General features: G+C 43.1%; 1 protein-coding gene across 1 annotated transcript; it reads left to right on the top strand.

Annotated features, from left to right (window-relative positions):
- Nucleotides 1-47756: 47756 nt before the first annotated feature.
- Nucleotides 47757-106689, top strand: LOC133126086 (uncharacterized). The gene is made up of 9 exons (XM_061237953.1): nt 47757-47805; nt 47916-48073; nt 48178-48289; nt 48526-48769; nt 48965-49115; nt 49331-49577; nt 72102-72251; nt 105825-106219; nt 106531-106689. Exons 2-9 carry the CDS (start codon nt 47966-47968, stop codon nt 106687-106689), a joined length of 1566 nt encoding a protein of 521 aa, XP_061093937.1. The 5' UTR covers nt 47757-47805; nt 47916-47965.
- The last annotated feature ends 37490 nt before the right edge of the window (nt 106690-144179 follow it).

Raw genomic sequence — 144179 nt, 5'->3', positions numbered from 1 at the left:
GTGCTTGGGCCCTAATAATAATAATAATAATAATAATAATAATAATAATAATAATAATAATAATCCTTCCAATAACAATAGGGTCCTTCGCACCCTACGGTGCTTGGGCCCTAATAATCCTTCCAATAACAATAGGGTCCTTCGCACCCTACGGTGCTTGGGCCCTAAATATAGCTGCAAGCAGCAATGAACGGGCCCAAGCACCATGGGCGCAACCGCCTTGGTGGCATAGTTGTGCCAATGACATGTTTCACAATATGTACACACTTTGGAAATAATCACCTTCCTGGACAACGTATAGTGTGCACAGGAATTCCCCTTTGATCAATGAAGATGTTGCTGCTGCTATTGGAATGCATTAATGAAATAAGCCTCACTTCCTATTGCCAGATGGTGGCGCTATAATATTGAGCTGTGTATGGTTTATGGATTTGATTTCACTCCTAAAATGAACATATTTGTACATTTTCAGCCAAATTGGAAGATGTCAAGTAAAATTTAAGCCACTTCCTGTTGCCAGATAGTGGCGCTATAATATTGAGCCGTGTGTAGTTTATGGATTTGATTACACTCCAATAATTAACATATTTGTACATTTTCAGCCAAATTGGAAGATGTCAAGTAAAATTAAAGCCACTTCCTGTTGCCAGATGGTGGTGCTATGCCATTGAGCCTTTCTTGATATATGGATGAGATTACACTCCAAAAATGAACATGTGTGAAGTTTCTGCCACATCAGACAATGTAGAATGAAACAAAAATTACTTCTTGCTTGCACATTGTAATAATATGCTCCAGTCCTGTATGGAGAGCAGAGATGAATTCATTTCAATAGATTTTACAGCGGGAGGCACAATTTACGCTTGAGAAGTCTTTTGGTTATAAATATGCACTCAAAATAAAACCATTGGCGTAAAGAAACTATTCAACTTTATTGTAGCCGCACCGGGGATGGAACCGCGGACCTTGCATGTCTTAATCCACTGTCTGAACCATTAAGCTAAACTGCCCTCTTATACACGTACGCCATCTATTGGCCAAAAGTTGTATGTTTCCTTTTATCCTGGTTAAATAATTTCTCTCCGAAGTGTCAGATAATATTGTATTAAACGTCGAGTTAGCCAGCATCATTCTTTTCCATTTCACCGGTAATTATGCTGCCTGAAACGCATTTGTTCAGCCAAATCTAAAGGAGATGCCAAGTCTCTGCCCTCAATCCGGTATTTTCATATTAAGTCAAAAATTCCTAGCGAAATTGTATGTTCTCTTAATTCGTGTTTAATGACAAGCAAAATAAACTAACATATCTGGCGATTTAACTGAAAGTTTTCTATTCATGTAAACAAACGTAGCTGACCTGTTTTTTGACTCACACAGACAGTGGACAGGCTGGCTGCTGTTAGCCAATGCGCGTCATCTCGCAACGACCTGCATGCCATACCTTTGTTGAACATAACGGTCTCATGTTAACACAGAGTTCGACCAGAGCCATCTCAAACGTTAACGTTTCTTTTTGAGTTTTGACTCTTTTAAATATATGCTAATCTCCAGCCAGTTAAAGACAGTCAATAAATGTCTTTAATAGCTACTCTCCTGCCAGTTAAAGACAGTCATTAAATGTCTTTAATATTTATTTCAGATATTCTATTCATATCATGAAAATAGATGCAAAGAAACGTCGGGCTGGGTGTTGTCAATACATTTTGTCACGTAGGCTGCAGCTGTAAATCATACATCGTTATGCCTACTGGCTCGCTAGAAAAAAAAAAAAACCTATCGTTGAAAAATCACTTGAAGGAAGAAAAATATAAAAGTTCCACTTTCTGCCAATAAATGGAATCCCCGTATCAGAAATGGGGGGAAGTTACAGCGACGCAGTTAGTCTGTGAGTAGAATAGATTGTGTAGACAACTTCACTGTTTCCACAAAGGAACCAAAAATGTGCTTTTTAACAGGACTTGGTCAGTGTAATGATATAAATGCTAGCATTCGATTATGGTCAACGGTACCGAAAATGCGCGTTGCACCAGCCATCATAACAAATGTCCCAATATAGGATCGATTTAAACCTCTATATATTTTTATTTCACGTTGACAGTGTAGGCTATTATGTGTATTCCGACGCGAATTACATTTAATTGGGTTACGGCATTCACTTCAATCGAATGAAGTCAAATAGAAACGGCTCGAATTCCTTAATAAGGCTTCTTGGTTTTCAAGCCAACTTTCCGAACAGCTGTTTTGTATTGAGTCCTTAAAATGCTACAACACGGTTTTTTTTAAACCAAATAACATTGAACGTCATTGCAAGATATGCATTATATGTGTTAATCTTTGAAATATATGCTACTTTCCTGCCAGTAAAAGCCTGTCTTTTATTTTAGTTATTCAATCCATATAATTAAGGTAGATGAATATATTTATATATATATAAATATATAAAATATATAAATATATAAAAAAATATATATATAAATATATTTGCAAAATATCAGCCCGATCAGATGATGTAGAACGGAATTAAGCTCACTTCCTGTTTTTGGGTGTAACGTGTGTATTATACGCCTCGCCATTGCCAAACCGTTTGAGATATCAAAAATCCTTTCGTCACTTAGGGTTAGGACTATTCTAAGATCATGATGACTACATTTGGTGTGAATGTGATGAATACCCTAGCAGGAACGCATACAAACATGATAAAAACCTCACTTCCGTTGCCAGATGGTGGCGCTATAACATTGACTACTTCTTGGTATATGGATGTGATTACACTCTAACAGTGAACATATTTGTAAAATATCAGCCAGATCAGACAATGGAGACCATGAATTTATGGCAACTTCCTGTTGGCGCGGCGTGACATGAAAATTGTACGCCTCGCCATGACCATACCGTTTGAGATATCAAAAATATTCTTTGGAATTAGTATCATGACTATCCTGAGACGGCTTAGACCACATTTCGTGTGAATGCAATGAACCCCCTAGGAGGAGTACTTAAAAGTGTAGTACGTGTAAAATGCACAAAATTCAAAATGGCTGACTTCCTGTTCACATATTTGATTTGATGCGAAAGAGAAATGTGTTTGTCCAGAGGAGCCCCACATGCATACCAAATTAGGTGAAGGTAGCTCCAAGTGCCTGTCCACAATAGAAGACAAAGCATTAGGGGGCGCTGTGGAGTCCCTCGGCCACGCCCAGGTCTGAGCATCTGATACATCCTGACAGCCAACACTTCTCATGTGTGTGCAAAATTCTGTGAGTTTTCATCCATGGCAAGCACCTCAAAAATGCAAAATACATTGAAAAAAAAGAGAATAATAATTATAGGGGGCGCTGTCTAGCCACGCCCCCATTGATATGTATATATTTCATATTGTACTCCAACAGTGAACATATTTGTAAAATATCAGCCAGATCGGACAATGTCGAAAAAAAAGTCATTTTTTTGCACGCAATATGTGTACTTTACGACTCGCCATTTCCATACCGTTTGAGATATCAAAAATCCCTTCATAGCTTATGGTTATGACTATCCTCAGATCATGCTGACCACATTTCGTGTGAATGTGATGAATGCCCTAGCAGGAAGGCATACAAATATGATAAAGACCTCACTTCCTGTTGCCAGATGGTGGCGCTATAACATTGACCCGTTCTTGGGATATGGATGTGATTATACTCCAAAAATAAACGTATTTCTAAAATATCAGCCAGATCAGACGATGTAGACCATGAAATTACGGCCACTTCCTGTTGGCGTGGCGTGACATAAAAATTATACGCCTCCCCAGGACCGTTCCGTTTGAGCTATCAAAAATATCCTGGCAATTTAGCATCATGAATATCCTGAGACCATTCTGACCACAGGTGGTGTGAATGTGATGAACCCCCTAGGGGGAGTACTTAAAAGTGCAGTACGTGTAAAACGCACAAAATCCAAAATGGCTGACTTCCTGTTTGTATATTTGATTAGATGCGAATGAGAAATGTGTTTGGTCCGAGGAGTGCTATATGGGTACTAAATTTGGTGAAGGTAGCTCAAAGTGCCTGTCCACAATAGATGACAATGCGATAGGGGGCGCTGTGGAGTCCCTCGGCCACGCCCAGGTCTGAGCATCTAATCGATCCTGAAGGTCCTCATTTCTGATGTGTGTGCAAAATTCCCAGACTTTTTATGCATGGCAAGCACCTCAAAAAGGCCCATTTGCATATAGAAAAAAGAATAATAATAATAATAATAATAATAATAATAATAATAATAATAATAATAATAATAATCTTTACAATAACAATAGGGTCCTTCGCACCCTACGGTGCTTGGGCCCTAATAATAATAATAATAATAATAATAATAATAATAATAATAATAATAATAATCCTTCCAATAACAATAGGGTCCTTCGCACCCTACGGTGCTTGGGCCCTAAATATAGCTGCAAGCAGCAATGAACGGGCCCAAGCCCCATGGGGGCAACCGCCTTGGTGGCATAGTTCTGCCAATGACATGTTTCACAACATGTACACACTTTGGAAATAATCACCTTCCTGGACAACGTATAGTGTGCACAGGAATTTCCCTTTGATCAATGAAGATGTTGGCGCTGCTATTGGAATGCATCAATGATATCAGCCTCACTTCCTGTTGCCAGATGGTGGCGCTATATTATTGATCCGTGTATGTTTTTTGAATTTGATTACACTCCAGAAATAAACATATTTGTACATTTTCAGCCACATCGGAAGATGTTCAGCGAAATTAAGGTCAATTCCTGTTTCCAGATGATGCTGCTATAACATTGAGTCGTTTTTGGAATATGGATTTGATTACACTCCAACACTGAGCATCTGTGTAAAGTTGCAGTCACATCAGACATTGGAGAATTTAAGTATGACCACTTCCTGTTTGTCTGGCATGATGTGTTTTTTATGTGCCTGACCATAGCTATATCATCCCAGTAAATCAAAAATCTGTTTTGTCAGGACCATCCTAGCATCATGCTGAACACATTTACTGTGAATGTCATGAACCCATTGAAAAATAATGCTTAAGAATGCAATATAAGGCTCACTTCCTGTTGCCAGCGGGTGGCGCTTTGCCATTTAGCCTTTATTGGAAAATGGATGAGATTACACTCCAAAAATGAACGTGTGAAGTTTCAGCCACATCAGACAGTGTAGAATGAAATAAAAATAACGTCTTGCTTGCACATTGTGATAACATGCTACAGTCCTGTATGGAGAGCAGAGATTAATTAATTTCCATAGTTTTTACACGGGGAGGCACAATTTATGCTTGAAAAGTCATTAGGCCATAAACATGCACTCAAAATGAAAACAATTGGCTTCAAGAAACTATTCAAATTCATTGTGGCTGCAGCGGGGATCGAACGGCTGAATTTGCGTGCCTTAATCCACCGCCCTAACCATTACGCTATACTGCCCGCTTATACACGGGTGCCATCTATTGGCCAAATGTCTCCTTTTATCTTGGTTTAATAATTTCTCTACGAAGTGTCGGATAATATTGCACGAAACGTCTAGTTAACCAGCATCATTCTTTTCCATTTCACTGGTAATTATGCTGCCTGAAACGCATTTGTTCAGCCAAATCTAAAAGAGATGCCAACTCTCTGCCCTCAATACAGTATTTTCATATTAATTTACCATTCCTAGCGAAATTGTATGTTCTCTTAATTCGTGTTTAATGACAAGCCTAATAAACTAACATAGCTGGCGATTTAACTGAAAGTTTTCTATTCATGTAAACCAACGTAGCTGACCTGTTTTTTGACTCACACAGACAGTGGACTGGCTGGCTGCTGTTAGCCCGTGCGTGTCATCTCGCAACGACCTGCATGTGATACCTTTGTTGAACAAAACGGTCTCATGTTAACACAGCGTTCGAGCAGAGCCACCTAAGACGCTAAAGTTTCTTTTTGACTTCTTGTGTTAATCTTTTAAAAATATGATACTCTCCTGCCAGTTAAAGCCTGTCTTTAAGTCTTTAAATGTCTTTAATATTTATTTTAGTTATTCAATTCATGTAATGAAAATAGATGCAAAGAAACGTCGGGCTGGGTGTTGTCAATACATTTTGTCACGTAGGCTGCAGCTGTAAATCATACATCGTTATGCCTACTGGCTCGCTGGAAAAAAAACAAAAACCTATCGTTGAAAAATCACTTGAAGGAAGAAAAATATAAAAGTTCCACTTTCTGCCAATAAATGGAATCCCCGTATCAGAAATGGGGGGAAGTTACAGCGACGCAGTTAGTCTGTGAGTAGAATAGATTGTGTAGACAACTTCACTGTTTCCACAAAGGTGATGTGCTTTTTAACAGGACTTGGTCAGTGTAATGATATAAATGCTAGCATTCGATTATGGTCAACGGTACCGAAAATGCCCGTTGCACCAGCCATCATAACAAATGTCCCAATATAGGATCGATTTAAACCTCTATATATTTTTATTTCACGTTGACAGTGTAGGCTATTATGTGTATTCCGACGCGAATTACATTTAATTGGGTTACGGCATTCACTTCAACCGAATGAAGTCAAATAGAAACGGCTCGAATTCCTTAATAAGGCTTCTTGATTTTCAAGCTAACTTTCCGAACAGCTGTTTTGTATTGAGTCCTTAAAATGCTACAACACGGTTTTTTTTAAACCAAATAACATTGAACGTCATTGCAAGATATATGCAATACCAACTTTTGCCAGTAGATGGCAGTCGCGTATTAGAAATGGGAGAGTCATTTGCGACTTGCGTTGAAGTTTTAAGACTGGATATAATGAGTCTCCAGCGAAAATAGTGAACTATTATTGCTTAATGGATGTGATGACACTCCAACAATGAACATATGTGAAAAGTTGTAGCCTCAAAATCAGGCAATGTAGAATTTAATACCTTTATGAAATTATTTAATACATAATTGTATTAAAACATGAACTGTTTGGGCAGCATTTCAAGTTAATTTTTTAAGGGTGACCATAGCCATACCATTCCAAGATATTAAAAATCAGTTCATAGTTGTGTGTCAGGGCTATAATATCATGCTGACCACATTTTGTGTGAATGTGATGAACCCCCTAAGAAGAGTATTTCAAAGTTTGGTACGTGAAAAAACACTTAAAAACACACAAAATCCAAAATAGCTCACTTCCTGTTGGGAAAAGTTAAGGGATGCAAATGAGAAATGTGTGTGTCTTGAGGAGACCCTTATGCCTACCAGACGTGGTGCATTTACGTGAAAGTATATGTCCACAATATTAGAAAAAAGCCATAGGGGGCGCTGTGTAGCCACGCCCAGATGAATGTGGATATGGATGTGATTGCACTCCAAAAGTGAATATATTTGTAAAATATCAGCCCGATCAGATGATGTAGAACGGAATTAAGCCCACTTCCTGTTTTTGGGCGTAACGTGTGTATTATACGCCTCGCCATTGCCAAACCGTTTGAGATATCAAAAATCCTTTCGTCATTTAGGGTCAGGACTATTCTACGATCATGATCTCTACATTTGGTGTGAATGTGATGAATACCTTAGCAGGAACGCATACAAACATGATAAAAACCTCACGTCCGTTGCCAGATGGTGGCGCTATAACATTGATTTCTTCTTGGTATTTGGATGTGATTACACTCTAACAGTGAACATATTTGTAAAATATCAGCCAGATCAGACAATGTAGACCATGAATTTATGGCAACTTCCTGTTGGCGCGGCGTGACATGAAAATTGTACGCCTCGCCATGACCATACCGTTTGAGATATCAAAAATATCCTGTGGAATTAGTATCATGACTATCCTGAGACCACTTTGACCACATTTCGTGTGAATGCAATGAACCCCCTAGGAGGAGTACTTAAAAGTGTAGTACGTGTAAAATGCACAAAATTCAAAATGGCTGACTTCCTGTTTACATATTTGATTCGATGCGAATGAGAAATGTGTTTGTTCAGAGGAGCCCCACATGCATACCAAATTAGGTGAAGGTAGCTCAAAGTGCCATTCCACAATAGAAGACAAAGCTTTAGGGGGCGCTGTGGAGTCCCTTGGCCACGCCCAGGTCTGAGCATCTGATACATCCTGACAGCCAACACTTCTCATGTGTGTGCAAAATTCTGTGAGTTTCCATTCATGGTAAGCACCTGAAAAATGCAAAATACATTGAAAAAAAAGAGAATAATAATTATAGGGGGCGCTGTCTAGCCACGCCCTGATTGATATGTATATATCTGATATTGTACTGCTACAGTGAACATATTTGTAAAATATCAGCCAGATCGGACGATGTCGAAAAAAAAGTCATTTTTTTGCACGCAATATGTGTACTGTACGACTCGCCATTTCCATACCGTTTGAGAAATCAAAAATCCCTTCACAACTTAGCGTAAGGACTATCTTAAGATCATGCTGACCGCATTTGGTGTGAATGTGCTGAATGCCCTAGCAGGAATGCATACAAATATGTTAAAGACCTCACTTCCTGTTGCCAGATGGTGGCGCTATAACATTGACCTGTTCTTGGGATATGGATGTGATTATAGTCCAACAATAAACGTATTTCTAAAATATCAGCCAGATCAGACGATGTAGACCATGAAATTATGGCCACTTCCTGTTGGCGCGGCGTGACATAAAAATTGTACTCCTCCCCATGACCGTCCCGTTTGAGCTATCAAAAATATCCTGGCAATTTAGCATCATGACTATCCTGAGACCATTCTGACCACAGGTGGTGTGAATGCGATGAACCCCCTAGGAGGAGTACTTAAAAGTGTAGTACGTGTAAAACTCAGAAAATCCTAAATGGCTGACTTCCTGTTTGGATATTTGATTAGATCCGAATGAGAAATGTGTTTGGACCGAGGAGCGCTATAGGGCCACCAAATTAGGTGCAGGTAGCTCAAAGTGCCTGCCCACAATAGAAGACAATGCGATAGGGGGCGCTGTGGAGTCCCTCGGCCACGCCCAGGTCTGAGCATCTGAGAGCTCCTGACAGCAACCACTTCTGATGTGTGGGCAAAATGTCAAGACTTTTTACGCATGGCAAGGCCCTCAAAAAAGCCCATTTGCCTGAAGAAAAAGAATAATAATAATAATAATAATAATAATAATAATAATAATAATAATAACAATAATAATAATAATAATCCTTCCAATAACAATAGGGTCCTTCGCACCCTACGGTGCTTGGGCCCTAATAATAATAATAATCATAATAATCATAATAATAATAATCCGTCCAATAACAATAGGGTCCTTCGCTCCCTACGGTGCTTGGGCCCTAATAATAATCCTTCCAATAACAATAGGGTCCTTCGCACCCTACGGTGCTTGGCCCCTAATAATAATAATAATCCTTTCAATAACAATAGGGTCCTTCGCACCCTACGGTGCTTGGGCCCTAATAATAATCCTTCCAATAACAATAGGGTCCTTCGCACCCTACGGTGCTTGGTCCCTAATAATAATTATTATAATAATAATAATAATCCTTCCAATAACAATAGGGTCCTTCGCACCCTACGGTGCTTGGGCCCGAATAATCCTTCCAATAACAATAGGGTCCTTCGCACCCTACGGTGCTTGGGCCCTAATAATAATAATCCTTCCAATAACAACAGGGTCCTTCGCACCCTACGGTGCTTGGGCCCTAATAATAATAATAATAATAATAATCCTTCCAATAACAATAGGGTCCTTCGCACCCTACGGTGCTTGGGCCCTAATAATAATAATAATAATCCTTCCAATAACAATAGGGTCCTTCGCACCCTACGGTGCTTGGGCCCTAATAATAATAATCCTTCCAATAACAATAGGGTCCTTCGCACCCTACGGTGCTTGGGCCCTAATAATAATAATAATAATAATAATAATAATAATAATACTAATAATAATAATAATACTAATAATAATAATAATAATCCTTCCAATAACAATAGGGTCCTTCGCACCCTACGGTGCCCGGGCCCTAATAATAATAATAATAATAATCCTTCCAATAACAATAGGGTCCTTCGCACCCTACGGTGCTTGGGCCCTAATAATAATAATCCTTCCAATAACAATAGGGTCCTTGGCACCCTACGGTGCTTGGGCCCTAATAATAATAATAATAATAATAATAATAATAATAATACTAATAATAATAATAATAATAATAATAATACTAATAATAATAATAATAATACTAATAATAATAATAATAATAATCCTTCCAATAACAATAGGGTCCTTCACACCCTACAGTGCTTGGGCCCTAATAATAATAATAATCCTTCCAATAACAATAGGGTCCTTGGCACCCTACGGTGCTTGGGCCCTAATAATAATAATAATAACAATAATAATAATAATAATAATAACAACAACAATAGGGTCCTTCGCACCCGACAGTGCTTGGGCCCTAATAATAATAATAGTAATAATAATCCTTCCAATAACAATAGGGTCTTTTGCACCCTACGGTGCTTGGGCCCTAATAATAATAATCCTTCCAATAACAATAGGGTCCTTCAAACCCTACGGTGCTTGGGCCCTAATTATAATAATCCTTCCAATAACAATAGGGTCCTTCGCACCCTACGGTGCTTGGGCCCTAATAATTATAATCCTTCCAATAACAATAGGGTCCTTCGCACACTACGGTGCTTGGGCCCTTATAATCCTTCCAATAACAATGGGGTCCTTCGCACCCTACGGTGCTTGGGCCCTAATAATAATCCTTCCAATAACAATAGGGTCCTTTGCACCCTACGGTGCTTGGGCCCTAATAATAATAATCCTTCCAATAACAATAGGGTCCTTAACAGCCTACGGTGCTTGGGCCCTAATTATAATAATCCTTCCAATAACAATAGGGTCCTTCGCACCCTACGGTGCTTGGGCCCTAATAATAATAATCCTTCCAATAACAATAGGGTCCTTCACACCCTACGGTGCTTGGGCCCTAATAATAATCTTTCCAATTACAATAGGGTCCTTAAATTCAATTTCGTATTAACATTCTCAAATTCCCAAATGAAAAGCTACATTTCTACAGTGCTGTTGAAGCCAAACTAATGCAAATTACATTGTTTGATAAGAGGTGGACTGCCCCCAGCCGATCAGAGTCCAAGAAAATGGTCAAAGACATTCTTGGGAAGGACTCTTTGGAGTGGACCACCTGAGCCGATGGAGTGGAATGTTTCAAAGCAAAGTAAGCCAGAGCAAAACATTTTCACTGTAATGCTTTGAAACACCGTAGCAAAAAAACGCAGCGGAAATAAAAGTTGTAATATACACGGTAAGACATGGTTCTGTTACGTTGGGTTCCGTCAAGTTTGCCTTTCAGGTCATTTGTGATCTTGTAAATAGATTGACGTGCAAATCTATATTCAAGAATGAACTTTTCATCAGTCATGTAGTCTAGAGGATGTTCTCTATCACAAAAAATTTGCTGATGGACATTTTCTTCTTCCAATTTTCTTCTCAAAGAAAAAAAATTGGGCGAAAGGCAGGAATACACCCTGGACAGGTCGCCAGTCCATCGCAGGGCACACACACCATTCACTCACACACTCACACCTACGGGCAATTTAGACTCTCCAATCAGCCTAACCTGCATGTCTTTGGACTGTGGGAGGAAACCGGAGTACCCGGAGGAAACCCACAAAGACACGGGGAGAACATGCAAACTCCACAGAGAGAGGCCCCGGCCGATGGGGATTTGAACCCAAGACCTCCTTGCTGTGAGGCGGCAGTGCTACCCACTGCACCATCTGTGCAGCCTGCTTATATTTCTTGTAGAATTCCTTTGACCAGTCTGGCCATTCTCCTCTGACGTCTCTCATTAAGAACGCATTTCTGTCTGCAGAGCTGCTGCTCACTCAGGATGCCCAAATTAAAATTACAGACTTTTTCCTCAAGACCTCTCTACTTTTGTAGCTTAAGACAACTGTGCATTTTTGTTGGGAGTACAACAACAAGTACAAGTACAAGTTTTTCCAATGGCCCTGAATACATCCGTCAATTAACCTCCATAAGTGCTCAGTACAGAGGATGGACATTGAAATTCAGCCTAACATTCCCACAACGGTAGCCTACTGCAATATTATATAACCCAGTCATGTGGTTTTGCATTTTTTTGTGAACCTTCTCACAACCTAAGGTAATGTTGCCATTTCTCAGACAGAACCAATAATAGAAATTCCAAAGCCCAAGAGCACACAAGATTTTTTTTATGGGCTCTTCAACTGATATTATTCAGTTGAAGAGCCTATTCAACTGACAGATATTTTACAGTCAATACTTTGGATTTTATTTGGCTCATTGGAGGGGGTTAGAACAGAGTAGCTGACCAGGTCCAGTATATTATATCATGAACTTTGGTTATTGGGACACAGGCTTTGCAATTTTTGTATTAATCAAGTCAGAAGCATGGACTAACATGGAAGGTCATAGAATAGAATCAAATCAACAAGTCAAGGAATCAACTAACAATAGTTGGGATGTTTACATAACTAAAGCTTAAAGTTACAATAAGTAATTTCGGTAGCCTAACAGTCCAGAGAGGAATTGCAGCAACAACCAACCTCAAACCACAACACTGATTATCCTTCCCACAGTCTATGAATATAACGCATAATATAAAGCATTATTATACAGTTCAGTGTTCTCGTGCACTGTTTTGGAAAGCTGACAGTGACAAACGTGATAGAGCCTGCTGTGTTTTTGTAGTGTCCTAAGAAAATTTCGCCAAACAGGTGACATCGGTGTGCTATTTATATTTTTGGTCTTTTTGAAGTTTTCACTTTAACCAACTATATTGCGAGGAAGCAAGTTATGTGGGTATGTAACTAGCTGGCTATAGGCTATAACTAAGATATGATAGTCTACCACAAACGATGCAACTGTAACTTAGTTTGAGAAAAAAAAAGGTTTTGCTAAACACGGATGATTGAACAAAGTAATCATCCGTAGCTGCCCAAATTGCACTCTAGACAAGCGATCACTGAAACTCTTTGTCTACTATTGCTTATGTAGTTAGAAAAAAATACCAGTTCACTATCAGTAACAAGCTAATTAGCTATTACTAATTAGCTTCCCGAATTAAAAAATATCCACCTGTGCAATCGCCTCAGGTGGATATTTGTAAATTTGTCAAGCTAACTATAGCTAATTTGCTTGTTGGTACCGATAGCGACCTTGTATTGTTTTATAACTAGTAAGTAGACTGCTATAATAATGATAGACTGGATAATAAGCAATAGTATACAGAGTTTCATTGATCAAGGTGCAATTTGGGCAGCTACATGAACAATCAGAATAAGCCCCCACGCCATTGGCTGTGGCAGTTAGAACCAATCTTCAACCATCCATCCATCCATCCATCATCACCCGCTTATCCGGTGTCAGGTCGTGGGGGCAGTAGGCAAAGCCGGGTATTCCAGGCGTCCCTCTCCCCAGCAACGCATTCTAGCTCCTCCTGGGGGATCCCGAGGCGTTCCCTGGCCAGGAGAGATATATAATCTCTCCAGCGGGCTCTGGGTCTCCCTCGGGGTCTCCGCCCAGTTGGACGAGCCCGGAAAACCTCCAAAGGGAGGCGCCCGGGAGGCATCCTGATCAGATGCCCGAACCACCTCAATTGGCTCCTTTCGACGCGAAGGAGCAGCGGCTCTACTCCGAGCTCCCTCCGGATGTCCGAGCTCCTCACCCTATCTCTAAGGCTGAGCCCGGCCACCCTACGGAGGAAGCTCATTTCGGCCGCTTGTATACGCGATCTCGTTCTTTCGGTCACTACCCAAAGCTCGTGACCATAGGTGAGGGTTGGGACGTAGATCGACCAGTAAATCGAGAGCTTCGCCTTCCGGCTCAGCTCCTTCTTCACCACAACGGTCTGGTGCAACACCCGCATTACTGCTGACGCTGCACCGATCCGCCTGTCGATCTCACGCTCCCTTCTACCCTCACTCGTGAACAAGACCCCGAGATACTTGAACTCCTTCACTTGGGGCAAAGACTCGTTCCCAACCCGGAGGGAGCAATCCACCGTTTTCCGGCAGAGAACCATGGCCTCGGACTTGGAGGTTCTGACTCTCATCCCGGCCGCTTCACACTCGGCTGCAAACCGCTCCAGTGCGTGCTGAAGGTCATGGTCCGATGAAGCCAGCAGAACCACATCATCCGCAAAAAGCAGAGATGCGATTCTGAGGTCACCAAACCGGACACTCTCCTCACCTCGGCTGCGCCTTGAGATCCTGTCCATGAATACCACAAACAGGACCGGTGACAAGGGGCAACCTTGGCGGAGTCCAACACCCACCGGAAACGTGCTTGACTTTGTGCCGAGAATGCGGACACAGCTCTCACTTTGGTTATACAGGGACCTGATGGCTCGTAACGACGGCCCCGGTACCCCATACTCCCGCAGTACACCCCACAGGGTTCCCCGGGGGACACGGTCGAAAGCCTTCTCCAAGGCCACAAAGCACATGTGGACTGGATGGGCAAACTCCCATGACCCCGCCAGCAACCCTGCCAAGGTAAAGAGCTGGTCCACTGTTCCACGGCCAGGACGGAAGCCACATTGCTCCTCCTGAATCCGAGGTTCGACCGTCGGTCGGAGCCTCCTTTCCAGTATCCTAGAGTAAGCTTTCCCAGGGAGGCTGAGGAGTGTGATACCCCGGTAATTGGAGCACACTCTCCGGTCCCCCTTCTTGAAAATGGGGACCACCACCCCGGTCTGCCACTCTACAGGTACTGTCCCCGATCTCCACGCGACACTGAAGAGGCGTGTCAGCCAAGACAGCCCAACAATGTCCAGAGCCTTCAGAATCTCAGGGCGAATCTCATCTACACCCGGCAACTTGCCACTGAGGAGCTTTTTGACTACCTCAGCAACTTCCGCCAGGGATATAGGTGCAGATTCCCCCGAGTCTTCAGGCTCTGCCTCTTCCACAGAGGACGTGTTGTTCGGGTTCAGGAGCTCCTCGAAGTGCTCTTTCCACCGCCCGACAATATCCCCAGTCCGGGTCAGCAGTTCTCCTCCCCTGCTGAAAACAGCCTGAGACAAGCTCTGCTTTCCCTTTCTGAGTCGTCGGATGGTTTGCCAGAACTTCCTCAAGTCCTTCTCCATAGCCTCCCCGAACTCCTCCCATACCCGGGTTTTTGCTTCAGCGACTGCCGAAGCTGCAGCCCTTCTGGCCACCCGGTACCTGTCTGCTGCTTCAGGGGACCCCCGGGCCAGCCAAGCCCGAAAGGCCTCCTTCTTCAGCTTGACGGCCTCCCTCACCGCTGGTGTCCACCAGCGGGTTCTTGGGTTGCCGCCCCGACAGGCACCGATGACCTTCTGGCCACAGCTCCTGCTTGCCGCCTCTGCAATGGAGGCTTTGAACATGGCCCACTCGGACTCCTTGTCCCCAGCTTCCCCCGGGATGCGTGAGAAGTTCTTCCGGAGGTTGCTCACCTTGAGCAACTCCAGAAAAGAACAGAGTCCAGCCCCTCTCCAGGAGTTTGGTTCCGGAACCAGTACTGTGCGTGGAGGTGAGCCCAACTATATCTAGTTGGTACCGCTCCGCCTCCCGCACTAGCTCCGGTTCCTTCCCCACCAGAGAGGTGACATTCCACGTCCCCAGAACCAGTCTGCGACGCCGAGGATCAGCACGCCCGGATCCCCGCCTTTGCCTACTGCCCATTGGGCAAAGCACCCGACTCCGATGCCGACCCCTGCAGGTGGTGAGCCCACAGGGTGGCGACCCCACGTGACCAGTTCGGGCTGTGCCCGGCCGGGCCCCATGGGATAAGGCCCGGCCACCAGACGCTCGCCGACGAGCTCCCCTCCCGGGTCTGGCTCCAGCAGGGGGCCCCGGTTTCCCTTTTCCGGGCGAGGTAACTGGGTCTTTGTGTGGCCGTGTCATGGGAGTCTTTGAATCGCTCTTAGTCCGGCCCCTCCCCCGGGACCAATTTGCCTTGGGAGACCCTACTGGGGGCTAACAGTGCCCCCGACAACCTAGCTCCCAGGATCACCGGGACATACAAACCCCTCCACCACGTTAAGGTGGCAATTCCTCGGAGGGGCCAGTGAGCTTTAATTATTGTACAGCTGTAAAATAATTAAAGATGTCTCTAGCAGGGTGGAATATCCCCACAGTTCATGTCTGAAAAGTGCCTGAGGTTGCCTAATATCTTTTCTTGAAAGTTAAACATGTCAATTATCTGACAATAATATGTCATGTACAAAAATTTATACTTTTCCCCCCAAAGGTTAGGAGGTCAAAAAGTCACAAGATAACAGGAATGACCAACTTTCCAGTTGAGAAGTACTGCCAAGATTCAGACATACTAATTCATGCCTTTTTATCATCACACCTGGATTGTTGCAATGCATTGTTTACAAGCCTTAACCAAACTGGCCTTAAAGTTGTTTTTGAGTGCTGCTGCAAGGCTTTTAGCCAAGACCTTCATTTGTTGCATGTTAAATGGGGGATTGATTTTAAAATAATTTAAATAACTAAAAAGACTAAAATAACTAATACAACATACAACCCAAGGTCACTTTACAGGGAATCAGAATCAGAGACACACTGATGTATGGAAAATGTTCGGAACATTAAAATAATTTTAAAATCTATACATGCACATGTATTATATTTTAAAAAACAAGAAACACTAAAAGTATGCATGAGTTTTTGTGTGTCAGTATGTGGTTGAATAATGTCTCATATGTATGCTTTTCTGAATAAGTGGATCTTAAGCTGTTTCAATGAAGAGAGCGAGTTGGAGGTGGGAATGTGAGGTGAAAGGGAGTTACAGAGTTTTGGTGCAGTGCAGACTGTCCAATCACCAAATGAGGAGAGGCACGAGGTGGTGACTGTGAGCCAGCCAATAGAGGAGTGCAGTGAGCAGGAGGGTGAGTAGGACAGCAGGAGGCCAGATAGATTGGTGGGGGCCTGGTTATAGAGGGCTTTGCAAGTAATAAGGTGAATTCTGAATTTAACTGGGAGCCAGTGGAGCTTCTGGAGAACTGCAGGTCCTGTAGTTTCACTATCTAGCAGCAGAGTTTTGGATTAGTTGTAGCTTGTTGATAGAACGATTTGGGATACCTGGTAGAAGTGAATTACAATAGCCCAGTCTGGATGTTACAAGTACGTGGATTAGAGTTTCTGTGTTGGAGTAAGTGAGAAAGGGTCTGAGTTTGAAGATGTTACAGAGGTGGAAAAAGGCGGTTTTAGTGATATGTGCAGGAAAGTGTAGAATCTAGAATAACAACAAGACTCTTGACTTGAGCGGAGACGGGGAGGGGGAAATTGTTGATGGGGATGTTGAAGTGTGTATTATTGTTCTGCAGTGGGTTGGTTGCATTTTCTCCTGGATTAGTTAAGTATTATTTGTTTGCTTGCTGATTCTAAATTCAGTTTAGTTGTCATTATAGTGTTCTGTTGTGTACTTGTTTGTTTGCTAGCTATTACAAGTGGTGTTTATTTAGATTCAGTGAAACTGGGTTAGGTGTTTGTTATTTAAGCAGTTGTGTAGCGCACCAGCAGCAGCTGGGTGTGGCAGCCTCGGCTACTTGCCTCGGCGTACGAAGTCGCAGGTGTACAAAGTGAGGGTGTCTATCTACGGGTGTCCATCGAGGCTGTCTGAGAGCCTGATGTTTGATTTTGTTTTTGCTGCCTGCCCTCATTTCACTGCGTAGTATTCCTCTTGTCCTCCCTAGTTCCCTCCATGTGTTTCCTTCCCATCCCTGTCCTCTCTCCTCTCCCCAGGTCCCAGTCAGGTAGGAGGTTCGCTTCCCACCAACATGGGCAGAATATCTCAAACCTCATCTTCCCTCCCAGATCCACTGGTATTGATCTCTGTGTGGCTGGTGGCCTCTGGAACTGCCAGTCCTCACCTGTCAATGACACCCCCCTGATCCTCCTGGGTGACTTCAACCTCAACTCAGAGTCCACCCAGTCTACCTTTCTCTCCCTCCTCTCTTCTTTTGACCTTACCCTCACTCTTTCCCCTCCCACCCACAAAGCAGGCAACCTTCTTGACCTCATCTTCACAAGGAGCTGCACAACAACCAACCTCTCTGTAACACCACTCCATATATCTGACCACTCCTTCATCTCTTTCTCTCTTCCACTCTCCTCTAACACCCATCCATCTCTCCCACCATCCACTGTCACCTGTCGACGGAACCTACGCCACCTGTCTTCCTCCACCCTCTCATCTACAATCCTCTCCTCCCTACCATCTGCGGAGTCTTTCTCTCGACTGTCTCCCGATGATGCGGCTACAACTCTCATGTCCTCCCTCTCATCTTCCTTTGACTCTCTGTGTCCCCTCACCACCAAACTAGCTCGGGCCTCCCCCCCCAGTCCATGGCTTTCTGATGCTCTACGAGCTGTCCGAACCGAACTGCGGGCGGCGGAGAGAAAATGGAAAAGGTCCCGTCTCCCCAGTGATATGGCTTCCTTCCATGCCCTCTTATCATCTTTCCATTCCTCTGTCTCTGTAGCTAAATCTTCCTTCTTTCACTCGAAAATTAACGCGGCCGCCTCTAATCCCCGCAAACTGTTTTCAACTTTCTCCTCTCTTCTGGCCCCCCCACCCCCCTCATCACTCACACCTGATGACTTTGTCTCCTTCTTTGAAAAGAAGGTCGATGCTATTCGCAATTCCTTCTCCCAACCCTCCACCCCTGCTGACCCTCCTACCCTCCCCAACTCCCTAACCTCCTTTTCTCCCCTCTCTGACGCCGACACACTGAAACTCCTTACTTCCCACCGCCCAACCACCTGTCCTCTTGACCCCATCCCCTCTCCCCTCCTACAATCTATATCTGAGGACATTCTCCCTTTTCTCTCCTCTCTAATCAACACCTCCCTCTCTTCCGGCACCATGCCCTCTTCCCTGAAGAGGGCCAGAGTCACTCCCCTGCTCAAAAAACCTACTCTTGACCCCTCTGCCCTGAACAACTCTCTTCTTCCCTTTCTCGCTAAAACCCTGGAACGGGCGGTCTGCTCCCAACTGTCCACTTATCTTCTCCACAACAATCTCCATGACCCCAACCAGTCTGGCTTCAAGAGTGGCCACTCCACTGAAACCGCCCTGCTCGCGGTCACTGAGGCACTCCACTCTGCTAAAGCAAAATCCCTCTCCTCTGTCCTCATCTTCCTCGACCTGTCAGCCGCCTTCGATACAGTCAACCATGAGATTCTGCTCTCATCGCTGTCTGGGATGGGTGTCACAGGTTCTGCACTCGCTTGGTTTTCCTCCTACCTCTCTGGTCGCTCCTATCAGGTGACTTGGAGGGGCGCAGTCTCCGACCCTCAACCCCTACGAACTGGAGTCCCGCAGGGCTCGGTTCTTGGGCCTCTCATCTTCTCGCTATACACCATGTCTCTTGGTTCTGTTATCTCTTCCCACGGCTTTTCTTATCACTCCTACGCTGATGACACCCAACTCTTCATTTCCTTCCCCCCCGACACCAAAATCACCACACAGATCTCTGCCTGCTTGGCTGATATCTCTGCGTGGATGACTTCCCATCACCTGAAGCTCAACCTTGCCAAAACTGAGCTTCTCTACATCCCTGCTAAGTCCTCTCCGTCAATCGACCTCTCATTGACTGTTGAGGACTTTGTAGTTTCCTCCTCCCGTACGGCAAAGAATCTTGGGGTGACTCTTGATAACTGCCTCACCCTGGCTCCACAAGTATCCTCCACTGCCAGAACCTGCAGGTTCTTTCTGTATAATATACGCCGTATCCGTCATCTCCTGACTGAGAAAGCCACCCAGCTCCTAGTCCAGGCGCTCGTCATTTCCCGCCTGGATTACTGCAACTCCCTCCTAGCCGGTCTCCCAGCGTGTGCCATCAAGCCCCTCCAGCTGGTCCAGAATGCTGCAGCCTGCCTGATCACCAATCAGCCCAGGTCGGCTCATGTCACCCCGCTTCTCATTGGCCTCCACTGGCTTCCCATTGCCGCACGCATCCATTTCAAGGCCCTAGTGTTGGCATTTCAGGCTGCTAAGGGGACTGCCCCACCTTACATACAATCCCTGATCACTCCCTACTCCCCAGCTAGACCACTCCGGTCTGCCAGCTCTGGTCGCCTTACGGTTCCCTCTCTACGTGCACCTGGCAGTCGAGCTGCACGTTCACGCCTGTTTTCCGTTCTGGTTCCTCAGTGGTGGAATGACCTGCCTACCACTGTCAGAACCAGTGAATCCCTCCCCCTATTTCGACGCAGACTCAAAACCCACCTTTTCAAACTCTACCTTAGTCCTCCCTCCTGATTTCCCCTGCCCCTCCTTTCTGATATCCCTATCCTTGTCTAACCCCCCCCCAAAAAAAAAATTAAAAAAAAAAAAAACTTCTGATGACAACTATGTTTAGAACAGCATTTCCTGTGTATTTTGCTAGTTTCTGGATGTGATGCTCTGACTTATGGTAGAACCTATGCACTTGTAAGTCGCTTTGGATTAAAAGCGTCTGCCAAATGACTAAAATGTAAAATGTAAATGTAAAGTGAGGAGTTTTGGATAAGGTGGATTTGGAGTCGACCAGCAAGATTTCGGTCTTGTTACTGTTGAGATGTAGAAATATCGTGCAAGCAATTTGTGAGAGAGAGTAGGCGAAGAAGAGAGGAGGGTTTGGAGCTGATGTACAGTTGAGTGTCGTCGGCCTCGCAGTGGAAACTGGTGCTGTGACATTGCATGTTTTGGCCAAGGGGAAGGAGATAAGTGATGAAAAGTAGAGGACCCAGCACCAAACCTTAGGGAAAACGTCTAGTGACAGGTGCAGAAACAGATTTGAGGTTCTTTTTTTAACAGGTTTCAGTAGAAATATAGAATTAGAATGTTTACCAGGTCAGAGTCAGCTGAACGGAGATGATTGTTGGTGACGTTGAGTATTACTGTCACTGTGCTGTGGTAAGGGCAGAATCCAGACTGAAAGGGTTCGAAAAAGGTTATAGGAGGTGATGTAGTCCTGCAGTTAAGAGGCAACCATGTGCTTATGCACTTTAGCCAGGGTAGATTGGAAATGGGTCAGAAGTAATTAACATTTCCTGGGTCAGCACCAGGCAGCACGGATGGTGCAGTGGGTAGCACTACCGCCTCACAGCAAGGAGGTCCTGGGTTCGAATCCCCGTCGGCCGGGGCCTCTCTGTGCGGAGTTTGCATGTTCTCCCCGTGTTTGCGTGGGTTTCCTCCGGGTACTCCGGTTTCCTCCCACAGTCCAAAGACATGCAGGTTAGGCTGATTGGAGAGTCTAAATTGCCCGTAGGTATGAGTGTATGAGTGTATGGTGTGTGCCCTGCGATGGACTGGCGACCTGTCCAGGGTGTATTCCTGCCTTTCGCCCAATGTATGCTGGGATAGGCTCCAGCCCCCCTGCGACCCTGTTCAGGATAAGCGGGTTCAGATAATGGATGGATGGATGGATGGATGGGTCAGTACCAAGAATTGATGTGACCCCTGCTACCTTCAGGTTGTAAGGTACACTGGCAAAGCTCAGAATTGACCATCTGGACCAGCAGAGGGGAGAGAGAGGGAAGGCATGCTTTGACGAGTATCATGGGTATGGAGTCGAGCTGACATGTAGTAGCCCTAGACTTAATTAGAATTAGGTCTCATTGATCATGCGAAAGTTAGTCAAACTACCTGTGAGGTGTCCCTCAAAAAGTAGTGGGAATGGAAAATTATCTGGACACTGCAACAGCTTGTTGACAGTGGAGAAGAGAGGGTTTCCGTCATGAGAAGAAATTATGTTAGCATAGTAAGAGGATCAGATTTGTCAGATTTGTAATTGCTGATATGTTCAGAATAGACCTGGGTATGAACAAGTCCTGTCCTCTTCGAGAGATGCTGATGGTGCTCAGTGGATTTTAATTGCTGGAGTTCAGGGGTGTACCAGGATGCGGTGTGTGTGAACGAGACTGTGCATGTTTTCTGGGGGCCTAGTCTCTCTAGTGACTTAGAGAGGAGGTTATTGTAATAAGAGAGTAACTCTTCAGAGGTGGTGCATGGTGGGTCAGGGAGTAAACTGTTGGGTAAAATTATCAGGGTCAACGTTTTCACATTTCTGAAGGAGATGGTGCTTTTATATTTTCTAAAGACAGTGGCACAGAAATTTCAAACATAACTTCAGAAATAGGAAGCTCATTGCTGGTAATATTGGAGGGGGTTAGACCAGAGTAGCTGACCAGGTCCAGTATATTATATTTGTTGTGAGTGGGGAAGTTATCTTGTTGTATGATAAAGAAAATCAGTAGCGACATTACAGCAGGATGATTCAACGTGAATAATAAAATCACCAAACAGAAGTACATTAGGATACATAGCACGGACACAAGTCGATAGTGAAGAGAGCTCAAGAAGGAACACAGTTGGGAGGGCAAATGATTATTACGTCAATCTGAGGTTGTGGTTAAAAAATGAACAGTTTAAAAGCAATACATTCAAAAGACGAGACAGTTGGTACGTTAATTACATTTGTTTTTAGATCACAGCGATAACAGCAACACTGCCGCCTCGGCCAGTAGCGCAGGGTTTATCAATGAATGGGTAAGCCGGTAGAGTCGCCTGATTGGAATGAAGATTCTCTTTAGGCTGTTGCCATGTCTCAGACACAAAATCTACACTATACACTTTACATTTTTTAGACGTTAGGCATGCTGTAGCCTATTGCTAACCAGCACAGAGGGATTCATAACACTATCCACTTAACCCTCTGGGGTCTGAGGGCAAAAAAAGGAACTGGTGACTGTGCCATGCTCTGACATTTGTGTCATTTTAATCAACTTTATATACAGTGATTCCAAAGTGTTTCATATCTTTGTTTTCAGCAAAAACTCAGCTACAATATTATGGCAACAGTAATTATGTCAGAATCATAGGTTGGTTGTAAATTGCTCTAGCATAAATAGTAATAAATAAATAAAATCTAATTATAAATAGTAGTTTTGAACATGTGCAGGAATTATGTAAAAACACATACTAATCTATTGTAACAACATTTTTGGATCACTGAAATTTGTTCATCTAAGTCTTTGGTATGAAGAGATGACAAAACATTGTAACAAATCCAATTAAATTACAAAAACCTAGTGTTGTCACAACTATTTTTCAGCACCAGTTGACAATAGGAGGGCTAATGGCCTTTCTTCAATTAATATTTATATGGTATGCGGTCCTGCCAGGTAAGTAGGCTTTTCACACCTGGCCTGACCCCTCCCTACCTCTAAGATAAAGCAATACTCAGTGAGCCATTTAGAAGACGGTAACAAATACATTTTTTGATTCAGTAATTTATTTTAATCACCACACAAACTTCATACAATTCAACACAAAAACTACATTTAAAGTGAGAGATAATGTCATAATGGTTGGCAACAGCTGAAAAAGACAGGAAATTCACTGAAGCACCAAGAACAGTACATCGACCTATGCACTGTCAAGGCTTCCAATACACAATGCATTAATACCTGCTATGGGTACTGTAACTATGGTGGTCTACTTCAAACAACATGTACCACTGGGCAGGCTGCATAGGATTCAATCAAATATTCTCTTTGATTCAACAACCAAATAGATTATTTTCAGAGGAATGCAGGAGTTGATTCATTTCTGATTTTCTCAAAATCAATTGGGTCTTGTTACGTTCTAAAATTCATTTTCCAAAAGATAAAATTTTACAGAGACATTTTTGTATTTAATTAAAAAAGTAACATATTACTGTAAGCAATTGACTACTTTTTACATTAAACCTTGATCAAGGCTGTCTGAGATCGGAAGCAAGGAGCCAACCAAAGTCTGCATAAGAACTGTGGCAAGTTCTCCAACATGCGTGGAACAACCTTGGTGTTCCATGCAGGGTGGGCTGCCTTAATATCAGCAACTGAGAAACCAGGTGAGGTGAATTAACTGTGAAATTAACTGCTTTCACTAATCAATTGTGCTGAGTTACAACATTAGCCAACGCTGTCCTGCAGTTCTGTATCTCAGAGAAGTGATGCCGAAGGGTGGTCACAAAAAATATTGATTTGATTCCGTTTTTAAATATTCTGCAAAATTATTTAAATGTAATGTAAAATGTATAGTACGTTTATTTAGGACCTTTCATTTACTTATTTTTTAAAGAATCTTATCGGTACAGAATGTTATACAGGTGCCTAAAACTTTTGCACAGTACTGTATATCTGAACTAATGGTTCAGGCAATTGATGAAAATCGGCCATGAAAATCGATGTTCAGACAACTGTATAATAAGAGAGAACATCACAGCAGAGACGATTTGTACATGTTTTGTAGAATTTGTGATTTGATTGATTTTACTTTTAAATTGTATTAGTTTCTATTGTAAAAAGTATAGTTCCATTTTAAATGTATCATATTGTACTGCTTCTACCGAAAATTAAAATTTCTATTGAAAATTAAACGCGTCTCAATGAGTCCTCCCTGTGTAAATAAAGAATAAATAAAAATAATCAGAATTGTATTGTTAGTCACCATAGTAATTTTCCTTTCCCCCCCAGATGTCGTGAAATATTTGGGTTCTTGAAAATTGCTATATACAATTGTAAATATAATAATAATATTAATCAAGAAAATTGTGTCTACCGTCATTATAACATCATTTTGTGTGGCCTTACATAGACATTACACATACAGTACTGGGCAAAAGTTTTAGGCAGGTGTGAAAAAATGCTGTAAAGTAAGAATGCTTTAAAAAAACAATGTTAATAGTTCATTTTTCAATTAACAAAATGCAAAGTGAGTGAACAGAAGAAAAATGTAAATCAAATCAATGTTTGCCTTCAAACCAGCATCAATTCTTCTAGGTACACTTGCAGTCAGGGATTTTGTAGGCATATAGTCAGGTGTGTGATTAACCAATTAGGAGCTAATGATCATCAATTTAATATGTAGGTTGAAACACAATCATTAACTGAAACAGAAACAACTGTGTAGGAGGGTTAAACCTAGGTGAGGAACAGCGAAGCTATGCTTCCAAGGTGAGGTGGTGAAAACAGTTTAAGTCATACACCATGGCAAGACTGAGCACAGCAACAAGACACAAGGTAGTTATACTGCATCAGCAAGGTCTCTCCCAGGCAGAAATTTCAAGGCAGAGAGGGGTTTCCAGATATGCTGTCCAAGCTCTGTTGAAGAAGCACAAAGATACGGGCAATGTTGAGGACCGTAGACGCAGTGCAGCAGATGAAAGACTTAATGCAGCAGATGAAAGACACATCCTGCTTACTTCCCTTTGCAATCAGAAGATGTCCAGCAGTGCCATCAGCTCAGAATTGGCAGAAACCAGTGGGACCCAAGTACACCCATCTACTGTGCGGAGAAGTATGCTCAGAAGAGGTCTTCATAGAAGAATTGCAGCCAAAAAGCTCCGACATGGAAACAAAGCCAAGCGACTCAGCTATGCACAAAAACACTGGGGTGCAGAAAAATGGCAGCAGGTTCTCCGGACTGATGAATCAAAATGTGAAATATTTGGCTGTAGCAGTAGCCAGTTTGTTCACCGAAGGGCTGGAGAGTGGTACAAGAATGAGGGTCTGCAGGCAACAGTGAAGCATGATGGAGGTTCCTTGCAAGTTTGGGGCTGCATTTCTTAAAATGGATTTGGGGATTTGGTCAGAAGGAATGTTCTCCTCAATGCTGAGAAGTACAGGCAGATACTTATCCATCAAGCAGTATTATCAGGGAGGCATCTGATTGGCCCCAAATTTATTCTGCAGCAGGACAACGACCCCAAACATACAGCCAATGTCATTAAGAACTATCTTCAGCGTAAAAAAGAACAAGGAGTCCTGGAAGTGATGGTATGGCCCCCACAGTGCCCTGATCTCAACATCACAGAGTCTGTCTTGGACTACAAGAAGTAATCTCAGTAATCGGTCATATTAAAATTCACCAGAAATGAATATTTCCGAGCTGCTCTTTTAAAAGATTATGCCACTAGTTGTAGCCCACATAAAACCAGTGTGACTGTTAACAAGCAGGGCAGCTACGGTTCTCTAAGTAGCCTACATAATTCATGCATGGATGAATTTATTCAACCAACCATTTCCAAATGGCATATTTATTACCAATGTTGGAGTGGTAAATACTTGTTTACCAATACGGACACTCACGATAACTGACTTATGAAGCACCATATGGCATAGGCTACATTACACTAATGTACAGAAATGTTTATGAATTAGCGTTTGTGAGATGCAACTGACAATAGCCAAGAACATAAAACTGTTACAGTACACGGTGTTGAGATCGGACACATTGGGATTCTGGGATTAGCCCAGAACCAGCTGTTTCAAAACCTAGCTCAAGGTGTCTTTTTCAGCAGGGGCTGATATTGGCTTGCGAAGATGGATAGGGATGTAACGTCATACAAGCAACGAGAAAACAATCATACGGACCAGGTCTCATTTGGTTGTAGCCTATCAAGATCTATTCACACTCCTGGACGTCAAGAGGCAGCAGAGGTCTTTGCTGAGTCAGTTCTGCTCCACCATTTTGGCTCCATATGGCTCTGGCAATATATAATCTGTATGTTTCATGAGGCACGTGGCTTGCCGTTGCGCAATGCCTTACATTATAGAGTCACTGCCTAACAGACCAGCAAACTGTTCACCATTCATTTTAAACGGGGCCTCGTTCTCAAAATATCAGTTTTAACAACAATCGTAGCACATGAAAAACACATGGTAACTTACAAATGCGCATTACTGCATATTCAGACGAACACAAAGAGAAGTTGCGATGCAGCACACGTTGACCAATATGTTAGTAAGAAATACGCTCTTGGAGTCTGTTTAGCTAAGTTATTTTTGCTTTTTCCTCGAACATAGACACAGTATGCTAATACCAACACCCAGTTTTAAAATCCTGGCTATGCCGCTACACATCACGTTTGTATTATTTTTAAGTTTCAGTAGACATGGAATAAATGCACTTACTCATGAACTTTACAAATGTTTACATGAAAATAAGTAAATTGCCTGTTTCTGTATGTCATTGTATCATGCTTTACAGTTGGCGTTCTCGCGTATGTTATCGCCCCTCCCCTGCCAGAGAATAATTATCAACTTGTTTCAATTTGAATGAAATGGGCTGGAATTCGGGCAAGGAGAAACTCACATATTAATGAGTAAAGATTAAGAAATCATAATGGTCTTATTCATCTAATTGAAAATGTTTTAAAACAATTAATATTATGTGTCAATACGTGCATTGCGATGTCAAGATTCTATGGTTTCTGTCAATATGTTCGTTGCATCTGTATTTTAATATCTCACAAAGTTAATCATCCAAATAGAAAGGAAAGTTGATCTGATCTTGTCGGTGTCGCCGACAACACCACCGACCCCAGAGGGTTAAGAGGTTTGACACTTTGTGTATTCAGACGCTCTTCTGCATACCAATGTTGTAATGCATGATTATTTGCTGATTATTTTGCTGACTTCTTGTCAGCTTTGACCAGTTTTGCCCTTCTCCGGAAACCTCTTTCAGTAAAAATGCATTACTGCCCACCAAACTGCTACACACTGGATGGTTTTTGTTTTTCGCACAATCCTCTGCAAACACTGGAGACTGTTGTGTGTGAAAATACCAGGAGATCAGCAGTTTCTGAGATACTCAAACCACCCTGTCTGGCACCAACAATCATTCCACAGTCAAAGTTACTTAGATCACATTTCTTCCCCATTCTGACATTTGGTCATCTATGTTTCTCTGTTTCCTGATTTCGGTTTCCTTTAGTCCCTAGTGTTTTTGCCTCGTTTCCCTCTGTGACCACCATAGTCTGTTTTCAGTTTCATTCTCTCTCATTAATTTGGTTCACCTGTGCTCCATTTGTTGTCTCCGCCTCCCACTCCTTACATGTACTTTCTTCCTGTCTCGTCATTCATTTCCCCTGTTCCTTATCTGTTCCCCAGTTCACACACCTGATTCTTGTTTTCGCTTGTTATTTCAGCATATATACCTGTTTTGTTTGTTCAGCGCTAGTTCATCATATCCCGTAGTCTTCATCTGTCCCTGTATTTTCCTGTCCCCAATTCTAGCCTCCTGTACCCCGTGCATTTACGCCCTCTTGTCTGGTTTCTGCTCTGATTTTGGATTTCCTGTTTTTAATTTCTGCCTGGCTTTGGACTTTGTGTTTTTGGATTTTGTTTTTGTGCCTTCGTCTGTGTGGAATGCCTTCCTGTTCTTGAACTCTGCCTGTTATCTGACCACTCTTCTGTGTGCCCTTAATGTACCCATCTGCCTGTATTTTTGACCATTGCCTGTTTCTAGATTTGTTTTGGATATGCCCCTTGTTCATTAAAGCCTGCCTTTTTTTCACCTTCTCCCTGGGGCTGCTCTTGGTTCCTCTGTCCCACAACCCTGACAATATCTGAGTAGAAACACTTGATGATGTTCTGTTGTAAAAACCCAGGTATCCAACTTCTGTTACATTAGCTTTAAAAGGCTTGTGCATAGTTGACAAAATAGGAAAAAATGGCAGAAGAAAATGACAATCCAATATATAATCACGATAAACAACGGAGCACAAGAGCAGCCGAGTAGACATACAGCCGTATTCAACATTGGTCCCTCGTCCCAGTAGGAAGTCGATAGCTGATCACTGATGCCAATAATTCTGGAGCCAATATAACTAATATGGTCAGGCACCTTTGAATTTTACTGATCTGTTGTCCCCTGACAGGACAAGGTTTCTGAGGTCCTGGTGGAATTCGCTGAAATAGCAAAAAAAAAAAAATCTAAAAGGTCAGTTGTCTTCCCTAGCATTTTGTGACTGTTTTTGTTTTTATTGTTTACCATTTTACAGTAATTTGTATATTATTTTTGTGTCTATTTTGTTTTCTGTTTTTATCTCTTTCACATCTTGCCATTGTAACATACTTTAAATGTATGTTTCAAACGGTGCTATAAAAATAATTGTAAACTTTTATCTTTTCCTAGCAAGGATTTTGGAGGGCATTATCATATCATTAATTAATCATGATATTTCCAAGAGATTACTATTCTAATATTCCCATACACAAACTGGCTGATTCATTACTAATTTTTGCAGCTCTGTGCAATAGTGTGTTTGGCATTTTCAAGTGTTTATGGAAATGCAGGACAGCAATTACTCCTGCCAGGCTGTCAATGAGAAATCATGCAACAATTATATAATTGTGGCTTATATTTACATATTCTATTAGGGGTGTTCAGAGATGCCACTATTTAGGGCTCAAGCACCAAAGGGTGCAAAGGACCCTATTGCAATTGTTAGGATTATTAGGGCCCGAGCACCATAGAGTGTGAAGGACCCTATTGTACTTGTAAGGATTATTATTAGGCCCCAAGCACCTAAGGTTGCGAAGGACCCTATTGTAATTTTTAGGATTATTATTATTAGGGCCCAAGCACCATCAGGTGTAAAGGACTCATTGCAGTTGTAAGGATTATTATTATTATTATTATTATTAGGGCCCAAGCACCAAAGTTTTGCGAAGGACCCTATTGTAATTGTAAGGATACTGTGACGGAGGGGCTGGGCGGAGAGCCAGAAGCGACCGAGGGTGAAACCCTCCTAAACGAACACGCGGGCGTGCTCGTCACTAAATATGAGGGATATGCAGACACTAGAAGGATTTTCTCCTTGTTGATTATTTTTTAAGGAAACAGAAAAGAAGCCAAAAACGGCTAAGCGAAAATAAAACTACCCTTTAAAAAACAGGGCGAATGACCCAACCAAAAGCAGTGCCAAACAATATGCACCGACGGTCACAGACCGAGGAGAGAAAATAAAAATACAACCTAGCGATAAACTAGGCAAGAAAATAAAACCTCGAGACGCAGCTCGGGACCAAAACACAAACCAAAATACATACCGGAGGACAACGTCCTCCAACCACCGGCTCACACGAGCCCAAAAGAAACAAAACCCTTGAGGAAGCGAAAGAAAGAAACGCCAAAAGAAACGCCAGCTGAACACCTTCCTTACCTTCTCTAAATTACTCTCTAGTTATAGACACTAGAGACCATACACTAGCACGATACCTGACTCTCAGTGGCAGAGTCTACCTGTGCGTTACCGGCTTAGTGCAATCGCGAACGGTTGAACACCAAAGCACTGAAGGATAGTCAGTGCCGGTCTTAAATACCCTTAAGGGAGGTAATTCCCCTGGCTCAACGAGGAACAGGTGGAGCCAATGACAGTGGGAATAACCTCCCACCATGACAGGACCCCCCTTCTAAGGAGCGGCCCCAGACGCTCCTTCAGCCCCTCGCCTGTGGAACTCCTGAATCAGTTCCGGATCCAAAATGTCCCTTGAGGGAACCCAGCAGCGCTCCTCCGGACCGAAACCCTCCCAGTCAATAAGGTATTGTTTACCCCTGCCCACACGGCGCTCTGCCAGGGTGCGGCGCACAGTATATACTGGACCCCCGTCAATTAGCCGTGGAGGTGGTGGAGGGGCCTCTGCAGGAGCCAGCACGCTCGTCAATACGGGTTTAAGCCGAGAGACGTGAAAGGTGGGGTGGATTCTCATAGCACGGGGCAGCTGGAGGCACACCGTAACAGGGTTGATTCTTTTGATTATCTTAAATGGTCCCACATATCGCGGAGCGAGCTTGCCTGACTCCACCCGTAATGGCAGATCCCGCGTGGACAACCACACGCGTTGTCCTACCCTATAGCGGGGCGCCGACCGACGACGCCTGTCGGCCAGCCTCTTCTGATTGGCCGTGGCCCTTAGGAGTGCAACCCGCACCTTCCTCCAGGTGGCCCGGCACCTCCGAACAAAGGCCTCAGCAGAGGGCACCTCGCCCCCTCTCTCCAGTTCAGGGAACAGTGAGGGAGGGTACCCAAACTGCACCTCGAATGGCGAGAGCCCTGTGGAGGCGTTCTGCAGTGTGTTATGGGCGTACTCAGCCCAAGTGAGTTGGCGGGACCACGCAGTGGGGTTGTCATTAGCCAAGCACCGGAGCGTGTTTTCTAGGGTTTGATTAGTACGCTCCGTCTGCCCATTGGTTTCTGGGTGGAAGCCCGATGACAGGCTTACCGAGGCACCCAATAAGGAACAGAACGCCCGCCAGAACCGAGAAACGAACTGGGGTCCCCGATCCGACACCACGTCCTGGGGCAGACCGTGAAGCCTAAATACATGATCCGCCACCAACCGTGCGGTCTCCACTGCTGATGGTAATTTGGGCAGCGCTACAAAATGAGCCGCCTTGGAGAACCGATCCACCACTACTAAAATGGCCGTTTTTCCCTCAGATGGTGGCAACCCCGTGATAAAATCGAGCGCGATGTGGCTCCAGGGGCGCCTAGGGATAGGTAGTGGGCGTAACCGACCTGATGGGGGGCCGTGGGAACCCTTGTTGCGCGCGCAGACTGGACAGGCGAGCACAAACTCCCGGACGTCCCTTTCCATTCCGGGCCACCAGAACCGTCGGGAAAGCAATTCTTTGGTGCGGTGGACCCCTGGATGCCCCGCCAGCCGTGAGGCGTGTCCCCACTGTAGCACTCGGGAACGAACCCCCGCGGGCACGAAGAGACAGTTAGGCGGACCCCCTCCTGGGTCCGGCTCTCGGCGTAATGCTTTCTGCACTGCCAATTCCACTTCCCATATAACTGGCGCCACAATTTGAGAGCCAGAGAGAATGGGTTCGGGGCTGTGTTCCTGGTCTGTTTTATCAAAAGCCCGAGAGAGGGCGTCTGGTTTCGTGTTTTTAGATCCTGGGCGGTATGTAACAGTGAACGAAAAACGCGTAAAGAACAGCGCCCAGCGGGCCTGGCGGGAGTTGCGTGTTCTCGCGGTCTGGATGTACTCCAGATTCTTGTGATCAGTCCAAACCGTGAATGGATGTTCTGCCCCTTCCAACCAGTGACGCCACTCCTCCAAGGCTAATTTCATGGCCAGCAGTTCCTTGTCCCCTACATCATAATTTCTCTCGGCCTGAGACAATGACCGAGAGAAAAAAGCACAGGGATGCACTTTTTGGTCTTGGGGGAAACGTTGTGAAAGAATAGCCCCCACCCCCAACTCAGACGCATCAACCTCCACAATAAACGGCAGTGACGGGTTCGGAGTTAGGAGAATAGGTTCCGAACAGAACCTCTTCTTAAGCTCCACAAACGCCGCTTCTGCGCGAGGGGTCCAGGCAAACCGTGCCTGAGCATTCTTTTTAGTTAGCGCAGTGATGGGCGCGACTACGGTGCTAAAATTTCTAATAAAACGCCGATAAAAGTTGGCGAACCCCAGGAATCTCTGAACTTGTTTAATAGACTCCGGGGTGGGCCAATTCTTAACGGCTGTAATTTTAGCCGGGTCCATCTCGGTTTTGCCTGCGGACACAATAAACCCGAGGAAGGATACAGAATTGGCGTGAAACACACACTTCTCCGCTTTAACAAAAAGGCAAGCCTCTAGCAGACGCGTCAGTACCCGTCTAACGTGACGAATGTGCTCAGAGAGGGTTGTGGAGAAGATCAGAATATCGTCCAGATATACGAATACAAACTTTTCCAGCATCTCCCTGAGCACATCGTTGACGAATGCCTGAAATACCGCTGGGGCGTTAGTGAGGCCAAATGGCATAACAAAGTATTCATAATGGCCTGAGTGTGTATTAAAAGCCGTTTTCCACTCATCGCCTTCCCGTATGCGTACCAGATTGTACGCATTGCGGAGATCTAGCTTAGTGAATACGGATGCCGTCTGCAGGCGCTCGAAGGCGGAGTTCATCAGTGGCAGAGGGTATCTATTTTTTACTGTAATGGCATTCAGCCCTCTGTAATCTATACATGGCCTTAGGCTCCCGTCTTTTTTCTTCGCAAAGAAAAAACCCGCTCCCGCTGGGGATGAAGATGGTCTGATGAACCCGTTAGCTAACGCATCTTGGATATATTCCTTCATAGCCTTGCTTTCTGGCACAGACAGTGAATAGAGCGACCCCCGAGGTGGAACCGTCCCCGGGTGTAAATCAATCACGCAATCGTACGACCGATGAAGGGGTAACGTGGTAATGTCGGTCTCTCTGGGAGGGGTCGAGGAAACATGCACATGATCAGAGTGGGCGGCGCATTGCGGACCCCACCGGGACACCGGATGGCTCCGATCTCCCCAGTTTATATGAGGTTGGTGTTTTAATAACCAGACGTGGCCCAACACTATCGGATATACTGGGGACTCCACCAAATAAAAATAGATGCGCTCCCGGTGTCCCCGAAACGGGATCCGCATAACCACCCGCTCGGTTTTGTGACGTACCACACCAGACCCCAATGGGCGACCGTCAAGCGCCGTAATTGCCTGGGGCTCAGGTATTGCCCGAACCGGTAGCTTTTTCTGCTTAGCCCACTGACGGTCCATAAAATTATCGACCGCCCCTGAATCAATAAAAGCCTCCATCCCAACTACGACCCCTTTCCACTGCAGTTCAACGGGCAAAGTTGTGCGAAAGTTAATATGTTCGATAGGTCCCACTAGTGATTTTCGCTCCCCTAGTGGAACTGCTCTTTTTGCTTTATGGTCGGGACAGTTTCTGATCAGGTGCCCCGGCCGCTTGCAAAAAAAACACAGCCCTTCTCTCCCGGGTCGCCTCCTAGGACGAGTCAGTGTAGTGCTATCGAGCTGCATGGGCTCCTCCACTGTGGGTATCTCCTGTCTCCCCTCTGCCTCTCTAGCCCTGCCCATCGGAGAAGGAGCCGACCACTTAAACCCGCCTGTTCTGCCGGCCCTCTCTCTCTCTCGTTCCCGCACCCGATTATCGATTCGGATAGCTGTTGAAATCAGCGGTTCTAAAGTGGCCAGAGCGTCTCTGACAGGATCTGACAATGCGCCCGTGAACAGCGTCATGAGTGGTTCATCTGCCCACCCCGTCTCCCCTGCCAGAGCCTGAAATGTCACTGAGAACTCGGCGACACTCTGGGTTCCCTGCCTCATCCACGTTAGGCGGGCCGCCGCCTCTTTGCCTGTGACATTATGATCGAACACCCGGATCATCTCCTGCATGAGAAGCTGGGAATTGCCCATAACAGGAGATTGTGCCCGAATCAGCGGTTCCACCCAAGTCAGAGCGGTCCCGGTCAATAATGCTAAAATGAATGCCACTCGGGAATCTTCGGTTGAGAAACGTGAGGGTTGAGTTTAAAAAAAAATTAGGCACTGGGAGAGAAACCCCCTACATCTACCCGCCTCTCCCCCGTACCGCAGCGGCAGTTGTAATTTGGGTTCCCTCACCACTGGTGTACTGGGCGGGTAAGCGGGCCCCGTAGGTGGAGAAGAGGTGAGGGATTGGGGGTTGTCAGGGGATGGCACCTGTGCCCGTGATGAGTGGAACTCGCTCGCTAACTGTGGAAAACTATCAGCGAGCCCAATCAGCACATCTTGCTGCCTACCCAGCCTGGACAGGATCTCGTCCTGCCGCTGAAACACTATGGTCTGCTGCTCAGTGGTAGCAGCCTGCTGGGCGTGCAATTCTTGCAACGTCTGCTCCTGCCTAGCTAGCATAGCTTGCTGGGTGGCTACCACCGCTTCAAGTGTGGAACCTCCCATCTCATTTCCTGAACTGGTCGCTGGTCTCTCCATAGTGGCTTTGGTGTTCTGTGACGGAGGGGCTGGGCGGAGAGCCAGAAGCGACCAAGGGTGAAACCCTCCTAAACGAACACGCGGGCGTGCTCGTCACTAAATATGAGGGATATGCAGACACTAGAAGGATTTTTCTCCTTGTTGATTATTTTTTAAGGAAACAGAAAAGAAGCCAAAAACGGCTAAGCGAAAATAAAACTACCCTTTAAAAAACAGGGCGAATGACCCAACCAAAAGCAGTGCCAAACAATATGCACCGACGGTCACAGACCGAGGAGAGAAAATAAAAATACAACCTAGCGATAAACTAGGCAAGAAAATAAAACCTCGAGACGCAGCTCGGGACCAAAACACAAACCAAAATACATACCGGAGGACAACGTCCTCCAACCACCGGCTCACACGAGCCCAAAAGAAACAAAACCCTTGAGGAAGATGTCAGCGAAAGAAACGCCAGCTGAACACCTTCCTTACCTTCTCTAAATTACTCTCTAGTTATAGACACTAGAGACCATACACTAGCACGATACCTGACTCTCAGTGGCAGAGTCTACCTGTGCGTTACCGGCTTAGTGCAATCGCGAACGGTTGAACACCAAAGCACTGAAGGATAGTCAGTGCCGGTCTTAAATACCCTTAAGGTAATTCCCCTGGCTCAACGAGGAACAGGTGGAGCCAATGATCTCAGGCCCTCTGGTGGTCACAGTGGGAATAACCTCCCACCATGACAGATACATCATTTTTCTCATTTTTTTCAAGTGAATGTGCATTTTTGAGGTGCTTGCCATGGGTGAAAACTCTCAAAATTTTGCATCGCGTTGTTTTTCCCCCTATTGTGTTTCTTTTATTGTGGGCATACACTTTGACCTACATGCACCTAATTTGGTAGACATGTGGGTCTCCTCAGGACAGACATTTCTCATTTGCATCAAAGAACATATCTGAACAGGAAGTAAGCCAATTTTAATTTTTTACTTTTACATACTCCTCCTAGGGGGTTTGTCACATTCACACAAAATGCAGTCAGAATGATTTCAGGATTGTCCTGATACTAAATTGGCAGGAGATTTTTGATATCTGAAACTGTATGGCCATGGCGAGGTGTAACAATTTACATGTGGGGCGAAATGGCTCAGGCAGTAAGTCGTCTGGCAGTCGGAGGGTTGCTGGTTCGATTCCCCGCCCAGGCTGTGTCGAAGTGTCCCTGAGCAAGACACCTAACCCCCAAATGCTCCTGACAAGCTGGTCGGCGCCTTGCATGGCAGCCAATCGCCATCGGTGTGTGAGTGTGTGTATGAATGGGTGAATGAGAAGCATCAATTGTACACCGCTTTGGATAAAGGCGCTATATAAATTCCAACCATTTACCATTTACATGTCACGCTGCACAGGAAGTGGCCTTAATTTCACTTGACTTCACTTGATGTGGCTGAAACTTTACAAATATGTTTGTTGTTGGAGTGTAATCACATCCATATAACAAGAACAGCTCAATGTTATAATGCCACCATCTGGCAACATGAAGTGAGGCTTATATCATAGTTTTATGCATTCTCCTTCGAGGGGGTTCATCACATTCCCATCAAATGTGGTTAGCATGATCTTAGGATAGTCCTGACACAAAACAGTGAACCGATTTTTGATATCTTGGGTTGGTATGGCTACAGTCAGGCTTACAATTTACATGTCACGCTGCACAAACAAGAAGTGGTCTTCCTTTAATTCTACATTGTCTGATGTGGCTGCAACTTTACACATGTTTATTGTTGGAGTGTCATCACATCTATATACCAAGAAAGGCAAACTGTCATAGCGCAACCAGCTGGCAACAGGAAGTGAGTGAAACTTTACAGTGATCCGCAGTGATATGATACAGAACATGAAAACAGAATGTGTTTCAGTAGAATTTAAACAACTCCCATGCCATGAATATCGTGCATGATTATGGATGGTGGCGGATGGATGATCTTCTTTCTGTTGATAACCTTAAATTTTCTTATCCCTGGTGGGTAATAATCTTAGGCAAAAAAAAAAAAAAAACTTATCTCTGTCCCAATCAGCTTGATGTCAGCAACCATAAACTGCACAGAAATTAACTATAATGAATCTGTGTTATCGCTGAGATTTAAAAAACAGTATTTTTGGCAAAGAAATACATAGAGTTCTATGGGAAGCCTGTCCTTCATGGGCCAATACTCCATTGACCCAGTGCACCTGTGTTCAATCCAGTGTTTCTACCAGGACCTATGCAGGTTGACTGAGCCCACCTCCGTCTCCAGGAATGATAACGGTGGATTACTGAACGCCTCTGTTTGTATTGTCTGGGACATTTCCAGCAAAAGACAACACTTGTCAGTGAAAGAGGAAGTCTGGACAGGCACTGAATTGGCCCCAGCCTCCTCCACTTCTTGCTCCATGATACACGTCCTGCTCACATGGAGGTGTCAAATTCCTTGTCCAGGCCCTGGTGGACTCTGGGGCTGACTCCAATTTCATTTGTCTGTCCCTGGCTCAACACATGGAGGTTCCTACCTTCCAGCTGGCTACACCCCTACAGACCAACACACTCTCTGGCGCCCCCTTGGCCAAGATACATTGAGTCACTTCCCCCATTGATGTCCTGGTTCCCGACAACCATCGAGAGGAGGTGATGTTTTATCTGCTGTCACCACAATTATTGGTGGTTCTAGGTCGCCCTTGGTTCCTTCTGCACAATCCACAGTGGGTCAAGGGGATCATTCTGGAGTGGAACTCCAAGTGCCACTCGACCTGTCTAAAGTCTGCAATTGGTCCTGGGCAAAAACCTAAGTGCCTTAACAAGAGCTGGGAAAAGGTCTGTGAATGCCCACAACTCCCCCCTGGTCTCCTCCACCAGATTATCACCTTTTCACTGCTGCCTGGCGTACCAGCCCCCTATATTTCCAGAGGAAAGGGAAGTTGAGGTTCCTGCTGCCAGGTTTTGGTCAACCAAGCACGACACACCTGGAGAGCGGCCAGAATCTCCCTGTTATGCTACATGTCCGGGATGAAGAGCTGGGCCGACCACCATAGGTGTCCTGCCCCTCGCTACAAAGGTCTGGCTCTCCTCCAAAGACATTCCCCTCCAGAGCACTTGTCACACCTGGACAGGGAGCTGGACATAGCGCAGCACTGTGAGCTGGGTCTGCCAATATTACAACCAATGCCGCATAGTCTAGCAGCATAATCCGCCACACAATAGCTCCCCAGATGCAGGCGAAAGAGCCACTGAGCCATGGAGAATTCCAGAGAATTTCTTCATTTTAGAGTCTGCTTTCTGGCAAGTTCAGAAAGAAAAGCCAGAGCGCAGGACAGAAGAACCTTGCACAGACTCAGGTTTAAGAAGAATAAGAATTTAATATCAAAGGGAAGGTCCAGAACGTAAACGAGAAAGCAAAGGTTGTAATCCAGGCAGACAGGTACATACAGGGTAATCAGAAGAGTCGTCAGTCCAAAACCAGGCAAAGAGCAAAACCATAAAATCCAAAAACAAAGCTGTTGGGGACTGGACCCCTGAAACTGGTTGTGGGATAATTGACCACTACATGGTTCTGGTCAGAGAGCATGGAGTCATCAGTTTGGTTTGAAACTGTTTACTTGCAGAATGTCAGCAGAGCCAGTAGTACAAATGGTACAACGTAATGGTGCACACTGTTATATGTAGATATATAGTTTCTGAAATAAAACACAAATAAACAAATACATGAATATTTGAACTGTTACTGATAAACAACATTAACTAAAAGCATTTAAGGACTGTATTGATCTGCATATCTCTGGATGAATACTAACTATTGCAGTAACCACTATGGATATAATAACACTGAAATCACGTTAACAGAGCTGCCAACTCTCACGGTTTCACCGTGTGACACACTCTTTTGCCTGTTTACACACGCACACACGCCACACATCCAATTTCTCACGGCAAAAAAAAAAAGAAATCCGATCTTGAGCCGAGACGCGTTTGTTCCTTTCCAAACTCCTCGACGGTAGATGGCGCTGATGAGCGCCACTGAACTCTATATGCTGCATCCAAAGTTAGCGACAGAAGAAGAGTGAGACAGCGGGAGAATCTACCTCGAGAAGTCAGATGGGAATCTAAACTCTCATCTGAGACTATACTTACAAGGTATGTTACAATGAAATGTCGTTCAATTGAGTACTCACTCTTTTAAACTTTAAACCTTGATCTTATTTGTTTGTTTGTTTATTTGTTTGTGTTTGTGCATGTCTGTAAATGTGATTTAGTGTGGTGACCGTGAATGTAAACTCAGCTGTCATCCATAGCCGCGGGAAGTCATTTTACATAGGGGGTGCGGCCAAAAGTGGGACGAGATTTCGAAAATAACAGGAACATAATAGAGATGTGATGAAAAATACATGAAAGAAAAAGTGCCTCTGAAGCAGTACGGACGCATAATGGAGATGGAGAGCTTCCTCAGTGGATTCCTCAGTTCTACAGGGGAGAGGACGCTGGCGTTGACTGTTCGCCGCTTCTCCGCCTGAGCTAGATCTAACTTTCTATAGTTGATTTTACGGACCTTTTTTTTTTTTTTTTACAGATTATTAGTTGTTTAATCCTCTTAAGCCCGATCGGCCCGCCGGCGGGCCGAAAAAAATACCGGCTTGATCCATCCACTAGAAAACATAATAAAACAGGGCAATGGTGTTTATTTTCTGTTTGAACTTTGAACTGTTGCTCAAAGTTTAGACCCTAATGTTCAAATGTTCGTCACAAAACACGATCGAAAGTGTATTTTAGTGCATTTAGAAATGATTTTTAACCTTAAAACCGCGAATACACGATATTTACAAATGTCGGACAAGTAGAAAGAAATGGTTTTACCGTCGAACAGCCAGCTGCGGTGCGGCCATGTTTGTTGTCCTTTGAAAGGGGAGAAGCTACTGAATCGAATGAGATAAAACACTCTATAGACTACAATACCCAGCTGACCTCACATCCAGGCGTAAAGACACTACTCCATGTGCGTAAAAAACAAGCTAAATGAAGAAGTCGGAGCGCACGGCCGTTTCACAAGTTTTTGGTGAATTAGAGAGTTTTATTTGACGCTGTGTTTCGACGCTGTGACGCTGTGAAAGTGTATAACGCCGACAAGGACATGGCCGAGATTTTAGCGGAGATTATGAGTCGGTCAGACTCGGCAACTACGAATGAAATCGCCTCAGAAGAGGAGGACCTGTTCGCTGTCCCAGAAAGCCCAGCTACCTGACTACCTGAGAGCACCGCAGACCACTGATGCTTTTAAAAGAGGGCTAAAAACCTACCTTTTTACTAAAGCCTTTTCTTAGTTTTTATATTTTATACATGCCATTGGGTGTTTTATTCCTTGTTTTTACCCTGTAGCACTTTGAGATTTGGTCTCCAAATGTAAAGTGCACTATAAATAAAATGCATTATTATTATTATTATTGTAACCGGCAAAAAAGCCCTATTATCAATAATAGCAAACCATAGTCACAGTGGCATTTCAATTTGTGCACAAAATGTCCATATTTATAAAGAAAACTAATGTTGTGGCGGAGACCACATAGACACAGACAAATAATTCGCCATGTCATAGCAATGCTTTATCGCTCCGTGCCGAGCGATAAAAAAAAAACGCCCGCTCGTGGTGGACAAGCAACTGGCAATCTGGCAGTTCTGGCAAATGCCAGAAGGGCCGATACACTTTTGGGCCGCCGTTTGCTGATTTTTTTTTTACGTAAAGAAATTCAACGCAGGCGGCTACACTGGCCTATCACACCGGCCCACTATATAGAATGGTCCGGCCCACTTTCGTAGGGGGAGGGGGGAGGGGCTTAAGTTCTAGGCCTAGGTTCTTGCTTGATATTGAACTCAAAGTAGGCTACTGTTAACACTCGATTTGGACGTCAGTATTCGTTCAACGTATAGAGTAATCGGATTGTTCCCTCACTTTTCTTTCTCCATCCAGACATCATTCATCTACGTTACAGCAGGGCTCGACCGTTTGTGTAATCCCCCCTCCGACCACAATGTGGGTTGCAATGGCAGAGTGGCGCTGTTCGTATTCCCACTCATTGAATCCCCGGGAAGACTGCAGAAGAAGCAGCGATTCAAAGTTTATTACGACTTCGCTGACAACTTTAGCCAAAATATGAGATATGTGTGTCTTGTTATGTTTGTACTGAATGAAACATGCAAGACTTTATTAACTTTTCAACTCCGGCGACAAATGTGAGCAAAAGTAATGGCGAAGTGAAGGTGTGAAGCAGGGGCTCTGCAGCCAGGACTGTACACCATTTGCCAACAGGGGGTGCTGCAGCACCTCCAGCACCCCCACTTCCCGCGGCTATGCTGTCATCATAACATTAAGTAGCAGGAGAGCACCTTGTTAACCTCGTGGTATAAGGCCTACTGCATGCGCAAAACATCAGCTCATAGCATTGTTTATTTACTCACATGGCATTTATTATTTTATTAACAGGCCAAAGAAAGGACTCACTGTGGATTTTCTGTAGGACCAAACAGCACTTCGAGCTGGTAATGTATTCCAAAGATTTTTAACTAAATAATAGGCTACAGGAAATGTGTGCAATAGAAGTATGCATGTTCTTGTAACTGAGAGTAGAGTTATTAAACCAACATGATCACCATTTTAATTCTTTAAGGTTTCAAAGATGTCCCGTAAGAGACCTTTGACAGGGCAAAAGCGAAACCTTTTATTTTATTTAAAGAACCAGCCAAGTGAGAAAAGACAGACAAACAGACTGACAGAACAGCCAGAACCACTGATAGAAACAACAGGACAACAGACAGAGGAGCAACACACAGGACAGAGAGAGCAGGAGACAGGTCAGCAAGAGCAACAGACAGGACAGACTGACAAACACATAGAGGAGCAACAGACTGGACAGCTAGACGCACATGCAGAGGAGCAACAGACAGGACAGATAGAAGCACATGCAGAGGAGTAACAGACAGGACAAATAGAAGCACATGCAGAGGAGCAACAGACAGGACAAATAGAACGACCAACAGGGCAGATGGAAGAAGACACAGAGGGACAGACAGAAGAGACTCCCCCAATCCAACAGCAGGGCCAGAAGAGTCGTGCTCTGGCTGGAGCAGCAACATATAGATCCATTTTCAAAAATGAGTGGACCTCTTCATGGCCATTTATTACCAGAGGGACCTGTGCCCTATTATTGCAGGTGTCCATTTGAAATAAACTATGGTCTTTTGGGTTAGGGCTAATAATTTTTAATTTCTTACAGACAAGAAGGGCTGAGGTCAAAATGACAGCTGGGTTGGTAGTTCACAACGTCCCCCTAGCCTTTGCGGACCACCTAGGGCCTCTCCTAAAAGAATGTTTCGGAGATTCGAAGACAGCACAGGAGTACAGGTGTGCCAGGACAAAGTCATCCTGCATTACCAATGAAGCACTAGCGCCATATTTCACACAGGAGCTTGTGAAGGAGATGAAAAAAGCCCCCTATACCCTTGTTACAGATGGGTCAAATGACACTGGTATTTTCCAAACTATTTGAGATTTTTCTCCTCTGCAAAACATTTGCTTTGTGTATTTTTAAATATCTAACAACATGAACATCTGTATGATTCTAACTTGTCATTATAGGAGTGGCAAAGATGAACCCGCTTACTGTCCGGGTCTTCATGGGCAGCAAAGTTGTCCACCAGTTCTTGAATATGTGCACAACAACTGGGACGAGATCTGGGACAGCAAGTGAGATCTTCACCAAAATGAACACCACCTTAGAGGAGCATGGCATCCCTTGGGAGAACTGCATTGGTCTCTCAGTCGACAATAATAATACTAATAATAATAATAAACTTTATTTATAAAGCACATTTAAAACAACCATGGTTGACCAAAGTGCTGTACAAAACAAAACCAGGCAATAAAATTAAAGATAAAATGAAATAAAATGAAATGAGATAAAAAGAAATAAAATGAAATAAAATGAAATAAAATGATATAAAATGAAATAAAATGAAATAAAATGAAATAAAATGAAATAAAATTAAATTAAATTAAATGAAATAAAATTAAATACAAGTACATCATCTGGATTCCCCATTTATGTCTGACATAAAGGCCTCACTAAAAAGGTGGGTTTTTAACAGGGATTTAAAAATATCTATGTTTTGGGCAGATTTAATATGTGGCGGTAGGCTGTTCCACAACTTGGGGCCAGCTACCTCAAAGGCCCGGTCACCCCTCCTAGCTCTCCTCGACATAGGGACATCCAAAAGTTGCTGATTGCATGATCTAAGTGATCTAGCTGGGGTATACATATTGAGGAGTTCAGACAAGTATGTAGGTGCTAGACCATTCATTGCCTTAAAAACAAATAATAAAATTTTAAAATTTATCCTGTAACGGACAGGAAGCCAATGTAGGGATGACAGTGCTGGTGTAATATGCTCCCGTTTTTTTTTGCCAGTCAGAAGGCGGGCAGCAGCGTTCTGCACTAGCTGCAGACGGCAGAGAGAGGACTGGTCTAAGCCTATATATAGAGAATTGCAGTAGTCCAGCCGAGATGTTATAAAAGCATGGACCACTCTTTCCAAATCTTTTTGAGAAAGATAGGCCTTGACCTTGGCTATTTGTCTTAACTGAAAAAAGGCAGCTTTGACAACAGCACTAATTTGCTTCTCAAATTTAAAGGCACTGTCAAAAGTGAAACCAAGGCTTTTCGCAGCAGGAACATTTTTGGGGGCCAGGGGGCCCAAAGCACCAGCAATGTCCTCCAATTGAGCTGGATGTCCAAACATAATGACCTCTGTCTTATTTTCATTTAAATGCAGGAAGTTAGCATCCATCCAGTTTTTTAAGTCTTTAAGACATGTAAGTAAAAGCTGCAGTGATTTCTTGCATTGAGATTTTACAGGTAAGTAAATCTGCATCATCATCAGCATAACAATGGAAAGAAAGGTTATGCTTCCTGAAAATTGACCCCAGGGGCAGCATATATAAAGAAAAGAAAATAGGACCCAGAATAGAGCCCTGGGGGACTCCACAAGTGAGTGGGGCTGTATCTGAGGAGTAATCTCCTACATGGACAGAGAAACTCCTGTCCAATAGGTACGACCGAAACCACTCCAAGGCAGCCCCCTTAATACCCACACAGTGTTCAAGGCGAGATAAAAGAATCTCATGATTCACGGTGTCAAATGCCGCTGTCAAGTCTAAGAGCACCAGGATAGCAGGCTCACCAGAGTCTGTAGTTATTATCAGATCATTAAAAACTTGTAAAAGGGCAGTTTCAGTACTGTGCCGAGGTTTAAAACCAGACTGAAACTTTTCACAGATGTCATTTTTATCTAAAAATGATTGTAACTGAATAAAAACGGCTTTTTCCAATACTTTAGACAAAAAAGGTAACTTGGAGATAGGCCTAAAGTTAGAGAGAACCGAGGGGTCAAGATTTTTCTTTTTGAGCAGTGGTTGCACTACAGCATGTTTGAATGTAGCTGGGACACATCCTGAACTGAGACAGGTATTGATTAGCAATAATACGCTAGCACCAACTGAATCAAAAACTTCTTTGAGAAGACGAGAGGGGATGCTGTCTGAGGGGCAATATGTAGGCCGCAGATGCTTAATTATATCTGAGAGTGAAGGGAGGGATATAGGCTCAAACTGGTCAAAAATGGCAGAGCACAGAGATGGAGCAGGGTCAATGGTAACACTCGTGTGGGCTAGCCTAAGAGTAGAGACCTTCTCAATGAAAAATTTAAGAAAATTTTCACAGAGTGTGGGTGAAGATATGATGGGGGATACATCACGGGGGTTAATAAGGGAATTAAAAACATTAAAAAGAACCCAAGGCTTGTGGGTGTTTTTGGAGACTAAGGTAGATATATACTCTGTTTTGGCAGTTTTAACAGCTCTCTGGTAGTCTGATAGGCAACTACGCAGGATTTCTAGAGAGACATGGAGTTTATCCTTTTTCCACTTTCTCTCAGCGCGCCTGCAAGCGCGCCTGAGAGAACGAGTGGAATCATTAAGCCACGGCTCTGAAAGTGCTTTGGTGCGTCTAAGCCTAAAAGGAGCAACAGAATCCAGTATTTCAGAACATGTAAAATCAAACATGGAGATAAGCTCCTCAGCACTGAGAGCACAGTTCGCATCCAGCGCACAAATCGAGGAGACGCTGAAAATATCAGAGAACTGTGATGCGGTCGACTGGTTGATCGAGCGCAAACAGCATGCGGAGGCGCGTGATTTGATTCCCGAGCAAGGGATAGAAGATGTAAACAGGATAGGTAAATGGTCTGAGATACATGCTGTTGTACAGATTTCATTTACAGAAACAGATAGACCAAACGATAAGACAAGATCCAATGTGTGTCCCTTTTCATGTGTCGGGCCAGATACAGATTGGATGAGATTAAAAGAATCAATTAAGTGCAGAAATTCCCTGGTTAAAGGTCTTGATTCACAGCACACATGTACATTAAAATCACCTAAAATTAAAATATGGTCATATTTAACCATAATCCCCGACAAAAAGTCAGCAAAATCATTAATGAAGTCCGTGTTACATTTTGGCGCACGATAAACAACAGCGCACAGCACCGGGGAGGACAGGTTCATTTCAAAGAGCTGCAACTCCAAACTAGAGTAACTAGGTGTGGAATGACACAGTCGGCACATGAGATTAGATCTAAACACTGAGGCTATGCCTCCACCGTTACCAGTAGTGCGAGGGGAGCTGAGGAATTAACAGTCAGGGGGAAGGAGTTCAGAGAAAGGTGCATATTCGTCAGCATGGAGCCAGGTTTCCGTAATAAACATAAAATGCAATCCCCGGGAGATAAAAAAGTCATTTAATAAAAATGTTTTATTTACTATTGACCTTGCATTTATTAGAGCCATGCGAAGGTTTACCTGTTGAGTAACAGCCGAATCAACACTGGGGGAGGAAGAATTTAAGATATGTGCAACTGGACAGAGCACTTGCATACCACGGCAAGCCTGACTATCGCGACGGTAGGGGTCAGACAATCTAGGCCTATTGGTCACATGAACAGGAATAGGGGTACCTGCAGTAAACACATTAGAACAGAAGGGGGGGATCACATCAATAGGCTGTGTTTTGACCCTGGAAGTGAAAGGATTGACCCGATTTGATTGTCAGTCACGTGGGGCATAATCATTGGCACAGTGCACAGCATGTAGAATGTTTGCAGCAAGCACACGTGAGCCCAGCTTGTTTGGATGGATTCCGTCCGCCGTAAAAAAGGAGAACCGGTTCCAAAATAGGTTAAAATTGTCGATAAAACCTATGTTATTTGTTCTGCAAGCGGACTGGAGCCAGGTATTAAGACCGAGGATTCGGCTGAAACGTTATGCTCTCCCCCCCAGCATAGGCAAAGGACCAGATATAAAGACGGACTTTCCACTGTCATCTAAAAACTTAAAAAGGTCCTTTAAATCTTTTTTCATTAGCTCTGACTGTTGGCGAGCGGTGTCATTTGTCCCAACGTGTACAATAATCCGGCTAATAGACGGGAGCGATAGCATCAGGCCCGGTAGCTTACCCAGGATGATGGGGACCATTGCTCCAGGAAAGCAGTGTGTAGCTGCATTCGCAAACCGAAGTTTCCGGGTAATCGAATCACCCACTATAAGGGTTGTTGGAGAGAAAAGGGGACGAGGTTGAGAAGGGACAGGCTCCTTCACAGGCCTGCAATGGGAAGTAGAGATCATCTCTCCAGGAGAGGGGCACTGACGAGACGAAGGGGCGAGGGATCCACGCGATCGTGTCGGCGACCCCGGGGAGCGTGTCCGGGCAGGCAGAGGCTGCGGCAGGGCCGCAACATCACACCTGGGAGGACTCCGCATTGGACCAGGGTCAGGAGAACCACCAGAGCGGCTGATCACCGCCTCCCTGAGGATCCTTCGTCGGGAAGCAGAGGCCACTGCCCGGTGTGAAGACCGCCGGTCCGGTTTCCGAGTGGAGGGGAGTGTTACTCGAGCGGAGCCAGGCTCGCTCAAACCGCGAGCAACATGTAGGTCCGAAGTATTGTTTTCTTGGGGGTCTTCCCAGGGCTGAGTGAGTCCGTCCAACACCCGGAAGGCGTTCGTCAGCCGCAACTCCTCTGGGACTGGGGGTAAGGAGGTGTGCCTTCCTTGTCGGCTGCCCGTCGGGACAGCAACCCAAGCAGCATTAGCTGTGGAAGCTGGAGTGCTGCAGTTCTTTGGCTTAGCCCCTAGCTGTGACCAATCCTTCGAAGCCGCCCCCGCCACGGGGAGCTCGGCCTCGGGGCGAAGCAGCGAATCAGCAGCATCAGTTCCACGGGGTTCCATAAATGAATCGAGGAACAGCTCGTCGTCTTTAATGGAGTGCAAGACGGAGATCCGTCCTTCCAGAACTGCAATCCTCTCATTTAAACCTTTACAACTTTCGCAGTGTAAAGAGGTCAGGATTGACATTTTATTATTCTGTAATACGGTAATACGTCTCTCGCCGCGGGGATAAAACTTCACAATATGCCGGCGTGGATAACCTGGTTACTCACAACAGCGGCCACCGGATTACTTGCGCTGGTAGTACAGCAGAAGGCGTCCGACCTGCTCGTCTGGAAGTGCTTTCTGTTCAGTTCCCGCCGAGTAAGGTAAGGCTCTGCTCACTCTAGTGGTCAAGCTTTGATTTGACAATGCAGCTGTGAACATTGGATCACGTAATTCCATTGCCTCTACAGTCCTCCAGAATCATCCCAACATTCATGGTTGTCCTTGTCATGTGGCACATAACACCGCCAAAGCTGCAGGAGTGGGATTAAGGCCTGATTTATCTTTACATGTAACTTTTTATTTGAATCCTAATTACATGCATTGACTGATTATGTTATGATTTGATTAATGCATTGCAGGTGTCCCATTTTGATTTGGAGGACATGGTAGTGGACATCGGTTACTGGTTCAAGGGTAGCACAAATCGAAAAGGATACCTGACAGGTATGCGTGTTTGATACTATTAAGTGTAATATTGAAATGCTGAGCTGTAGAAAATATATGATATGGAATTATATGTCTGGAACAGAGTTTTGTGAGCTCCATGAAGCGGAGTACATGGAGGTCCTCCTCCATGTCTCGGTTCTTGGCTAAGCCTTGAACGTTGTGTGACCAGGATCCTGAGGCTTTATGAACCTCTGGCCAGCTACTTCAAATCTGCTGGTATGGTCATCATTTATCTATTTCATTATGCAGCAACTACATGGATTGTTAGTCACATACTTGTATTATTGATAACCTCTTGTTTTGTGTTATTTATTGATTGATTCAAGATGAAAATCAGGCCAGGTTCAAGAGGCTTGTGCAGACGTTCACTGACCCCATGACAGAAGTGTACCTGCTGTTCTTTCAAGCCACCGTACCAACTTTCACTACTTTCAACTTGCTTCTTCAAAGAGAGCGGCCATCAATATTTATGTTATATGATGAGGTGGGATTAGATTTTGCTGTTTTTCTATTCTGTGTTTCTTGCTGATATCTGCAGGGATCTTCTAAAACAGGTTTCACCTCCTATTTTGTAAATGTCTGTTATAGATGGTGAAATTTGTACGCAAGCTTTGTTCAAAGTTCATTGTTCCAGCAGCTCTGCAGGGCCTTGAGGAGCCTGGTGATATTGCCTTTAAAGAGAAGGCAAACCATTTACCAGGTTAGTGTTTGACTATTATTATGATCAAACACTGTGATATGTGATACATAACGTGATATTTAGCCTTGTACCTAGCATTTTGTCACTTCATGAGTAGAAACCTAGTAAGGTGTGTGGTAGTCCTTCCATTAACAGTGGGCTTCTGGTTGGATTTCTTGCCCTATGTGTCTAGCTGATATTGCAGCATCAGCATGTTAAACCATTTATATTAACCTGGTATGCTGTATCTGTAACAGGAAGAAAGTTGAACATTGGGTTCACAACCAGGGCTAAACTCAACAAACTACTTGACAAGGGTGACATCACACCACAGCAGGTGGATTCATTCCACGAAGCTGTGTTGTGTTTCCTGACAAGTGCTGTGGACTATGCACTAAAGAAGCTGCCACTGAAAGAGCCACTGCTCAAACATTCAACATTTGTAGATGTACGGCAGAGGGCTGAAAGTGACATCGGAGATGTCCTGTACTTTGTTGAAAGGTTAGTTTTTTTTCTCTAATTATTGTTTATCATCTTAGCTAAAATACCCTGCTTTTTATGATGATATATGTTCACTCCTAAACTGCACATGAGCTATTTTTATATGGCTTCTCCTTAAAGATGCGTATGAACTGCTGCTGGTTGATGACAATATATCTAAAACTTAACAACTTGTAACTCTACTTTCATAAATAGGTTTCCCCATCTCCTCCCATACCATGGTCCAGAGGAGCATGACCTTCTGGGTGAGGAGTTTCTAAGTTATCAGACCATGCCAATGATATCCCTGCAGGACGAAACTGAAATGGAAAGCTTCTGGGCTGAGATGGCAACCCGGAAACATAAGGTAAACAATTTATTTTTTGTCTTTCATTTTGGCAGGTGTGGCTTGGCTATGTTGCTATAAAATTGTCGCAGGCATATATTGTCATGCATTTTGCAAATTTTGCATGTTTTTATCTGAACTGTGTTAATGGATCAACCTACAGTATACTTACAGTATTAATCAATAAAAAAATCAAGGTATGTTTTCCCATTGTGTTCTTGATGCATTTTCCATAGGTGACAGGAGCCAACGAATTTGAGAGGCTTGCTGCCGTCGCCAAGCTGGTCCTGGTGTTGCCCCATTCCAACGCAGACGCTGAGAGGGTATTTTCAGTTGTGGGACTGAACAAAACCAATATCAGAAACAGCCTAGCATTGGATGGCACCCTGTCCTCAATAATGACAATAAAGATGGCCGACCTGGAGCCCTGTTTCAAATGGGAGCCCCCCTCAGATGTCATCAAGGCCTCCAAGAAGGCCACAGGCCAGTATAACCGTGCCCACAGATCATAGACAAGGACTTTATGTGTTTTTCTCTGTTGGACTCTGTTTTTGGCCTGGTTGGATGGTATTTTGAATGTATGTTCAGTTGGTATTCTGTGTCTTAGCACCCCCTGTCTGTTAGTCTGTGTATTGGTCTGTAGAGTCTTTAGTCTGTGTCTTGTCTTTAGAGCCCTTGTGTGTGTCATGTCTCACCTGTGTTTATTTAGCCAAATAGTCTTGTAGCCCGTGTTCTCCCTGTTACCCCACCTGCCTAGTATTTTCTGTAATTGGTCCTGTTTGTATTTAAGTCTCTGTCTCTGCTGTAGTCTTTGCTTGCGGATTGTTACTGTTAGAGTGTGTTCCTGTTGGAGCTTCTGATCTGCATCTGATACTGATAACCTCATTTTTAGTTATTTTTGTAATGCGTTCATCTGTTTTATTGCTTGAAAAAGTTGTACTGTTTAAGCACTTTAAGCACTTTATTTGTTTCTAATGGACCATGTGGTGGGAGGCTTTGAATGAAGAATAATTTATCTCCCTAACTAATCTTGTCGTTTTTGGCTGAACATAAATCATTAAGTACTCTTAATACAATTATTCACAACATAGGTTAGGTTTCAGTTCAGAATTAGTTTAATACCATTGTTGTAATCAAAATATCAATCAACCTACCTAGGTCAAATCTTAAACACTGGTCTATGAATAAGGCTATATTGTGGCACATAGGCAGTCATTTAGGCACAACAATAGTTTTCTGGTTGAATGTTCAACTCCAGACTAGGCCCTACAAGTCATGATGCCACACATGAATCAGAATAAGTTCAGGTATTGCACATCTTTAGCAGACCACCCAAAAATCCACTAGAATGCAGGAAATCACATCTACTTAATCCAAAATTTCCTGGGGGTGGACCTTCAGCTATGTCTTTGCTTCACAGAATGTAACCAATATTGTCCATCTCCAGTGAGCCGCCCCTATCAACGGCTTTGGGCCTCCCCACATACCACCAAAATGCACGGTACAACATGGGTTCAACATCAAATGAATTCAAATTCTCTGATATCTGAGCCACCAACTTGTGTGGCTGCGTGCGCGGTTACATTTTGGTTACCCCGACAAAATCTCACTCCAAGGTTTTTTGAAAAGTTGGCAGCTCTGCGTTAACTTTGTGCTTGTACTGATACAGAGCAAGCTAGCTAAACTAGCCAGTTAGCTAGTACCGTGCGAAGCTAGTTTCCGAACATTCCGAATTACTGAACCGAGTCATTCGCGGTAAACAAGCGGTAAAATGAATATGATTAACATCGACTAAACAATCGTGAAACACGGAGAAAGAATCACGTTACATGAACTTTCTAACACTGATAATTAAACTTACATCGTCAGTGACTTGTTGCACCGGTAGCGACAGCATAAAATAGAAGCCAATATACGGCATGAGAGTAAACGGAAACAGTCCAATATAAGCGTTAATTTCCGAATAAAACTCTCTGAACATTAAGAATTCACAACAAAAGCACTGTCAGAAAATACAGGCTAGAACCAGGGGAAAGGAAAAAGGGAAGACTCGGGAAAAGACGAACAAAGGAAAAGAGCAAACAGGCCTAAATACTAAACTAATTATCAGACGGTGAGAGACATGACATAATGACAGGAGAGGGAGGTGGACACCTTAAATAGGGAGCAGGTGAAATGAATTATGAACAGAAAACAGAACTATGGAAAGCAAAACGGGATACAAGATAAAAACGCAGGGGAGTTGAGAAACACAGAGATAAGCATAGACACACAGACAAAAGGGAAAAAATAACGGACAAAGAGCACGGACTTGACAGCAACTGGCTTAGCTGTATTGTTCCTGCTTGCTGGATCTTGACACTATAACTGTGAATAAACCTACTTGTTCTGCTATCCCTGAGTCCACGCTTGGTTCCGATTGCCTGTCCCATGACAGTCATACCTTTACTGCATGTCATGCATTTTCTGAATCTGGTGCAGCAATTACCAAGGCACAGCTAAATCCTTCTTCCTTCGGGCCACAAATTATACCAAGCATACAAAATGAACTGACCAGAAAATTATTGTTTTGCAAAAGCCATCTAAGTTTCTAGACTTGAACAAAAAATGTAATTGAAGAGGGCATTCTGCAAGCACAGACCAAAATATCCATAAAAATTATGTATGTAGGAATGTTCCCCTTACTGCCCCTCGGTATTTTCACCAAGCTCATAAAACAACAAACTATTGTTATTCTTGAGAGTGTATTGCACAAACTACTGTAAATGTTTTTGGATTAGTGTGACATCACTTTTTCCCAAGCAATCGTGCAATTGTATTACATAAAGAAAATGATGTGAGCATAAAATATAGCTCATTAAGCTCCCTGTGTTTCGTTTCACAGCGTTCCACACATTTATCAAGTGTGTGAATGAATTTGAATGACAACACACACCGTGGCTGTCCATATTGGCTGTCAAGTTGATGCTGCATACTCTGCTGCAGCACGCAAACTGAGACCCTGCACCCCGTAGGTGTTGTTGGGTGTGTCTGTATTATTATTATTATGTCATTTGATGCTTTTATCCAAAGAGACTTTCAGTTGATTAGACTAACCCCTGGACCAATGCAGGGTTAAGGGCCCAACGGCTGTGCGCATCTTAGGCTGCCCATGTCTCCCATCTCATTCCTTCATTGCAAGCTGTGATAGCTGGCCTGCTCTAGTGACCAGGGCATTCATTATGGGGAATGCAGTCATCCCATGTCAATTCCAGTGTAGACATTGAATATGGAAGACTTCAAGGAGTTTGATCTGGTGTATGTATGGAGTCCACATTTCAAAACCATATTGGACTGTGGAGATGCAGACTGCCATATAAACGGAGACCTTGGTGCTGGTTTTGAGGAAAAATCTGGCACGAAGGCAAAAGCAGCAGACGCTGTGTTAATGTGGGTCTTTACCTCATGGTCTATTGTGCATGTGGAAGAAAGAACAGTAGTGAAGTGGGGGACTATTTTATCAGGGGTGCCAGAGATGTGGAAAGATGCAGCTTTGGCTGGCATGGTTGAAAACTTGTGGTTGAGACTGATAGAGTGGTAAATGGAGGACATAAAGTCCAGAGATGTGCTCTGCAAGTATGCAAGAGCATAATCTGAGCAGCAACTTTCCAGAGGAGGGAAGTCAGGGAGTGCGTCAAAGACTAGGGGACTTAGTGGGGTTGGTGTGATTGAGGAGGGTGCTGAAATGTTCATCTGCCAAGGCTGTTGTGCTTGTCCTGGATAAGGTTTGTGTCATCTGCTCACCTCACTGGGGTGACAAATGGTGGCCATAGGCAGGGTTTTGATGCCATCTTAGAACCCCTAGATGACTACTGTGATGATTATCATAACAAAATGTGCATTTCAATCCATTTGTTACAGACCATGTTTAAAAGGTTCGGAACCACATCAATTCCCTTCCTGACGTCTAACAGTCCATTTAAAACACTAAAAGTTTGATTTAAGGAGGTATTTTCCTCCAGGTTTTAAAACTCTATTAATTATTTGGAAGCAATATGACATTGTCATTATGTTGTCACCAGGTTTAGGAAATTAACTTTCTTTTGCCCTTGTGAAAAACATTTTGTGCCATTTTTGATTATTTCCAGGGCAATTTTATCAAATGTTGGGAAACACCTTAGTTCTTCTATTGTGCATGACATACTGATATTCAGTTACTCTTATTCAGGCATATTTATTATTTTAAAAGTCATTTAAAGAGGTAAATAGAGGTAGAAAACCCTTTCAAATAACCCCATGGCAAAATACATAGATATGAAATAACACAGGCCTGCCCGTGTGCCAGGAAAATATTCCTCATTCAACCATTACACCACCGCCACCAACCTGGAATGTTGACTGATTTATCCACAATGTGCACTATATAATCCTGAAGAAGCTTGTTTTAAGCAAAAATGGCAAAACCCCCCCCAGAGGCTTTGGGTGGTCTAATGTGTCACTTTCTATTTTGACCAAACCAAGAATAGCCCCTCATGTTGATAGTAGAGTCATTTTGCAAATTCTTTTCTTTTAAAGAGATAAAGTATGGAGCAAGGGACTGCAACATTAAAGTTCTCAAAGCACAATTTGAAGTAGTCCAACCATTCACATTCCAATGAACCGAAGAGAAAATGTAATTGCTTAAGGGCTGGGCTGGCATCTCTTAGATATCACCATGGTGTGCACCTTGTTCCACAGTAGAGCCCAGATGCCTAGGAGACTGCTCACCCCTCCACTGGTCCTCTCTCCTCAACAACCTGCCATTCTCAGAGACTAAGTAATCCTTCCCCGGGGATGTCGCGTAGCATTGTTTTGAAATTTAGTTAAATTAAGTGGTCAGTGTGGGCAGACCAGAACTCCGCCTTACGACGCCAGGCCATTTGCCTCTCCCCTGCATTTGCTCAGCGGGCACCACCAGTGTCTCGCAACCCAAGTTATCTCCCAACAACTGCTGGACTTTCTCAAGGACGTTCTTCCAACTAAACAGCAGCCCTGCAATTTCAAGACCAATTTCTTACTGGAATTTTGCACTGAGCCCCCATTAATTTCCGACCCTGCTTGTCACTATTTAACACTAACTGCTCCATTTCTTATATTGTTTTAGTTTATATAAAAAATATTATTTATAATGTTGCATCATCCTGTTTTTATTATCTCTGCATCATTTTACTTTCTTGTAATATCAATTTTGAATATTTATGCTGTTCTACAGTAGTGCTTGTTGAAGCACTCTGTTATTGAGCATAATTGTGCTCCTTTCATTGGTATAATGATTTGGAAGAGCAAATAGTGACAATCCATTTGATGATGGCCTGGATTCAACAAACAGTTGTCCTTATCTCTGACTGAATACTTATATGCAAGGAAGGCTAATGTTTTGCCTTGAGGATGTCAAAGGAATATTCTGGCTGCCCCAATCAGCTGGGGAAGACATGGTGCAGATCTGATGGCAGAGGGCTTGGCCCCTCCCGGAGGGCACAGATCGCAGGGGTATGTATGGCTTGTTATTGGACACTTTGGGAGCATTAGGGATAAATGGCAATGAAACTAATGGGAGGAGATGGAGGTGCTTCCATGCATGAAGCTCCTGGGTGGACTGTGAGAGAAAGTCTCTGTGGGAAGTGACACAAGCGACAACGGTCCCATCCCGGGGATAATAGAGCTGCAGAAACTCTACCATCTGCTGTTTGTTTAATACACAGTGAAGGTCAAACAGACACCAGCCCTTTTCTCCTTCCCTTCATTGACTGGAGAATGGGGGGAAATCAATGAATTTACTGATACCGCAGGATTCCTTTGTGTGCTATGCCCAATACAGCCAGGACAACAACCTCATTAGACTTTTTAAAGGGCCCCCAGAAGAGACGGCTGCTGGGTGTCGCTCAGTCAGGGGGTTTATTCCAGGGGCCTACTGCATTAGTGGCTCCACCCTGACAAATTCCCCTTACAACCAACTAAGCCTCTTTTCCCATAAACACATATGTCCTATAAAACATAAACATGATGGGATGATTAATATCAAGCAATAATTGAAAAACAAAATTGCCAAGCAAAATAATAAACTCTTTACGATAAGGCTGCATGAATTTGCATTAACTAAAGTAGTTGTAACAAGTAATTAATCTGTACAGCTTTGTTTTTGTATTTGTACATCATTAATTAATGTTAACAACTACATTCATTAATGCCAATTCAATTGGAATTAAAGCAGTTAATGTGTTTGTTAATGATTATAAGAACTAACTGTAATTTCATCCTGTGGTTTGCTGATGTATAAATAGTCATGTAACTAATACATAAAATATTTTTAAAGTTAATTTCATGCATGAGTAATATATCTAATCTATTGATTCGTATTAACAACTACTTTTTATTGCAATTCATGTACTCTTATTGTAAAGTGAAACTTCCGTTCTGGTTTGATTTTGATATCTTCTTTCATACCAGCTGAGCACTAGAATGAAACACTGTCATTGAGGGTATTTGAGAGGTCATGTTATTGCCAGCAAGAGCAAAATAGAGCAAAGATGCACAGTTATATTAATATAAGGTTGGTGTAGTGTATTTGCCAAATAGCCAGAGTGTTTTCTGCACATGGTAGAGCCAGGAGGAGGTGGGGTCAGAGGGTGCTACTGAGAGAGAAACAATGGTCCTTGTTAAAGACAGGTTGGGGAACTGTGGGGGGCTGCAGGGCAAATGTCCCTCAGGGCACACAATGCCAGGATTTAGCCACTGCAACCTGAGGTTGGTCTCAGGATTTCAGCATAAAAGGTGTAGAGATGATGCAAATCTCCTTGATGACGTTAATAAATCCTACATCCAATAGTATGGTTTCCCTGTGACCTCCCTCCATCCTGTCTGGTCACAGTCCACAAAGCTGTACCCACAACCCACAAATTATGTATTGCCCCCTAAAAGAGTCTGAGCACTGAACAAATAGACATTCTGCTGTTGATCATAACATGTTTCTGAATCTTTAACATCATTGTAAAAACATGGCAAGTTCTCTCACACAATAAAAATCTACCTAACCCCTGAAGTGATTGGTCTGGTGTGGGTTTTTTTTTTTCATTCAATCCTTTTTTCATGGTGCAAATTTCAATCATTATGGGAGCAGGATATACCATTTGAAAGATCTATTCTTTGGTGAACATGACATGATGTAGCTGTTTTGGTTTTGTGCCACTTCCAAAAAACACAAGGTACCTTCCCACCTAGAATAATAACTATTTGGCAATACATTTGTCTCAAGCAAACATGATGCATATGTTCACACACCAATTATAACTATAAATCGGGCAAAAAACACAAACTATAAGAATACATTTGGATTGGTCCCAGACCAATTTTATTAATGTAGGCACAATGTTAAAGTATCTTCAGTCAGCATCCTTCAGACAGTTTAATTCCATGACAGAGATACCACCGGCCCACGTACATTACTCAGCTACAGTATGACATTGCATTCGTAATGTTTGAAAGAGTTTATAAGTTGCCTTGTTCCTTTAATGTAGGCAACCCAAATTTTCCAAATGTGCCTTTTGTTTATTTTTAAAAAATAATCAAGGTAGTATGAAATTGGCATCTTACAACTTCCAAATGACATTTCACATAACCATACAGCAGAGTTGCCAACTCTCACGCTTTTGGCGTGATCTGTCTTACACTCTCACACTACCCAAACACATCTCTTGCCAAATAAAAATAACTAAATACAAAGGCGCTCCCAGCTCCCAGCAAACTGAGATTGGTTCATAAACATTATGGCATGGTTTCATATCCTTGACAGCAACATCCTCTAATTGTGCACCTATTTCTGATTGAACACTTAGAAGGGTGAATGTTGCAGTTACAGCAGGAGACTGTTGGAATCTTGATGCGAGACGGAGACAACGTAGTCAGTGATCGGGTGTATCACCCCTAAAACTATTAGCTACGTACAACCGAGATGCCTGTAATTACAGTGAGATTTTAAAATTCAGTTCAGATGATGATGGTGAGGGCTTGGTAGCAAATATCAATTAACTGATCACGTTTAACTGATTCATGTTGACAGTAGCTTGCTAAAATGGTACAATAAGACCCTTAACTGCAGTAATACAGTGAAAAAACTTCAGTACAAGTGTGGTATTTCACAATTGAACTGCAGTAATTGCAGTAAGTAAGTAAGAAAAACTGCATTATCCTAATACTACTGTATATAGTAGGTTTGGGTGGTTTCATGGTGTTGTGGTATTCTGAGATACTATAAAAGCTTGCCGGTCTTCTTGTCAATACTGTCAAAAGAATTATGGCACAGTTGCAGCGTGTTACGTTGAAGTCAAAAAAGACTATGATGTCTGGGCCATTCGAACGATATCACCCGTTATAGATCAGGTTAGCTCATTTGACCAGAGGTGCGTTCAAATTGAACAGCTGAAAATGTTTGCAGCAAACCTTTCTCTTTAAACACTTAAACACTTTTCACTTCCTCCCATATTATAAATTCTATTCAACCAAGGTTTCCTTCCGATCCTACTCTGTACACCCGTATTGGGCCATCTAGTGGCTGAGATTTACATGTGAAAAAAGTTATTTAAACTGGTGACATGAACATGATGAACATTGGGGCTCTTAAACACAGATCGCAGCTTTTTGAACTTAAATAGGAAATAAATTAAAATATACAAAATCCAACAAAGTGCAATACGTTTGTTAGCAGATGACCTGCAGTTACAGTAAATAAATAAATCCTGCATATAGTACTGCAGTATAAGTGCAGTTTGTTCAATCTTGTTCTACAGTATGCACACCCTGTAGTCATGTCATTGCACTTAATAAACAGTTACTGTAATTATTTTTACATTTTTATTTCATTAGTTTATGAAATTGGCTTCTGCGGATGAACAGGAATGGCTCATAGGATAATTAATCGTTACATTGATGAAACAAAAATTCTAAGACATTTTAAATTCTAATTCTACAATATCTCATCAGCCTACAGCAGAACACTATAGTATACCATAACAACAGGACGTAAACTTAACTTTGTAGTATATTTATTTTTGAATTATTGTTTTAACATGTTTTAGTAAAGAAATACCATTTAGAGTACACAATAGTAGTGTTCTGTATTTTGCCATAAAGCAGCATGGTACTGCATTAACAGAGGCCTCTGTCACATAATGTCCAAACCACACTTGATTAGGGAGGAGACAGTTGCACAGACTTAATGGATGTAGTGATAGAAGAGAACAGGTGCGAAAACTTTGTGGAATTAAGGCAGGCAATCAGAGATAGAACAGGGAGGTGGAGCTACAGAGCAGTGCGGAAATAGGGAGAAAGTTAATATGTTAGGTTACGTAATTAAACTATAATTAAACTATAAATACCCAAAAACTAGTTAATTAGACAAACATTAGCGTGTTAATAAAATTAGTACTACACAAAATCTGTGTTAGTCAGGATTAGTAAATGAGTGCTATCTACAAACATAAAGGGAGAGACAGCAGGAAGTAAGAAAAGCAAGACTGAGAAGGATTTGTGGGAAACCGGAAAATTCCGAAAACACCTGAAAAGTGAATCACGCAGATAGGCTTGGGCTCAGAACTACATAAAGACACAGACATCACATGAATAATGAATGTACACAGAAAACAGACATGAATATGAAAAATAATAAAGTTACAGAAACCTGACACAAAATGGCGGAATGGAAGTGACGTCACTCCAACAAAGAACTTCATGGCTCTGCTGCCTCCTGACATCCAGGAATGTTCTGTGTCATTTAGCTTGTGTGTAATTAAAAAGCATACTTTGGACAATAGAAACTAATACAGTTTAAAAGTACAAATCACAAATTCTACAAAATGTAAAAATCTTCTCTGCTATGATGTTCTCTCTTATTGTACAGTTGTCTATTTTCATGGGTGCTACGATTAGTTCAGATATACTCTTTGTACTTATGTATTTTGGCAGTGATTACCTCTTATTTTCTTTTACAGAAAATAATGACTAATGACTAGAAAGAAACAAGACAAAATTGGTACATTTTATGTACATATAGCAACGAAATACGTACCTAATTGATTCAAAGAAAATCAGAAATGAATCAACTCCTACGTTTCTCTGAAAATAATCTATTTGGCTGTTGATTCATAGAGAATATTTGATTGAATCCTCAGCAGCTTGCCCAGTGGTACATGTTGTTTGAAGTAGACCACCATAGTTACAGTACCCATAGCAGGTATTAATGCATTATGTGTTGGAAGCCCTGTCAGCGCATAGGTCAAGATAATGTTCTTGGTGTTTCTGTGAATTTCCTGGGGGTTTTTTGGCTTTTGCCAATCATTATGACATTATCTCTCACTTTAAACATGGTTTTTGTGTAGAATTTTATGTGTCCGGGGTTTGGTAAATGATGAAGATCTGGACAGTGTTTCGACAGAGGATTGGGTAATAGAGGTACGAGCCTTGGGAGGCCTTCCGTAGCAAGAATCTGTATAGGATTGTGCCTGCGAATGAAATACAATAAAGGGGATACATAAATATAGGTTTCGTTTGTGTAATTTCGAATAGTTTAGAGATTTGGTTTCTGGAAAATTATATGCTTAAAAAACGTATGTTTTTTGAAATTCTATTGAAATTCAGAAGGTTATCAGGTCACACCTCTAATCAATTAAAACATTGGCAACTTACCAATTGGGTCATTATAAAGCAGGATCAAATAGACTTTCCAGACTTATGGTGGTTAGCGCTACTGCGTCAACTGTGGACAGTGGGAACACTTGGCTTAATGTTGGATTGACTGTGTGATGACCCGGAGAGTGTAGCAACTCCGCCACTTACATCACACTTGAGAAGCAAAGATTGATACTGAATCCACTGTGCATCACCGTTGTCCCAATGAAAGTTAAGTAAGAACCGGATAAGTGGGGTACCATTAAAGGTACAATAGGAAAGATTTTTGTGTTAAAACATTGTTGCAAGATCATTGTAAATCCCTTTTTATCATTGAAAAAGCCTCACTGACATGTTGACTCACTCTCTGCTTGTGTTCATAGTCCTTAAATTCAGGTTTCAAAATATGCAGTCTACCAAAACAATATGGCACTCTGTACTAAAACATTGCATAGCTGTACGATAATTGGTTGAAAATTGGTTCTAATTGCCACAGCCAATGGCGTTTCAACAATAATGTGCTCACAGAGAAGTGGTGGGATAAACAATGTAATGATTTGAGCGTGTTTGTTGCTGAAATTCCTCTCTTGACTGTTAGAAGTCTGAAATTACTTATTGTACCTTTAAATGGGTGAAAGAATCTTATGACTCAGAAAAGCTGATCTTTTAGTTAGACTCATACTACAAATGCAAAGCGGGGGTCACAGTAGAAAGGTAGGTGCATGTTATATTGCATCCTCCCATGTAAAGCAGAGTGGGATGATCTAGAGGAGGAAATGGTGAATTTAGCCATGATGCACTCAGTATGGTGTGTGGGTGAGTGGAATTTTTGCTAACACCAATGTTGATGCTAATGGCTAAATGCTAGCTGTAGCAGAATAGTGTCAATAGTGTATATAATAGCATTGTTACTGGACTGGGTCAGGAATTTTACACTGAGCAAGTTGTCACTCTGCATTGTAAATAATAATCACCCTTGTACTGGAAGAGCTATTGCATCCTTGCCATAGTTGTGGAACACTGGTAACGCTTGGAGTGGGTCAGTGTGACCCTCACCCCAAGGCTCGGTGTGATAGCGAGACACTCCTTCTCATTGGTACTGTCCTCTCTCTCCCTGGGGCTGATATAGCCTACATTTTCTGAATTATAAATTCCTTGACTACAAGTCTGCACATTCTGAGGGTGAACTACAAAAGATTTATGAAGCAAAATGTAAGCAGTGTACCACCCTGGTGTATATTATAGTACACAAATGGTTAAATTCATCATTGCTGTGAACTGTAAAACAAACACATATTTTGCTAGAAATCAACTCTTTTGATTCATGAAACTCACTTCTGCATAATTTCCAAGTGAAAATTGTGATCTTTGAACAGCATAGGATTAAAATATCCAGGGGTCTCAAACCTACCCAAAAATTAATAAAATGCTTTTTGTCTATTATAAAGCAAAATAATAGACAAATACTAATTGTCCCCGAAAGGCACGGATGGGCCTCTCTGTGTGGAGTTTGCATTTTCTCCTCGTTGTAGGAACTACAACTCCCACAATCCCACAGGACAATTCCGCAATGTCCACCCCGCATGACGTCTAGCTTGGTTCAGCCAATCCCGTAATGGCGGGAGCAATAATCTTTCCCGTATAAGAGCAATACATGTTCTCGGGATCCTTCTCTTCCTTCTCTTGTTCATTCCCTTCTTCGATGCACCCTTTTTGGCCATTCGCTTCAGCTCATCTGCTCCAAGACTCGGACAGAGGCTGAATGCTGCACAGCGCACTACCAGGCCTACAGACACACCTCGCGGTAACTTTGTGGCCTATAGCGAGTGGAAACTGGTGTACGCGGAACGCTACATCAGTTTACCCCTGCAAAGCTCACCAAGGAACAACATCAACAGACCTTTCCACCCGGAAAAAGGACCAGTGAACATACTTCCAGCAACCGAGCGGACCAGACAGCAACGCGCAGCTAAGACGGGAATGCCCCAGCTTTGTGCACCTCTCCAGGACACGCATTCACAGCACCATTGCGGCTCCTATAAGGACAGCACGTCTTTTGGATCCAATCCTGTATGAACAAACATTCAGGCATAGCCAGTGTTTAGTATAGTCTTGACTGATATTGTGAATCTCTGTTCTATATTTGCCGTCTTACTGTTTGAATGTATTTTTGTTAGCCATATATATACCTGAATTTGTCATCTTTTGCGTATGTAATTAGAGTAAAACTACACAAGTAGTCTCTTCTCAGAGCTAACTCTATCACTGACACGCCCAATTTACCTTTCCTTCGTCCAAGGGACACGCGCGCTTGTGCGTACACACGCACGCACACACACACACACCCTACTAACCGACCCTGTTCAGGATAAGTGGGTTAAGATAATGGATGGATGGACATTGTCCCCTTATGGTGAAACAATGATATCACATTGAAAAATAATGTCAACGGCATGTGAAATGCTGTGGTAACCTACATACCTAGCCTAGTCATTATTCCTGTAAGTTTTGGAGATGCAGGCATCCCAACCAGGTGGTCTGCACAAAGGGGCTTGTACATTCATACATGTCCAGCAAATGACAACCACTGCTACTCATTTCTAACCATTTCAAGATTTACTGAGTGGGACCTTTCTGCTTCCATGGCAATGACTATGAGGTCACTCAAGCGGTCTTGTCTCATGGTACTCCTGAGACTGTTCTTCACAAATTTGAGTGTTGAAAAGCTTCACTCATTACTGCAGGAGGAGACAGGTAATGTAAGTACAAGCTCGTACAATCTTGATATTTGTGGATAAACCTCCAGCAGTGAGTTACTGCAAATGAATCTGTAGATGCCTGATACTGTGCCTGGCTGCTCAGACTCTCTTTCCAATCTCTGAAGAAAAAGTCTGTACTCTAGAACAACCTGTTCCTCATTCACATCTCCTTTGTAGAAAGCCAAGAGGGACTGCAAATGTTGAAGTTTTGCTCCTCCCGGTTTTCTCAGGCAATGTGTATGCTGTAATAAAGGTAAGGTTTCTTACCTTTCGTTTATGCTCTGCAGGCAAAGATCCAGGGCAGCGTAGTAGCAATGGACCTTTGATGAATCTTTTGGGCACATCTGACTTTCTGTTTGCCATCTCTCATCTAGCTTCCTGGATATTGTCCTTGATCGTCTTGTGTCAAGTGCAACATTAATCTTTGAAGCAATTTCTTCTGCCTGAACCCAAAAGGCCTCAAACTTCTCATCAGTTCTGAAAGATGTGAGCTCTGCCTTGTAATCTTCAATCAGCTGCACTGCAAAAAACCCATCCTCTTGCATCCTAGCAAGTGTTTCCACAACAGCTTCTATAGTTTTCACCAAGGCTTTGCAATTGTCAATACGAGCTGCCATCTTGTAGTGTTAAGAGACTTCAGGGAAGTAGTGTGAGAGCCATCTTTATTCATTTCTTCCTGGACAGACAAAAACAACCCATGTCTCTTTGCAGAAGCTTCCTTAAAGACAAACAACTGCTCTACAACACCAAAAAAAACACCGAAGTAGGATTTGTCACATCTTTCTTTGATGATAGCCTGGACGCCTTTGTATGCACCAGCCATTGCAGCACAGCCATCATAGGCTTGCCCTCGAATGTTTGTTACACTGAGGTCATGCTTCTTTAAAGTGTCACACAAGTAGTTTGCCAATTTTAATCCAGTTGTTTGAGTGCCCTTAATTACATCAATCTGACAAGTCAGGTGTTGTGTCTAAACATACAGAGAAGAATTCTGCCTGTTTTACTTCTTCAATGATTTGTGCTCAAACCTCCTTTGCTACACATTCAATTAAGTCATTTGGCTCTGAACTGAGAGATAGCTTGGATAGCCTTTTGGGTTCTTACTTGCTTGCTGCAGGTGTTCTCATAGTACTGGATCATGGCGCCCTTTCCAAATATCCCTCTTTTTTCTTTACTCTTCTCTTTTCTCTTTCCTTTGTCCTGAGCTCTATTTGCTTAGCCATTTGTGCTGATAGCTGTTGGTCAACTGGTGTGGTTCCTAAGTACATGTGTCATTTTTTCACGTTTCACGTTTTCTTCATGCCTTTGGCTGGAACTATGTTTTTGAAAGCCATGATTTTTATCCAGGGCCAATTTGTGAACCCTTCTGCAGCAAATGGCATTGCTATTTGTGTTGGCTTCAAAAACTCGACAACAAAAGCGAAATGCTGCATCAGCAAACTTGCTATATTCCAGCCATGGATTGCTCTTGAACCAACTGCTTTTTAAAACTATGTTTCTTGCCACATGCAACAACTGGGTACACTTCTTGATATGGCTCTTATATACTGATCCCTTGCAAGCCTGTCTGTAGGGATTATGAAATCTGGATCCTTGTCTAGTGTGAAAAACAAAAACATTTTTTAGACTTAATTGTACTAACACAACGATTTTATTATTATTATTATTATTATTATTATTATTATTATTATTGTTATTATTCACCTCATAACCTGAATAGCCTACCACATAGCTGCCCCTTGCTGGAGCAAGAAGCTTCAGGAGCATCTTTCGACCAAAACTGCCTTGTCCTGTCCTGTTTTATCTTTGCTTGATCCGTAAAATGTCTCTAACTTTGTCTGCTTCATTTCTACCAATGGAAATAATACAATAATATAGAATAGTCACTGACAGTGAGTTTGACAGTAGCCAGGTTTCCATTAACGTGCTTATTGTGCAAATATGAAATTTGGCTATGTAAAATCATTGCAATGTTTAACTGAAATGACTATCACAAGAGCAGAAAACCCAGCTTGAATGACATAGCTAACATCACTCAGTGGAAACACAGACCATTCAATATAGTGTTTAATAGACTTTAGAAAAAAAAGAAAACGCTACTAATTTGCGCAAAACTTCAATGGAAACCAACCTAGTGTAACATTTAGCTAGCCAGCTAGCTAGTTAACATCAGCCAGAAAATAGTTTGCTCAAAATACACAACATAGGAATTGAATATACCGTGTTGTAGTGGTGTTTGTGGCTAGCTAGCAAGTAATGACGGACAGTGTAATCAGTACAGGAAAAATCATAAACTGGCAAACGAGTTGTCTCTGGTCTGCCGTTATAACTATGGATGAGAGACCTTGCTGGCTAACATTAGCTTGCTAACATTAACATAAGTTCATAAAGCAGCTTCACAATGTCTGTGCAAGCATTATGATTAAATAGCTAGCCAACAGTAGCGTAGCTAACCGTGCAAAGTAGAACAAGGTAGGCAGTAACCTTACATTTTAGCGTATGATTACTCTCAACCTGTTTCTGATTAGTTTTCCTGATTAACAATCAAACAATTGCTTTTCCCAATAGGTAAAATGATTACCACTTTATTTTGATATAGCAGTATTGCTCCTGCCTCCTGGCATCAACACTCAAAATATTCCTATCCTATCCTGATAACGTAAAATTTTAATATCTAATGAGAAGATCCTGACCACAAAACTATAGATTTTCCAAAAAGACGTGGGGGTTAGGGGAGGGGATTAAGAGGCGAGATCTGGCAGAGGAAGCTTGCTCATTTCAGCTAAACCCAGTCCTGTTTACACTGACTGTTGCATTAACAATGTAGGCAGGTTATTGTTGATTGATCGAAGAATTGATTTTTACCATCCATCCATCCATTATCTTACCCCGCTTATCCTGAACAGGGTCGCAGGGGGGCTGGAGCCTACCCCAGCATACATTGGGCGAAAGGCAGGAATTAGACCCTGGACAGGTCGCCAGTCTATCGCAGGGCACACACACCATTCACTCACACACTCACACCTACGGGCAATTTAGACTCTCTAATCAGCCTAACCTGCATGTCTTTGGACTGTGGGAGGAAACCGGAGTAACCGGAGTACCCGGAGGAAACCCACGCAGACACGGGGAGAACATGCAAACTCTACACAGAGAGGCCCCGGCCGACTGGGATTCGAACCCAGGACCTCCTTGCTGTGAGGCTCAAACTTTTCTGCCAAACTGGAAATACTATGTTGCCCGGACATGGAATAAACTGAGCTAAGAAAGAAAAATTGTTTATTCATGCAACTTATGAATTGTGTATTTTTGTTTTTATAAAGGAACATGATTTTCTGACATAGAAATGGTATCAAGGATTTTTATAATATGCCTTTTATTGTCTGAGTCTGTGACATGGTCAGGGTTGTAAACCTTAAGTGTGACATGGGGGAGCCTGCTGTTTTATTGCCGTGCATTACAAATAAGAGGCTGGCTGATAAGAATCTAAACTACTGTTCTTTTTAACAATATGGCAACGCAACAATACGCAACAATAATTTGAGACGTTGACGACTCAACCATAAGGGGGCAGAGTGGATACGGTTAATGTTGATAAAATGCAAATAAAAAGAAATGCATAAGGAATATGCTACTAAACTGCCTAACTGGGGAGAGCTGCTTATATCTGACGGTCGTATTTTGTGAAGTAATAATTCTATTGCCCTTACGAAATAAAAATATGCTTAAGTATACCATTTTAAGTATTCTTCAAGTACACAAGTACACTATTTTGGGGAAAACCCTAAGGATACTACTTGTTTTTGTACTAAGTAGACTACATTTTAAAGTATATTTAGTATCATTTAAAGTAGATTTAAAGTTAACTTTAAGTATACTTTTGAATACTTCAAAGTACCTGGATAGTTCACTTTCATTACTAAGTAAAGTTACTGAACCACTTACATGTATACTTTTGAATACTTCAACGTTTCTGTGTAGTATACATGACATTCATGAAGTACTTAAAAGTATTCGTGAAGGAGACTTATGTGTTACTTGAAAGCATTTCAGAATATGTATGAGCCATGTTTGTAAAGTTTACCATCGTCTTACACTAAACAATACTTTTAACATTCAGTGTGTACTTACACCACACCGAAGGCTCATAATTTTTGGTTTTATCAGTGTTTATTTTGAATATTAAAAAATCAATAATGGGGATTTTGGTAAAAATAGGTGAAAATTGGTTTCTAAAAATAATATATATATATATATATATATATATATATATATATATATATACAGTGTGTATATATATATATATATATATATATATATATATATATATATATATATATATATAATGACTTTCATCATGCTCTTTAATGCGGTTTGCACACAATGTGCATTGAAAACATTAAGTTGTTTTATCCTTTGTTGTAATCAGCAGCTCATGTGCGCTTTCACCCCATTTTCCTTCAATTTCGATTTCTGGAAGCTTGTCCCTAGCCATCCAGCATGCCTAATTTCACCACAAGAGGACACTGTTACAGAATCTCACAAAAAACTTTTTGAGCTGTGGAAACTTAAAATCTGGGTGAAAATCAGTAAAAACCAGAAATGATGAGCCTTGACCATACCTTGTGTCCATTGTGAATTCCACTTTAAACTTTACAAATAATTATACAATTGGAGTTTAAAAGTGTTTAAATAATTAATTAAATTGCTGAGAAGAAACCCACATCACACAAGTAAATCTTAGATACTGGAATGACGTACGTATTTATGAGTAAAGGTTACATTTCAAATTCAAACGTTACAAAGCTAAACAAGTTACAGCCTGAGCACTTACAATAGTTAACTGCCATTGTGCCCTTGAACAAGGCACTTCAACCCACTGTTCCCCAGGAAGATGCTTCAACATGGTGCCAGGGCATATTTAAAAAAGGTTCATTGAAGGTTGAAGGGCCACCAAAAACGGACTTCTTCAACTGACAATTATCATTTTTGGTTGAACCCCGATAAAAAATATGTGTTTTGAGTTTGAGCGCCCACTACCTTCTGGGTAGCACAGGCTGGAGATTCAAGCCACTGGACGTGTTTGTTTTGAGAATTTCACTAAAGCTTAAATGGAGTCCACCTGTGTTAAACTGTAGTGATTCTGATTATTTCAGAATAAAATCAGCCATTCATGAGTATACAAGCAGCCAACACACAAGTCAGGACCTAAGGATTTAGGTCTGGAGATTGAGATGATCCCTTTGATGTTGTCAGTAACCACTTCTTTGTTGATTTGGATGTATTTGTGGTTCATTGCCATGCTGGAAGGTCTATTGTCAGCCCAGCCTTACCATTTGCACCAATGGGGATGTTGAAATAGACCCCATGCCAATACTGAAATATGGCAGGTGGTATTATTTGTTTTGCTTCTACAGGTTGTGGAGGACCTTTTGAGATTGATGGCATCATGAACAACAGTACTTACCAAGACATAAAAAAGAATAAATTATCATAGACCTTGCAGCATTGCAATGAACCACAAAATATATGCAAATCAACAAAGAAATGGTTCCATTATATCGTCAATGTATAAATCATTTTCTTTTTACATTTTATTCTTTCAGAGAATACATGCCAACTGCTGACTTTATCAAGAAAAAGGCTGTCAGTGGTGCCAGATGACCACTGTAGCATGTGTACCCCCTTTAAAACAAGCAACACTCAATACAGCAATTCTCCCAGAGAATGTACTGATTTTATAATTGACAATGTGCAGGCCTTTTCATTAGTAGAGGAAGCCTTCGCTCATTGAGGGAATAAGTGGAAAAATTTGATGTGTCGAAAAACTTTAAAAAAGCATTTAAATACATGAAGGGATCACTGACAAAAAAGCTTCAGCACATTCGAGCAGTGTGCACCACAGCAGACATATGGACAGCTCACAGTAGGAGCCTCTTTGGCATGACCTGTCTCTGGATTGAAGAGGGGATGCTGGAGAGGAGATCAGCAGCTTTGGCGTGTGTAAGCATGTGAGGCCGCCACACTTACAATCTACTCACTGCAAAGATAACTGAGATACATGCAGAATTCAACATCCAAGGCAAAGTGAGCACCACAGTGATAGACAATGGCGGTAATTTTGTGAAAGCCTTTCGAAAATTCACTGGAAATGAAGAGGGCATGGATCACACAGATGGTGGTGTTGAGTTTGCAGATGTCAATGCAATTCTTGATAATGTCGATGACATGCAACAAGAACATGTACAGAAGTACAATGTCAAAATGTCCTGCCATTTGAAACAAGGCACACAGGTCCCCAATAGCTGCTGAGGTGGTTGAGGACATTGCCAACATGAGAGCAGTTGTTACCTCCGTGACCAGATGGAGTATTGTACCATTGAAAAGATTGTGAGTCTCACCGAAGCCCAGCTGATTGAAGTGTGTGAATGTCTGGGTGTGGCTAAACTACACCCTCATGAGATGATGTTTCTCAAAGAGTACACAGCAGTTCAAAAGCCACTTGCGTACTCAATTGACCTTCTCCTTGCCTTCATAATTCTGACCATTCTCAGCCCGAAGGCCAAGCTGTCAGAAAAGATGCCTCATGTACAATTCTCTGCACACATCATAACAGCAGACATCAAGTCAATAGACACTGGGTTTGGAGAGGTTCTGAGCAGACATGATGCAAGGATGGCAGCATCTACCATCCAAAAGTTTGGCTGTGGTGGCTTGCTGCTGAAGAGAGGGAAGAGATGCGAAGGATGATGGTTCAAGAGTCCACTGTTCTGGAGACTGTGCCTTGTGACGTAGTGGGCACTGTTGAAACAAAGTGAGTCAGAAGAGACAGATGAAAACTTCATGAATATCGAGAAGACTAGTACTACAGCGGAGGATGAAGTGTGAAAATACTTCCAAGATCCAGACAAGACTAATTGAAGGCCTATCCCATGATCAGATTCCTCTTCCTGAAATATAACACCACTCTACCCTGAAGTGCCCCAGTTGAGCGGCTGTTTAGCCATGGAAGGCATCTTTTCACATAACCGAATGACTGACGACCACTTTGAGAATGTTCTCTTACTGCGTTACAATCATCCTTATTGTGCTCCAATCTTTGAGTAAACAGACAGCTAACAGAAATGTCATCAAAGTCATATGGTTTTAGTCAAAATATATCTTACTGTCTGAGAATGTCAAGATAATTTAATTAAATCAATAGTATTATTTTAAGTTGCCACCTCACTCTCTATGTGCTTGTGAATTCTTTAGTATTTTGGGCAGGAGAATAAGAAGTTATCCAGAGTTTCTACCTCTCCTAAAGCACAGAGGCCACACAGCCTTTTTTTTAGCTGAATGATGAATCTGGATGCTGAGTCTTTGTTGGGATCCTTTACACTGGTGAATGTGCTTGGGTGGGAAGTCCTGTTTAACATCTTCGTGTCAGACACCCCCTAGCGGTAATGCAGGTGTGACGGAATTACATACATTTTATATTTTATTAATTTAGTAAAATATCATTAACTGATCACGTAAATATTGTCATTAAATATCCTTAAGAGACATCAATCTTAAGTGGGTTTTAAGCCCGCAATGACAAGTTATAATTTTGTTAATGATGTTGGAAACAATCGGCATCCTATTGATTGCTTTTCACAAAACTTCAGTTTGAAAAATCATAATAGTTTTTAAGAAAATACACTTCAAAACTTTCAGTGTGGCTGTTTATTATTTTTTCTCGTTAACTAGATGGACTTATGTTTTCCAGTGCTAGTCGCAATAAATTTTGTTGGCTGTGTTTGCCATTCTCTACTTCATCCACAAAATGGCAAAACATCCTTTTAGTTCAGTATTTGGGAGGTAAAGGGGCTTTATCTTCTTTTCAAAGTTCTCTGATGAACCATTTTCAATTGGCTGACTTATCTTGACTGATAGGTAAAGCAGTCTATCCAAAGATAAGAGCCTGAGGTCGGCCCCTAGATCGAGATCTGGTTTGCCCCCATTGTGTTTAATGTTAATTTATTCAGGCAATAGTTAAGACATTTTTCTTCCAAGCAAGACATTTCATGCCTCTGACACTTTCGTAGGGAATTGTGTGTAATGGAGTCCCTATGGCCCTGTGCTTTGTAGAGGCGCAGGACTGATTCCACATTCGCCTTTATTGCTTCTGTAGCCACTCTGATTAGTTGGATTATGAATAATAGACAGTTTCAGTTTAGTTTTACAGTCTTTTTTTTGCAAAGTAAGGGTGTTCAGCTAGCCATGTTTTAGAAGGGGACTTCTAATGAACAGGATGGTGATGCTCGTTTTGAAATGTAAGTTATTTTGCAATATTTATTTTATGAATGCATTTAATTTTGAACAAGCTGGTAAGACTGGTGGTAACTTTGGCCGATGGGTTCAAGTTGTTTTGCAATTGCGTCATCACCCATTGTTTACGTTAGCCCTTTAAATTCAGTGAATCAAAAAAAGCTAATTGCAACTGTATGACACTAACTATAGCTACCATAAGCATACAGTGAATTGTTTTGCTTCGTTATAAAACTGTCATGCTGCAAACCGTGTTCGATAGCCATGTTTGCTATATCCTGAAGAGTTTGTGGAAATTAGTAACGTTAGCCTAGCTAGTTTGCTAGCTAGATTACAAGAAAACAACAATTTTAGATTTTCATAACCAGCTAATGTTATATTTGCCAGCGATTTGCAAATTTTTGTTGAGTTATGTCACTTAGATATCCAACTATACCTATTTGTGAAACAATCTCCCTTTTACAGTGGAAAGTTAGCAAGCCCAAGTACCCTTGCTGTGTTGCAATTGGGTCATCGCCATCTTGTTTGGCACTTTAAATTCAGCAAATAATAAAAGTGCTCATTGCAACTGTCACTAAATTAAGCATAGCATTAGTTCAGACAGGCCACAGTAGTCCACCCACTTCTCAGCATCAGCTGATAAACAGCTGTTTCACCAACACCTTGCTCTCTGAATGAAGGAGGTTCTCTTTAAGCAGTCCCCCTGCCATTCCTTTTCACTGCTGAGCTCACATTAGAATAGCAGCTATCTCTCCCGAGACGGTATGCGTTTACCAAAGAATCCTATATTTACAAAGGTTTCTCACCCCTTGCCTTGTCATCATAATGTCAAGTGTCATTCTTGAGCAAAGCCTGCTGCTAAACGCAATTTCCTGGAGTACACCCAGTGCTACTCAAGGGCTGCTGCTGTAGGTCCTCTTCCCTCTCGAGGCAACTTCAGGTCAGCAGCTAGACAACATGTCTCAATCGGTGACTGGCCCGCAGATAAATAATCTCTCGACCATATACAACCAAGGCATTCAAGCTCCCCCAGATTCTTTCGCACCAAAATATTTCCAGATTCGGAGTGCACATTTCATGTCCGGCAGACATTATATCTTCCCCTACAGCACTTGGTGGAAAATGCACCAGCCGCCAAACAGCCTAGGGTCCAACCCACCACTGACTTCCAGCAAAAGCAATGGCCAGCGACCCGGTCATGTCCAAGGATTGTTTCAGATATGAACACTAGGATGAAAACTCAGGAGTCTCAGCGTCTTCCTACGGCAACTCTCTCCAGGCTACCCGACGAAGCAGAGCCACCTGCAGGATTCTCCGGTACTCCAGCCCCCAGCCACCCATCAACGAGGCCCTCCTGCCCAGGAGATCGCTCGCTTTCTTCCACCTGCTGCAGCCATCACTCCTTCATCGAGAGCGCAGATTCCGGCAGGTAACGGCATTAATTTGGTCAGAATTCCGATACAGTTCGAGTCTAATGACAGACGCATTATAGATTTCAGTGATATTTGTCGGAAAGGTATCCCAGACTTCTCTAACCATGGCAGAATTCAACATGGCTTATTGGGCATACAGGGATATTAGCTATGTGAAGTCTACCCTGATAGGCGTAAAGAGCCGAACACTTGTCCAACATATTGTTGGTTGCTCCGACGGCCATGATATATGAAATAAATAAGCCTTATAATCGCATAGTCTTCACCACAAGATAATATTCTGGCAAGAAACGCCTCGTCATTGATCCATCTGCTCCCCATTCAACTGAGGATGTTCAAAGCATTAATAACCTCATTCACTTAGAACCTTTTTCACTCTTCTATGCTACTGTAGTCCACGACAATGTATTGCATCAACAGGGGAAAGGTGCTTGGCGTGATCTACATTTTATTTCGCTATAAGGCTTACTTTTGGTTGCTTCGATACCCTTTCTGAAGCATCGTGCTGGATTCTACTAAAGAACTCAAATCTGAAACGGTTTGATACGGTTTCAGTGTTGAAAGATATGTTTTCTCCCAAAGGTGTACAACGTTACAACAGTAGTAGTACCTAACTAGTCTAGAATAGTTAGGTACTACTACTCTCAAACGCAATCAGTCACTAAAAGAGTTACTCTCTCAGCCATGGCATCTGAATTTCGCGATGCATTATGCCTCAAGGCCATTCTTTTAATTCCATGTTACTTGACCTCTCTAAATCTGCAGAGAGTCTGCACCAAGTAATGTAGATAAGGGATGCAGATCAGATAAAATTCTGGTCTTCATCGTTAAACAAGTGGAATGGAATTCTTTTTCTACAACGATTGCGTAGAATATGTCAGTTAAATTGGGATTTTCACTGATGTAATTATCTGGCCAAGAGAATTAGACATTTTACCATGCAATATTAAATCCTCAGCATTGCTTGAATTATAACCTACAGTGGTAGCTTCCATTCTTTGGGGAAGGTAATGGTCCAGGAAGAAATCATGGTGATTTGTGACAATGAATCGGCTGTTAACATAATCAATAAGGTCACTCTCCAATCCCTTTCATTAACAGATTGATGAGGCGTATAAGTGTTATGGGGAATTTCACCACACAGGTAGTGCATATTCCCCGACTAGATTATTATTTTTTGCTTGATTTTAGGATTTCAAGGAAAAAAATTAAATAAATCCCAGATGCTGCCCCAATAGGTCTATCCTGCCCCCCTTCAGCCTAACAGTGCTATATTAGATGATGATCTGCAATGCTATATGCATGCACCCTCTCACTACATGAGAGCAGGTTTGGCAAAAGCTACATTAAACCTATGACTCCGCCTGGTCCCACTTTTTGTGTGTTTTGTCAAGCCTTTTCAGTAGCTGCCTTCCCAGTAGATCCCAACATGGTATGTGCCTTTATAGTCTGTTTTACGGAGATTACAGCCTGCATCTATTAAAGCACAGGTCTCAGGAATTCAGTTTCATGTGAGTTGTCTAGACCCTCCAGCTCAGTCTACTCGGGCTCCTTCAATCAAGGGTATTAAATTGTTAGTTCACATAATGTTTTTTGTTTTTTTGAATAAAGGTTATAATATTGCAAACTAACACAACTTCTGTCCCCTCTTTTTCCATGGCCTGCTACCCCCACCCGCGCCGTCATGCAAACCCAAACCATTCCTCACCATGGATGGAAGTGTCATGACCAGATGCTGGTTTGCTGCTCACCTGCGTCTCATCTCCCAACATCTACGCTTAAGGCAAGAGGGCGCTAGTCTTTAGGAGCCTACCAGCACTACCTCCATTCAGGAGCTAAGGATATTTTGTCAGCACAGAAAACTGAGTGGTCTCACATGAATTGGCTCTTCGGCTACCATCACAAATGTTCGCCTCTCTGCTGGTCTATGTAGAGCCAGCGCCTCTACTCTCTCCCTTCACTCAGGGGCAGCGCCTTTGTGCTGATCCATCCCCTAAGATAATGGCACATTTCTCTTCTTTTGAGAGGTACATTAAGTTATTTATAATTTGGAATAAAATATCTAAATATTTTCTGATTGCCACAGTTATTTTTTTGGGGGGCAGGGGACTTCATTATTAGACTTAATTGTTCAGTTATTGAACTGAGCACATGTGTTTTGCCTTTCTGTATTTTGATGCTTCTACTTGTGCTCTCTCTCTCTGCGATGTATAAAGATGCACCGTGTTTCTACTGGGCTATGTTGAGGCAGTGACTCTTTGCGATGTATCAAGACGCACTGCTTCTTTCTGGGAATCACTAAACGGTAAGCTATCTGTGTTTGCAATGGTCTTCTCTTACTACCTTTGGTGGATGGTTGTTTGGGGGGTTAAAAAATGTGCTGTATGTCAAGACGTAGCCGCCCGATCTAAGCCATTCCACCAAAGATAATTGTGATGTAACCTGCTCCTTAATCTTCTAATAAATTGCTATTGTACCAGATGAGAGCGGTCATGACTGAACTAAAGCTACATAAACATATGGTGAATTGTTTTGTTTCATTATAAAATGTGTCATGACGCTGCAAACCGTGTTTGTAAAACAATCTCCTTTTTACAGTGTAAAGTTAGCAAGCCTAAGTACCCTTGCTCATAAGAGTATAGCAAAGTTACATGGATGTGTATAATACTTTTATTGTGATAAAGCTAGCATATGCCAAACATATTTTTTTGTTGTTTTTTGTAAGTTGTTTGTGGTAGATTTAATTTAGTTTAGAAGCGTTTACACATTGTTCCAGCTGAGTAATTTCTTCTGTATGCAGTACACTGCAGATACACAAATGGGTCATTTATGCATAACATGGGGAGAGATCGTTTATTGTTGTTGATTGTTGCATCAGTAGTTTGTTGGCATCCCTGGTCAGGATTGGTGCAGTGTGTATAATATTGTTTGCTCTCCTGAGGGCACGTTTGGCGTAAATGATTTGTGAATAAATTGCTTTCTCCCTTTTCTTTCCTCAGCAATTCCATGCTTGTAGGCTCTCCTTTGCACTCTGTTGCCCTCACCTCTGCCATCCATGAGTGAGGGAATTCCTCCATTCCAGCCCAGTGCTGCAGGTCCTTCTCTGAAGAGGCCGTGCAGACAGGGTGCCGGTAAGGGGTCTCTCCCACAGGACTATTGGAGCCATGTGAGGTGTTATAGCTTGCGTTTCCCTCACACAGTCTGCTAAAAATTCACTTTTATTGTCAAAATATGTCATTGTATTGTAAAAACTTTCAAAAGAAATCATATTGACACTTTTTTTTTATTGCCATTTTAGCACAATTTGGCACAGTTCGGCACAATTTGGTAACTGAATGGGCTTGCCTGAAGAAAACCACTGTAAAACTTGAATAGCTTGAGATATTGCTATAAATATTTTACCAGAGGTAGTCTGCATATTCTGGAATAGAAAAAAAAAGACAATCAATCCACAATAGTTTTTGTAGCTCTTCAGGGAAAAATTCTATAACTTTTTTTTTATTTATTTTTTTACATTTTCTGTACATAACTTGCTGCAATTAAACAAGACATAGATTTTTGGAAATTCTGACCATTTAGTCTGAACCATATTTGTAGCCTGTGTCGTTTTAGAAATATCGAGCATTATTTGAAAATTATCACCTATTGCTGGTGATTTCATAATTAAATAGCTAAACACTATATTACAGACCCCTCATAAGAAACTGAGTTTCTTGATGTTTTGTGTACTTGTTCTTGTTTTTTATTGTTCTCTCTTTTGTATTGCCCAAATTTGGGAATGCATGTGCCTGTACAAAGCCAATGGGAATGCTTTGGGCATTCCCATTGGCTTTGGGCCTCTGTAGAGAAATGAAAAAAATGGCCAGCATAGCAGAAATTAAATAACAAATTAATGAATGATACAGGTACCTATCATATAGTAAAATCTGTTATCTTTTGTATTGTGATCTCTCCACCCATCCTATGTGGAGTTGGAAGTCTCTACGGACTGGAGTAAGGGACATATTGACAGCAAGGGGCATTCCAACAGCAAAAGCCTCAGCTTAATTATGCTTGAAAACAAAAGTTGTGCTGTTTGTGTAAAATAAATTACACGCCACGGTATGGGTTTAATTGTAGTATTGTAGCATTTCTGACATAAGACAGGTGTAATGAATAAAATAAAAATGGTCCAGCTCAGTAAGACTTAAGTTTGAGTGAACAAGGTGATGACAAAGGAGTGTATTCTTCTGAAGTTGAAAAGGAAGAATCTGCCTGCAAGCCCAACTCACTCACCCAATGCTGTCAGGTTGCTGCCATGCGTCACTCTGAGGTTTATGAAAGTTACTATAACAGCGCTTCTGGACTCCAGGTCCTGCAGTGTCTGTAGTGTAAGGGTAATTTTCTTAATTGATTCTTAATTGACAATGTGTGTTCACATAAAGACAATCACATGATTACAAATAGCCTTTTCATGTTCTATCCTTATTACTATTAGACCACTTTCTGAATTAAGCGCTTACTAGGAGTCTTTCTCTGTCTCTCTCCCAGCAGACAGACAGCCTTTGACCTTAATGTCTCTGCTTCTCAGCTAGCACATTCTGGTCTTACAGCAAGGTCAACAAGGGGTATTGAGAAGACAAAATACTGATAAATGTTCATGGCCAGCTTCATGTCTTTTTGTTTTGGTTAAGCCCGCCCTTATGTAAAAGTGTGTATAAGACTCTTACTATGTCTGATTCAAATCAGAAAGCCAGTAAGCTTTCTCACTTTCTGTTATTTCTTTGCAAATAAATATGAAAGTTAAACTCAAGTATAGCTATCAGTGTTTTTACTGGGATCTGTTTCATCAGACGATGCTCACCTGTGAAATGTTAATGTAATGTTCTTTCACTTACACCTGATTATCGTTTATGTTCATTTGTTAATATATTTAAGCCTGTCTTTTTCAGTTCTTGTGGCTAGTCTTGTGTAAGGGTCTTCTCTGTCCTGTTCTAGCCTCTGTTTTCTGTTCTGTTCTGGTCCGGTCCGGTCCGGTCCGGTCCGGTCCGGTCCGGTCCGGTCCGGTCCGGTCCGGTCCGGTCCGGTCCGGTCCGGTCCGGTCCGGTCCGGTCCGGTCCGGTCCGGTCCGGTCTGGTCTGGTCATTGGATTTCTGTTTTGACCCCTGCCTGACTCTTTGGACTTCGTCTTTGGATTGCAATCTCATTATCTCTGCCCAGTTTGAACTTTGCCTGTTTGGATTACGCCCTGTCATGGTTCCCCAGGCCGACAAAGTATCAGTCCAATTCCAAGAATACAATTCAATTTGTATAATCAAAGCACTTGCAGCAAAGTGTTGAATAATTGGCTTTTATTCCATCAGATAGAATCCAATCACAAAAGCAGTGGTAATCCGCGGAGCACACACACGCATTGCAACACAGTTTCTTATATACTGTTTGTGATTGTGGTTTCTGCCTCTGTCTGGGGATGGCTCCATCTTCTCCAGTCACGCCACAGTTGTTTACTTGCTTCTGGTTGGCTTACACATTCTTATCACTAACCCTCTCTTGTGATTGGCTTACACATTCTCATTCACATCTTGGAAAATACCTGTGGCGCAGCTTCTAATAGACTTGTAAACACCCCCCCTAATACCTTGACTTAAAGAAAATATTGGTTCCAGTGTTCAGTGAGAAGATATTTAAAAAATAATAAAACCTATTGACACATAATATTAATAGTTTTAAAACGTTTTCAATGAATAAGACCACTGCGATTTTTAAAATCTTTACTTATTAATATGTGAGTTTTGCTTTGCACGAATTACGGTGCATTTCATTCAAATTGAAACAAGGTGATTCTCTGGCAGGGAATGATAAAAGCAACTTTTCTCTGTGTTTGTCTGAATATTTATTAATGCGTGTTTGTAAGTTACCACTCTGTTTGAAATTATGAAACCATTACATCTCAAAATAATACCTCTGCATTTTTGCAAGATGTGCATGCTATGCAGGGTGGACATTTGGATGCGTTTCCCGATAACGGTGTCTCTTAGTATTTTACAAAGACTCTCTAAGGCAGGGGTCACCAACCTTTTTGAAACTGAGAGCTACTTCATGGGTACTGAGTCATACTAAGGGCTACCAGTTTGTTTTGTCACATGCACAATACTGACCTTTGAACGAGAGTAGGTCAGAGTTCACCTAAACTTATCTAAACTTCATGTATAATAAACATATTTTTAAGATATTGTCATTTTTAAATCTATATAAATGTAATTGAATGTGATATAAAAAAAAATAGCAACAGAATAAAATTAAATTTTAGATGCAGCTCACTAGTGAGTTGTGCTATTTTTAGAACAGGCCTGCGGGCGACTCATATGGTCCTTGGGGGCGACCTGGTGCCCGTGGGCACCGTGTTGGTGACCCCTGCTCTCAGGTATACCTTACTGAAGTTGTTTCCTTTTCTGCGTGTGTTCCCCAAACTATCACTTAGGTGGTTGCTTAAGGGATAGCTTCTATGTGCGACGTTACTATCGAATTGTTCTAAGATCGATTATGCACTCTATGCAGCGACTGTTTGACTGCGTTATAAGAGAAAGTAGTGTTTTTTATGAATAAAACACTGAGACTGTAGGAATAGATAAATGCAATATTTTATCACGACTGGTGGGAACATATTACTATAATTAAAAACTTAAAAACTAAATTATCCACCTGTATATATAATTTTCGCCAAATTACATATGGTTAGTGATACGGTTTGTGGCTACGCCACCTAGGAATATGCCTTCTTTGGCATGTCATGTTTTATTTACATTATTTTAATATCCTTGTCATAGTGCCTTAAATGACTTTGCAATCAGGGTTGATTTGGCAGAAGCACCATCACATTACTGGTGTAATTCACTATTTTCTCTGATTAGCTGACATTTTCGATAAAAGTGCACCAACAAGCAAAACGCACCAACACGAAAAAAACATAAGGTTTTTACATAAGGTATGGCGGAAGAAATAAGCGGTCCCACAGCTTCACAGCAAATGAAATGGAGATATTGTTAGATGTGGCGCTGAATAAAAAAAATTCTTTTCCAGTTTTAGGACTACGGTATTCAACAAAACCAAGAAGAACTGTGGCTAAACATCGCTCCAGCACACAGAGAGCGTGGGAAATCGTAAGTTTATGAATATCATTTAAAAGGCAACTATGTTCAATAAAGTGCAACATGCATCCTTCCTAATTTACAATTGTATTATTTTCATGAATTAATGTGGTATTTTAGTAATATTATTAGCCAACTACAACTATCAAATTATTAGTGTACATATTAACAGATTGAGATGTAACTAAGAGCAACAGCTGATTTCAGAGGCTTGCGGTTTTAACAGTGGTTTGAGTGTCTCTGGGATTTTCACAGACAACAATCTCTGAAGTTTGCAGAGAATGGTTTGCAGAGAAAAACATCCAGTGAGCAGCAGTTTGGTGGACAAAAATGCCCTGTTAATGAGAGAGGTCAGAGGAGAAGGCCAGACTGGTCGAAGCTGACAGGAAGGTGACAGTGACTAAAAAAACCACCTCTGCATATCTCTTAACACACAACGTGTCAAACCTTGAAGTGGATAGGCTACAGTAGCAGAAGACCAATAAGTCAAAAAAAACAAAAAAAAACAAATAAAGTGAGTCAATTTTTAATGAAATTTAAAAAAATATATGTTTCTGAGACAGTTATCACAATAAACTGTATATTGGGGGGAATGGGCTTGATTCTACCCAAACATCAGTGCTTTGTCATTTAAGGCTCTGAGGATAATTGTACAAAAAATTCTAATTTGCGGAAAAAAACATTGTAGAAAATTGTTTTTCAAAGGACCATTATGCATATTAGTTAAACTTTATAGATGCATAAACAAATAATTTAAAAAACACATACAATACACACATACAGTATACTGAATTAGGTCTTTCAGATGTTTTTCACCAGTTATTATACAGTAATGTTAAACATAGCAATGCTGGAGCTCTTGAAGCACAGAATGAATCAACTGCATATGAGGAAACAAGACTGTTCTCTGGGTCTACTATTTAGGAACAGCTGTTTACTGGGCCCGCATTGTTTATCCAGCATGAACATTATAATCAAATATAGGCAGTGCTACAATATTTAGTAAACAGCTTTCACACCTCCTTATTAACCAGAGTGATCAGAATTATTACTCATTGCTCTGCTGTTTCTGCTCATGTCTTGTTTGAATAGTCATAGACAGCTGGTATTAATACAATAGAGAATAAATGGTAGATTTGTAATATTGTAATACAGTATTCCATCCCAATGCATGAGTGATATGCACAAAATGTTAAGAGCTGCATTGGACTGCGTGCTCATTTGGGCATAATGGCCTCTGTTGAGGGTATTAGGAATTATTTCTTCAACAATTACAAGGAAAACTGCCAAAGAGGTTTTTATTTAGCTTAAGGCTGACAGGAATCTAACTGTGAGAAGCTGCTTATGCGTGATCTGGCTTTCTTTGTTCCTATCAAAACAACACAAGAGCTCTCCTGCTCCGGGGATAGTTTTAAGAATCTGAAGCTTATATCAGCTCTGAGAAAAAGGGGAAAAAAGAAAAGAAAAAACTAAATTACAGTCTGAGGTGATGCAAATGATATCCTTTTTGCATCTTCCCAAGGCTGCTGCATGCAGGCTGACAGCTGATGCCAGGATTAAACAAAAAGATCAGGAACTTATGACTAATAGCTCAAAGCAATCATCTCTCATTATTTCAATTACATGGGTAAATGCATGCAATCATGTATCAAATCATTCCCCAGAAGAGGGTCTTTTCAGCAAGAATTTTTGTCAACATTGAAAAAGACAAAAAAGTGAAAATATTTGCATTGATTTTTCATGAAAATACACGCTTGTTTGGTAAAAGAATCACTTCACGACTACAGCATGCTTTCTTCCAGGCACGTCCATATTTATGATAGAAATAGAAAAAAGATGTCCACACAGTGGTCAACGGGCAAACAGGGGATGGGACTCCACTTCCACCTGATTTTTCACACCACTGCTGCCCAAGCTGTCAGAGCCATAATGGCAACCATTTCTACCAGTAATGGTACCTCTGAATGCAGTTCTACCGGCCAAATCAGGGTCTTCAGGCAACTGTGATTGATGACTCAGTGACTAGGAGAAAATTGCTTTCCATGAATAATTCATCAAGCTATATATTTGCTGCTAAAGTAGCTGACAGGAAAGTTCTGACACAGTCTTGGCACACTCCACTTTCAAATCACTTACAAGTAAAAGGGAATATTAAAAATAGCTGGGCCTCAGTGCATTGGGCCCAGTTTCAGGTTAGGCCATTTTGCTGTCTGAGATTAACTGCTGAGAAAAGATCAGTCATTTCCTCTCTCTTGTGTTGCTGGCAGATTTTTTTTTTCAATCTGATAAAAAAAAAGTAAGCTGTGCTGCTTCTATTGACCAACTTGGTGGCAGGAGCAGGTTCAGACGGCACCAGGGTGAGTGTGTATCACAATTGTGTTTCGCCAGCACACTAATAGCTCAGACCCATCTTGGGCATCTCGGGTTGCCAATAGAAACACCTTCAGACGTAACTGCTTCACCATCAATGCAAGTCTGTATTCAGATACTGAAGAACTGCATTGAAATCATGCTCCAGGGCCTGGTTTTGAAATGTAAACTAAATAAAGCACATGCTTCATCTATTTATTTACAATTGTGGCTTTATTAGATGAGAACATTACGTCATTTGTGAAATATACAACTGACAAGCAAAAAAATATGGCTTCTCTTTAAAATAGAAAAAAAGAACAAAATGATTGTAAGAATGTGTAGCAATAAGAACAGTAATGATATACAGTGATAAGATGCTTGTTATAAAGCACTCTGATCCAACCCAATGCTTGAGAGCCACAGATGATACAGAAGGGAGAATCCTGGGAGACCAGCCGCTATTGCCTCTCACTAATCTATATCTAACCATCTGTATTTTCTCTCCCTTTTTACTACAGACAGATGAAAATATTGACCTGTAGATTGTTGGGATCCGTGAAATGCTTAATGTGTTTGATCAACAGCCAGGGGCGGAAATATGGATCAAAGGGGCAACCTTGCTTGATGCAGTATTGCTCCTGTCAACTACATTAGAAAAAAAACTATTGTAGGCACATTTGAAATATATCATCATTGTGCATTACTAAAACTTGTAATGTAGCTTTATGTAATGTATTTTCATCAATATAGCAATATAGGAAGAATTGAGCCATTTCTGTTGTTTTAGACTCTCAAATTATGTATTTGAGCACATAAATACATTCCATGAATTACTGGTTTTGTGACAGGGCTGTCGGAATCTTTCATTATGTTCAAAATACAACACTTGAATAAAGGAAAGCTTCCATTTACAACTGAATGTGTTACAACAGTCTACATACAAGTGATAGCAATGGCAGAAGCCCCTTTCCTGGATTAGATCTGGCTACATTGGAATGCTTCCGTTGGGATAAGTGGGTCTTTGTTTGCTGGAAAGAGAGCCGGAGCAGAGGAGTCACTGGTGGTGCAGAAGCTCATGCATGAGACAATGGGAATCTATTTTGCATTGACTTGGTGGCACAGATCCTCTGTAACTTATCTCTACCTGAGGGTCTATGTTCCCTAGACAGAATCAGTAGTTGGAGCGATTTCAGGTCCAGCAAATGGGTGTGTGGCTGGATGAAACCCCAGCGACACAGAGGAGGGGGGCAGGGCCTTGGGGGGGGGGGGACCCCAGCGTGGTGTGTGGTGTGAGTGGGAGGGGAGCAGTCCCACCTCATTCACTTTTCTTTTTGCATTATCCTTTCCTGCTCAGGCTCCATCGACCTGTCACAGAATCACAGTGATTGACTGCCTTGGCAGATGCGCTGCTATAACAGGTAACCTGATCAGGCAGCCCCATCTGGCTCCTGGCCCTCCTCAATTCACACTTTGCTGAAGAGGAGATATCAAGAGGAGTACATTCTTTGTTGTGGGAGAGCTATCTTTATATATAACATGCATATAGTATATGTGTTTGTGTCAGTGTGTCCATTTCTGTGCGAGGGCATATGTCCATGCACGTGTGTATGTACTGACGTCTGTTCACTATCTGGACAGTCACTCTACACACATGCATGATGATGGCAGCCTGAAAACCTAGCTGCTCACCGGAAGCAGCTTCATCAATTGCATGTATGAAAAAAACATTTTTGGCACTTTTTCTGCAATAGGATGTCCTCTGCATGTATTTTGCTCCACCAGTATGTTGCTTCCATTTTTTTTAAAGCAATTGCAATTAGAGCAGCGTGTGAATATACTAGAAGAGAACAGAGAGGATTCTCAGACAGATGGAGTGTTTAATTGCATGCAGCTAGAGGAGGCTGTCTATGGCCTGGTGGGGTGGTGGGGGGTGGAGGTGGGGGCTGGGGGGTGGTACTGGTGTGGTACAGCATTGCTTTTTAAAAAATCCTTCCTGGTGCCCAACGCCTGTGCAGTGACATCACAGATTGGCACCATGGCTGGCATGTGATGGATGGAAAGGTTTTCCTGCATGTGCCTGCAGAAAAGGGCTCCCGCTGCTCATGGAGAAAAAACATTGTCCGTCGATCGCCCCTTCCGATAATGACTTCCCACCAAAATATTTTGCCGAGCTTGTGTACAGAGAGTTTTCCCCTTCTAAATCAACACCTCGCGGAAATCTATCAACAGCCAGCCCATCTATGGAACATTTTCATCTCAAACGAGGAGAAGCAGATAACACCACCCCCACCTCCCAACTACCTCCCACACAGACACACACACATGCGCGCATGCATACACATGCACCCCCAACCACAGAGTGTGACCAGTATCTTGTGCAGAGAGAGTCATGCTGCCAATAACTAGGGCTCACACTGGCCTAGTTACTATAGTAGACAGGGACATGAAATGGAAAAAAAACTGTCCTGCATAAAGAAAGTCAGCCGCTGGCTGAGCAACAAACCAGCTCTATTGTCCTGTTTTCAAGCAATGTTACAAACAGCCAAACATGTGGCAACTAGAGCTTTTTTCTGTCATTGTTTTTGTGGCTCTTCACCAAGCAAAATGACTCATGACCCCACTGTCCCTCCTCCCCAGATGATAGATTAACTCCAGCTAAAGGCAACTGAACACAATGCTCTGACTGACTCTGAAGCATGAGACCATTTATTGGTGGCCATGACTGGTCTTGATGACTTGAACTGAGAGAGTCCCTTAATTTCTGGGTATAATATCTCTTCTACAATTATAATTATTGCATGTGCCATCAAAAAAAGCCTATTACAGTAAAATATGACATATTTCCATAATTCTCATGAAATTCCAGTTTGAATGGTGCTGCAAAAATGAGCACTATAGAAACACAGTATGGTGTGCCCTCTGCATTAAGAAATCCTCCAACATTAAAGGCAAGTGCTAATGAGTGCATTCCAGTGGGCTGGAGGTTGATGCACAGCCCCTGGAAAAGATGATCGTTAAGAAGATTGTGCTAAGATTGCCGGCAACAAAGCACCTTGCACCTTCACTGATTGGTGTTGAACAGAGAGCATCGCTGCTTTCCACAAGCTGTTATTTCATACAGGGTTTGTGGCAGTGATGATTATAGCTGCAGCAAAAGCAGAATTTGGAAAATAAGTTCCATGAGTAGCACAGCCAAACAATTAAATAAAATACACAAATACAAGAATTTGCATTTTCATTCAAATCCTGTTTTGTATTTTTGACTGTTTTCTCTTACCGAGACTCCCTTGGGGAGGCTGACTGCCAGGTAGATGCACAACAAAGATAAATTCTAACAGAACAACCAGCAGCAATCAGTCAAATGCAAACAGCCCAAATCTGAATTTACTCGCAAACCAGAGATGCTGGCTTAAATAGTGACTGGATGGATGTTGAAAATCAAAGGTCAGCTGTACAATACAGTGGCAGGGGAAGTACACACTTAATAAGCAGTGCACCGCATCCACACTCTAGAACATTTTCACAGGAGTAGAATGTGATAGTGTGTTGATGTGATTTTAATTTTTTGTAACATTGTACTTAGTCTGATAGTGAGAGAGACATAATTTAGGCTGATATACCGATACCCAAACCAAGGCCAGAGCATTGTGTGTCTGCTTTTCTACTAACAGCACACCAAAGAAGTGATGGCTAGAACTCCATCTACTGGTGGAGAGAGTATACAACAGAACATACGGTCAGACCCCTACAACAAACTGCACCGTCCAATTCCCCCCCCCCCCCCCGCAACTTGGTGCCCTCCAACCTACATTCCATAAGCATGTACCTTGGGCTGGCCTGTTTCTCCCCTGCCTGTGGTTTAGCCCCACACTCAAGTGCTTTGACTGACATCTGCCTTTATTGTTGTTTGTGCTGAGATATTAATATTTGTGTGCATGTGGGCAGCATGAGTGGCAGTGCGTGCAGCCGAGGGGTGGTGAGTGGGGTGGGGGCCGGAGTCACGCTCGCCAACGAGTGAGCGGGGAATGCATAATGAGAAGCCCTCCACCATTAAGCAAGCCTTCAGCTGCAGTTCTCGCGTCTGCGCCACTCGGCTATTTCAGCGCTGTTTAGAAGTTAGCATATGCTGTTTGGTGCCCTAGGATGGTTCTCTACTGCAGCGTGAAGGTCTGGCATTTACTGCTGAGGTTTAATTATAAAAACAAGGAGGCTTTGGGTGAAAAGGTCTGCCAGTTTAATACAGCTCAGAGGGGTAATGGGAATGAGAAGTCACCGAGCCCTTGTTTCAATGCAGAAAATTATGGGAGAGGACACTGAGAAACATTCCCTGTTATACCAGAACCATTTGAGGGCTATGCTCTAGGTTTTTAATGATGATAAAAGGACTCATGTTTATTTGCTCCCAGCTTTGTTAAAATTGCCCTCCTTATAATGAGAAGAATATCACATTTACTGTTGAATAGGCTGCTATGGACCACTTATGATTGTGTTATGAACAGAATTCCAGTATACCTGCAATCCTGAGGTAGGAACAAATATTGCCTGGAGCAGTATATAAATATCATATAAGATTTGAAGAATGAACAAAATGATAATCTCTGTGAGTAGACAATAGCCAAAAAGGATCCCTTGTCAAACAGTATGACCACCTGTCACTCAAGACATTGCTGACCTATTGATCAGCAAGAAAATGTCTACTACTATCAACATCACCAATCAACATCTGAAAAAAAAAGTGGTTTAATGAGCCACAGGAAATACCAACACAAGTCTCTTAATCTCAATCACATACAATGTAAGAAATAAATGAAAATTCACCTTTGGTGCCTTACAGCTTGCTATGAACCACACTTCCACATAATTCCAGAGGTGAGAATCATAGAGACTTGACTTAAATGTCTTAAATTAAGGAAGATTTATAATACGAACTTAGTTTTTTTATTCATAATTTAGGTATAAATAAAGTGCAACAAGTACAAACGAAAGCAGGCAAAAATGCTAATTAAATATATTTTGCAATTAAATATATTTAGCATTACTATAAATTATGAAAAAGACATGTATTTTACTACAAATCAACAGTTTTGACAAATGAAACTCAGTTATGCATCAGTTAATTCCAAGTGGGAATATTCCCTTAGATGCTTAGGTTCCACAATAGCCTTTCAATGCATGACCTCAAAAATTACCTGGGCTATTACAATGATATTTCTAAATAGGATATGTATATATTCATATTATTTTGATATTGTTATGAATAGCTTGCCATTGTTTTAACACTACAATGTACAAACTACACTACTTTCATTGCATATAAACTAATTTGAATTCATTCATTCATTCGAGACTTTAAATGTATCATATTTTCACATTTTTACATGGTGAGTGACATCACAGTCATAATATCACATTTCAGCTTTAAATGAAAGTGCTACAAGTTTTATTTTAACTTTTTGGAACATCAACATCAAATTATATGTTACTAATCAATATTTAGGATAAAAATGTGTTTGGAACATCAATATTAACTGATAGCACATTGATCCATATTTGTCAGTAAACAAAGTGAAGCATGCAAACAGCAATATTAGCAACACTTTGACAAATATACATTTACTGTTCACTTTATTAGGTACACCTGTCTATTACCAAAGCGGAATTATTTGTGGCGTGGCTTCAACAAAATGCTGGAAACATTCCTTAGGGATTTTTATCCATGTGACTTTACAACATCACAGAGTGCCTTCAGTTTTGTTGCCCATACATTTATGTGGCAAGCCTCCTATTCCACCTCATACCAAAGGTGGTCTTTGGGGACTGTGCATTTGCCATTGGAGTAAAGTGAAATCACTGTCGTGTTTGTGGAACCAGCTTGAGATGATGTGTGTTTTGTGACATGGCACATTCACCTGCTGGAAGAATTCATTCTGAAAAGGGTAGACTTTGGCCATAAGGAGACATACACTAGGCACCGGAATTGGCACCCTTGATAAATATAAATAAATTTAAAAAATTTAAATTATGTCAAAAAACTTTTTATTCTGAACTAACTCCATGACTTGTAAAGTATCCAACTGCTGTGGCTGTTCTGTCTGGTGTCAACAACAATAGATTCCTCTAAACAGTAGGAGAAGGCTACAAAAAACTCTCAACATTTCAAACCGCCTATTTCCACTGAAACATTATTAGAAAATGGAAGATAAATGGAACAGTTGAAATCAAGGCAAGTAAGACTTTGTCTGGAAGACCAAGAAAATATTCAGATAGAATGGCCCGAGACCTGGTGAGAAATTGTAAATGGTAAATGGTAATTGGTTGGCATTTATATAACGGCAATTACAATTGATGCTTCTCATTCACCCTTTCATACACACACTCACACATCGCCGGCGATTGGCTGTCATGCAGGGCACCAGCCAGCTTGTCAGGAGCATTTAAGGGTTAGGTGTCTTGCTCAGGGACACTTCGGCACACCCAGGACGGGAATCGAGTCAGCAACCCTCCAACTGCCAGACAACTGCTCTTACCGCCTGAGCCATTGACTTGACTGCAAAAGAACTGCAAAAAGAGTAGCAGACACAGTTCTAGCTGTTCACAGGACAGCAATACAACTTACTTTAAACAACAAAGACCTACATGGCAGAGTTGCCAGAAAGAAGCCTTTCCTTCCCCTGACCTCCCCAAGTCCCTTGTCTTCCATGTCTTGTGTTCCCTCTGTTTTTCCCTCTGTTTTTACACTGCGGGTGGCCAATCACAATTCCATTCGCTGTCCCACCTGTCAATCGTCATCATCCTGGTCCCGCCTACACCAATCACATCCTTCCTCCCCAAGAATAAAGCTGTTTGTTTGCTGCCGCTCAAATCTCTCTATCTCTCATATCTCTCATATCTCCCTCACTTATCTCTCGCTCATCTCATTCTGTTACATTTGTGTATGTGTGTTAAAAACTCAAACCTACTTGTGTGTATGTGTGCTTTGTGTATAGTCCAGGCCCTGGGGCAAGTAAGACAGAGGCCTTAATACGTCATTGCTACATGTAGTTGGCAACATCCGTGTCCCTTGGCCTTGTGACCTATATATGTTTGTACTGTAATACTTTTGTAAATAGCACTTGCACTTTGTATAATACACCTTTTTGCACTTTAATTCTTCTCTGGCCCTCATTATTTTCATTAAACACACTCAACACCCATCAAAATATATGTTACACACTCCCTCCTACCCCTAGACACATGAGGGACGTAACAAGTATGCAAAAGAAAACATTGAAAAGCCTGAAGCCTTTTGGAACAATGTGCTTTGGACTAATGAAACGAAAATGGAACTTATTGGGCACCACCAAAGAAGATTATGTTGGAGAAAAAAGGGCGAAGCCTTTGTATAGAAGAACATCTTGCCAACTATTAAGCAGGGAGGTGGATCCATTATGCTTTTGGGTTGGCACAAGACAGGGTTCATGTTGTTTATGCTAAATGACCCAACCATCTGCATATTGAAATTGAGATGAGTCAGATCAGGCAATCTTTAATTGTCCAGTTTTGGTGACCATATGCCCACTGTAGCCTCATCTTCCTGTTCTTAGGTGACAGGAGTGGAACCTGGTGTGGTTTTCTGCTTCATCTGCTTCAAGGTTTAACATGTTGAGGTTTCAGAGATGCCCTTCTGCAAACCATTATTGTAAAAAAGCGGTTAGTTGGGCATTTGTGGCATGTTTCGCAGGGAAGTCATTCCACCACTGGGGAGCGAGGGTGGAGAAGCTCCGCAGTTGGCACAAGCGAGAGCTGGCAGAATGAGCAAGTCAACCTGAGGCAGCAGAGCGAAGTGGCCAAGTTGGTGTGTAGGGTTGAATGTCCTGTAGGTAGGGATGGGCCATCTTTTTGGCTACAACATAGGCCAAGCAGGAATGCAAAAAGTATCTTTAGGCAGTGTCTTTCACTGATGTCCCATCCCACATAGATTACTTGGTTATGGTATGGCATCTCATTCATACAGTTTGAATGAGAGTTTGTAAGTTGCCTTGTTCAATGAGGGTGGTCCTGATTATATATTTGGCACAAAAAAAGGCTGACATAAGGGCATGTGACTGTCCCTTTTATTTTAGAAATCGAGTACAGTAGTATGAGATTAAATAGTCTTCCAAATGACGCTGCACAGAACAATTGAGTGCAGCGATATCGTACAGTTGGTATTACATTACATACAGCCTGAAGGGACTCATTGACGGAGAGGAGGGCGGTCTCCTTTGAGTGGCCAGGTCCGTAGCCGGACTGGTGGGGGTCCAGCAGGTGATTCTGTGCAAAGGAAGAAAGTTGGTAGGAAGCAGATTGTTCAACGGATTTGGATAGAAAAGGAAGGAGAGATACCGGTGGTTCTGTAGGCAGGAGGGGTCCAGAGTGGGTTTCTTTAGGAGTGGGGTGATGTAGGCCCTCTTGAAGGATGAGGGAAAGCAGCCAGAGGACAGAGAGGAGTTAACAAGGGAGGTGACAAATGGGAGGATGTCAGGTGTGATTGCCTGAAGGAGTTTGAGTGGATAGGGTCGAGGGCACAAGTAGTAGGGCGGTGGGAGAGCAGGAGGTGAGACACATCAGCATCTTTAAGGGGAGAGAAAGATATTGTGGGATCGCTACCTGGGAAGAATTAATTACCTGTTGATGAAGGCTATCAAAATTCAATCGGGAGAGAAGTTATCAGTGTTTTGAAGTTACATAATAATGGTGGGAGTCATGACAAAATAATGAGGGAAGTGGAAGAATGAATAAGGTTCAGAATTTATGATAAATTAGAGATTAAACCTGAGATATGTATTATTTCATATTTTCATGAATTATGGTTTCAAACACTATAATATCCTCATTAAACCAATTAAAATTGATAGCAAGCACTGTGTTAGGAATTAAACAAATATAACAATTCCATACAATACATTTTGTGGTTGTATTCTTTCATGAGAAAAGGCTACATTCACAGCAAAAACTTGAAAGCCAGTTTTCTGAAAACTGTGTTTTGCAAAGATTCAAACAGTCATATCACCAGAAATATTTACTCAATCCCACCTATTGATGCCTCATTTTGTAGCACTCATTCATATACTTTAACATGCATTCATAATTAAGATACCTGTTTAATTTATTTATCATTATGTAACAAAGAGACCCTCAGCTATACATCAAATTCCATATGAAATTAATACAGGGCCCAGGGTTAAAAAAGGTTGAGATTTGAATGAATTGCTATAGAGCTTCTGTGGGAACTAGGTGTCAGATTTTTTGCATATGAAATGTACGCTATGCACTTAATCACGTTTTCATTACAACCCTCTAAGCATTAAGGAACCCATAACTGTAAATATGTGAGCTATGTCCCCCTCAATAGCTCTTAAATGCAATTTCTTTAAATTATTTGATGCAAAGGGGCCTGCTGTCTACTTCGGACCATTAATATTGATAACTAATAGTCATTGATAAACATGAACTAATAGTCTTCTTTTAAAATAACTTGTTTCAGATTTTCTCCCAATTTGGTAGCTAAGTGTGCCTTATCTATTCCAATTGCCCTTAGCGAGGGATACACTGCCTGCCCCCCATCTGCAGGAACTGCGGATCATGCCAATGTAGGTTCCAAGGTCATCTACAGTGAGAGAAGAGAGAGGTGGGGGAGGAGATGGGTGGAGAGACTGTCCCACTTTCGCACTTGCATGCAGTGGAGTCCAGCACTCACACTGAACACAAGTACAGTACAGTGCAAAAGTTTTAGGTAGGTGTGGTAAAATGCTGTAAAGTAAGAATACTTTCAAAAATAGGAATGTTAATCGTTTATTTTTATGACTAAACAAAATGTGAAGTGAGTGAACAGAAAAATCTTAATCAAAAAAATATTAATAAGCAATAGTATACAGTTTCAGTGATCAGTTGTCTGGAGTGCAATTTGGGCAGCTGCACATTCCTTTTATCTATTTACGTTGTATTGTTTGTGGTAGACTATCATATCTTAGTTATATAGCCAGCTTGTTGCAAAGCCAAATAAGTTGGTGGCGCATAATATAGTTGATTAGCTAAAGTGAAAACTTCAAAAATAATATAAATAGTGTTGTGTAGCATTCAACAAGTCAACATTTCATAAAGTCACCTGTTCAAACATTTTCTTTCTAGTGCACTACGAAAAGACGGCAGGCTCTGTCACGTTTGTCATGGTCAGCTTTCAAAAACAGTGCATGAGAACACAGAAATGTATAATAACGCTTTATATTTTGTGTTATATTCATACTGTCAGAAGGATAAACAGTGGTTTGTGGGTGTTTGTTGCTGTAATTCCTCTCTTTACCATTAGGAGTTCGAAATTACCTATTGTACCTTTACATCGAAAGTAGTGGGAGTGAGACAGTTCCAACATGACCCAACTACGGGGCAAGTTGAAACTGTTCTGCGATACGTTGAAACAGCGTCCAAAATGTTGGAAAACAGGTTGTTTTATGTTTTGTTTTAATTCAAGTCAAAGGTTGGTGAATCCAACATTTCTTACCGTTTACATTTTTCATCAAATAATTGTTCCGCGGCGGCACGGATGGTGCAGTGGGTAGCACTGCCGCCTCATAGCAAGGAGGTCCTGGGTTCGAATCCTGGCCGGGGCCTCTCTGTGTGGAGTTCTCCCCGTGATCGCGATACTCCGGTTTCCTCCCACAGTCTAAAGACATGCAGGTTAGGTTGATTGGAGAGTCTAAATTGCCTGTAGGTAAGAGTGTGTGAGCGAATGGTGTGTGTGCCCTGTGATGGACTGGCGACCTGTCCAGGGTGTATTCCTGGCTTTCACCCAATGTATGCTGGGATAGGCTCCAGCCCCTCTGCAACCGTGTTCAGGATAAGCAGGTTAGGATAATGAATGAATGAATGATTTGGCATTGAAAAGAGATCTGGGGCTAATGAAAAAAGATCCGGGGCTATAACTCAATTCAACCGAAATACTATGTTTTAAAGAAGAGATAATAATTGGCAAAAGCCGAAGAAGACAGGAATTTCTCTCGCTTTAAACTCGCTTTTTTGAATTTCCAGACATAATTTTTACTGGAAGGTAATGTAATCATATCTACAGAAACAATGGTTGCCCTGATTGATTTTATGTTGTGTTTTCAGAAATTAAACCATTTCTGCATTTTACAATATTCCACTGGCATTCTGAATAAACTCTGCTAATCCTGCCATAATAACTTGAACTATTAATGACTAGTATCATTAGAATTTTTGACCATTTAAAAAGAACAGAGAACCGTTAGTAGATTAAGACTGTTACCTATCAAATACATAATGGCCCTTACACATGACGTCATAGCAGCAAGAGCCTCAGTGAAGTAGCCAACAAGCCTTGAACTCCTCGAACAATATTCTTTTCCGCCTTTTCCGGACCGAAATTAAATAGTTGAAGTTACAGTAATTGTCTGGAAGCATCGCGATGGCTGATTTAGCCAAATTTTCAGCTACCATTTGGCTTGTGCCATTGCAAGTGGATTTTTTAATGTTTGTTTTAAACTAACTAGGTCACTTAGCTAGCGCAAAAAGAGAAGAGATGAAAGAGATGCATGCCCTTTACTTCCTGGAGCTGATGAGTGGCTGAATCTTTGCCATTCTGACTATTCTTCGATCGGTTTTGACAGTAGTTGCTCGTTTTCATCCGCTTGTTTCGGGTTTTTGTTGCCATTTTAAAGCATTTGAGATAATTTTAGCTGAGCATCCCATAATTTGCTGCACTTCTTTCTATGTTTTCCCTTCTCCAATCAACTTTTAAATCAAATGACGTTGTTCCTCTGATAACAATGTGTGAAACATTTGCTTCCCTTCTTCCTTAATAAAGGACAATTAATGACACCAGTTTTTTCACAGAATGAATGAATTCTCTCCACACTGCTATTATTTTGAACACGCCCCTTTCACTGAATGAGCCAATTACTCAGAACAACCAGCGTGAATGTCATGACAGTTGGGCCTGTTGTTTTTCTATTACACCACTACAAGTAAAGTATTTCCCATGCAGAAATATCACTACTACTAATAACAGTGGTTCATCAGGTTACTGATGTTGTCCTGCTATTTTCTTGAACTCAACTGTAGCTAATGTTACAGCATGATCAAAGCCTGTTACTAGCTAGCTCTGCCTATCTTGCTAGCTATGATAGCTATCCGTGTAATTAATGTAGTGACAGGCAGTGAAAGAGAATGAACAGAGAAGATGTTATGCCTCATACCAGGATGTGCTAGCTGTTGATATCTGTAGGAAACACTATATTAAGGCAATGTTGTTTTTTAAGCTTGGCGGTGGCAACTAGTCTACTGCTGTTGTTGGTTTAATGCATATGTTTTACAGGACTTAATAACATAGCTAGCCAGGTAGAAGTTGCCATCATAGCTAAATTGTCCTATTTTACATAGCTAGCTAGCTAATGCAATTAACTAGTAATGTTAACGTTACTTTACCACCAAGCAGATATAGGCTAGCTAGGTAAGCATAGGGCTAGCTAGCTAACCCAAGAAGACAGACTAACCAGAGATGCTGTTTTTTGTGGTGTAAAGTATAGGTATGTAAAGGCACAATGTTACTTAGTTATTTTGGGAAATCAGATCCTAGAGCAGCAGGGCAACTTGCTGTAGTATACATAGATAGCTAGCTAGGTAAGTAACACATTAGTTGGGGTAACACATATATATTTATTTAAGTTGAATAGTTTAATTATAGCTTTGTACTGTTGTATTGCTAGCTACTACTAACTAAGAAGTTAGCTAGCTATCAATAGCTAATGTTAGCTGAACTGCCATCTTGAAAGAGATCAGAAATAGCCTGCCATGACAACGGGTGCGTCCCATTAGCCGGAAAGTGCATACTCCTTAACTCCACTACCACCCTTGTCCACTCCATGCCCTGGAAACCAAACTTTGTGGACTCCCTCCCTCCACTGTCCCATTTTTCGAACTGCAAGAACAAAACGGCTAAAACTCCGCCCTCCTCCACTCCCCCAGCGTATATTCCGATGTATGTTTCCGCATAAGTCTCATTGTTCACATCATTACGCTCACACCCACTTAGGCTACTATGAAAACCCAACCCACAAAATCTGACACTGTCCAGATCCAGAAAGCAGAGATAGCAGGGAATTCCTCCAATTAGGCCATACAAAAATATTTATCAAATTTTTTTGGTCATTATTATCACGCAAATCATCCTACACAGATTGCGAAATGTCAGTTTGCTTTTGTGGGTCATATCCGACAAACAAATTTGGCAATTTAAAACAGGCAATTCGGTTTATGTATTTGGTTGTAGCCTACGTAAAACCAGCATGAATGTTAACAAGCAAGGCAGCTACAATTATTTCAGTAGCCTACGTAAACATGCATGGATGAATGTATTCAACCAACCGTTTCCAAATGGCATATTTATTACCAATACATTTATTACAGTGTACCGTGCCTCTGTTAATACCCAGGGCCAGGGCACGCCACTGCCTACGAGAATGCCAAAACCAATACCATGTACTAGAAGCCATGTCTCATTCTTTTCTGTTACTGTGGGGAGTCCAAAGGTGGGCTCATGGCAGCTGTGGAGTAGAGTGCTCTCATTTGCCACCTCCTGGTGGTTGTGTGAAAAACAAACCCAAAAGCACTACGGATTATGAGTAATCTGGCTACAAATGACTGCTCCGCCTGTTACAGGCCAAAATGCAACGTGGCTGCCCCCTACTGTCAGAACCTCGCAAGTATTTTTTCTCGGCATTCTTGCTGAAGGGGCAAATTGTTGGAGAAATTGTTGCAGCCAGCCAGTCCTGGCAAGATTCATCACTGTTCCAAGTGCTCTCCATTTTGATATAATGGCTCTCACTGTGTGAGTATGAGAGCCTTATGAATGACTTGGGAGGGTCCTCGTCAAAGTCTTTACTTCAACTTAATGAAGATGTTGTGGCAGGACCTGAAACCAGAAGTTCATGCTCGGAAACCAAACAATTTGTCTGAATTAAAGCTGTTCTGCAAAGAAAAGTTGTCTACAATTCCTCCACAGTGATGCAAAATATATACAACGAGTTTAGTTCCAATTATTGTGGCTAAAGGTGATGCAACCAGTTTATTCCCTCTGTCTAATATTATAACAAATATTATAAGCATAATAAATAAAACAAATTATATATATTGTTTATTTTATTTTATTATTCTTTTTATTTTTTTACAAAAGTAAAGGGCAAAAGTTTAATGAATCCTGTGTTCTGGACAGACTGTGTTTGAATCAAAGAGGTTGTGAATCTGGGAGTGGGGAGTGACACGCTTCATCTTCCACCTCCAGAAGTAACTTTCCACTGCTGTAATGCATGCAGGGCTGTCGCCTTCAGTCCTCAACTGGATTACAGAGGCCAAAAAAGCAGGATGTTGTAGGAATGGGAAGGTCTTGTTACATTCACTTTCAGGTCAGATAAGATTCTGATTCAAAGAACAGTGGTTTTAATGCACATTAGTCGATTATAATTAAATCTGAACTTTTTAGACATTGACTTACAAACCAACAACAGTAACCCGAGATAAAGTACTACATCTTCAGCACATTAAGGGAACTTTAAGGAAGGAAACCAAAGACAGAAAATATAGGTTCATATTTCAGGCCGCAATGAGTGTGAAAATACCCTCAATTTGATCAAAAATGTATAATGCAACTTTCCTGGTCTTAAATTTCGTCCAACTGCACTTGAAATGGGCACTTGTTTTCCCATTATGGGTTCTTTAATCTGCTTATGTCTGAGTTGACTCGCTTAAAGATTGCTCCATGGTATTGGATGTTCCTCTTCTGAGGTATGTATTCTACTGCTGGGCTGGGGAAATAACACAACAGTTTACATATTTCTAAAACTTGATCTGAAAACTGATTTAAAAATCCATACTGACAATCAAATTGCCCTGAAAATATATACACACAAGTCTGCTTTGAGGTGACTAAAATGAAGCAAATTTGGTTTCAGGAGACAGAAAGAGAGCCAAGACTGGAGATCACAGATCAGGCATTAAATGGGCACTCGTCATGACCAGGAATGAAACACATACTTCCCCAGAGACAATTGTAGGAGAGAGAAGAAGGCAGGCGAGGCAAAGAAAGAATGTGTGCCTTTCTTCGTCATTGCCACATTAAATATTCAGTTAGGTGGTGAGATCCTCTTACATGAACCTTCTTGTTTCTTGTGCCTCTAATGACAGTTGTAAACATACACAGACAAACAGCATTGTGATCATGCACATCCGTGGTCACCAGCAGCAGGAATATTTTCACTTCTTCGCAAGGACAATTTTTCACCCTACCCCCCCCCCCCCCGACCAAGGGTTGAGGGCTGGTGTTTCAAACATTTGCTTATTCATGTTTAAGAGATGTCATAGTAAACAAATTATTATTGTTTACACATTTTCTTAAATGTGCAAACAAATTTCTCCCCCTGAGAAATTCTACCTTTATTTTAAGTGTACAATGATCTGTACTCGAGCTCCAGTACTCCAGCTGTAGAAATGCAGCCATTACCTGATATGCAGTCATATCAGGTAATACACCCTTATCAATCATGGTGATAATAATCTGTTCCTAAACTCCTTTCAGTTGTGTATGGTCCAACAGGTACAATTTGTGCTTAGTCCAGCCTTTCACATGTTCTTACTGCCCTTTTGTCTTTCACATGTTCTTCCTATTGTTAGCATTCTATTCCTGCATTTCCTGTCATTCCTGTCCACTTCTTTTGCATCCTTTGTGTGTTCTCTTCTTTCTTTTTACATCCATCTTTTTACATCTTAGTGTTGTATTTCCTGTTTCCCATCCTGTTGTATCACATCCTCTCCTTGCTTTTTATGTCCATTTTGTATCATGCTCTTGACTTCTTATCTTCTTAATACAAGATGACTCATCTGAAATTGGACATGGATTTATTGATAACAAACTTTTTTATGTTTCATAGTCATTACCAAGTGAGAGCAATCAGCAACCCTGAATTTGCTTGACATTTGCTTGTCACTGTAATCAGAGCAATACATATTTTTTGAACTAGTGGATTATTCTCTGTGCAGATATATTTTGTGCCGTTTGGTAAAAACATGTTGAAAGCTTCTCTAAAGTCCACATTGTTGCATCCAAGCAAAATTACTTGGCAGAATTCGATTTTTGAGATAATTTATTGTAAAACATATACTCACCGAGCACTTTATTAGGAAGATTTTTTACTTTATGACACCTACTTATTAATGCGATTATCTAATCAGCAAATTGTGTGGCAGCAGTGCAATGCATACAATCATGTAGATACGGGTCAGGAGCTTCAGTTAATGTTCACATCAACCATCAGAATGGGGAAAAAATGTGATCGTGTAATGATTGTGGTGGCAGACATGGTGGTTTGAGTATCTCAGAAACTGCTGATCTCCTGGGATTTTCACGCAAACTAGTCTCTAGAGTTTGCAAAGAATAGTGCAAAAAAAAGTGAGCAGCAGTTCTGCAGACAGAAACGCCTGAAATGAAAGACATCAGTAACGCAAATGTCATTACAGTGGTATGCAGAAGAGCATCTCTGAGCACACAATGCATCATGGATAGGCTACAGCAGTAGAAGACTAAAAAGTCCAATAAATACCTAATGTCAGTTACTGTGGTTCGGCTTTTTTTCCAAATGTTTTAAAAAGGTTTTTTTTGTATTCTTACTGTTTTCCCAAATTTGTGGAGCAAAGATAACTTGATATAACTTGAGATAATTTGCCCTAACCAGCAAGCTAATAAAATTTGTGACATCCATTGTCATTAGATCATTTGTTACTTAATTTGTTACGCTGGTAAAAAAATGGGTTGTCTTTTCCATTTCTCAGCGCGAATTGAATAGAAATGTTTTAAATCTTTTCCTGTTGCAGTGGATAATCTGCTAACCAGAAAACAATGATAGTGTTTCTTTTTTGTTTTGGGTTTTCTGTCTTGGTGTGAGGTTGCAGATCATGCAGAACGGGATACAGATCAGTGTTTTTCAACCTCGATGTGGTGTTCATGTTATGCTTACAATATTGCAAACAAATACATAAGAGGTAACACAATTATTTAACCGTGAACAAGTTTTTGAATTGATGAATGAGGGGGAACATGACCACTAAAGCAATCCATTTGGTAATGAAGAATTCAAAGCAAATGATAACATGACAAACCTGCATTGTGTCAATACTGTTGTGTAATGGGGTTCCATCATGAAACTGATGACCAATGGAATTCAAGCTCAACAACTCTATTAGTCAGGAACACAACCGGGAGCACAAACAGTTATACATTTTAATGGTGGCCGGGCCGATAGCCCCCCAACCACCTCCTGATCCCATTCAGGGTAGCACAACACATGAACATGTTTTGTAACAGACATACAATGTTTGTTAACTTTATCAGACAATTTAACTCAGAGTTAGATGTTAAATTTGGCGATGTATTAACTTACAGTCTTTTCGTCAACCCGGAAGCATGTCCTTTGTGTAAAGCACGCCAGGAATCCCCAGCCAATTGATCCACAAAACCCCTGGACGCTACAAGGCCTGCAAGCGCTGTGGCAGCCACCACTGCCGTCTTGGGCGTACAGGGTACGCCGATGACACCCAACTCTTTCTTTCCTCCCCCCCCCAATACCCAGGTCACCACACAGATCTTTGCCTGCTTGGCTGATATCTCTGCGTGGATGACTTCCCACCACCTGAAGCTTAACATTGCCAAGACTGAGCTTCTCTACATCCCTGCTAAGTCCTCTCCAACAATCAACCTCTCACTGACTGTTGAGGACTTTGTAGTTTCCTCCTCCTATACGGCAAAGAATCTTGGGGTGACTCTTGATAACAGCCTCACCCTGGCTCCACAAGTATCCTCCACTGCCAGAACCTGCAGGTTCTTCCTCTACAATATATGCCGTATTCATAATCTCCTGACGGAGAAAGCCACCCAGCTCCTAGGCCAGGCGCTCGTCATTTCCCGCCTGTATTACTGCAATTCCCTCCTAGCCGGTCTCCTAGCTTGTGCCATCAAGCCCCTCCAGCTGGTCCAGAATGCTGCAGCCCACCTGATCACCAGTCAGCCCAGGTCGGCTCATGTCATCCCACTCCTCATTGGCCTCCACTGGCTTCCTATTGCCGCACGCATCCGTTTCAAGGCCCTAGTGTTGGCATTTCAGGCTGCAAAGGGGACTGCCCCACCTTACATACAATCCTTAATCACTCCCTACTCCCCAGCTAGACCACTCCGGTCTGCCAGCTCTGGTCACCTTATGGTTCCCTCACTACAAGCACCTGGCGGTCGAGCTGCACGTTCACGCCTGTTTTCTGTTCTGGTTCCTCAGTGGTGGAATGACTTGCCTACCACTGTCAGGACAGCAGAAAACCCTCCCCCTATTTCGATGCAGACTAAAAACACACCTTTTCAAACTGTACCTTAGTCCTACCTCCTGATTCCCCCCCCTTGTCTAACCCAAAAAAAATTAAAATAAAGTGCACTTATGATGACTGTATGTTTAGAAGACCACTTCATGTGTATTTTACTAGTTATAGATGTGTTGGTTTAACTTGTGGAAGAACCTATGCACTTGTAAATCACTTTGGATTAAAAGCGCCTGCCAAATTACTAAAATTAAATGTAAACAGGGGAGCGTACTCACAGGATGAGTCAGGTGCTGTCCCGGCTGAACAGGAGAGCTGCGGGCACCAGGGAGAGATGGTGGTCCCAGTACAATAGGAGGATACTGTAGCTTCTAAACACTTTTCATCCATTTTTTTGCTGACGGACTTCATAAATGTATAAACAATTTGTCTATCCGATTGTATTCCACAAGTGAGCAAAAGGGGCTAATAAGAGAGATACTCGCTAGAATAAATGCAAAATGTATTCAAACAAACACCAATGACATTATAGACTGTGTTGAAAATAGCCTCTACTGTTAAGACTATTTTCCAAATTTCAAAGTCTGGCTTGATGGCACAAGCTAGGAGGCCGGCCATGAGGGAGTTGCAGTAATCTAGACGGGATTGACGGGACGGAATGACAAGCTCCTGGACTAGGAGCAGGGTGGCTTTCTCTTACTTACTGTTTCAAAAAACAGGTCCAAACATTCATTCATACCACAGGTGATTAAATCCCTGAATGGTAAGGTCTAACCCACATATTTTATACATATTTTATATATTTTTTTATATTTATATTTTATTCACTTAGTTTAACTCTGTCTAGCGGGTCCAGCCAGAGCACTACTTTTATTTTGTTATATATGTCGTAACTACCAGCAGTTGCTATAGTGCACCGTGTTTTTTTTTTTGGTTTTTTTTTAATTTTTTTTATTAATTTTGGACTTCAGATCTGATCTGTTGATGTTATATGTCTGTCTCTATGTGCTGTGCCTGTTTTTATGTAACACCACCAACAATGTTTTTCTACCGAAAACTAATTTCCCCACGGGGACAATAAAGTATCTACTACTACTACTACTACTACTTAATGCGCTGTGCGTTAAAACAGGCAGTGTGGCAACATGTGGCATGGAATAAGGACTAAGCATATGGAAAGTGGAATTGAATGCTTTCAGTTTACACCTACAGTTGACTCCATTTTCCATGCCACTCTGCCTGTTTTAGCGCACAGCACAGTGACTAATCTGACAGTTAACTAATAGTTCTGATTGTCTACTCTTGGTTTTAGCCTCTGGTTTTGCCTGTGAAAAATGCATTAGTGTTAGAAAAGATAAACCAACATGAAGACCAGAGAGCTTTTTTGCGAGAAAAGCAAGCCATTTTGAAGCTTAGAAAAGAGGGGACATCAATGAGAGCCATTGCACAAGTATTGAGGATAGCTTGTACAACAACTAGGAATGTTCTTAAAAAAAAACATACAGATCAACCACGGAAAACAACAGCAGAGCGGTGAAGAAAAACCCCAAAACATCAGTCAGTGACATCACAAACAATCTCCTCAGGGCAGGGGTGAAGATATCTCAATCAACGATTCAAAGAAGCCTTAGAGAGCAGCAATTAGAGGCTATACCACAAGATGCAAACCACTCATCAGTAGTAAGAATCGGAAGGTGAGATTTCAGTTTGCATAGAAGTACAGAGAAGCCACAAAAGTTCTGGAAAAAAATTGGTAGGACAAGCTGCTACATTAACATTGCAGCAATCTAGAAAATCCACCGTGAGCAACTTCACCATGAACAACTTCAACAAAGAAATCAAGCAGATGGCCATTGCCCAAATGCATCACAGAACCTAGCTAGCTGGCAAGTAAACACGTTTAAAGTGAATAACTAAATAAAAAGAATCACCACCAGAAAAAAGCAAAATTTACTAAATGTACTCCCTTACCTCTTGCAAAAAGAATGTCCATGTCCACAAAATCGTGGTCCTTACAATGAACTTAGGCATTTTCAATCCTGGATCATTTATGTCTAAATTTAGCTCTGTACCATAGCTTGTTTGAAGCACATGGCTTTGTGTTTACCATGGGTCACGTCTTCCCCATCGGGAGCCATTTCTTTGAGCAGTGACAAATTGTGACAGAATTTCTTTAAAAAAAATGTTCTCTAATGTTTGTGATCTTGAACGTACCTCTGATCGCACGATGACAAGATACAAGTTAAGTAGTTATATCCTTAATCTACAATCGGAACAAGTTACCACAAGAGTCTCTTGACATGCACTAGAGAGAAGTGAGGAAAATAACAGCAGGCTATAGTTTTACTGATCTAAGGGGGAGGAGCCAGGGAGGAACTGGCCTAACACATTGTTAACTTCATGTTACGCATGCAGCCAATGTAAAAAATAAATAAATAAAGTAAGCCAATTCTCCGATCACATTTACATTTACATTTACATTTTAGTCATTTGGCAGACGCTTTTAATCCAAAGCGACTTACAAGTGCATAGGTTCTACCACAAGTCAAAGCATCACATCCAGAACTAGGAAAATACACCTGGACTGCTGTTCTAAACATATAGTCGTCATCATAAGTGCAATTTTTTATTTTTTATTTTTTTATTTTTTTGGGGGGGGGGGGGGTTAGACAGGGATAGGGGTATCAGAAGGGGGGGGCGGGGTAAATCAGGAGGGAGGACTAAGGTAGAGTTTGAAGAGGTGTGTTTTGAGTCTGCGTCGAAATAGGGGGAGGGATTCTGCTGTCCTGACAGCGGTAGGCAAGTCATTCCACCACTGAGGAACCAGAACGGAAAACAGGCGTGAACGTGCAGCTCGACCGCCAGGTGCCCGTAGAGAGGGAACTGTAAGGCGACCAGAGCTGGCAGACCGGAGTGGTCTAGCTGGGGAGTAGGGAGTGATCAGGGATTGTATGTAATGTGGGGCAGTCCCCTTAGCAGCCTGAAATGCCAACACTAGGGCCTTGAATCGGATGCGTGCGGCAATAGGAAGCCAGTGGAGGCCAATGAGAAGCGGGGTGACATGAGCCGACCTGGGCTGACTGGTGATCAAGCGGGCTGCAGCATTCTGGACCAGCTGGAGGGGCTTGATGGCGCACGCTGGGAGACCGGCTAGGAGGGAGTTGCAGTAATCCCGGCGGGAAATGACGAGCGCCTGGACTAGGAGCTGGGTGGCTTTCTCCGTCAGGAGATGACGGATGCGGCGTATATTAAACAGAAAGAACCTGCAGGTTCTGGCAGTGGAGGATACTTGTGGAGTCAGGGAGAGGCAGTTATCAAGAGTCACCCCGAGATTCTTTGCCGTACGGGAGGAGGAAACTACAAAGTCCTCCACAGTCAGTGAGAGGTCGATTGACGGAGAGGACTTAGCAGGGATGTAGAGAAGCTCAGTTTTGGCAAGGTTGAGCTTCAGGTGATGGGAAGTCATCCACGCAGAGATATCAGCCAAGCAGGCAGAGATCTGTGTGGTGATTTGGGTGTCGGGGGGGAAGGAAATGAAGAGTTGGGTGTCATCAGTGTAGGAGTGATAAGAGAAGCCGTGGGAAGAGATAACAGAACCAAGAGACATGGTGTATAGCGAGAAGAGGAGAGGCCCAAGAACAGAGCCCTGCGGGACTCCAGTTCGTAGGGGTTGAGGGTCGGAGAGTGCGCCCCTCCAAGTCACCTGGTAGGAGCGACCAGAGAGGTAGGAGGAAAACCAAGCGAGTGCAGAACCTGTGACACCCATCCCAGACAGCGATGAGAGCAGAATCTCATGGTTGACTGTATCGAAGGCGGCTGACAGGTCGAGGAAGATGAGGACAGAGGAGAGGGATTTTGCTTTAGCAGAGTGGAGTGCCTCAGTGACCGCGAGCAGGGCGGTTTCAGTGGAGTGGCCACTCTTGAAGCCAGACTGGTTGGGGTCATGGAGATTGTTGTGGAGAAGATAAGTGGACAGTTGGGAGCAGACCGCCCGTTCCAGGGTTTTAGCGAGAAAGGGAAGAAGAGAGACAGGCCGGTAGTTGTTCAGGGCAGAGGGATCGAGAGTAGGTTTTTTGAGGAGGGGAGTGACTCTGGCCCTCTTCAGGGAAGAGGGCATGGTGCCGGAAGAGAGGGAGGTGTTGATTAGAGAGGAGAGAAAAGGGAGAATGTCCTCAGATATAGATTGTAGGAGGGGAGAAGGGATGGGGTCAAGAGGACAGGTGGTCGGGCGGTGGGAAGTAAGGAGTTTCAGTGTGTCGGCGTCAGAGAGGGGAGAAAAGGAGGTTAGGGAGTTGGGGAGGGTAGGAGGGTCAGCAGGGGTGGAGGGTTGGGAGAAGGAATTGCGAATAGCATCGACCTTCTTTTCAAAGAAGGAGACAAAGTCATCAGGTGTGAGTGATGAGGGGGGTGGGGGGGGAGGGGGGGCCAGAAGAGAGGAGAAAGTTGAAAACAGTTTGCGGGGATTAGAGGCGGCCGCGTTAATTTTCGAGTGAAAGAAGGAAGATTTAGCTAGAGAGACAGAGGAATGGAAAGATGATAAGAGGGCATGGAAGGAAGCTATATCACTGGGGAGACAGGACCTTTTCCATTTTCTCTCCGCCGCCCGCAGTTCGGTTCGGACAGCTCGTAGAGCATCAGAAAGCCAAGGACTGGGGGGGGAGGCCCGAGCTAGTTTGGTGATCACGAATAATGAATCAAATTACTCGTACAACAAAAAGTCAACACTTGTTACGGGTAATCGTTTCACAAATACTCGTCTCACCTCAAGTAAATATGTTGAAAAGTGGGAACAAAACTCAATGTCCTGGCTGTAAGCCCCCCGGTGTACGTGCCACAAATTTATTGGGGAAAGGGACTAGGGAGGATATGGAGCTTCCTTCGGAATATCCGGTCACCCTAGATGGGTTTATTTTTGAGAAGGTTCAACTGTTCTTTCAAAGGATTTGGGATTTAGTTTTCTTAGCCCAATGCTCTCTGAAATTCATATTTAATTAAACCATTATCATTGGTTTATTGTTTGTTTCTGTACAAAAGGCTCAGGACTTCTATTCTGTTTATTTCTCCCTTTCATGCTTATGAACTTTTAATTTGTTATTCCCAGCACCTACGTTAAGACGCGAGACCTATTGCTTACTTTTAGGCTGGCGCGCTGTTGAAGCAGCAACTTCATTGCTCTCCGTGTTGTCTGAGCAATGTATACCCTGTTGTTCAAAGTGTGCGTCTATGAACAAAGTAAGTTTTCTAATATGAAGTTAATGCTGTATGTTAAGCTATGAAATATGTTGGGAGAAGTGAATTGCCTGTTGCTAGTTTAAGCGAGGGAAAAAATGTTAGCACTGTGTTCTTTGGTTTTTCTGTATGCTTAGTATGCTGAATGGCTGAAGTACGAGTCCTGGTGCCAAGATTTCGATGGTCAGCTATCCTCCACAGCAGCCAAAGACAACCAGAATAGTCCGAAGCCTCATAAGCAATTCGGAAAACATCCTGTCACTGTGCTGCATGGATCAGAGAACACACAGAGGGAAATTAAACCTCCCAGTAGCTCTCCTACCAATGGTAAGCCTTCACCTTACTGTGCCTTCTGTGATAACCGTGAACATCACCTAAGCCAGTGTGCAGCCATAAGTAAACTCAACAAAGACCAGCTGACGGAGTGGATAAAGTCCAACAAAAGTTGCTGGCGCTGTGCTCGCCCACACCAAGCAGCCCAGTGCAATTTGAAGAAGCCCTGCAAGCTGTGCAATGGTCGCCATCTTCAAGTCCTACATGATGTCAATACGGGGCAGCAGAAGGGAACAACACAGGCAGTGGTGACTCAGGATAGGGGTGAGGTGTCAACAAGGGTGTTTTACCTCGACCGGCCAACAGAGGGCAGCCGGATCCTGCTCAAAGTCATCCCAGTGTCCCTGCACCACGGCAGCCGCATCCTCGATACCTATGCGGTATTGGACGACGGGTCGGAGAGAACGATGCTGCTGCCAACAGCTGCTCGGAAATTAGGCCTCCAAGGCACACCAGAAAACCTGCCATTACGCACCATCAGACAGGACGTGCAGACCCTCCAGGGCAACTGTGTCTCCTTCCTCATCTCACCCAAGGCTTGGCCAACGCCTTCACAGCAGCTAGCATCGACCTCGCAGATCATACTTACCCCATCAAAGCACTCCAAAAAAAGTATAAGCATCTGTCCGGGCTACCCCTCCAGCCATTCAAGAAGATCAAACCACTGCTGCTCATAGGCAGTGACCATCCACACCTCGTCACTCCCACTGAGCCTGTGCGTCTGGGACCCCCCGGCGGCCCTGCTGACATCCACACCCGGCTGAGCTGGACGCTACAGGGCCCCTCCAGTGTCATCTGCCGATCGAACAGCCCACAGTAGTGCCTGTTGACCTCTGTCCCCCCTCAGGTGAGCGAGCTAATGAAGCATGTGGAGAAACTCTGGCAGACGGATGTCATACCCCTCAGGAGCAGCAAAGTGGTGACACGCTCGCAGCAAGACAACTTAGCCGTCAGCCTCCTAGAAGACAACACCACCCGTGGGGAGGTTGATGGCATATTGCGCTAGGCCACTCCATTGCTGCGCCACAAAGATATGCCACGCCTCCAGGCTACCCCTGACGCCGTCATCCCTAGCTTGACTGGAGTCGAGAGAAAACTCCAGAGAGATCCTAAAAAGGCCAAGGTGTACCGGGCAGAGATTGAAAAGTTGATCCAGGCAGGGTCAGTTGTCAGGCTTGACCCATCAGAACTGAACCGGGGAGATGAGGCATGCTACATCCCCCACCACCTTGTTAGCCATAATGGCAAGCACCGCCTTGTTTTCAACTGCTCATTCCAACATCGAGAGTACAACCTGAATGACTACCTCTTGCCTGGGCCTACCCTAGGGGCATCGCTGCTGGGAGTTCTCCTCAGATTTCGGGAACACGCAGTAGCCATAAGTGGAGACATAAAGAGCATGTTCCACCAAGTTCGACTGCTCCCCAAAGATCGCCCTCTCCTGCGTTTTGTGTGGCGCGACCTGCGCCAAGATGAGCCGGCGGCAGTATATGAATGGCAGGTACTCCCGTTTGGCACTGTGCTGTGCTACATTTGCCTTGCAACGCCACACAAGAGATAACAGCCAGCCAGAAGATGAGGTGAGGAACTCCATTGAGAAATGCTTTTATGTGGACAATTGCCTCCAGAGTCTTCCCTCCACCACAGCAGCACGAGACCTGGTGGACAAGCTGAGAGCCCTCCTGTCCACAGCTGGCTTTGTGCTTCGGCAGTGGGCCAGCAATGAACCTAGCGTCATTAGCCACCTCCCCGAGGCACTTCTCCACTGACATGCCGGGGTACAAACATTGTCCAGTCCAGTATGGTGAGCCCACCATGCGCAACATCTACAAGGTGCTCGCCAGCCAATACGACCCCTTAGGCTTCATCCTGCCTTATACAACGAGTGCCAAGATGCTGGTGAGATGCCTGTGGGACAAGCAGAGAGGATGGGACGACACCCAGCTTCCTCCAGACCTCATCCAGCAGTGGAGAGACTGGGAAGAAGAGCTACGCTTCCTCCCTCAAGTAAGCCTCAGTCGTCCATACACACCTAAGGCCATCGCTGCCTCAGTGAGAGACAGAGAGCTGCACATCTTTTGTGATGCATCTGAGCAGGCCTATGGTGCGGTGGCATATTAATATTAATATTCATTAATATTAATGGCACATCACACTTATGTATTGCTTTTTATTGATAAGGCCTCTAATCAGGCCCAGACCTCTATAATTAAAATGTTTTACCCAGAGTTAATTTTATTCGTTGATCCCTCTTGCTCCCCCTACAAGCTACTGGAACAATCTAAATTCTGTATTGTCTAATTATTTTTGGAAAGGGAAAAGGTCTTGCATCAAATTTTGAACTCTGCAGTGCAAATTCTACCTAATTTCAAATACTAGTTTTATCAATTTGTGATTTGTGCCTGGTTTGACCTAAGGGTTCATGCTGTGCGCTTGAAGAAATAAATCATACCTCAGAAGCAACCATGAAATACCTTCCGGAAAGATGGATGAAGGTTTGGAATGGCCACCACAGTCCACAGACTTGAATATTATTCAAAATCTGTGGAAAGATCTTAAACAAGCCGTACATGCCAGGAGGCCAAAGAATATTTCTGCGCTATGGTAAATGGTAAATGGCAGGCATTTATATAGCGCCTTTATCCAAAGCACTGTACAATTGATGCTTCTCCATTCACCCATTCATACACACACTCCCACACCGACGGCGATTGGCTGCCATGCAAGGCCCTGACCAGCTCGTCAGGAGCATTTAGGGGTTAGGTGTCTCGCTCAGGGACACTTCGACACTGCCCGGGCAGGGGATCGAACCGGCAACCCTCTGACTGCCAGACGACTGCTCTTACTGCCTGAGCCATGTCGCCCCCTATAGGTGATCTGCCAGGTAGAATGGGGGAAATTCCAATAGAGAGAATTGAAATACTCTTAGCTGGCTACAGGAAGTGTTCACAAGTGTTTACAAGCTGTTATAGTCGCCCACTGAGGAGTTACAAAGTACTACCTGACAAGGTTCCCAAATTTTTGGACACCAATGTAGGTTTCATTTCCTCTATATATGCTGTTCTACTAGAAGCCTTGTATACACCCCTACCATTGACAATAACTTGGCATAGGGATCTGGACATCACTCAGGAGGAGATTGTCCAGATCCCTATGGACAATTATCTTTACATTTGGGATAATTATACTTCAATGAATCCTAATCACCAGTTAATTAATTAACATTTTGCATGCATTTGCTTGCTGCCACATGATTGGTTGATTAAATATTTGGTTAGCTGGGCTAACTGTCGCAAAGAAACTGTTGGCATGTCATTGGTAGCCTCCACATTCCTTATCATGGCGCCACTGGATTACCACACTTGTTGATGTAATCTATATGAGCTCTCTACAGCTCGCATGCGCGGTGCTAGGGCCAACTGAGGGCTTGGACTGACTGTAACAATTGTGTATCATTGTAAACTGTTTATTGTTATATTGTTCTGTTTATGTTATATTTTAATTGTTTTATTCATTTAGATTGGGTGTGATGGGGTGGGGACACTCTTTAACATTTCTTTGTATACATTTCGGTAATCATATAATTTAAGTATCGGTAAGTATCATTTGTTTGTGCTGTTTTTAATTAAGTTTAGTTGTCATTATAGTGTTTGCACCCTGCTCAGGGTATAATTACTGGCAAAGCTGAAGTCACTTCAGTGTGCATTACTCTTCTGCAGTGGGTTGGTAGCATTTTCTGTATTCAGCGTCAGCTAGTTATTTAAGCAGTTGTGTAGCGCACCAGCAGCAGCTGGGTGTGGCAGCCTCGGCTACTTGCCTCGGCGTACGAAGTCGCAGGTGTACAAAGTCGAGGGTGTCTATCTACGGGTGTCCATCGAGGCTGTCTGAGAGCCTGATGTTTGATTTTGTTTTTGCTGCCTGCCCTCATTTCACTGCGTAGTATTCCTCTTGTCCTCCCTAGTTCCCTCCATGTGTTTCCTTCCCATCCCTGTCCTCTCTCCTCTCCCCAGGTCCCAGTCAGGTAGGAGGTTCGCTTCCCACCAACATGGGCAGAATATCTCAAACCTCATCTTCCCTCCCAGATCCACTGGTATTGATCTCTGTGTGGCTGGTGGCCTCTGGAACTGCCAGTCCGCCGTCCAGAAAGCAGACTTCATATCAGCCTATGCCTCCCACCTCAACCTTGACTTTCTTGCTTTAACCGAAACGTGGCTCTCACCTCCTCCTTCTCTTCTTCCCACACACCCAGAACCTCTGGCAGAGGAGGTGGCACAGGTCTCCTAATCTCATCCTCATGGAGATCTAGTGTCTTGGAGATCTAGTGTCTTCTGCTCATCCTTCGCCTTCTCGTCTTTTGAATTTCATGCGGTTTCTGTTTATTATTGTTGTTTATCGCCCCCCCGGGTCCTCTGGGGAGCTTCTTGGATGAGATGGACATCATCCTTAGCTCCTCACCAGTCAATGACACTCCCCTCATCCTCCTGGGTGACTTCAATCTCAACTCAGAGTCCACCCAGTCTACCTTTCTCTCCCTCCTTTCTTCTTTTGACCTTACCCTCACACTTTCCCCTCCCACCCACAAAGCAGGCAACCTTCTTGACCTCATCTTCACAAGGAGCTGCACAACAACCAACCTCTCTGTAACACCACTCCATATATCTGACCACTCCTTCATCTCTTTTTCTCTTCCACTCTCCTCTAACACCCATCCATCTCTCCCACCATCCACTGTCACCTGTCGGCGGAACCTACGTCACCTGTCCACCCTCCACCCTCTCATCTACAATCCTCTCCTCCCTACCATCCGTGGATTCTTTCTCTCGAATGTCTCCCAATGATGCTGCTACAACCCTCATGTCCTCCCTCTCATCTTCCTTTGACTCTCTGTGTCCCCTCACCACCAAATTAGCTTGGGCCTCCCCCCCAATCCTTGGCTTTCTGATGCTCTACGAGCTGTCTGAACTCCCCCAGGCAGCGGAGAGAAAATGGAAAAGGTCCTGTCTCCCCAGTGATATAGCTTCCTTCCATGCCCTCCTATCATCTTTTCACTCCTCTGTCTCTCTAGCTAAATCTTCCTTCTTTCACTCGAAAATTAACGCGGCCGCCTCTAATCCCCGCAAACAGTTTTCAGCCTTCTCCTCTCTTCTGGCCCCCCCTCCCCCCCCACCTCCCTCATCACTCACACCTGATGACTTTGTCTCCTTCTTTGAAAAGAAGGTTGACGCCATTCGCAATTCCTTCTCCCAACCCTCTCCCCCTGCTGACCCTCCTACCTTCCCCAACTCCCTGACCTCCTTTTCTCCCCTCTCTGACTCCGACACATTGAAACTCCTTACATCCCACCGCCCGACCACCTGTCCTCTTGACCCCATCCCCTCTCCCCTTCTACAATCTATATCAAATGACATTCTCCCTTTTCTCTCCTCTCTAATCAACACCTCCCTCTCTTCCGGCACCATGCCCTCTTCCCTGAAGAGGGCCAGAGTCACTCCCCTGCTCAAAAAACCTACTCTTGACCCCTCTGCTCTGAGCAACTTCTGGCCTGTCTCTCTTCTTCCCTTTCTCGCCAAGGCTCTGGAACGGGCGGTCTGCTCTCAACTGTCCACTTATCTTCTTCACAACAATCTCCATGACCCCAACCAGTCCGGCTTCAAGAGTGGCCACTCCACTGAGACCGCCCTGCTCGCGGTCACTGAGGCACTCCACTCTGCTAAAGCCAAATCCCTCTCCTCTGTCCTCATCTTCTTCGACCTGTCGGCCGCCTTCGATACAGTCAACCATGAGATTCTTCTCTCATCGCTGACTGGGATGGGTGTCACAGGATCTGCACTCGCTTGGTTTTCCTCCTACCTCTCTGGTCGCTCCTACCAGGTGACTTGGAGGGGCTCAGTCTCTGACCCTCACCCCCTACAAACTAGAGTCCCGAAGGCCTCAGTTCTTGATCCTCTCCTCTTCTCACTATACACCATGTCTCTTGGTTCTGTTATCTCTTCCCATGGCTTTTCTTATCACTCTTACGCCGATGATACCCAACCCAATTTCCTTCCCCAATACCCAGGTCACCACACAGATCTCTGCCTGCTTGGCTGATATCTCTGCGTGGATGACTTCCCACCACCTGAAGCTTAGCCTTGCCAAAACTGAGCTTCTTTACATCCTGGCTAAGTCCTCTCCGTCAATCGACCTCTCACTGACTGTTGAGGACTTTGTAGTTTCCTCCTCCCGTACGGCAAAGAATCTTGGGGTAACTCTTGATAACTGCCTCACCCTGGCTCCACAAGTATCCTCCACTGCCAGAACCTGCTGGTTCTTTTTGTACAATATACGCCGTATCCGTCATCTCCTGACGGAGAAAGCCACCCAGCTCCTAGTCCAGGCGCTCGTCATTTCCCGCCTGGATTACTGCAACTCCCTCCTAGCCGGTCTCCCAGCGTGTGCCATCAAGCCCCTCCAGCTGGTCCAGAATGCTGCAGCCCGCCTGATCTCCAGTCAGCCCAGGTCGGCTCATGTCACCCCGCTTCTCATTGGCCTCCACTGGCTTCTTATTGCTGCACGCATCCGATTCAAGGCCCTAGTGTTGGCATTTCAGGCTGCTAAGGGGACTGCCCCACCTTACATACAATCCTTGATCACTCCCTACTCCCCAGCTAGACCACTCCGGTCTGCCAGCTCTGGTCGCCTTATGGTTCTCTCTCTACGAGCACCAGGAGGTCGAGCTGCACGTTCACGCCTGTTTTCCATTCTGGTTCCTCAGTGGTGGAATGACTTGCCTACCACTGTCAGGACAGCAGAATCCCTCCCCCTATTTCGACCCAGACTAAAAACACACCTTTTCAAACTCTACCTTAGTCCTCCCTCCTGATTTCCCCCGCCCCCCTTTCTGATATCCCTATCCCTCTTGTCTAACCCCCCCCCCCCCCCCCCCAAAAAATAAAATAAAATAAAATAAAAATGATGATGACTATGTGTTTAGAACAGCACTTCCTATGTATTTTCTTAGTTATGGATGTGATGCTTTGACTTGTGGAAGAACCTATGCACTTGTAAATCGCTTTGGATTAAAAGCGTCTGCCAAATGACTAAAATGTAAAATGTTAAAAATGTATGGAAAATAAAAGTTTGTAAATGTGTTCTTTTCTACTGACACACTAACAACATTTTTTAATTGATATAGGGGACCTAAGACTTTTGCACAGTACTGTATTTAGGAACACCCTTCCCAGCTTTATTTGTTTCAGCACATATCTGTATGTTTGTGCGTGCGTGCGTGCGTGCCTGCATGCGTGTGTGAGTGTGCATACACACCACAGAATAGGTATTTAATTGTAATTCTATTAATCATATTTAATAATTGCAATATAATTGTGATTATTATTTTTGTCATGCAGACCTAGTAAGAGTAATAGGCACTAGAGATATGGAGAGGTCAACAGAGGGGAAAGCAGCAGGAGGAAATGAGAGATTTGGAAAGTTTTAGTTTAAAGTGGTTTAAATCCATACCAGGGATGCTGTAATCCGAGAGGAACCTGAGAATCAAATGTAGTAGGACTAAGAACTAATAACTGCACATAGTCTACAAAAACGTTAATGGAGAATCCATCAGAGGTAAAGAAATGTCCAAGACAGTGCATGGAAATTGAGCACACCCTTGTAATCACAGACAGTCAGTTACAGTCAGCCTCCAGTACTACATGAGACCAAGCAGCAACTTGAGGAGAGGCATACTTTGGGCTCCAGAATTATTGCCACCCTTGATAAATATGAACAAAGAATACTAAGTAAAAAAAAAAAAGAAAAAAGTTATGGTCTGAAAAGTCCCAGAAAAATAAATTATGATATATAAACATTTGTTAGTGACCTAGCTAACTAACCGTAGCTAACAGTATCCCTCTCAGGCTTATGTTAACCAACGTTAGCTTGCTAATTAGCTTGCTAATAACATTATAATTAACTGTCAAAATGGAAAACTAGTGTAAAGTTATGTAAAAGCGCTCTCTTCTAGTTTTAATTCCAATGATGTTTGGCAAACACCAGAGGGCTGTCTTTGGCCAACCCTTCCAAAGAGTGTGGAGCAAGGGTGGTTCTAAAGGGGTGACACCCCTAAATTCTGATTGGCCACCTCCGTGCCACCCCACACATGGTCAGTGTGCTTTTACCAAGATACCGTTTTTACCAAGACATGTGACAGGTTGATTGATGCAAGGACTCAATTCATTCATATAGTTTCCAAAAGCTCTTAAACATTTTACATGTAAACATTATTATCATGCCACATTGTGACATTGCTGTGTCTGACCTCTCTATTGTTTTAAAATATTTAATTTAAATAAATATAATTTTTCTTATGTCGGTGTTAATTTTGTGTTCTCTGTATTAATTCAGAACGAGACTAACATGAAGTGACTGGATAAGTAACATGCATCAGAGCTGGTGAGAATGAGATTTTAGACAAAGAACCAATGTCTATTATCATCATTTCAATTAATTTTGTTTGTTAATTGTTTGAGATCCATGACCACAAATTCTTGAACAGGCTTAGTTACAGGTCAGAGCATTATTTATTGTAATAAATCTCAGGTACAGCAGGATGATAATACACATTCTTGCTTTGTCCAAAGTCACATTCTCACCAGCTCTGATGCATATGTTACTTATCCAGTCACTTCATGTTATTATTCTTCTCAACACTCGTCAAGGGCCTGCCGCTGGAGGATACCTCTTGGGCATGTAATTGAGTTAAGGTATTTTCCTGCTGATATGCTGGAGGGCTTTAGGGCCATGGGGAGAAACTTACCAGTTTCTAGTGCAATGATTGAGTGATTGGAGCTGATCAGGACACAACGAGGCACACCTGGAGATTGTGAACTGCTGGAACGGAGGGACGGCATAAAGGAAGATGTTCGGCCACCTCCCCATTTCCATGTGGCTACTTTATGGCCGGATGGGTCGAGTCCTGTGAGTCAGCCCCCTGGTTCCCAGTGAAGGTCCAGGGCAGAGACACGGAGGCTCTGCTGGATTCTGGGAGTGCCATCACCTTCGTACGGCCTGAGTTTGTGGAAGAGGCCCAAGGTGACCCCATGGTGGTGTCCTGTATCCATGGCGATGACAAGAGCTACTCCACACTCTCCAAAAGGCGCAGTGTCCACCAGGGTGGAGGTCGTCCCAGGCTTACCAGTACCCGTCCAGATCGGCAGAGACTGTGGCTTGTTCTCCGAGTACTGGGGGAGGCCACAACCGGCCAGAGGTGTGAGGCCGAGGAAACCACCCTGGGCCTGCCAGGTATGGATAGTGCTGTCAAAGGAATCCCAATCCAGATTAAGTCAATAGCCCCCAGGCTAACCTTGCTGGGGGAGGGACATCTACCCTACCCAGACTACAGGAGCAAGGGGCCCCTGCTGGAAGGGGTGAAAGTGGGGATAACCTGTGCCTGTCGGAGTTCATGTAAATCCATAGTAGCCAGCAAGAGAGAGCCACTGAATTCAGTCGAGCACAGGACAAAGATCCATGGGCTGTTATACCGGGTAGTTAAAAAGAATGAAGAGGTTTTTAACCAGCTGTTGTCTTTCTTTTCTGTCTTTGGCCAACCCTTCCAAAGAGTGTGGAGCAAGGGTGGTTCTAAAGGGGTGACACCCCTAAATTCTGATTGGCCACCTCCGTGCCACCCCACACATGGTCAGTGTGCTTTTACCAAGATACCGTTTTTACCAAGACATGTGACAGGTTGATTGATGTAAGGACTCAATTCATTCATATAGTTTCCAAAAGCTCTTAAACATTTTACATGTAAACATTATTATCATGCCACATTGTGACATTGCTGTGTCTGACCTCTCTATTGTTTTAAAATATTTAATTTAAATAAATATAATTTTTCTTATGTCGGTGTTAATTTTGTGTTCTCTGTATTAATTCAGAACGAGACTAACATGAAGTGACTGGATAAGTAACATGCATCAGAGCTGGTGAGAATGAGATTTTAGACAAAGAACCAATGTCTATTATCATCATTTCAATTAATTTTGTTTGTTAATTGTTTGAGATCCATGACCACAAATTCTTGAACAGGCTTAGTTACAGGTCAGAGCATTATTTATTGTAATAAATCTCAGGTACAGCAGGATGATAATACACATTCTTGCTTTGTCCAAAGTCACATTCTCACCAGCTCTGATGCATATGTTACTTATCCAGTCACTTCATGTTATTATTCTTCTCAACACTCGTCTAGGGCCTGCCGCTGGAGGATACCTCTTGGGCATGTAATTGAGTTAAGGTATTTTCCTGCTGATATGCTGGAGGGCTTTAGGGCCATGGGGAGAAACTTACCAGTTTCTAGTGCAATGATTGAGTGATTGGAGCTGATCAGGACACAACGAGGCACACCTGGAGATTGTGAACTGCTGGAACGGAGGGACGGCATAAAGGAAGATGTTCGGCCACCTCCCCATTTCCATGTGGCTACTTTATGGCCGGATGGGTCGAGTCCTGTGAGTCAGCCCCCTGGTTCCCAGTGAAGGTCCAGGGCAGAGACACGGAGGCTCTGCTGGATTCTGGGAGTGCCATCACCTTCGTACGGCCTGAGTTTGTGGAAGAGGCCCAAGGTGACCCCATGGTGGTGTCCTGTATCCATGGCGATGACAAGAGCTACTCCACACTCTCCAAAAGGCACAGTGTCCACCAGGGTGGAGGTCGTCCCAGGCTTACCAGTACCCGTCCAGATCGGCAGAGACTGTGGCTTGTTCTCCGAGTACTGGGGGAGGCCACAACTGGCCAGAGGTGTGAGGCCGAGGAAACCACCCTGGGCCTGCCAGGTATGGATAGTGCTGTCAAAGGAATCCCAATCCAGATTAAGTCAATAGCCCCCAGGCTAACCTTGCTGGGGGAGGGACATCTACCCTACCCAGACTACAGGAGCAAGGGGCCCCTGCTGGAAGGGGTGAAAGTGGGGATAACCTGTGCCTGTCGGAGTTCATGTAAATCCATAGTAGCCAGCAAGAGAGAGCCACTGAATTCAGTCGAGCACAGGACAAAGATCCATGGGCTGTTATACCGGGTAGTTAAAAAGAATGAAGAGGTTTTTAACCAGCTGTTGTTGCCATAGAGCTTATGTTTCTAAGGTACTCTACCTGGCTCACTCCCACCCTCTTGGGGCTCACCTGGGGTCTGAGAAGACATGTGAGAGGTTGACTAGGAGGTTCTACTGGCCAGGGGTGAAGAGAGATGCGCAAGACAACTGCCGACAATGTGCAGAGTATCAACTTCATAGTCCAAAGGTAACTTAACGTAACCCTTTAATACCCCTACCAATCATTGATGTTCCCTTCAAAAGGATTGGAATGGACATCATTGGACCCCTTCCAAAATCCAGTCGAGGTCATCGATACATCTTGGTCGTGCTTGACTATGCTACCAGGTACCCGGAGGCCATCCTGTTGAGGACAGCAACTGGTAAGATGGTGGCCAAAGAACTGTTCATACTGTGTAGTAGAGTGGGAATACCAGAAGACATTTTGACTGACCAGGGATCCTGTTTCATGTCAAAGGTAATGAAAGCATTCATTTGATGAAGGTCAAACATGTTAGAACCTCTGTATACCACCCGTAGACTGACAGACTTGTGGAGTGCTTCGACAAGACCCTAAAACAAATTATGAGGAAGCTAATAGAAAGGATTGGGACCAGCTGTTACCATACCTTCACTTTTCTGTCCGTGAAGTATCACAGGCATCCACAGGCTTCTCGCCCTTCAAGTTGCTGTATGCACAGAGGCCACGAGGCCTGCTGGACCTGGCCAAGGAGGCTTGGGAACAACAGCCAACGCGACACACTACCGTGATCAAGCATGTCCAGAAAATGCACCGCAGGATGGCACAAGTCTGGCCCACGGTGAGGGAGCACATGCCCTGAGCCCAGGAGTCACAAGCTAGGCTCTATGACAGAGGGGCCCATGTAAGAGAATTTCAACCTGGAGATAAGGTGCTGGTGTTGGTCCCCACCCAAGAGTGCAAGTTCCTGGTGAAATGGCATGGGCTGTATGAGGTGGTGGAAAGGACCTCATCGGTCAACTATAAGGTGAGGCAGGTGGGGCGACAACAAAGCAACCAAATGTACCACATCAATTTGTTGAAAAGGTGGTATGAACCCAGTCAGGTTCCAGTACAGGCTTTGTCTACTAACCTGTCTTTTTAGAGCCCTCCTGAAGTCCCCATGGGCAAATAGCTTTCCTCCACCAGGTCCAGGAGCTGAAGGAGCTGCTAAGCCAGAACAGGGATGTGTTCTCTGACCAGCCGCTACCTTCCAGCGCCTTATGGACTGAGTCCTCAGGCCACACAGGGAGTATGCAGCATCATACCTTGATGACATCGTGGTCCAAAGCCTGGAGCATCCAAGTGCGGCCTTGGCTTAGAGGAAACCAACTACCTTGGCTACACAGTTGGAAGGGGCAGTGTACGACTCCAAGCATCAAAAGTGGAGGCAATTGCCACGTGGCCCTGCCCAGGAACTAGGAAGCAGGTGAGGACGTTCTTGGGTCTAGTGGGTTATTATAGACAGTTTGTGCCTAACTTTGCCTCTCTAGCAGTACCCCTATTTGACCTAACCAAGAAGGAAGGAAAACACAGAGTGTGCTGGACAGTGGAGACAGAGGAAGCCTTCCAGGGACTGAGGGGTGCCCTGTGTCATGAACCTGTGCTGGCCACTGTTGGGGCCAACGTAAGAACTTTTTGAAACAGGGAAACGCCTTTGTCTACGCCATTGATCAACGCCGCCTCCCACTGTAATTTTAATGGAAATTTAGCCAATACAGTAACAGCTGGAAATACGCAACTGCTGGACCTCACAAAAGCCTCAGGCGCGAATTTCACGGCCTCTTTCTAACCTACGGCTATCCCATGCTGTTCGTTCCAAAAGAGACTCCCATCTAATTAATTTTAAGAACACTCCCTTTGTGTCTGAACCCTTGATCACGGTTCTATTCATTGGGTCTGCTAGTTCTGAAATTACACACATCCGAATACTTGCAAGGACCCGATATTTTATCGGAGATCGCACATACATTGTGCGGTTTTAATCAACTTTGGAGCTAGAAGACAACTGGCTTCTCTTCCTCCTCCACCCACGCGTGAGACGACGACGCCTTCCCCTGGTCAGGCCAGAGACAGATTTCCCTGGTCCCGCCAGAGACGCCCTTCCCCCCGGACAACGGTACCTGGGCAGCGTTAATTCCCTGGAGCATCACAGATTCTCCAAGCAAGAAACTTTGCCTGCTGACGACGGTCAGCTGTTTGTGACTGGTCGAATATCATCAGATATTCGCCCCCAAGTAAGGCTGCGCATCTGGGCATTAGTTTTGTTAATGTTATATACATTGTATCTTTAGATTAACTTTGTTAAATTGTTTTTCTCGTTTACAACTTCCACATTATCATCCAATTACATTGGATTGGATCTCTCTCTCTCTCTCTCTCTCTCTCTCTCTCTCTCTCTCTCTCTCTCTCTCTCTCTCTCTCTCTCTCTCTCTCTCTCTCTCTCTCTCTCTCTCTCTCTCTCTCTCTCTCTCTCTCTCTCTCTCTCTCTCTCTCTCTCTCTCTCTCTCTCTCTCTCTCTCCTCCGTACAAATAACCCTCCGGGCTTATAGTCAGTGGATTGTAAGTTTATAAATTAATTTAATCAAGCACCGCAGACTCGCGGAAACGCTTCCCAAAGCGCAAGTACTCTTGTTGCGGTGATTTCATTAATTTGTCTCCTGACCACCCAAATTTTAGCTAGGTGTACGCGCCATTACGCGCTAGAACCATAGGTCCACCATTATAAGGCCCTACCTACATTCTCCACCAATTCCTTCCCCCATCCTCTTCGCCCGCTACGTGTACTCACGTGCACGCACTCTTTCCCTCTTCCTTTGTCTCCTTCCCTCGCTTTCTCGACGCGTGCATACGTGTACGTGCATTCCTTTGTCCTCCATCTTTCTTCCCACTTCAATGCGTTACTTTTCCGTCACGCCCTTCTTATTTAGCTGTGTTTATATGTTTCCTTTGTTCAATAAATACCCTTTATTGTAACCGGTTGTCCGTCAATGTTTTTCACTAAATCAAGCCAACTAGCTATTTAAGAACTACTTACTGAGACTGATTTTAAAATACGATATTACCCTTTGGAACCTACACCACAGTGAATTTCTCCCTACCCCTTGTCCTCCAGACAGATGCTTCAGAGATCGGCTTGGGTGCCGTTCTGTCACAGGTAAAAGATGGAGTGGAAAGCCCGATAACCTACATCAGCTGTAAGTTTTGAAGAGAGTTCACATTGGTAACAGGTCACGCACCACTAAAATGGATGTCTCTAAACAAAGACAACAGAGTTACAGAATTTCAAGTTTAAGGTGGAGCACAGAGCCGGTAAGCAACATGGGAATGCAGATGCCCTGTCCAGAAGACCGGAATGCCTGTGGTCACTCCCTGGCTGAGGGGGCCTGATGTTGAGGAGGAGGGAGTGTACCTGTACCTCAGTGTCCCACTGGGCCAACCTGGCACTCATCAAGGGCCTGCCACTGGAGGATACCTCTTGGGCATGTAATTGAGGGAAGGTATTTTCCTGTTGATATGCTGGAGGGCTTTAGGACCATGGGTAGATACTCAGTGCCGGTTTCTAGTGCAATGATTGAGTGATTGGAGCTGATCAGGACACAACAAGGCACACCTGGAGATTGCCTCCTGGCCACACCCCCTCAATCACACATGGGCTGCGTTGGAGTAAGGAGCCTAGAGCTTTAAGAAGAGGAATCAAGAGCTAAGGGTGGGGGAGAGGAGGTGATTGTGAACTTTGTAACGGGTCTGGTTTTTCTACAGTTTGCCACAGATCCGGAATAGTGCCGAGTCTCCTAAAAAGCTTAGGAACCGGGAGCCTATTAGCCAGAAGTGTTGGATCGGCTGCCTTTGTTCTTTCCCACCCCTGTACCCTTTACTGTTTTCGTAAGAATAAATCAACCTCAGTTTTGCACTAAAACCTTTTGCTGCCTTATTTTTGACCTGGGATCTCAGTTGGTGTACCATGACAGGGATTGCTCTACACCTTGTAGTTTGTTCTGTTTAATGGTGTTAAATATGGTAAAACAGTTTTTATTCTTGGTCCATCATCGAATTGACTTTTGATAACAATATGATGTAATGTATGATATACTATGTAATTCAGATTAGTCATAATTGGTGTAATTTTGAGGCTCTTCAGTGCACTATAACAGGCAGTGTGGCATGGGAAATGGCCACACTTAGCCCTTATTCCATGCCATATTTTTGCCACACTGCTTGTTTCAGCACACAGCATACTATACGAGCCTCAAAATTGTGCTCTGTGTCAATTTAGAGGAAGATAAAACCCAGGGTTTGCAACTGCATTTTTGGTTTGCTCAGAGCTTTTGTCTACTGAATAGCCTTAACTTTTGTAGGTGAGCTCAGAGAAGGGTCTTGATAACAAAAGGGGCAATAGCCTATTTATTTGTTAATGTCATCCTGTACCTTATCTTATCAGTAGCCTATAGCCTATTCATTTATGTTTTTTGTTGTTTTTTTGTGCGTGAAACAATGAAACATAAATAATCCCAAAAATGTGATTACTGTGGCCACCCTGAGACATCCCTTGGACCCCTCTTGGCCACGTCAGTGAAGGAATCCTAGAACCGCCCCTGGTGTGGAGGTACCAAGAATGGTGCCGGGGTGCATTTTGCTTGACTGCCTCAACCGCCTACTGGGTGAGGAATTTAGTGCAAATGTTTGCAGACCCCAGCCGATGGATTACCCAGAAGATACCACCGGGTAATCCTGGCATTGGTATGCTTCATCCGGTGGCGCCACTGGAGCGGGGCATGATCTGAGTAGAGGGAAAAAGTGTTTACCCAGGAGGTAGTACTGGTGAGTCAATACAGCCGATTTTATGGTGAGACACTCTTTCTCGATAGCGCTGTACTGAATATCCCGAGCTGGTGGCTGATGTAGAGTACCGTTTATTCCTCCCTATCCACCTGAGACACCACAGCCCCTGGTGCTCTATCCAGGCATCTGCCTGCAGGAGAAAAGGAATGGAGAAGTCACGGCTAATCCGTGACTTCTCACGGCTAAGAGAAGACCACCACACAACCACACTTTAATCCTCAGAAACACCACCTGGCGTTGCTCATAGGTCAGTCAAGAAAATAGCAAAACTAGAAAAATTATGAATAAACTGGCGGTAGTTCACAGCCCTTTGTTTTTGTACTTGGGTTAGGGACATGCTGAAATAGCCGCTGTTTTTTCTACCAAAGGGCTGACATTTCCCAGGCCCAATACGAACCTCAGATACTGTACTTTCCTCTTCCCAATTGCACACTTTACTGGCTTTGCAGTGAGCCCTGCCCTTCACAGCGTCTTCAGGATGGCTCGCAAATGCATTTCTGGGGATGATAATGTCAACCAGATAGGCAGCGGCATATGTGGCTTTTGTTTAACATCCAGTCCAGCATCCAGTTGCAGAGACGGTGGCTGGAGCCCCATGCAACCCAATCGGGAGAGTGTCATATTCGACAGAGTGGAGAAAGTATATATTTCCTTGAACCCTGTAGACAAGAGAATCTGCCAGTAGCCCTTAGTTAAATCTAGTGTTGAAAAAAATGTAGTGCCCAACTGAACCAGTAGCTCATTCACCAGAGGCATAAGATAGGCATGAAATTTTGAAACTGCGTTTATATTTTGCTAGCCAACGCAGAAACTGACCCATCTGGCTTGGGAACAAGCACAACGGGGCTTCTCCAGTCACTGTGTGTTTCCTTGATTACCCAGTATTGTGCCCAATTCTTCCTGTACCTTTTTTTGTTTTGTGTAAGTCCTGCTACAACCAAGATATTCTGTCTACTGTTCCAGAGTCAAATGATGGAGTGCATTTTGTGAGATTGGGAATTTGTGGTCCAAGCTCATTTGAAATAACACCTGGTGTGGCTAGCAAGGCAGGGTTTGCCTCTCTCCATAGTATTAGTAAAATGAGATGGTAGAGCTGACATGCTCCTCCCCTATCATAATGAATAACCTCTCAGTCTACATCCCCTGTATACCATTTGACCTGAAATGGTCCTTGCCACTTGCCGAGTAATTTGGATGCTGCTGAGGAGAGTAATACGAGGACTTTGTCTCCCGGTTTAAATGTTCGCAATTGAGTTCCGTTGTCGTATTGGAGTCTCTGATGTTCTTGAGCCTGGAGCAATTTGCAATTTGACCTATTGAGTGTAGTTTTGCTTGTAGGTCCAGCAAATATTGAAATAATTTTTACTTTTAACTGCTCCAGTGCCACCTACTCAGCAATGTCTGCAGGAGTGCGGCATTCGGTTTGCGGCCAGCACAGGATTTGTGGAGCTGTTGAGCATAGGTGAAGGGCCAACCATCTGCCTTTAATGAAAGTTTTCACGGTCTCTTCTGGTCACTAAGATCTCTCTTGGTGGCTGTGGTTACTGTGGAAATAAGCACACTTTTTAAATGCTGGACTGGATCAGAATCAGAATCAGAATCAGATTGCCCAGCAGATTACTTCCCACAAACCAAGCCCCGCTGCCACAGACCGCAAAGAATGATGTTGGTACAAACTGGCACAAGGTAAAAGTGAAGACCTCATTTGGGTACTGTAATGACAAAAAAAAAAAGTTTTTTCCTGACAAAAACATGTAGTTATTCTGCATTAAAAATATGTCCTGTATAATAACTTACTTGAACATTGCTATACAGGGTATATGTGCATTCTGTACTGTAATATTTGGAACACAAAAACATTGGCTATGTAGTAATTTTTGTATGATATGTGTAAGTAAGTTGTGTGATGACTTTAAGTGAATTTAAACAGGTAATCCCCTTTACCCAATAGCCGCACTTCATTTTCATAATTTACAACTATGCCGAGCATTGAACTCAATGTTTTGGTAAGACTTCAATGAAATAAATGTGTTTTCTTTCAACAGATGTTCCTACGAGTGTACAGAGATCACTTGTGCATTAAGCTCAGAATTCTAAATGAACACGGCATTTAATGGTTCATTCAGCCCAAGCAGACACTTAAAAACTGACACAGGAATCCTGAAAAATTACTTAAAGGATCAGTTACATCTAAAATGATGGAATCAATAACAATATTTTCCCTGGGACTCTATCTCACTGATAAGCAATATCTTCCCTTAAAAGCCACATTAAAATTTAATAGCTAGCAGTTTGCTTCAGCAATTGATAATTTATGGGCTGCTGTCCTCTGATGTGTTTAAAACTTGTTTTCTTTCCATGTCGGGTGTCATCTACTAATTGCCCTTTCTCTGGGATACATGATCCCATTGGATTGAATCATTACAGGAAAAGGGTTTTTGGGGTTAGAAAGCAAAAAAGACACAAGTCTGAAACACTTAATGCCCCAGCAGTGCATTTGTAAGTATCCCATTTGGATTACTTTAGCCTCTGATTCCGAGCAATCAAAGAGGGATATTTTTTATTGGCTGGCTTTGCTGGTGTTTGTGCATATAGGGCCCATTTTGGAGCATTTGCTTTCCTCTTCTACTCTTCATGTCCTTTTTTGTTGCCAATTATCCTGACATACTTGGAACAATTTTTCATTTGTTATTTCTTATGTTTATGGACGAAAATTGTGACAAAATACCACAGGGCTGCCAGATCCACAGTAGCCAATATTTTTTCACTCCTTACCACTGTGAATATAAAAGTTCCTCTAATGTGGAATTTCCATGTGGTGAAAAGTTTGTGTTACAATAAATCTGCAGATTCTTTGTTTCTATATCATGGATTTTTAAAAGATCATTCTAAATGCAACACCTTATCTGTATTTTAGTCTACTTTAGATAGTCTCGCTAATAGAAATAGCGTCCAATCACCATTTTTATTTTCATTATTTAAAATACAATAAAATCATATCCTTTTTTACCGTACATAGCAGTTAGGCTCTGGGCATCATGTGGATATCTTGAAAGGAGAAGGTGCCGCAGCATCATAATGACCCAATCAGCATTCGTTTGAAAATCCAGCCAAGAGAGTGGGGGGATTGTTCTATTTCCATCAAGACCAGAACCCCAGAGCCCAGATTTCACAAGAGCAACCAGGGCAATTACAGCTGGCCCTGATTGCCTGGCCCACATGTCGGAGGATACGAAGAGCTGCAGATTGTCTTTCCCCTGAACTTGCTCTGATTACTCACTCTGAGAAGCATTCCCTGATCAGCTAACATGACTGCAGATACTTATTGTCAGAATGTAATATTTATTAAAGACAGGCTATTTAAGAGGATCAATACTTTCAATCTCAGTCTGGGCCAGGTTTTAAAGGTTTGAATAGCTGACACAATGGACACACTGTAACAGGTTGTGGTAAAACATTCCTCACCAGTCTTTTTAATGTGGTAATCTGAATCAATAAGGTGAACTACATTTGCCAAGATGACAGTCAATAAACTTGCACTTGGTCAATGGTAAAAAAAAACAACTAAAAAAAACTACCTAAAATATGCTTTTTTAAATTTGCATGTAATGTGTTCATTCACGCTGTGCTTATACACCATGGACAACACCCTCCTCTATAAAAAGTGTGTGCGTATCATATACACTCAGTGAGCACTTTATGAGATAGACCTGTACACAAGCTTGTTAATGCAAATATTATATTAATTGAATCCATTTAAATTTGGTTTGAGTATCTCACAGACTGCTGATCTCCTGCCATATTTGAAAATGCATGGGATCTATTCCAACATAAGTTTCACCACATGCAGTACTATGTAATTCCAATGGAGGGAAGAAGGGTCAAACTGATGTAGATTTAGATGCCATGTATTTTTAAATATGGCGGATGGTCATAATTAATATGAGAAATTCTACAGGTCCTGGAGCATCTGTAAGGTAGACATTATCATGCACACCAGTACGTACAAAGATATTTAAATAACAAAACAATGCACCCCTCCCCCCCAAAACTTACAAAATTTCCATTTTAATTTCATTATTAAACTATTGAATGCAATTCACTTATGATTATCTTTATTATGCTTATACACTCACCAAGTACTTTATTAGGAACATTTTTACTTTATTACACCTACTTATTCATGCGATTATCTAATCAGCCAATTGTGTGGCAGCAGTTTGATGAACTACAATCATGTAGATATGGGTCAGGAGCTTTACTCTTCATGTTCACATCAACCATCAGAATGGGGAAAAAATTTGATCTAAGTGACTTGGAATGATTGTTGGTGCTAGACGGGCTGGTTAAAGTATTTCCGTAATTGCTAATCTCCTGGGATTTTCACACACAACAGTCTCTAGAGTTTACTCAGAATGGTGCAAAAAATAAAAAAACATCAAGTGAGCGACAGTTCTGTGGACAGAAACACCTTGTTAATGAGAGAGGTTAACTGTCACGTCCATTCCCTTCTATTGTTTTTCCCATTTCTATGTTCTCTGTATTCTCACTCCAGTCCTTTTCCCACTCTGTTTCTCGGATTACGCTCTATATGCCTACGTCACTAAACCTGCTATTTTCTTGTTACCCCTGAGTCTGGGCTTGGTTCCTCTGTCCCCCAAACCTGACATTAACAAAGAATAGCCAGACTGGTTTGAGCAGACAGAAAGCCTACAGTAACTCAAATAACCACTCTGTATAATTGTAGTGAGCAGAAAAGCATCTGAGAATGCATAACATGTCGAATCTTGAGGCGAATGGGCTACAACAATAAAACACTACATCTGGTTCCACTTCTATCAGCCAAGAACGGAAAGGTGAGGTTGCAGTAGGCACAGGCTGACCAAAACGGGACAGTTGAAGACTGGAAAAACGTAGCCTGGTCTGATGAATCTCGATTTCTGTTGAGGCATACAGACGGTAGGATCAGAATTTGGCACCAACAGCATGAATCCATGGACCCAAACTACCTTGTGTCAACAGCCAGACTGGTGGCAGTGGTGTAATGGTGTGGGGAATGTTTTCTTGCGACCCTTTGGGCCAAAATGACCACAATGTACCCATCTTAGCTACTTCCAGCATGTTAATGCACTATGTCACTGTAGGGGTCCTCGCACGGGGCTCCAAATTATGTGGGGTCCTCGCATGGGCCGCCAAATAACGTAGGGATTTTACTCTCTACGAAACCGGGGCGCCAGTTAATGTTATGTAGCAGTATAACTGCTAAAAAAAGTAATCAGTCTCATAAAATTACTGATATCAGAAATATCTAACCACAAATTTAGTATTTTAATTAATAATTAAAATAACCAATATTAATGATTAAACATACCGATAACCTGAAGGTTGGAAGTTCTTCGAAAGACTGCTTTAACTCGGCTCTCATGTCTATGTGATTCCAAAACGGACATGGGGGTTTAATAAAATATATTTATTAAACAAACATAAAACACATAACAGAAAAACTAACGGAAATTTAGTTGGGTAAATTAGTAGGTTAAGTTAGGGCGTGTATGTATATGTGTGTGTGTGTGGGTGCGCGCGGGCGCGTGTGTCGCTTGAACAAAGGAAAGGTGGGAGTAGCTAGCTTGAGTAAGCTAGAGTTCTGGGTGTGGTAATGAGTTAGGGTTAGCTGTGAGAAGGGACTACTTGCGTAGTTTTACTCTATATATGCGCAAAAGACGGCGAATCAATTCACGTACATATATATGTAGCTAACCAAACACATTACAATGGTAGGATGGTAAATATTGAAACACAGATTCACAAAAACAGTTTAGACTAAACTGAACACTGGCTATGCCTGAATGTTTGTTCTCTTACTGAGTCCATACGCATTGGATCCAAAAGACGTGCTCTCCTTATAGGAGCCGCGATGGTGCTGTGAATGCGTGTCCTGGAGAGATGCGCAGGCTGGGCGTCTTAGCCTCGCGTTGTCGTCTGGTCCACTCGGTTGCTGGAAGGATATTCGTTGCAGTTGTTCTTTGGTGAGCTTTGCAGGGGTAAAGTGATGTAGCGTTCCGCGTACACCAGTTTCCACTCGCTATAGGCTACGAAGTTACCGCGAGGTAACTGGGTGTGTCCGTAGGCCTGGTAGTGTGCTGTGCAGCATTCAGCCTCTGTCCGAGTCTCGGAGCAGATGAGCTGAAGCGAATGGCCAAAAAGGGTGCGTCGAAGAGAAGAAGCAGAAGAAGCAGAAGAGAGATCCCAAGAACGTGTCTTGCTCTTATACGGGACCGTTTATTGCTCCCGCCATTACGGGATTGGCTGAACCAAGTTAGACGTCATTCGTGGTGGACGTCACAGAATTTTCCTGTGGGAATGTGGAAGTTGTAGTCCCTACATCACAAAGCAGTAAACAGTAGTCTTAAACTGGTTTCATGAAGATGACAATGAATTCACTGTTCTTTAGTCGCCTTCCCAGTCACTGGATCTGAATCCAATAGAACACCTTTGCGATGTGGTACAATGGGAGATCCGCAGCATGAATGTGTAGCAGACAAATCTGCATAAATTGCATGACTCAATCAAGTCAACATGGAACAGAATCTCAAATGAATGTTTTCAACATCTTGTGGAATACATACCACGGAGACTTGAGGCTGGTTTGAGAGCAAAGGGAGGCCCTGCCCAGTATTAGTGTAGTGCTCCTAATAACGTGCTCAGTGAATGTATATACGTGATGTGGTAAAGGGGGTACCATGAGGTATTACTTGTTGTGATTGACCACTCCGTTTTGGAGATATGGCTTGTTAAAGTATGTGTGTCTGACAGAAGCGGTTTTGTGAAATCAGCCTTCAAAGTTTTTTTTACATTACATTACATTAAATGTACAGGTAGGTGGAATTTCCTGCTCGGCATTGCTGCCTGTCGCACCTCCTCCAGTGCCCATGGGTCAGCTGCAGGGTCATCAGCCAGGAACCACCATTCACCAACGTTTCGCCCCTTTAATCCTGGAACATCTCCTGGTGGCGGGGCAGTGACAGGGACGTCTCCCTGTCACCCCCTGCAGCTGATGGATCTTCCCCCCTGCGGCTGTTGTTGGGGTTAGTTGTTCTTTCCCCAGCTCCTGTCCTTCCTCCTCAGCCAGAGCCAAAAGCTGCCTTTTTTAGCCTCCTCTGCCAGTTCTTTCGTCGCCTTTCTCAACTTTCCTCCAGCGTCCCTCAAGAGGCGTGCGGTTGACAGTCCCACATAGCCTCGGCATCCAACCTCCACTGGGTAGATGGTGGTCTTCCAGCCAGCCTCCCGGCACTCGGCAGCCAGCTCAGAGTACTTGGCCTTGACCACTTGACCACGGTTGGCAGCTAGAACACAAAAATATCTATATCTAACTATATAAATGCCATTACAGTCTATGACATATACAAGGCTAATCTTGGTGGTGAGGTAGGGAGGGAAAGGTGCAGCCTAAAGAGATTAGTCTTCAGTCTGCGTTTGAAAGAGGTCAGAGACTCTGCCATTCTGACATCCACAGGGAGGTCATTCCACCACAGTGGGGCCAGGACAGACAGCAGTCATGAGCGAGAAGTGCAGGTGTGGCGAGGGGGAGGTGCCAGACGGCATGAGGTGGCAGAACGGAGGGGTCTTGCTGGTCTATACGTTTTGATAAGCGATTGAATGTATACAGTGGCTGATCCCTTAACTGCCTGGTAGGCAAGCACCAAAGTTTTAAATTTGATGTGAGCCATAACAGGCAGCCAGTGGAGGTTGCTGAGCAGGGGGGTGACATGTGAATGTCTGGGAACATTGAATACCAGACGGGCTGCAGCATTCTGGATCAGTTGTAGGGGTCTGATGGCAGATGCTGGAAGGCCAGCCAGCAGAGAATTACAATAGTCCAGGTGGGACAGGACCATTGCTTGGACAAGGAGCTGAGTGGAGTAGGTTGTGGGGAAGGGTCAGATTCTTTGGATGTTGTACAGGAAGAACCTGCATGCCCAGGTCACCGTAGCGATGCTCTTGGACAAGGACAGCCTGTCCATCACCACTCCAAGGTTTCTTGCACTAGGGGATGAGGTCACTGTGGTATCCCCTAGTGAGATGGAAAAATCAGAGAAGGGAGAGGGTAGAGCCGGGATGAAAATTACTTCCGTCTTACCTGGGTTGAGCTTTAAATGGTGGTTGCTCATCCAGCTCTGGATGTCTCTCAGGCAGGCGGAGACACGGGTAGTGTCCAATGGGGGGAAGGAGAGAAAGAGTTGGGTGTCATCGGCATTACAATGATATGAGATGCCATGAGCAGAGATAACAGGGCCAAGGGATCTTGTGTAAATAGAGAAGAGGAGGGGGCCGAGGACTGAGCCCTGGGGGACTCCTGTAACAAGGGGGCAAGGGATTGACACTTCCAGCCCAGGTCACCTGGGAGGACCAGCCAGAGAGAAAAGATTTAATCCAGTCCAAGGCTGTGCCACAGATCCCTGTAGGTTGTCACATTTTCTCACCTAGAAGTGAAAGAAGCCAATGCTATGGATGGTTTGGAGAGATTGGGGGCAGGACATACGGTGGTTTCATGTTTCATTTGGTGCTTCTGCCTTTGGAGATCTGCTGGGCAGTGGCAAATTTAGTTCTGTACAATATCTTCCATTTCACAAATAATGATGTTCAGGAACATTTTATTGGTTACAAAGTTTGAATTGGGGTTGGGAAATCTCATGCTAGATCTGCACATAAGGGCAATGTCACCCTGGAGCTGTGTATCAAGGCGCAACAAAAGTAATTAAAAAAAATATATTTAATATCTCTCCAGCCAAATGCTAGAATAGTAGATTATAGTAGATTACAGTAGAATGCACCCAGATGTCCTGTCCATTTTTCAGGCAGTATCGTTTTTTGGGCTCACACAAGCAGATTTCTTCCTCGGTTAATTGGTATCCAGGTGCAGTCTAATTACCAACCAATTATTGGTTATTAGTAGGTGTGCTCTACCCTATTTAAGACTCATTGTTCCTCCATTCTGTGCTTGAGTGTTACATTGTGTTTCAGACACTGAGCCAGGTAGAGGTAGCCTGTAAGGCTGGCTTATGCTGTAGAGAGCTAGAGGCGTGTTAACCTGATATGGTTACCCAAATACAGGGTTTCTTTTGAATTTTCTTTAACCTATTAAGCCAAAAATATACTTGTACAGGTTTTTGGTACTATTTGAGTTGGCGTTCCACCGGGGAGTTGTTGTCCTGTTTTTGGTTTTCCCCTTTCCTCTCTAGTGGTTCCCTTAAATTATATTGGGGAGAACCCTAGATTATATTAGTGGTTATCACAGGTTCAGGTGGTAACTTGAAGATTCCCTTTTCGGCCCATCTGGTCCTCCATCCCCACACCCTTACACTGCTCATATAGCATGGGGGAACCTGCTCTTTTATTGCCCAGCTTTGTTTTGTAGCAGTTTTTATTATCTTACAAATATGAAGGCAACACTAATTTGGGATGTCGATGGCTCAACAGCGTGGATTGGGTTAACAAATCTGTTTTAGCACCATCCAAGTAATGTTTTTCATCAAAGTTGTCTTTGATCAACTGATGTATGAACACAAAAATACATCATTTAAATGATTGTCTTGTGGATTTCATTACATTACATTAATGGAATTTGGCAGACACTTTTATCCAGAGCGACATAGTCGATTTGACTAAGCAGGGGACAATCCTCCCCTGGAGTAATGCAGGGTTAAGGGCCTTGCTCAAGGGCCAAATGGCTGTGCGGATCTTATTGTGGCTACACCGGGGATCGAACCATCGACCTTGCGGGTCCCAGTCATGTACCTTAACCACTATGGTACAGGCTGCGGATTATAGAGTGGGGTGCAAAAATTTGGGTAGCCCTGGTCTAAATGTCTCTTACAATTATGGTTGGTCTGGGGGTGGAAACCTATCTGTCAGATAGTGGAAATGAGAGAGTTTGGTATCATCAGCATAGAAGTGGTAGGACAGACCATGAACAGTAATAGCCAAGGGATAAGGGCCAAGGGATCTAGTGTAAAGGAGAAAAGAAGCGGACCAAGGACCTAGGGAATTCCTGTGGGCCAAGGTGTCTACTATACCAGCCCAGGCAACGTAGAAGAAGCAACCAGAGAAGTAGGACTTGATCCAGCTCAGGGCTGTGCCACAGATCCCCATTGCTGACAGAGAGGACCGAAAGATTGGATGATCGACAGTGTCAAAGGCAGCAGAGAGATCTAGAAGACTCATGACCGAGGAGATGGAGGCTGCTTGTGTGGCATGGAGTGATTCACTGATGGAGAGGAGTACAGTCTCTGAGTGGCCAGGTCTGAAGCCAGACTGATGGGGGGTCTAGCTTGATAGTCTGTTTCCAGAAAGTAATTTTTGAAATTCGAAAACAGGAAGGTTGGCTATGACATGACAATTAGCCTACATAAAAAAAAGTAGAAAAATATTTCAAAGGATTAGTAAATCAATAGGCTCCTCTCAGTTGTTCACCATGTTTTAGTTTATCCATATTTTCTTTTACAATTCTCTTACTAATACAATGCATGTTTGTCACAATCATTTGCTTTAACCTTTCTTTGAATTCTTCAGTTTTAGTGGTCATGTGTCCCCTCGTTCATCAATTAACACCTTAACAACTTAAAAACTGAAACCGTCTATAAAATGATGTGTGTGTGCATGGACAATTTTACAAGGAACACTTTTGGCTATCCGCATTGCCGTCACACTCACCTTTGTCCCAAAGCACTATACTCTTAAGCAACACATCGTCACAGTTTGGTACATAAATAAAATAATGCAGATAAAAATCACTAAAATAAAATACCATAAATCACAAACACTTGTGTGACCAGCGACCACACTCCCATCCGGATCCTCGGACCACTAACTCACGGCAATCTGAGGCAATACACCTCATTCAATACACTGGGCTCGCATGGATTATCGGTACGTTTCAAAATAAGTAAAGTCAGAACTAAACTGCCCAATACCTTGCTATCGGGTGATGTCTGACATGCACTTCAGTACAGTCAGCGGCTAGGCTAGCAACCACCACCTAAGTTTAACTTACAGTAAATTAGATTTATTTAACAACCCCGATCAGAAAATGCAGTAAGTCTGACCCAGTTAGAAAGCTCACTCAAGTGCCACCATTCATGCTTTGAAATGTTTGGGGCCTTCTGGGTTTGTGTCAAACACTACCAGTTCAGATTGCTAGCTACAGCAGATACTGTAGCAGCAATGTAGCTACAACAGCAATAAGCCAATAGGATCCACCAGGTTCTGTCAGGTACGGGAACACAGAGGAACCCAGCGCAGACTCGGGTATAAAAATAGCAGGTTTAATGACAGGGGGGCAGATCCAGAACGCAATCCAGAAAACAGGCAAAGGTCAAGATGCAGGCAGACGGGTACATGTGGGGCAGGCAGAGCGTAATTGTGGGACACGCAGAGTTCATAAACTGAGGAGACCGGAAAAACCGAAGCAGAATTAAAAGAAGAGTCGAAAAAGCCAGGCGGAGTTGAAAACCAAAAGAACCAAAAACAGACTGAACAGAGCGGAGAGGAGCGGGAGCGGGACAGAACAGAAAATAGGTACAGGGGTACAGGGAGCTAGAACTGGGGTGGGGAACAGAATAAAGAAAGATGAACTTGCAACAAGAAACTGAAAAGGACAGGTTAAATAGACTAACTGATTGACAGACAAATGAGACACCGGTGAGCTGAATGACAAGAGACAGGAAGGAAATACATAAGGAGTGGGGAGGTGGAAAATGAAATTAAATTAAATGAAACACAGGTGGAACAAATGAATGAGGGAATGGAGCAGAAAACAGACGATGGAAAGCACAGAGGTAAACAAGGGGTGTGAATGCTAGGGAGACACAGAAGCTGACATGTTGAAGGTTATAGGTCCCCAACTGTTAGATTAACTAACATGAAGGACCAGAAACAGAACTTAAGTAGTTAAACATTAAAGTGTGTTCAGACCACTTCAGATGACAGGTAAATTGACCAGAAAAATCGATAGCACATAACTAGCTAGCTAACGTTCCCAGGGAAATCAGGCCATTGAAACGGCAGATCCCAGAGGCCAGGGCCTGAGAAGGGTCAAAGTGTAAACATCCATGGAAATGGAAATATACAGTCAGGTCCAGAATTATTGGCACCCTTGAAAATGAGCAAAAAAGGCTGTATAAAATAAACACAGCTATATTTTATGTCCAAACATATGGGAAGACTATACTTTTATCCTCATACAATTATACTATTTTTTTAATGAAAAATGTAGGTGTCAAAATTATTGGCACCCTTAAAGATTGTTTTAAATAAAACCAAACCAAGTTAAATCTGCAGTAAAATTCTACTTACTATAGTAATCTCAGTCTTGTGGCATTCCATCACTTCCTGTTTCCCTATGGTATAAAAAATTAGGTAAAACACATGTAAAATCCCTTTGTCATCCATCATCATGGGGAAAGTCAAAGAACTGTCAAATCAAGAAACAGATGGTTGTTGACCTACATAAGTCAGGTAATGGGTACAAAAAAATATATAAACGGTTAAACACTCCACTAACCACTGTTAGGGCAATAAACAAAAAGTTTAAAACATCTGGAACCGTTGCAAACTGCCAGGAAGAGGATGCAAGTGCATTTTCCCCCCAAGCCCAGTGAGAAAGATGGTGAGGGAGGCAAATAAGAACCCAAGGACAACAGTTCAAGAACTGCAGACCTTAGTTGTGTCTTGGGGTCACAAAGTCTCAAAATCAACCATAAGATGCCACCTCCATACCAACAGGCTCTTTGGAAGGGTTGCATGAAGAAAGCCCTTACTGAGAGCAACCAACAAATTCAAGCGTCTGGAGTTTGCGAAACGTCATTGGAACTATGACTGGAACAGGGTGCTATGGTCAGATGAGCCCAAAATTGAACTTTTTTGCCATTTACACCGTCGGCATGTTTGCCGTCAAAAAAGGGATGCATACACTCCTACCCACTGTGAAATATGGTGGTGGATCATTGATGCTTTGGGGCTGTTTTGCTGCCAGTGGTCCAGGGGCTCTTGTTAAGATCAATGGCATAATGAATTCCACCAAGTACCAGGACATGCTAGCCAAAAACCTAGTTGCCTCTGCCAGGAAGTTGAGACTTGGCAGTAGGTGAACCTTCCAACAAGACAATGACCCCAAACATAATTCAAAATCAACACAGAAATGGTTCCGTGAAAACAAAATCAGTGTTTTGCAATGGCCATCTCAGTCTCTGGACATAAACCCTATCGTAAACGTGGTCTGAATTGAAGACGGCAGTCCATAAGCGCAAACCTATGGATATGAAGGATCTTGAAAGGTTCTGCATGGAGGAATGGTCCAAGATCCCTCCAAATGTTTTCTCCAACCTTATTCAACATGATAGAGAGAGGCTCAGTTATAAGCGTTATCCTTGACAGGGGAGACTGTAGTAAAAACAGGGGTGCCAGTAATTGTGAAACTTTATTTATTTTATTTTTTTTTACCAATTTTCATCAAGGGTGCCAATAATTCTGGACCTGTCTGTAATAAGGGGCCCTAGTAACATACTAGGTGATGTAGTGGGGAGAACACATTATCTGCAGCGATCACACCATAACCCAAAAATAGTCCAGCCAATAAGAAGTGAACTGTTTTATTTTTTTATGAAATTGGATGTGGACTTTTAAATAATGGTAAATTATATATATTTTTTATGGAATTCAATGAAGAACTTTTAAATAACGGTAAATTACAATAGCTGATGAGACAGTTACATTATATTATTGGCATTTGGCAGATGCTCTTATCCAGAGCAACGTACAACAAAGTGCATACCTATAACCAGGGCTAAGTGCGCTGAAAGACCCTAGAGGGAAGTACAATTTCAATTGCTACCCGTACAACAAAGATAAGGACCAGGGCCTATTATTATTATTTTTATTATTATTTTTATTATTATTTTTAAATCAACAAACAACAAAGCAAAAGTGACCAAACTTAACTATCAAAATACTGCTTACCTAGCCAACTAAAAATACCGAAACACTACATAAATCACAAGACAACAGGGAGGTAGGGAGGGATGAGGAGAGGTGCTGTTTGAAGAGGTGTGTCTTCAGTTTGCGCTTGAAGGTGGGGAGAGATTCTACAGTTCTGACCTCAATGGGGGGTTCGTTCCACCACCGTGGAGCCAGAACAGACAGTAGTCGTGAGCGTGAGGTTGAGGTTCGGAGATGGGGAGGTGCCAAGCGGCCTGTGGAGGCTGAACAAAGAGGTCTGGCAGGGGTGTAGGGTCTGATGATTTTTTGTAGGTAAGCTGGGGAAGACCCCTGAACCCCTGAAGGCTAGCACCAATGTTTTGAATTTGATGCGAGCCATGACAGGCAGCCAGTGGAGGGAAGTAAGCAGGGGGGTGACGTGTGAGTATTTGGGAAGGTTGAAGATCAGACGAGCTGCTGCATTCTGGATAAGTTGGAGGGGTCTGATGGCGGACGCTGGGAGGCCAGCCAAGAGGGAATTGCAGTAGTCCAGGCAGGACAGAACCATCGCTTGGACCAGGAGCTGGGTAAAGTAGGGGGTGAGAAAGGGGCGGATTCTTCGTATATTGTAAAGGAAGAACCTGCATGACCGGGTCACCGCCGCAATGTTCTCGGAAAAGGACAGTCTGCTGTCCGTCACCACGCCGAGGTTCCTTGCACTGGGTGATGGCGTGAGTGTGGTATCCCCGAGGGAAATGGAGAGATCCAGGTGGGGAGAGGTATTAGCAGGGATGAATATCATTTCAGTCTTGCCTGGGTTGAGCTTTACATAGTGGTTGTCCATCCAGCTCTGGATGTCACTCAGGCAAGCAGAGATACTGGCAGAAATCTGTGTATCAGATGGTGGGAACGAGATGAAGAGTTGGGTATCATCCGCATAGCAGTGGTAGGATAGCCCATGTGCAGTGATCACAGGGCCAAGGGAACGAGTGTAAAGAGAAAAAAGAAGCGGGCCTAGGACTGAGCCCTGGGGAACTCCTGTGGCAGGGGGCCGAGGTGTCGATACCTTACCAGCCCAGGCAACCTGGAAGGAGCGACCAAAGAGGTAAGACTCAATCCAGTCCAGGGCTGTGCCACAGATGCCCGTTGCTAACAGGGCGGATGGAGTTATCCACAGTGTCGAAGGCAGCAGAGAGATCTAGAAGAATGAGGACAGAGGAGAGGGAGGCTGCTTGTGCGGCATGGAGCGACTCACTGACGGAGAGGAGCGCGGTCTCTGTCGAGTGGCCGGATCTGAAGCCAGACTGATGGGGGTCTAGCAGGTTGTTGTTAGAAAAGAAAGAAGAAAGTTGAGTAGAAGCAGCTCGTTCTATGGTTTTAGAAAGAAAAGGAAGAAGAGATACTGGGCGGTAGTTCAGGATGATGGAGGGATCCAGGGTAGGCTTTTTTAGCAATGGAGTGATGTGGGCCCTCTTGAAGGATGCTGGAAAACAGCCAGAAGACAGGGAGGAGTTGACAAGGGAGGTGACAAATGGGAGAATGTCTGGTGTGATAGTCTGGAGAAGAGAAGAGGGGATAGGGTCAAGGGCACAGGTTGTAGGGCGGTGGGAGAGCAGGACTTGAGAAACATCAGAGTCTGTAAGGGGGGAGAAAGTGGAAAAGGAAGGGATGGGGGGAGGGCACAGTAGGGGGGGCGGTGGTTGTAAAGGATCTGCGGATGACTGTGACCTTCTCATCGAAAAAGTCAGCAAAGTCATCAGCAGCGAAGGAGGACTGAGGTGGAGGAGGCGGTGCGTTGAGGAGAGAGGAGAAAATGGAGAACAGTTTCCGGGGGTTAGAAGCGGAGTTCTGAACTTGTGTCTGATAGTATTTTGCTTTGGTGGCAGTGACAGCAGAAGAGAATGCCACCAGGAGAAACTGGTAAATTGTGAGGTCTGAAGGGTCTCTGGATTTTCCCCATTTCCTCTCCGCTGCGCGGAGGCTGGTCCTGGAGGTACGGAGGGTGTCAGATATCCAAGGACTGGGAGGGGATGTGCGAGGTGGCTTTGAGACAGGGGGACAGAGAGAGCCAAAGGCGGAGGAGAGAGATGAAAGGAGGGTGGCAGATGCAGAGTCAGTGGGGAGTTTGAAGAAGGATTTGAGAGGGGGGAGTGAGGCGGTGACAGTGCTGGCAAAGGAAGAGGGTGAGAGGGAGTGGAGGTTACGGCAGGCTGAGGAAGTGTGGGTGGGAGGAGGGGGAGGAGGATGGGGAGGAAGAGGGAGGGAGAATGAGATGAAGTGGTGATCAGATGTATGCAGAGGGGTAACCGTGAAATCGGAGCATGTGCAGTTCCTCACAAAGACAAGGTCTAGGACATTGCCCGCCTTGTGGGTTGGAGGAGAGTGTTGCAGGGAGAGGCCGAAGGAGTGGATTAGCGGTAGGAAGGCAGCAGCCTGGGAGGCTTCAAGGTGGATATTGAAGTCTCCAAGGGGTGCCATCCTCAGGGAAGGAGCTGAGAAGGGTGTCTAGCTCATCAAGGAAGTTTCCCAGGGGCCCTGGAGGACGGTAGATAACTGCAATGAAAAGGTTGGTAGGGTAGGATACTGCAACAGAATGGAATTCAAAAGTGGATATGGACAGGTCAGAGAGGGGGAGAAGAGAGAATTTCCATGAGGGGGAAATTAAAAAACCAGTACCACCGCCACGGCCGGAAGGCCGGGGAGTGTGCGAGAAGGAGAAGGAGGATGAGAGGGCAGCAGGAGTGGCGGTGTTGTCAGGTGTGATCCAGGTCTCTGTGAGGGCAAGGAATTGTAGGGACTGGAGGGAAGCATATGCAGGGATGAAGTCAGCCTTCCGAGTGGCAGACCTGTGACAGCAAAGTCCTCACAGGGGGTCAGCGGGGGGTAGCTGAGGTTCGAGGGGTTCCGACGCCGTGGAGGCCCACTTCGCAGGGGGGGTCTTCCAGGGAGAGAGCAGACTGGGACGGGGTGAAACATAACATCACAAACTGGGACGCTAGCGTCGCTCTGACACGCCTATTTAAATCGCCTACAATTGCTCACAAGCAATATCAAATCAAAGCTAATCTACTGATAAATTCCACAGCTATTTAAGCTTTTTAAGACAAACGTTCAATCACTCTACAGGTATGCAACTAGTAGAAGTGATTAACAGCAATAGACAAACAAACTGGCTCAAGCCCTAACCCTTGCTGTTCAAATTAGCAATTTAAAATCAAACGTTACCGCGTCTAGAGGAAAATCCGCAGCGATACTAGAACACCTGGTTGGAATGATGCACTTACAGTTCGCTGCCTTATTTTTGTTAAATTAAATTGGAGACATTTCTATAATAGTGAACAGAATTGTGTGAAATTGGAATATATAATAGTGACCCAAGAAGATACTGGAAAGTTTGAGCAAACCCAAGGGAGGAGCAGAGATAGGGAGACGGTAGGGGTGGTGCTACCAGGATAGCATAAATATGGTAATCCTCGGGGAACTGTTTCAGAGTGTTTGTGGACGACATGAGAAGCTGTTCATGTTTTATTGATCTGTGCAGACCAGCCCGGTTTCTTGTATCACTTAGAAGTTATATCCAATAAATCAACTTGCATCAGACTCTGTTTCTTTGAGTTTTACTTTTGAACCAAAGTTTACATCTAGTGTTGCGAGAACATCCAGTCCATGTGGTCCAGTTTTTCTACCACATTAATTGGTGAGCCTAGCTTCAGGAGTGGACCGAGGAAGCCAAATGTCTGGACAGATCCGCTGTCTCTTGGTTCAATGGTGGCCACAGAGAAATAAGGTATAGAATTTATAGAATATGTAACATAATGTTGAATAATGGTTCAATGTATTAATTGAGCAAGCAGACGGTTCATTTCTCAAAGCATTGTTTGTGTTTGGACTTTGACAGTTTTGAAAATCATAGTTTCGATCCTACCTCAGTAATAGAAAACTGGATTGTTCAAAGGATGACTGACCGTTGGATAAGATTAATAATGGAAAAAGATCAATGGGAGATCATACACAATGAGAACTTCAACAGAATTGTAGGAGAAACACAGTAAGTGAAAACAGAATACAGGTTTGGTTTATGTAAAAGAGGCATGTTAATTTATTAATTCATCCTTGAAAGACATTTTGTGTATTTGGCTTTTACTGGGGATTCTGCTGTAGAATTCAATGGTGACATTGTAGAACAGTGGGTAATACGGGGCGACCTGTAGAATAGTGGTAAAGGTAAATGACTGGGACATGCAAGGTCGGTGGTTCTAATCCCGGTGTAGCCACAATAAGATCCGCACAGCCGTTGGGCCCTTGAGCAAGGTCCTTAACCCTGCATTGTTCCAGGGGAGGATTGTCTCCTGCTTAGTCTAATCAACTGTGCGTTGCTCTGGATAAGAGTGTCAGCCAAATGCCAATAATGTAATGTAATAGGCACGAGTCGGGGGTTGGGGTTGTGTATTTCACAAAACCAAAGAACAGTGGGAGGCTTTCCATAATGAAAACTTGCGTCATATTCACAGAAAGTACACTAAGAGGGGTATAGAAATATAGAGTTTGTCCGAATGGTCAAGTAAATTTAGTTGAATGGTTGGACTTGGAAAAATCACTTAATCTAGGGGACAACGTGTTTTACATCTATAATTTGTAAAATTGATAGTGTTCAACTTTATATCCCCTATCCGGATACACTGCTGATCAATTTGGGCAACTTTGTAAATTATAGAGAAGGTTCAAATATACTTTCCTGACATACAGTGGTCAGTGTTATTGGACTGGACTGACTGTGTGACAACCCGGAGTTTGTAACACTACTGTTGACATCATACTTAGGGTTACCAGAGGGATTTGCTGTTCAGGGGCGACAAAGGCAGGTACTGGACCCACGATTGTCTCACCATTGTCCCAAGAAAAGTCAGGGTGGGAACTGGTAAATTGGGGTGACAAGAGAAAAAGAATCCGATGGCTCAGGATAAACTGACCTTTGAGCCAAACAGAAAGTATAAAGTGGGAGTCACATTGGAAAAGTGAAATAATAGTGCTAATGAGGACATGAGGCTCAGACATTTCTAGATCCTTAGCTAATAGTGCAAGACAAGGATACATTGGGGCAAAAGTGGGAAAAGTAAGTAGGAGCAGGAGTGTTGCAGATGTAAAGGCAGCAACGCCCATGAAGGTTGTTGTGAAGTGCCACCCAGATCACAAGAAACAAATTCAGAAATGCATGGAAAAATTTAACAAAAGGACCACAGGTAGCCAACAGTGGCCCGTAGAGGGCACTTTTGATGCTGCCTGTTGTGACGAGGTGGATGCCGTCATAAAACATCACAAATGGAAAGATTCTCTTGCCCTCACGTTTATCGCTTGTATAAGGGAGAAATAGGTGTTGGGATGGTTTAAACAGGAAGGAGAACATTGCAGAGAAATAATCAAAGCAGTAAGGAGTATATTGGCAGAAAGGGACAAGAGTAAGAAGGGAAAAGAGAGCTAAGGATAAGATGGCTCCTTATCCCAAGACAGATCCACCACCTTACACGTGTGACAAAAGCCCATTTAAAGCAGGACAATATGTGCCGACAGGAAAGGAGGAAGGCATAATGGAAATGGAGGGAAGAGTGGAGTTTGAACCTGTAAAGGAATAGTCAAAATGACAGTTAGAAATGGAGATTGCGGAACCCAGACCACAGGAACAGCCAGATCAAGGTAAGGCACAGACTCACAATGGACACTATATGAGCAATGGTGGGAAGAGATAGGGAGAATGAGCAGAAGCTATTCCAATTTAAGAAATGAGGGAAAAAATCGACTTAGAATACAAGAGGGTGATAAACAAGGGGAAAAAAGGAAGCCGAGTGGAGCAGACGCACAGTCAGAACCAAGGGGTGAAAGGTCTCCATCACAAAGGAAAGAAGAAGGGAAAGGGTAAGTAGCGATGGTGAAGAAGAGGAAGAAGTCCTAAGGATCGAAAATGAGGAAGCAGCGCAAGCAAGGCAGGAAGCCTGTCAGAGGGAGTTACTGGATAGATTGGACCAAATAGAGGAACAGATAAACTATATGGAGCAACTTGTAGAGAAAATGCAGAGACAACTGTATGAAGAGACAAGTTGAGGAGTGGTAAACAAATCCCTAGGGGGGACGCGGAGACAGAGCAGAGTCAGAGGAAGATTACTGTATGTGCAATGAATATACAGTACGGCAGTGCCCCACAGTGGAGAAGGGAGGTATGTGCCATGGTCATTCATAGATATAGGGGGGTTTGGCAGGACGACTGCCAGTCCTCACAGAATGAGCTGGAAGATGGATTACAGCTTTAGAAGAAAGCACTGGAGGAACCAGGTTGGCACTCGGAGACGTTAGGGACCTACTGATGCATGTGGTCGGAAAGCATGTGGCTGACTAGCTCTTCAGAATGGTGGGGCTGGACCAGGTGGCAACGGGACACACGGTAGATCACATGGGATTTTGGGCATATAGGAATGTGATGTGGGAGGAGCTCCGACGACTGAACCCAGACAAACTGGATCCATCAAAGCTGGAAGGAGAAGAATTAAAGGAGGGAGACACTATACAGAAGTTCCTACATGCATTCTAACGTAGATGGAGAGAGGAAACGGGGGGTCCCTGGAATGCAAATGCTACCACACAAAACCTGTTCAAATGAATGATCAAGAAGAGCCTGCCACAACCAGTACAGAAAAGATTCGATGGGGTGGTAGGACTGATGAAAATGGAATGGGCAATGTATTCAGAACACATAATCCACTACATAGAACGGCATCGAAAGAGAAGAGGGAAGAAGAAGAACAAAGCAAACAGGCCAGTAAACTCACACAGCTGCAGCTGGGGGAATTAAAAGCTAAAAAAGATAAAGGCAAAATGGAAAAAGATAGGACACAAGCCCCAGTGATGCTGGCTAAACAGGCTGAAGCAAGTGCGATCGTTGTAGCTCTAATAATTGCCGCAATGCCACACACAACTCTCAACTGCAGACCCTGGTGTCAAATGGAGCAAACCCCAGAAGCTGCCCCGGCCCAACAAATCCCAACCTATACACGTGTACATCAATCCGGCTGGAAGTGGGGACCGACCTCCACAAGGAAGAGGCCAGACAACAGGAAGAGGAAGAGGAAGAGGAAGAGGAGGACAAAGGGGCAAAGCTTTCCAACAAGGCGAGAGGAGAGGCTGCCAGGACAACAACCAAATTACTCTAACCAAGGACAACAACCAGGAAGTTTCAATCAAGAAGCACAACATTCAGCGAGCTCACCAGAGATATGTTGGATGCTGCCAAGTGGGACATATCAGGAGAGACTGCCCAATCAATCCATGGATAGGGCCGACACCAAATTTTCAAAGCTAGGGGTGCCCAGAGAAGCCAGAGGGGGAAATAATGTCACCAATTGTCTCAACACAACCACAGGAGGAACCTACAATACCAGTAGCATTTAATGTATTGACTCATTATAGCTACTTTATTCTCTTGAAATAATATAACACCCACCAGTTATTATGACATTGTTTTTCAATATAGACAATTTATCTATGCCTGTAGCTACATGCTGGACTGCACTATAATTACAGATTACTTGCGGAAGCTTGTATTTGTGTTCGTCTGTGCACTACGCATTTCCCACATGGTTACTTTATTAGGGTGATGGTAAATGTTGGACTTGGACATGGAAACATTGAATTTGTTGAATAAAGATATTTAAGTTATTTATATTTTGAATGTGACTCATTCATTGCGCACTAATTAGATTACACATGTTGCTCATGCTATGACTTTTAACATCTGCCATTTGCACTGCAAAGACAGCACATAAGTAAAATCAGAGATGTTCTTAATCTAAAGATTTTTCAAGACTGCTTTTGAAACAGGATATCCATATATTGATCGCTGATGGCATTAATGGAATGTAAAACCATGGTCAACAGTAGCCTCTTATTGCTACCGGTATGCATAATGTTAAGTGGCTGGAGCCATAAAACTTGGCAGGGCTTTGTAACATTAGTGTAACTGGCATTATAACAATTCTAACATTCTAGTCTAATTCCAACAATTATCATGGCTGTATTTACATTAATATGAGAGCTCTAGCTAGATTTCCGACATGCGTGGGTTTTAGGTTAATTTTACTATCACGCAATTGACACTAATTTAATACAGCTCATTCAATGACATGTCTGAGAACAGCAATGTTTACAATGTTACAGAGCTACATATACATAACAATAGCAAACTAAATAACCTAGTATGACAGCTCCTGGATCCTTTCTTTTAAGGTGTGCATGGCCTTTGTGCTGCTGTGATCTGCTGTTTCGTCCTTGCACAGCATGCAAAGCACCATATTATTGGTTTTTTGCTTAAAGAATTCTCACACTTTGGATGCTCAGGTTTTTTGGCTGAACTCTCTCCTGCACTCTCAGCTGGGTTTGCCACCGCCATGTTCAAAACAATATGATGCGTCGGTTATGAATATCCAAAATGATGAAATTACATGGTCGACGTCATCAACGACGGTGACTAATCATTGCAGCCTTACAGCACACACTCCAGTCAACCTACAAGGAAGGGACACTTTATTTAAATTAAAAGCTAAGATCACGCGTG

The sequence above is a fragment of the Conger conger genome, chromosome 1 (genome assembly GCF_963514075.1).
Source record: "Conger conger chromosome 1, fConCon1.1, whole genome shotgun sequence".
NCBI lineage: Eukaryota > Metazoa > Chordata > Actinopteri > Anguilliformes > Congridae > Conger > Conger conger.
This window is presented reverse-complemented; position numbering and strand designations above follow the sequence as displayed.

Excerpts from the sequence above, each read along its gene's own strand:
- LOC133126086 (XM_061237953.1), top strand. The coding sequence starts at position 47,966 with ATGACAGAAGTGTACCTGCTGTTCTTTCAAGCCACCGTACCAACTTTC. Across the intron at positions 49,116-49,330 it reads TGGCAACCCGGAAACATAAG|GTGACAGGAGCCAACGAATT; the intron begins GTAAACAATTTA and ends CATTTTCCATAG. Across the intron at positions 72,252-105,824 it reads GAGAGCGCAGATTCCGGCAG|CAGCCCAGTGCAATTTGAAG; the intron begins GTAACGGCATTA and ends GCCCACACCAAG.